The sequence below is a fragment of the Chelonia mydas genome, chromosome 18 (genome assembly GCF_015237465.2).
Source record: "Chelonia mydas isolate rCheMyd1 chromosome 18, rCheMyd1.pri.v2, whole genome shotgun sequence".
NCBI lineage: Eukaryota > Metazoa > Chordata > Testudines > Cheloniidae > Chelonia > Chelonia mydas.
In genome coordinates, this window is record NC_051258.2 from 679,429 (window position 1) to 810,202 (window position 130,774).

A 130,774-nucleotide genomic window follows, 5' to 3' on the forward strand; every position below is an offset into this window, starting at 1 on the left:
AAGAGAAGAATGAGGGGGGATTTGATAGCTGCTTTCAACTACCTGAAAGGGGGTTCCAAAGAGGATGGCTCTAGACTGTTCTCAATGGTAGCAGATGACAGAACGAGGAGTAATGGTCTCAAGTTGCAATGGGGGAGGTTTAGATTGGATATTAGGAAAAACTTTTTCACTAAGAGGGTGGTGAAACACTGGAATGCGTTACCTAGGGAGGTGGTAGAATCTCCTTCCTTACAGGTTTTTAAGGTCAGGCTTGACAAAGCCCTGGCTGGGATGATTTAACTGGGACTTGGTCCTGCTTTGAGCAGGGGGTTGGACTAGATGACCTTCTGGGGTCCCTTCCAACCCTGATATTCTATGATTCTATGATTCTATGACATGCAGAGGGTTGGTCTATGCTTGGGCTGTTCTAAAGCAGTAAGACAAAGAGAGAGCTCATAATTTAATAATCTAGTGCAGCCGTCTGCCTTCCTCTCCCTTTGTATCCAGAAGTTAAAGATGGCCCAAGAAGGTTTAAAGTTACAATGCAGCTTTCACTATACCCAAGTACAGCTGCCTGGAGACAAGTTAGGTGGTGGTTGGGATCCCAGTGTATCCAAGTCACAGCGTGCTGCTCTTAGCTTGCTGCAGGGGGCAGGAGAAGAGAGAGGAGAGAGGAAACACCTTGTCACCAACTCAAGACAGATGGAAAGTTTATAGAATGAATGAATGAATCTCTCTTTGGTTTCCGGTTCTGAGAGACTTTCTGTAATGGACCTTGTACATCAGCAGAGCTTAATATGGCTTCCAAGACCTGCAAGCGTTTGCCTGCAAATAAAGCTCTAGAGATATGTTCAGGGCCTGTCACCCAACTATAAGTGCATGCACCTCTCTCATGGCACTTACCCTCACCGTCTTCTACTGCTGCTCAATTCCAGCTAGCTACAGCTGGCTATTGCCATCCTGGCTCTGAACAGACTCTTCCAACTGTGCACTGGACCAGTGTCCACAACGGACTAGAAGGCAGTTCTTCAATCTTGTTAGCAACCCGAGGGGTTCAATAAGAATCCTGGTCTCCAGGGCTGCAAAGTTAATTTGTTGCCTCAGTGACACCCTTCAGTCTCCCGTGTTTCAGTGGAATGGTCTCTACTGAAATTCTCATATCTAGTTGCACTACTTTTTAAAAAAAGTAATAAATATACTAATCCTTTTGCTTAAAAAAAAAAGGCTTTTAAATGCATTTTCCCTGAACTTTTCCAGTGTATTTCATAATGTTCAAAAAATATTTTCCCAAAAATATATTTTAAAATATTTTACACACACATACATATATATATATATGCACATGTGTCTCTGGAGAGATTAGCCGTATGTTGGGCATATTTCGATACACAGTCAAACCAGTTACCACTTTCATCTGTGGGTCTCCCTTTATCAATTAGAAAAAGTCTTCAAGCCTGTGACAGGACAGGGGCTTAACTGTGTATGTGTAAATATGGGTCAAGGCATACAGACACATGCATATATACACACACCCTATGCAAGGTTTAAAAAAAAAAAGACATTTCACAAGTGAGTGAGATTAAGAAAGGTTTTCACAGTAGATAGAATCGCAGATGATACCTAGAGCTCAGGGATCCATTCCTGCTGAGAGTTTGACAGTTCGTTGAAAGAAGAAACTGCCCTTTGAGCAGAGAGCCTGGGAAATTCAATTCTTGATGAAGGAACAATAAACCAAAAGTTGGTTTCCACTATTTCCTGGTCCTTTTCTTTTCACCAAACTTCACACTTCTTCTGGGGGTTCATAGGGGAGCCGGGAGGACAGTGGAAGTGCTCAGAGAACTCTTTGGAGTTTGAGATGGTACCAATGACTCGGAAACGTGATGGACTGTGTGGGTCAGTGATGAGTCCTTCGTGGGAGCTCTCCGGGGTGCGAACCGAACACCAGACCTGCAAATGCAAGGGAATAGGAGTTAGCTCAAGGGCTTCATTATAGCTGAAAAGTGTCTCTGTCCCAGCTACATTACATATGCAAATCACAGATCTTCTTAAATAGGAGGAGTTTATTATAGGAAACAACAACTACTGATACAAACAAGTTTCCATGAAGCTTGAGTCCCAACTTGGTCTCCCTTGTTTACCAGCAACCACACACTGGATCCACACATTGCACACACATCTGGAGGATGAATAGTGTATTGTAAGTAACCTGATCATTACACCAGCAAAGGGGCTTCACCCAGAGACTTCTGCAACCTGAAGTTGTTCTATCTGCAGGAGTGTATATCTTACTTTGCTGCAAAATGAGCATTATACTTGTCAAAATGCATCAAACAGTTGGCTTGTCAAGTCTGTTATCTTGCCTTTTACCAGATGCTTTATAGCAGGGGTGGCCAATCTGTGGCTCCGGAGCCACATGTGGCTCTTCAGAAGTTAATATGCGGCTCCTTGTACAGGCATCGACTCCGGGGCTGGAGCTACCGGTGCCAACTTTCCAATGTGCCAAGGGGTGCTCACTGCTCAACCCCTGGCTCTGCCACGGGCCCTGCCCCCACTCCACCCCTTCCCGCCCCCTCCCTTGTGCCTGCCATGCCCTCACTCTTTCCCCTCCCCCCCGAGCCTCCTGCATGCCATGAAACAGCTGATTGGGAGGTGCGGGGAGGGAGGGGGAGGCACTGATCGGTGGGGCTGCCAGTGGGTGGGAGGCGCTGGGAGTGGGTGTGGGGGGAGCTGATGAGGGGCTGCTGATGTATTACTGTGGCTCTTTGGCAATGTACACTGGTAAATTCTGGCTTGTTTTCAGGCTCAGGTTGGCCACCCCTACTTTATAGGAAGGCAGCCTTTCCACACTGACTGTAATGCATCTCTCTCTTCACAGTACATCAAGACTAATATTTGCTGCACTCCTCTGCCACTTGAGGGGTCAGGAATCAGGGCCTGCAGCACAGCCAGTCTCTGGGCAACCTAATGAGTGCAGCTGACCGGTACGAGACTGGTTAATTGGCTATGCCACCTGATTGGCTGGAGAAGTCAGCAGATTGGCTCATAAGCCTAACAGCAGCAGCAGTTCAGTGGTTGCTCAAAGCACTGGCCCATGACTGAGAGAGCTCCTGCTCCTTCCTTCCCTGACTCCAAGTAATCCAGTTTTGACCCTCAGCTTTGGTTCCTGACTCCTGCTCTGACACTAAGCCCTGGCCTCTGGTTCATGATTCCTACTGTGACCCTAGGTCTGACTGCGCACATCTCAGTCACTGATGTGGGGACTCAGTTCAGGAAAAGGAATGCCCTAGAACTTTGAAGGGGGTTTGGGAGGAGGTGAAGATGGGAGGGGCACTGCCACCCTACCAAGTGGAGTCTGCTGCAAATTGCATTCCCGCTAACCCAGCAGCTGGAGCCACTGCTATTCGCCAGCTCACACAGTGCACCTGGAGACAGAACAAAGGGTTGTGGGATGGCAGAGACTCACCTGGGCGAATCCCACAAAGAAGAGCTGGTTGTTGGAGAGGCCAAGTGTCGGCAAAGCCTCTTCATTCCCATTCTTCTTCACCCAATTTTGATAAGCCTGTAGGCAGGAGAGAACAGAGGCTAACCTGCATCAGTAGAAGTACATAGTGGATGGAGTTAGAGGATGAGAGACACTCCCACTGCCTTGTGGGTACAAAATGCTGGTCCAGCTAGCCATGGGAGCATTAACCCTTAATGGACTAAACCGGTCCAGTCTCCATGGCACATGCTGGCAGGGAGGGAAATGTCAGCATTGCAAGAGTCTCCCCCGTGCCCATTTTCCATTTGGTCACAGAAAGCCAGAGACAAATCTAAGACAGCCCTAGGGGCTGTGAAGGGAAGAGAAAGCACAAAATAAACCCACCACTAGAGCTGAGTAAATAATTGACTTTTGGTTCAGGGGCTGACATGAAAAATCTAAAACAAAAATCTTTTCTGGTTGAATGAAATATATCATTGAACTCTAAAGAATTTCCCCCCTAAATTTTTTGTTGTGGCTAGTTTTTGGGGATTATTTACCTTTAAAAAAAAATCTAGCTAAATTTCAACATGAAGCATCAGTCAAACTGCTTTGTTTAGAAAACACTGAAATGAACCGATTTGACTCTTTCATTTGTTTTCAGCTGAAACTATTTGCCAAATTTGAACCAAATCTGTGAATAATTTTGGTTGACCCAAAACTGCATTTTTTGGCAAATAAATGATTAATCCAAAAAGTTTTTCCTAGCTCTACCCGTGACACCCAGGATTATGTCTGGCCTACAGGAAACAAATCAGAATGGGGATCCATTGAGGTAGTGTGACATGTCAGAGTTGCGCAGGGAGAAACTTGTATCCAGTCAAGGCAGACTCATCACCTCCTACCACATTTGCTACATTTGCCATTGCCAATGGGAGGATCTGGAGAGGAGTTAAAGCCTCTTCCAGTTAAAATGGTCAGGTTCTTCCCTCCCCTGAATCTCCTTCAAAAGCCCTCTCCTGCACATCCACCCTCTATGGGCTGTAGATTGTCAGGTCTACAATTTCCTGGTCCAAGGACAGCAGATCCCAAATCCAAGAGTCACCTGAAGACTTATATATGGTCATGGCCCACCCCCTTCCACAGATAGGACAGTGCCTAGAAAAGGAGCTCAGAATTTTACACTTTCTTAGAGCAATTCACCTTGCCAACACTGTACTACCAGGAATCTCTCTCCAGCTATAGCATCAGGGGAAAGTCTAGGACTACAAAAGGATCCACACAGCCATGGCTACAATGAGAGATACCAGACTGTGCCTGTACTAGACTCCTACCCGATACGCAGCTTTGAGGCCCCCGTTGTCAGCAATGTTCTCTCCCAGAGTGTGTTTGCCATTCACTGCCTCGCCGTTCACAGTGTAGTTGCTGTATTGTTCCACCATGCACTCAGTCTGCTGCTTGAAGGCCTCCACAGAGGAGTTCTTCCACCAAGGGCGCAGATTTCCATCTTTATCATACTCCCGCCCTGCAGAGGAGCAGACCAAGTGAAACACTGGATCTAGAAGATACTTCATCTGAGACGGCCTTTGGCAGAACCAAGCCTGTGTGTGTGGTGGGGGTGTTGTTTGAGATCAGAGCACACAATCTGTGGGCTTGGAGATGCGGTGAGTATACTAGCAATGGCATGGCCTCTTCAGAGAGGAGAAGCGAGTTCTGAGACCTCCTGAACTTATTGATCGTTATTTTATTGCACCACCATAAATCCCACAGGAAGAGATTGCGAACAGCTCTCTGTCCAGGGCAACAGATCATCACAAAATGCTTTTGGCGTTAGTAAGATACGCTCTTGTGACAGAGTGCAGGGTGCAAACAGGTGAGCCTGCATTCTGATCACTTGAATAATAATTAGTTCCCCAGTAGGAAGCTGATGGGGTAATTATGCAACCAGGCTGCCTGGCTGAACCAATTACCCTATCAGCCCTGGGCGATAAGTGGCGGTACAGCAAGGGGAAGGAAGGGGAGAGGGAGGAACAGGGCTAGTTGAGTCTTGCCAGACAGAGGTTCGGAACAAGGAGTCCTTGGTGACCCTCAGGCCCTGGTGAGAGGGCCAAAAGCCAGTTGAATATTGAAAACAGGCTGTTGCACAAGGACTGTTGTGAAATTGGTGCAGGAACACAAAATAAAAGGGCATGGTGAAGGCACAATCAAAGGAGTCAGTGTAGTTTCTGTGGGGAGAAGCTAGGAGAAGGGTCACACCCCATGACAGCCTGACTGTCCCATTTTAAGGCTTTCACCATTAATGAGCCACATGTAGGTTTCCTCATTCTGGCAGAAAAGCAGCAAAGAAAAACTCCTCTTGCTTTCTTTCAGCTAGTTAGATTTTCCACCTCAGAGACTGGGCAGAGTCTCAGATGTCAAACATATTTAGACATTCTGGGCCAGATCTGTACCTGGTGTAGCTCCATGCAGGTCACTGGAGTTACACGAGGGATGGCTCTGGCCCCTCTCACAAGATCCACTTTGAGAAGGCTCTTTGATACAGAGGGCCACCCGAGTTTAGTTTTGACTCCTGGCACTGGAAGCCTTTCAACAAAGAGGAGAACAGAGCTCCATCAGGAAGAGGAAGAGGGAGAGAAAGCAACAGGAAATAAGGTGTCTTCAGGTTGCCCACCTTGGTCATCAAAGGCATGAGTCAGCTCGTGGCCCACAACGACGCCAATGCCACCAAAGTTCAGTGCCCTGTGTGAGAAGGACAAAGAGTATTAGGAGTCGTGCTTCACTAAGGCCATTGCCTACTAATGTCTGCACACAGGCCCTGTGACTCTACCCACCGGAGCATTAGGGTAGGGGAATTGGACTAGGAGGCGGCTTTCACTTGGACTATGAGCTGCTCCTCATTACCCCACTTTTTTGCTCCTCTTGCCTTTGGCTTCCCCTGTGAACAGAAAGAGTCCTAAGGAGACACTGAGCCCCATGCACGTTGAAATTGTTACGTCTTCCTATTAACGCCAATTGCAAAATGAATCTGCTGCACTGCCAACCTCCATTAAACAGCTCTGTGGTGTTTTCTGTAAATGACTGAAGTGCAGAGGGAAATCTGAACCTATTTTTAAAAAGCCCCCTTCATGTTCCACCGGGGGCAGCAGACAGTTCCAGCAATGGGACCTAGGAGAAGCTATGAAATCTGACGAAGTGGGTATGCATCCGACAAAGTGGTTATTCACCCATGAAAGCTTATGCTCTAATACGTCTGTTAGTCTACAAGGTGCCACAGGACTCTTTGCCGCTTTTATGAAATATAGAGTTGATCACAGAGCCCCTCAGGCCGTTGGACACCCAGCCACAAGGATAAATGTTCTGTGGCTTCTCTAGGCCCCAAATGAGCCACTTTGCAGCTAGCCAGGCATGTTTATTTCCATGATACCATTAGACACAAGACTGTATGAGCCCATAATGTTGCATGTCTAGCAGGTGCCAGCATAGAAGAACTAAGAAAGTGAAGGTGTGGCCTCATCCAGACTGGAAATCTCTGGGGATGGTGCCTTTCCTCAATTTTGCTGGGTTTCCCTCCATCTTGCACAGACCTGTCACTAGGCCACCTTCTATTGATCTGTCCTACTGTTCTATTGGACCTGGCCAGAGAGATGCCTTACCTGTTAATGGGGAGGGGAGGGGTCAAAAATGGTTGCGAATCCCTCACTGTCTCCTTAGGCAAGAGGCCTGACAAAAGGGGGAACCTTAGACTAACTCGGGGTGAAAGATCCAGATCTTGTGCTGAAAGAGCACACATCCACCACTGTCCCTGGCAAAGCTGGCAGCTCTTTGTGCACTGGCATCAAGATCCACGGAGTCTCCTAGCATGAGTCTGGCAGAGCCAGTGCAATCTCTCTGAGCCCCAGCATTCCTCCCCGGCTGTTTTCTAGCCCCCAGCTCAGGAAAGGACCCTCCTTAGCTACTGACGATTGTAGATCAGGATACAGAGGTGTGTGAGCACCCACCATCTTCCAACTGGGCTGCTGCCGACAGAGTCCCCACTCCCCATCCCCCTCCAGCTTAGGGGGCAGGGTGGAGTGGGGGAAGAACACTGGGAGAGGGGGGCAGCAGATGAGCAAGAGGATGTTCGTACTTGGGGGAGGTGCGGGTGTAGAAAGGAGCCTGCAGGATCCCAGCTGGGAACACAATCTCATTCTTGGTGGGGGAGTAGTAGGCGTTCACTGTTGGAGGGGTCATACTCCACCTGCAGGAGACAAAGGGGATTGTCATTACAGCCAGGCTGGAAGATGCATACCCCTCTCACGTTGGGAGATTGGCACAAGGCACAGGTATTTCCTGGCCTCCCCCACAGTCCCCTGAAGCTTCCTAGGATACCTAGCAACTACAGGAACATATATGGCAATCAGGGCCATGGGCAAGGACTGCAGGATTCACTGTCGCAGACCAAGGAACAGTCAGAGACAAAGAACCACCGAGTCTTCAGCCAATGAAGAAAGCTGCAGAAATACGGATGCCTGAAGAAAGTGTAATACTCCTACTGTTCACGAGAAGGAACCAGAGCACTAAAGTATTTTGACCAGATGGGGATACAGATGTCAGCCAGTCACATAACACACACCTCCCTCCTAGTATAACTCTTGGGTGGGGAGGTCTGAGCAGGGAGTTCCTTGTTGGGCAGGCTTGTTGCATCATCTCTCCCAGGTCCTTGCCTGCTCACTTCTTTTGAGAAAACAGGAAAGATATTTACAAAAGATTGTAAAGCTTCTGGAGCAGGCACAATCTTTGTTCTACATTTGTACAGCACCTAGCACAATGCCTGGGGTTCCTAGGTGCTCCCAAAATACAAATAAATTAATAATAATTATTCCTGCACTCTCCCTGCTCTCAATGCTATCTCCAACAAACATGGAGGGGAAATATGCATGTGTCTGTAGGTTAGGGTTGGTTGAGCATGCTGGTTTTGCTGAGGAAATAGGGTTTTAACTGTATTATGCAGCTCAGAGATTTTGTAAAGACTATGTAGGCACAAGGTGAAGAGAAGGTTACTCACCTTGTGCAGTAAGTGAGGTTCTTCGAGATGTGTGTCCCTGTGGGTGCTCCACTTCAGATGGCAGTGTGTCCCGGTGCTGTCAATCGGAGATTTTGTCAGCAGTGTCTGGTTGGGGTGCGTGTGCGCAGTAACTGTCTCATGGCGGCACTGATGCCTCTTCTGGCACGCACATGCCCTGACCCCCTCAGTTCCTTCTCTGCCGTGGAGTTGATTCTTACTCCAAAGCAGATGGGAGGATGGTGGGTAGTGGAGCACCCACAGGGACACACATCTCGAAGAACCTCAGTTACTGCACAAGGTGAGTAACCTTCTCTTCTTCATCAAGTGGTGTCCCTGTGGGTGCTCCACTTCAGGTGAATGTAGAGCAGTGCCCTCATGTGGATGGAAGGGGCTTCGGAGTTGATTGTGTAGCTACTGCTAGGACTGTGCAGCCTAATTTAGCATCTGCTCTCGAGCTAAGCATGATTGCGTAATGATCGGTGACAGTGTGTTCGAATGCCCACATAGCTGCTCTGAACATGTCAAGGACGAGCATGTTGTGCAGGAATGCTTCCAACCTGATATTCTATGAAAAACCATCTACTTAAATCCAAGCTTAAACAATATAAGTACTATCCTAAATATCTATCTAAAATCTAATCTAATCTAAATCTAATTTTTTTGCTATAGGTAGGGACACTGCTAACGGACTCCATCTAAAGCCAAGGATGGCGTCAGCACCGCCACGAGACAGCTACTGTGCACGTGCGCCCCAACCAGACACTGCTAACAAAATCTCCGATTGACGGTGCCGGGACGCACTGCCACCTGAAGTGGAGCACCCACAGGGACAGCACTTGATGAAGAAGAGAGACCTCAGCTGAGTTCCCAAGGCTCTAATGGATGTAAATCAGACCTTAGCATTATGCTTGATTTTTGCGGTCTGGAGAAGAGAGGTATTCTAGAGGCTGCTCAGAGCTCTGTGCACCATTGGGGAGAGGAGCAGTTTGTGAGTAGTATCAATAGCGTCCCATGGGAGAGCAGAAGTACTCCTAGGTGTTCCAGTTAGCAAACGGACCAGCTATACATGTGTTCTGAGCACAATCACTGAAACGACGGAAAGGGATGGATTTTTGTTTTGCTATCAGCGGTTCTGGAACTGGATGCCGTAGAGATTTTAGTCCCTAGATCAATGTGCTGTAGCATCATTATGGAAGAAGCCAAACCTAGTTACTGGTCAGATTGTGGCTGAGTTACACAGCACTGAGTCCCCAGGTTGTGTAAATGTGTTGAAACTAATTGTATAATCTAGGGCCTAGAGTATGTCCCCACGTCTCAGAGGAGACTCCCCCAACCCCTAGCAGGGAAAGGCAGGGCAGGGGAGGACTTACTGGTCCCGATTTGGAGGTTTCCGGAGTTGGTCAGCGGCCACTCGGGCAGAGAAGTTATAAAATTGCATGACGTTCTCGAAGTAGAGACTGGAGACAGCTTCATACTGCAAAACCCAAACCCATCAGTCCTGGAGAGAGAGCCACCAGTGTGACCCGAGACCAGTATCCCCCGCTGTTACTGTCTGCACCCTGCAGCTGTCTGGCTAGGGGCTCATACAGTGCCCATCACTACAGCATCGCAGAGTGGCATCTGTACCTTGCACACAGGTCTCAAAGGTTTGCAATGGGCAGCTGTTCTTCTGTCTCTAAGCATCTAACATACAGTGTCCCTCAGGGCTCAGCCTCACCCCGTTCCTAGGAATGCTGACGTTTGGCCATAGGACAGCACGAGGACACACTGCAGACTCCAGGGCTGTCCACAGGCAGATAACACCCAGCTCCACTCTCTTCCCAGCAAGCCCTGACCAAAGAGTTCGCTCACGGACTGTGGGGACGACCTAGACCAGTAGTTCTCAACCTATTTATATGCGGCCCAGAAAATGTTAGCCGGGCTGCAGGTTGAGAAACACTGTGCCCCCCACCCATACACCCCTATGCTCAGTGCCCTCAGACCCCTCCATAGAATGAGCCAGGAGTGGTGCGTGGTGACCATGACCCCCGCTGTGGGAGTGGGCTGGGGGCTGCTAGGACCCTGACCACTGGACCCCACCATTGGGGGTGTGTGTGTGTGGCAGCCAGCTGCCTGGACCCTGAGCCCCGCCATGCAGCAAGGGGGCTGGGAGCGCGGACCCCTGAGCCTGCCACGTGGAAGGGGAGCTAGCAGCCCGCCGGGTGGGAGGGGAGCCAGGAGTCCTCTCCACAGGGCACAGGAAGTGGAGAAGAGTGTCTCCTTTTAGAAGGAACCCAGTCTTAAATTCATCAAGTGCCCAGATACTGCAGTGATGGGGGCCCTAAACACATGCAACAATAATAAGAGAGACTTTGGCAATATTAAGTTTCTTGGCCGGAGATCAATTGGTTTAGGACACATTTTGAATCATGGAGGTTTAATTTTGAGGCTGGTCTATTTGTAAGGGCTACTGTATCAGAATTTCACATGGGGCAGAAGTTTCCCCAGTGGATTCCTACAGTGGGGGGCAAGAGAGGAGCAGTAGAGGAAACTCAGACATGGCAGTGTGTAGCCAATCAACTCACATCATGAAACACCTTGTCTAGCTCCTTGGGATCCAGGATAAACTTGGGGTAGCCAATCATGTCATAGATTGCATCTGCCTGGGTTGAAGTTGGAAAGAGAGAAGAGTAGTTTATAAGGGTCGCACAAGGCTGTTCCTCTGATCTGTGCACATCCTGTGGGTTTGTTCAGGGTAGGTGGGGAAAGAGTCCAGCATGACCACAGGGCTCTAATTCCAGGGGCTGTCACACATGGTAATCTCAAGTTCCTTACTTTCCATCCAGAACTGTGTTACTCCCCACAACTCACTTTTATTGCTGAAAATTATTTGCATCAGATATGCAGGCTCCTGGAACCATGGCCACGGAGAGGGGGGTTTACATGGATGGAAGGGATCCCACAGCATTTTTAACTTTCTTGCATGAATAATCGGTGTCCCCCTCATTTTGAGTCTTTTCCATGTGTCACCTACTGGAGCCTAGCCTTGTTAGGCAGAGAGGTCTACACACGTTTATGGGATCACAAATCTTGGGTTATTGGGATTTACAATTTACGGTGTTTAGACAATCATGGCCCTGGACCCCTGCAGGCTAGCAAGGCAACAGCCAAGGATGGGTAATAAATACTGAAAACAAATTAATGTGAGAGCTCCCCAGCTCTGAGGAGGCAAAAGGAAAATGCCAAGATCTGCTTGAAACCAGTTGGAATCTCATGATGGAAATGCTAGGGGCTGTACAGAGCTCCCCCAAGGCACGGAGTGAGGGGAGACTGTGCCTTGCTTAAACACCACTAGCCTTCTCCTTGGCAGATTTCCTCGTCTCTTCATCCATCCACTGCAGAGTAGCCAGGCTTTCCTCAAAGGCAGTTTTAATCTCTGTAATCATTTCCTCGGCCTAGACAAAATAAGAGGTCTTGTGTCAGCTGGAAGCCCAAATATTTACCCTGCTCAACAGGATCAAAGACTAAGTAAAAGTCTCTTGAAATAGCTGTGGGGAGATAGAAACAACCCCCACCAGACCCAGCTGTAGACAGGATGTGAAGGGTCCAGATGGTTGGGGTGCTGTCCAGAATTCACTCCTAAAAATATGACCTACTTTGAAACTGGTAGATTGCAACAATGAACTAGTGGCTTGGTTCTTGTTTGGGACCCACACGTAGCAGTGGAGAAGCAAACGCCCCCCAGAGCAGAGCTGCTGCTGATGGGAGGATGCCACTGCAGGAGACAAGAAGGTCAAGCTGGCTCAAGTGCCATTAGGTGCAATGGGGGCTGGTGTACGTGTGTGCTGGGCTCTGCCAAAAGAAGGACAAACGTAGGTCAGAAAAAGAAAGTGGGTTTTGATCATCTAGCCAGGAGGCTGTAAGGATGAGGCGAGTTAAGTAGGTCACTGAGAGCATAAGGGACATTATGGAGGGAGCCTTAAGTCTGCAGCCTCTCTAGCTTTGGTGAGATCTGCTCCTAGAGCATGGCCTGTAACCCTGCAGCATGTAATGACAATTCGGCATGTCCATTTGGGACAATGTCCTCAGTCTGCTGCACTGGATAGTCTGGGGATGAGATAGATGGTCCCTTTCCAAACAGAAGAACTGCCATTTCATCTCCCAAGAAATGGCATGGAGCAGTGGGTAGGGCACAGGATTAGGAGCCGGAGGATCTAGGTTCTGCTCCAGCTATGCTGCTAACTCACTGTGTGACCTTGGACCAGTCATGTCCCTCTGTACCTCAGTTTCCCCATCTAGGAAATGGCAAGAGCTCCCTGTGAAGTGCTATAGAAATACTAGGGATTTCTCTTCTCCCCATTATACAGGTTTGGTGGTGGCAGGGGCTAGGCAGCAGTTAGTTACTGGAGCTGTGACTGATTCGGGGCACAACACCAACCCTTTTCCTCCACCCCCAGACACAGATTTTCCAGAGGCATTTATGGGGTCCACACTGTGCTGTTGTTTGAAGCTTTAAACACCATGTTGGGGAGTTTCACTTTCACATGCAAGGTGACTCGAGAGACAGTAAATCCATCTGGCTCTAGAGTCACTCCTCACTGGCCTGCAAGCCAGCCCAGTAATCCAGTAGGAGGTGGGGACGTACTATTTTCTTGCTGTCCTCTGCAAACGTGGCTTTAACAAACATGGCTCCCAGCGCAAAGCCCAGGCTGTTGTCTGTGTCGCTGACGCAGAACTTCCAGCGTGGCAGACAGGTCTGTGGGGGGAGAAGAGTCAATGATTAAACCAGTTACTCCTGCACCCTGCCAGACACAGGTCTTGCAGAGAGGTCTCTGACACAGGGCTGGGAGAAGTGGCTTAAACAGCAGAGGGTGCTTTCAGTGCACCAGCTACGGAGGAGGAGCTGGGGGTCCTGCTTAGCCAAGCCAGGGAAGGAGAGGCACAGAAGGGGGGGCTCTGTGTGTGGGGGGGATTGTGTGGGGACAGAAGGGCACTTGGGCGTGTGTGTGGGGAAAGAATACTGCTTAGCCAAGGCAGGAAGCCAGGCCTGCTGACAGCAATTCCGGGTCCCAGGGCAGAATAGTCAGTGGGCCCCCTCGCACACACAAGCCGCGCCTGCGCGGACGGGGTCCACCTGAATTTTGGGTGGTGCCCAGAGAACTGCCAGCTCTGCTGATTGGTGCGCTCTGCCGGCACGGCCAGGGCTCCCACATGCCCGCCTGGTAGGGCTGCCAACGGTCTAATCGCGCAAACCCAAAGACCACTGCCCCGCCCCCTGCCCCTTCCCGTCCCTGAGACCACGCTCCGGCCCACCCCTTCTCCGAGGCCCTGCCCCCTGCTCACTCCATCCCCCTCCCTCTGTCGCTCACTCTCCCCCACCCTCACTCACTTTCACCAGGCTGGGGCAGGGGCTTGGTGTGTGGGCTCTGGAAGGGAGTTTGGGTGCAGGAGGGGGTGTGGGCTGCAGGCTCTGGGAGGCAGTTTGGGTGCAGGCTCTAGACTGGGTCAGGGGGTGAGGGGGTGGTGCTGACCTTGGGTGGCTCCCGAAAGCGACACAGCAGCTCCCAGGGGGTCCTCCGCGCACTGCTGCCTGCAGGCACTACCCCCACAGCTCCCATTGGCCGCGGTTCCCGGCCAATGGGAGCTGCAGCGTCGGCGCTCAGGGCGGGGGCAGCGTGCAGAGACCCCCCTCCCCAGGAGCCACAGGGACATCAGCTACTTCTGGGAGCGGTGCGGAGTGAGGGTGGGCAGGAAGCAGGTTTAAATCGCTCGGGACACCGGGAAATTGCCCCCTTTGCCCCCCACTGTCGGCGGGCCTGCAGGAAGCAGAGGGGATCTTGCCTCCCACTCTCCCTTACTTTAGCCATGAGAGTTTCAGAGAGACACTCCCATCACTCAAGGCTGCTAAGGCCTCTCTTTCGCACCCCTGAGATGGTAATTTCTATGCCCTGCTGTCCCATTCCTTCCTCCCACCCTCCCACGATGGGACTGGGTGAGTGCCTGCCCCCCCAGGACCACATGAGGCCCAGAGGCTCCCCCGTCTTGCCATCTCCTTCCCCTCAAAGGTGCAGACAAAACCAGTCTCACGCCTTGTCTGAGTGCTTCAGAGGCTGCTCTTATCTCAGCATGATAAGAGCAGTCATCCAGGTGATCCTGGATGGATTTGCAGTTCAGCCAGGCTGGGCCAGACTACAAAATAACTCCTCCCTCTTCCAGGCATCTGGTCCTAACCGCTTGCCTGGGAAGAAGTCAGGGCTCCAGAGACTATGAGTGGGCTGGGAAGTCATTTCACAGGCTGGTTGGAGGAGGGAGCGATTCTGCTCCACTCTTACAGTGGTATACGGCAGCTCTGTGGTGCAACCCTCCACACTTCACAAAGAGCTCCGTGCAGTGGGTGGGGACATTATATCTTTGGACAGCTGGATCCATTGTGAAACGACTGAGGTGGCCTCCGCCAGTCTTTAGTGAGGAGGCAGAGGCAAGGCAAGTGACTGCATGGGGCCAGGCACCCCACCCAAACTCTGCAACTCTTGGGCCAGAACTCTCTACAGCCAGCAGCAGGGAACTGCCCTGCGCCAGGCCTTCCCGCAACGGGGAGGAAATGGAGGAATTTCTGCCCTTTCCTCCATGCCAACAGCTTGCGGCCCAGCCAAATCAGAAGGGCAGCCCCCCGTAAACGGAAAGCCCATGTCTCCTCCTACGTATGGATGAAGTGTGGAGCACCTCCATCACCGTGGGAAGTGGGAGCCCTTTGGAGCGACCTGCTAGGCTGAAGGAGAGCAGCCTGGAAGATTTTAAGCTAGGAGGCACAGTGATTTGGGGGTGGGGACTGAAGACTGTCTTGGGTAGTGACGCGTGTTTTGTTATGTAGTTTCTCTCCCTTCTCCCCCTTGTTCCCCCACAGACTCGCCTTCTTGGTCCCATACATGACTTCCATGAACTTCTCCTCTGCATCCTGGAAACGCTGGTCCAGGAAGGAGCTGGTTTTTCTCACCAGGTTCCAGATCATGTAGCTGTTCAGGAGGCTGCAATGGAAGAGAGAATAAAAAGATTTTCTACAAAACATGGAAGTTCCCAACTATTCTATGGAGTCGAGTCCCCCCGACCTTTGTTGTTCTGCTCCACAAGGGGGTGAGCCATTTGGTCCCTGTGACAGGGTGCTGGGAATCAGCCACTGACCACTAGCTCTCTGGTCACTGTTTAATCAGTCAGGCCCACTGCGAGGGCCTGATCAAGGAGAGGAGTTCCCCATTACCAGATCAGACTGGGGGAGAGAAGCTAATGAGCTAATTAGCCCATGAACAAGGAGACTGGATAAAAAGCAGAGGAAGGAAGTGCAAGAGGAGGAGAAGCAGAAGAAATAGCGGCTAGCAGGGCCTGACCAAGGGGAGTTCTCTGGAAGGAGGGACCAGTTCCCCGCCCCCAGCTTCTGGAGAAGGGGTTAGAAAGTTGCGATATGGTGTATAAAAGTGTGGCGATACTGCTGTGTATGGATGGAGGGGTTAAAACACTGCAAATAAACTACACAGGGGTGTTTGCGAGGAAGATCATCTTTGCATTGGCAGTCAGATGTTTGGCTGCATGTGTGTTCTCTCTGTGTGCCATTCCACCTCTGCGCAGACAGATTCTGTGACCTTGCACGCAGACAGAGAGAGCTGGACATCTGCCCACAGCCTGGCTTTTGCTAACTTTGCTTTATATCAGCAAAGCTTGCCCACTACTTTAGTTCAGGCCTCATACCAGACCTCTTATACAAGGGCTTATGTCTTAGGCTCTCTTTCTACTACAGCAAAAGAAAGAGGGTGGGAGCACTCGGTGCCCTGGCACAGTATCTGGTGCCTTAAGGGAGGGATTCTGCTCTGACTTACAGTGTCCCAAAACTTTTCCGGTCCCCCTCCCCCAAACACGGCCTCCTGATGCAAACAGCACAGAAGCATTGGTAGCACTGTGAACGGCTGCACTTGGACTCCTGGGTTCCAAGGCCACCTCTGGCTGGCCAAGGCCTGGTCTACACTACAAAGTTAGGTCGACTCAGCTATGTGAAAAATCCACACCCATGAGCGACATAGTTAAGCCGACCCAAATCCTGGTGTAAACAGTGCTAGGTCAACGGGAGAGGTGAATTACTCATGTCACTGTGAGAACCCCTGCTGTTGCTGTAGGTAGTGTCTACACTGAAGCACTACAGCGGTGTAGCTGTGTCACTGTAGCATTTCTAGTGTGGATAAACCCAGCATCCCTGAGGGAGTGGCTAGGGTATGGCATGATACTTAAGGCTGTGTCATAGAATCATAGAATATCAGGGTTGGAAGGGACCTCAGGAGGTCATCTAGTTCAACCCCCTGCCCCAATATTTGCCCCAGATCCCTAAATGGCCCCCTCAAGGATTGAACTCACAACCCTGGGTTTAGCAGGCCAATGCTCAAACCACTGAGCTATCCCTACCACTTATGTCAGCAAAACTTAAGTCACTCAGGGGGATGAATATTCCACCCCCACCGAGAGACATACATTATGCCGGCATAGCATTAGTGCGCACATTGCTATGTCAGCAGGAGAGCTTCTCCTGCCAACATAGCTACTGCCGCTCGTTGGGGGTGGATTAATTATGTCGCTAGGAGAGCTCTCTCCCGTCGAGCAGCTACACGGGAGACCTTAGAGCAGTGTAGCTATGCCGCTGTAAACTCTCTAGTGTAGACATAGCCTAAGGCTACAGGACAGCTTCTCCTGATGACATAGCTTCTGCAGCTTGCGGAGGGGTTTTTTTTAATGCCAGCGGGAGAGAGCTCTCTGTTGGCATACAGCCTCTTCACCAGACACGCTGCAGCTGTATTCGTACAGCTGGGCTGCTGCAGCGCCGTATGCATAGACATGCCCCGAGTGGCACCTTGCTCCATAAGCCCCCTCTGATGTGGGAGAGATGTGATTGGTGGAGAGGTTATTGCCATCTCTTGCAGGGTATAACAGTATCGTACCCTAAGTGTTTCTTGGTATGCGGACTGGATCCTGCACAATGTTTCCTATACCTGCATTGCCATTCAGAGGTAAGAGCTCTCACCATCTGTCCGTGGCTTGGATGAGGCTGGAGACCTGCTCCAAGTACTCTTTGGCATAGACCACCACTGGCTCGGATTCATTGAGTTCCACCGGGTAGAACACAGTGGTGAGGAAAGGCATCCAATTGATAGCTGGCGCCAGGTTCTGGAAGAGAGGCAGAGGTAAAGAACTATATATTGCCCACCCAATGAGACACAGCGCACAGGAGGCAGGGCTAAGTTACCTGGACAGACTGTTAGCCCAAGGCCAGTCTGCAGGGCAGCTACGATCCCTGGCTATATGTGTCCTTTAAATACACCTTCACTCCAAAGGCATGAATTAAAGCATGTGTTTTACCTTTAGCTTCACTGATGTGTGTCTGAAGCCAGGCGTGTGAGGGAGGAAACAGCTGCTGTGTCAGGTCAACCATGGATGGATCTTATTTTGAGAACATGTCTTGCAGTTGGGGTCAGATGGACTAGGCTGCTCCAGGGTCTTTAGCTATGGTCCGAGGACTCCTCCAAGAGGAACCTGAACTGGTAGGCAGTTTCAGTGAGGAATAGACCATAGCTCGCTGCCACTGCATGCAAGATAGATGTTTTTATAACGGATTGCTGTTGTTCTAAATTACTGATGACTTAAATTGGTCCTGCAGGTCCAGGCTCAGCCAGCTGCCTTCCCTTTTTATGCAGAGATGCAAACTATTATCCCTCAAGAGTGAGGAAAACACGTCACACTCAATCTAATGTCAGACTGGAGGGAGGTTACCAGTGGAGTTCCTCAGGGATCGGTTTTGGGACCAATCTTATTTAATCTTTTTATTACTGACCTCGGCACAAAAAGTGGGAGTGTGCTAATAAAATCTGCGGATGATACAAAGCTGGGAGGTATTGCCAATTTAGAGAAGGACCGGGATATCATACAGGAGGATCTGGATGACCTTGTAAACTGGAGTAATAGTGATAGGATGAAATTTAATAGTGAGAAGTGTAAGGTCATGCATTTAGGGATTAATAACAAGAATTTTAGTTATAAGCTGGGGACGCATCAATTAGAAGTAACGGAGGAGGAGAAGGACCTTGATGTATTGGTTGACCACAGGATGACTATGAGCCGTCAATGTGATATGGCTGTGAAAAAAGCTAATGCGGTCTTGGGATGCGTCAGGCGAGGTATTTCCAGCAGAGATAAGGAGGTTTCAGTACTGTTATACAAGGCACTGGTGAGACCTCACCTGGAATACTGTGTGCAGTTCTGGTCTCCCATGTTTAAGAAGGATGAATTCAAACTGGAACAGGTACAGAGAAGGGCTACTCGGATGATCCAAGGAATGGAAAACCTGTCTTATGAAAGGAGACTCAAGGAGCTTGGCTTGTTTAGCCTAACCCAAAGAAGGTTGAGGGGAGATATGATTGCTCTCTATAAATATATCAGAGGGATAAATACCGGAGAGGGAGAGGAATTATTTAAGCTCAGTACCAATGTGGACACAAGAACAAATGGATACAAACTGGTCATCGGGAAGTTTAGACTTGAAATTTGATGAAGGTTTCTAACCATCAGAGGAGTGAAGTTCTGGAATAGCCCTTCCAAGCAGTGCAGTGGGGGCAAAAGAGCTATCTGGCTTCAAGATTAAACTTGATAAGTTTATGGAGGAGATGGTATGATGGGATAACATGATGTTGGCAATTAATTGATCTTTAACTATTCATGGTAAATAGGCCCAATGGCCTGTGATGGGATGTTAGATGGGGTGGGATCTGAGTTACTACAGAGAATTCTTTCCTGGGTATCTGGCTGGTGAATCTTGCCCACATGCTCAGGGTTCAGCTGATCGCCATATTTGGGGTCGGGAAGGAATTTTCCTCCAGGGGAGATTGGAAGAGGCCCTGGGGGTTTTTAGCCTTCCTCTGTAGCATGGGGCATGGGTCACTTGCTGGAGGATTCTCTGCTCCTTGACGTCTTTAAACCATGATTTGAGGACTTCAATAGCTCAGACATAGGTGAGTGGTTTATTACAGGAGTGGATGGGTGAGATTCTGTGGCCTGCATTGTGCAGGAGGTCAGACTAGATGATCATAATGGTCCCTTCTTACCTTAATATCTATGAATCTATAATGGGTTAATAGAATTTGCAGTTGAGTTCCCTTGACAACTCCTGCTTCTAGAGGTTGAAGGGGACAGAATTATTTCCTGTCTTGACCTCTCAAAGGAAAAAAAAAAAAAGATGTAATAAATCCAGAATGGTGCAAATGGAGTGCCCAAAGTGGAAAGTGGAGTAAACTTATTCCCACTCCTCTAGGAATAACAACAATTGTAATGATGCCCCCAGCTGCACCATTAGTAGGAATTGAACCTGGAACCTCTTAATCTAAGCAATTAAGCCTCTACAACCTGAGTTAAAGAAGCATCTCTTTTAGCTTAACAGCAGACTCAAACTTTTAGAGTGGATGAGCCCCTGGCGGGGACAGAGTCACACTGTGTTAGTGAGGGCTGCAGAGCTCCTACACTCCTCTGTAGCCTTTTTTGTCTGTTGATCTCAAAACAATTTATAAAGGAAGGTCAGTATTACTATCTCACTTGTACAGATGGCGACGCTGAGGCACAAAGGTCATGCAATGGGTCATTGACCACACTGGGAATGGAACTCAGGTCTCCTGTCTCCTTGTTCTCTGGGCCTCACTGTCTCTCAGAGCAGCTTGTGGCTGCTGGAGGAATCCCAACACCCTCACTTTTATGTACCCAGCTGTTAGTAACAAAAGCTTGAAACCAAATCTCTTATGCCGGTATATTACTACTTCCCAGCAGATGCTGGCAGAGAGAAATAACATCTGCAAATGGGGATACTGACACTGACCTGTGAGGCTGCAAAGTGCTAGATAGTAATCCCACCTAGCTCCTAGCTCCCTTGGCGTGGGAGAGGTATGAAACCTGTAGTTTTACTGGAGAAGAGTGCCACGCCCAGCTTGGTGCATTCATTGTGTTGATACACAGCGTCTCATCAGGCTTTCAGGCGAAGGATTCAGGGACCCAGAAAATACCAGCCACCAAGAAGTTAGTCTTGGGATGCCATGGAGATGGTGATCCTCCAGCAGCACCCAATTATCACAGGTGATCCTTGTCACACATGTGCGCAAAACTGTGCAAACAGCTGCCTCTCAACTGAACCAGTGGCAGATGGCTGGGTTAACAGCAGAAACAGCGCAAGGCAAGAGGCTGTGTGTAAACAGTGTGCAATGCTGGCAGCATGTCACCAGGTCACCTGCTGCAGATCAGAGGAAAAATATGCACACAGAGCAAGAGAGTCAAAGATGGAGTCATTCATCAGCCCAGAATAGCCAGACTGCAGCACATTCCAGCTATGGCTCCTACCCCACCCCCAGCACACTCCAGTACTGGGGACTGCATAGGGCCAGTCTCCTAGCCCTTCACCACCAGGGAACCTGCCACTTTGAAGACTTCAAACACAGAGCTGATTTGAGTGGAGTGCTGGTAAGAGACTACAGGTCTGGTCCTCTAGGCAGCAAGCTCAGATTCATTCTCCAAAGAGAGAATTCTACCAGGCGAAGTTTAGGCCTAGAGGAGCAGGAGCGAGGTAACAGCAGGCTCTCCAGAGTCACGGGGGTTTGATATATTTAGCCAGGCTCTTAGCATGGAGAAGCTTTGAGAGAAAACTCTTGCTGTTCACGCAGTAAAGCAGAGATCAGTTAGTTAGATCCTGATGGGGCAGCAGGGGTCGGGAGCAGCAGTCTGCTGGGCAATAGATCACAGCACCCTGGCCCAACATTTCAAACACAGGTGCCTACGGTTAGGTTTCCAAGTTCAACCTGAGCTTCCAGAACATGTTGCTTGGTTCCCAGAAGGGCTCAGTGCTTTTTTGTGAATTGAGGTGGGTTTTTTTTTATAAACTTTCTCAGCCTTGGGCATGAGCTGGGTCAGTGAGACCAGTGTGCTGACACCAGAGTTCCTGAAAAGTCTCAGATCCAGGGTTATGGGCTGACACCAGAGCATTGCTAGGCATGGGAAGGCAAGGAGGTGGTGGGCCTAGCAGTCACATTTGCTTCTGGACATAGACGGGTTCACATGAACATGATCTATAGGTTGGTTTCTGAACCATTACAGAGGAGAAGCTGTTAGTGTGGTTCCCGGCTTGCACGGTGCATGGTCTGCAGTGTTTCTCGCCCCAGCACGGGAGGAACACTTTGGTATTGGCAAAGCGTATCCCATTGCCAGGGGCAGGCTAATGTAGCTTCCCCCCCCCCATTCACCAGTGAAGCCCTTCCACCTCCACTACTGCCAAGGACCTGCCTCTGCCTCTCACCCAGAGCGCGTGTGTGCCGCTGCGGCCTTTACCTTGAGCTCTCCGGCTGTCACTCTGTGGTAGATCACTTCCTCATCCCTACGCTTCTCCTGAGGGATGGTGATGTTGGCTAGTGCTGTCTCAAAGTCCAAGATCTGCTGCATCTGCTGCCGGGTGGCCTCCTCATCTGCCCCTCCCAGGAGCATGCCCAGCTGCACCATGTAATTCAGGTACCCAGTAAGTACCTAGACGCCCGGGGGGAAGAAGATAAGGTGATTGGCCCTGCTGTTAGTTGCTGCTCCTGGCTGGGAATGAGAAATGAGGGAAAGGCCTGAATTCATTCCCCAGGGCTCAGCCTGAAACCAGTCACCTGTAGCAGCCCTGCTAGGACAGAGACAACAGGCCAGCTGGGTACTGAGCAATGGAGAGACTCTCTTCCCTGCCTATGTTTAATCTATTATCCACACCAGGCTAGAAATAAACCCTCCCTGCATAACTCCTGTCCCATCCCCCAGTTCCAGCTCCTGCTGAGATGACTCTTCTGGCTCAGAGGGCTACTTTCTGCCTCCTCCACAATGCATAGCTGCTAGCTTATTTTCCTCTCCCTTTTAATTTAAGATCCACTAGTTCATGAGGATGGAGCATGGAGGTAGAGCAGCAGCTACAGTTAGGGAAGTTATATGGCTGAGCAGTGAGGTCGCCAGCCTGGGGTATAGTGAGCAGTTAGAATCCCATCTCCTCTAAAATGCCAGCATCGTGTCCCATCTTGCCCCTGGAGCTGGCCACCCTCCACCCACGGGGAAGGATGGGTCACTGATGGTGGCTCCTGGGCTGAGAGTGAAGGTGAATAATATGCACAAATTTCAGAGTAGCAGCCGTGTTAGTCTGTATTCGCAAAAAGAACAGGAGGACTTGTGGCACCTTAGAGACTAACCAATTTATTTGAGCATAAGCTTTCGTGAGTTACAGCTCACTTCATTGGATGCATTCAGTGGAAATGCATCCGATGAAGTGATCTGTAGCTCATGAAAGCTTATGCTCAAATAAATTGGTTAGTCTCTAAGGTGCCACAAGTCCTCCCTTTCAATATGCACAAAGACTTTCTGGTACTCAAACAGATGTATCTTGCAGAGAATAGGCGTTAAGTAGTCCTTAACTGCTATACTGAGTCCATGCTGCAAGGAAGAACATGAGAGGAGATGGACGCTTACCTTCTCGTTCTCCGTTTTGTTCAGGTAGTAATCTCTGGAAGGTAACCCGAGTCCTGACTGGTCTACCTGAAAAATAAACAGAGCAGGAGTGAACAGGGTGCACAGCATGGAGAAAGATAAGAGTGTGGCTAAGGTACAAGCAAAACCCCTGTAGCCAAGTGACTTGGCTCTCACTACAGGGGGGCACTATTTCACCCCAGTGAAACAAGACCATGCAAAGTGAGGAAAGGACCCTCTCTCAGGAATGAGGCTGTTGCACTCACCTGGATGACGTTGCTGTTGGAGTTCTTGGAGTCAGCACTCACGTAGATGGAGAAGAAGGGTGAGGTGTGGTAGTGTGCCGTGACCTCCTGCAGGGTCTTGTTGAAGTTATCTTTGTCCCAGGGGCCCGTGATATTCCAGCCACCGAGCTGGGAAAGGAGAACCCCAGACAAATGGGTGAGACAGGGCCCTAGATGTGCAGAGGAGGGGTCTTGTTTCCTGTGAAGGAGATGGTGCAAGGGACTGGTTGCACCACCTAGAGCTCAGCAAAAAAAGGAGGCAAACTCGTGGGAGCATGGATCGAACACCGACTGTCAACTGGATTTTTAGTGGCCAGATTGCTGCTTTCTGCCTTGAGGAGTCTATAGCCTGACTCCTCTCCTGCTCCTGCCTTCCTATTCAAAGCAGCAGGTCTTGAAAAATGAACAAAGGTACAGTCTACATTTCTCCAAAGATGGGACATACTGAGGCAGTACTTAAAGTGCTGTGGTCACGGACATGCAAAAACAATTCTGAATAGCCAGCCGGTTGCTGAGGGGTGCACAATGTCAGTAATGCCTGGGGACCCCTCCCTCTGATTAACTGCTTCCCTCCTTGCCTGCCTCCCGAGGAAGAGCAGCCAATCACAGCTGATTGAACCATGTCGAGCTCTTCCCTGCTCCCCCAACAGCTGACATTGTTCTCATGGACGAGAATGGGGGTGCAAAAAGAGCCCAGCAGCTCAGGGCAGCTCCCCGCTTCTACCTCCATCCCTCCTGTGAACAACAGACTGGCTCCTCTGCTCCTGGCCCCCAAACTGCACCCAGCCTGGGAAGGGGCAAAGGGGGTGAAGAGCTGCTGGGGGAGCTGAGGCGAGGCTGTAGGGGACAACTGATGTAGAGGCAGAACTGATGGTGGGTCTGGAGGAGGCAGAATGGCTTTGGGGACTGCAGAGCACAGGGTTGATTTGGGGCAAGGGGATAGGCAGATATTGATGATTGACCCCCTGGGTTTTTCAGACCACTTTAAGCACTGCAATCAGGTAGCCAGGGTCCAAAGTTTTTCTTGACTCTCAGTAGTTATGCAGGGTGAGATTTTCCAAAGCACTCTTTGTTGGCCATCAATGGCAGACCTCCCTTTCACTTTAATGGGAACAGAGATAGAACAGTGCTGCTGCGTTTGAAAATCCACACTTGGGCATAGATGTTCTCAGAATCATATTATCTATTGAATTTAGACGCCAACATTGTCACGTGGAAGGTTAATAAAGAAGCTGGATCTTGCTTTAATGTAGCTCCTACAGAAAAGTGACATTCTGGGCATTTTTTACTGCCTCCTGCTTGCTCCACCACATACGTTTGTCTCAGAGCAATGCTGATCTCACTGAGGTTTCAGATACTAACATTTAACTGGAAGAGAGTTTGCTAGATCAAGACAGTGGGAGAAACATTTTCAAGCTTCCAAAGGGGGTTTTACAAAGCATATAAAGTACTGGCAAGTGCCCTTTGAGCTAGTGGAAGGGAAGTTTGGGATGTTAAGGTGTACTGATTGGAAACTGGCAGTAATCTTTTGGTATTTGGTTAAATACAGAGTAACTTGGCATTTGTTTGATGGGCTGCCTTAGTGCCTTAGGCCATTTGGTCTTCATTGCATATTCGCCATCCAGTAATGGAAGCTTCATGGAGAGATCAGACCTCATTCAATCTCAGTTGCACAGCTGGCTTCTGGAGGCTCTGAAAGCAAGAGTGGAAGAACTACCGCACAGTGCGCATTGGACCCCATCCACATGCACAAGGTTTAGAGCTTTATTTGTACCCGTGGCCTGTAGGAGGTGCTGGAGCAGGAAGAGCGAGGCAGGCAAGAGCAGCCTTTTCTTTCTAATTAGTGAAAGACACTCGCTCCCCTGCCCTGCCAGCTTTATGGATCGATGCCACCCGCAGACCACTCAGCACAGCACCCACTTCAGTTTTGCCAGGAAGAGTCCATGTCCTAGGTGGATACATGTCCTGTTGGACAGTGTCCTGAGGAGAAAGGTAGGGATGAGTCTCCCTCTTCAGACCCATTGCAGACTTGAACACTGAAGATACTGGGTGAGATTTTCAAAGGCACAAATGGCAGCTAGGTGTCTAACTCCCACGGCCAGTCAATGCGGGATAGGCACCTAAGTGCCTTTGAAAATCTCCCTCACCATTTGCACCCTTGCATGGCTCAGCCTACCTGCTGTAACATCTACCAAAGCCATGGAAGACGCAGATATCCTGAACTGAGGTTACTCTAGGGTAGCCCTTTAGGAGGTGATCTCCCCGAGGGTGGAATGGCCCACATAGGCCATCTGGACACTAGGAGTAGTCCATGCCCATGATACAGAGAGGTAAGACAGACATTCCCGTTCCAGGCCATTTACCCTGTACTGCACAATTATTAGAGATGCAAACCGACTGTCTTGCAGTTTACAACCAGAATGGGACTTAACATGGAGATTCTGGCAGAGAGAGTGTCTGGGAACCTGCAGCGATGCTAGTCCCAGCCATCAGTGCTGTGGGAACCGGTGTATGAATGGTGGAACCCCCAGCCTCTTCAGGCACTTTGAGTGGAGAGGGATCACCTGCTCGATCAGCTCCATCAGTGGTTTGGCCTTCAGCTCCTCGATCTTGGTCTCGTTCATGCAGGACTGGTAATAGCGCTGGGCCTTGCGCTCGGCCTCGCTGGACATGTTTGATGTGGTGTTTTCTGTAAGACAAGCCAGGTAGGGGGCTAGGAAGACTCCATCTGAGCCAGAGGAGGGATGCCGATGATTCCAGGTCACCCCAAGCACTGCTGTTTAGGAGGGACAGCCTGTACTTGGTAAGAAAAGCAGTGCTTAACTAGTAATGAAAGAGGAGCCGGGGCTCAAGCAATTTTTTTACATTCATAAGTGATCCAGCAAGCCCAGAGATGCTGGGGCTCTGAACTGCCAGGCCCAGAGGTTAGGGTTGCCAACTTTCTAATCACACAAAGCCAACCCCTGCCCCATCCCTTCTCAAAGACCCTGCTCCCCCATCCATTCCCCCCCCCCCATCCCTCGCTCTCCCCCACCCTCACTCACTTTCACTGGGATGGGGGTTGCAGTGCGGGGGGCGGGGGAGGTGAGGGCTCCAGCTGGGGGTGTGGAATCTGGGGCTGGAGATGAGGGGCTTGGGTTGCAGGAGGGGGCTCAGGGCTGGGGCAGGGTGTTGGGGTGTGGGAGAGGGTGCAGGGTCCCGGGAAGCGGCCACCAGGTCCCTGCAGCCCCTATGCGCATGTGCAGCCAGGGAGGCTCCGCGTGCTGCCCTCGTGCCCACATGCGCCACTCTCTCAGTTCCCACTGGTCACAGTTCCCGGCCAATGGGAGCTGCGGAGCTGGCACTGGGGCGGGGGCAGCGCGTGGAGCCTCCCTGGGCACTCATGCATGTAGGGGCCGTAAGGACCTGGCGGCCACTTCCGGGAGCTGTGTGGAGCTAGGGCAGGCAGGGAACCTGCCTTAGCCCTGGGCGAACCATTGCACAGTCGACTGGACTTTTAACTGCCTGGTCATCAGTGCCGACCAGAGCCGCCAGGTTCCCTTTTCAACCAGGTGTTCTGGTCAAAAACCGGATGCCTGGCAACCCTATCAGAGAGGTGCCAGGACTATGTACTGCCGGGGCAGAGGTGCCAGGGCTATGAACTGCCAGGCCCACAGCTGCCGGGGCTCAGCCCTGAACAAATTAAGCCCAGAAGAAAGGTAGTATCCCCACACTGTGTCTCTCTGAAGAGCTCTCCCAGATCAATGAAAGTATTTCCCCCTCCCTCAATATCCCCATTTATAGCTTTCAAGTGCTGGCAGGGCCACAGTTCTCCAGGAAGGCTCTCTGTTTTCCAAAGGTCATCTCTGATTTGGAGTCCCCAATCTTCCACCTCCTCCAGCTTCAGAGACTGATCCTTGAGAAACAATCCCCCATTGCTCCCATAGGCCTTGCCTACACTGAGCGTTTTTGAAGTCCCTCCACTCCCTTGCTCTAGCCCCAGTGGGAAACCCCCACTGCCTTATAATGATCATTCTGGGGGGAAACACCACGGGGGTAGATACTAAGGACTGCCAGCCAAAGTAACAGACCTCCTCTGCAGCCAGCAGTCCTATATGCTGTCCCCAGCAGGCCCTCCTGCTGAGAGTCACAGGGACTGGAGCAGCCAGATTAAACAACAGAGATTATTCCAATAACCCAGGATGAGAGGGAAACTGCTCCCATAAGCCTGTTCTCATCTTGGTTTCTAGGCAGCTAGTCACATACACAGCTGAAGCCCATACACTGCTGGGTGCAATTGTTTCCCTTATGGAACTCAGCATCCAGAGACGAGGAAGAGGTGGGGCAGCGAAGACGGTGCTAGCCAGACAATAGGGCAGACGTAACCAAGTCAGGGAGTCCCCATCATTCAGTGGCTGGGCTTGGCACACATGCATCCCACATGCAACCCCAGCAGTACTTCAAGTACTCCCTGGTTTGTAGACAGCAGTCTGCTAGGTGAGCCTCCCCTGCAAACACCAGTAGGAGCTGGGCTAAGGCCTGTATCAGCTGGAAGGTGCTTTTTGCATGACAGAGAGTGAGCAAGATGCTGCTTGTAAAGGGAGCAGCAAGAAATAGTTTAGAAGGCCCTTCTGGATGGTAACCTGCTGGCTCCGACAGAAGGGAGGGCAGAAGGACACCAGACTCTGAAGTCACCACTTGTCTACTGGAGATGGAGACGCCCAGAGTTCAAATCTCTTAAAAGGCCCCCTCACTGGACTCACCCATAGAAAAGGCAACGTAGACGGCAATATCTTACACAGAAATAATATTGGGGTGACTTCCTACTCCACCAATTACCTCTACGCTGGGCCCCAGCTCCAGATCTGTCTAAACATGGCACTGCAGGCTGTTCTGGCATGATCCACCATGAGCTACGCAGCGGCACTGAAGAGGAACTCAGGTGTGATGTCCCCCTGAGAACTCCTATCAGCGTCAGAGGGGAGAATAGGTGACCTGTGATGGAAACCTGCTTGACTGGAGAGGGTGGGAGGAGTGCACTCTGACTGAGCAATGGGGAGTCACCTTGGAAGGGTTCTCTGGCTCCAGGGGTGAAAGCCACTCCCAATCGTGCTCTCCCTCGCGGAAGAGAGCATGGGAAAGTGGATTTCCCCAGCCTGTGCTAACCCTGCTACTCAGCACAGCAGGCAACAGTGTGAATCATGGATGTGCCGACGTGCGTTAAGCAATAGCTGCAGCGGGGCCTGCTTACACTTAACACAAGCCTGGCCCCCACTGAAGAAGGCCTTTGTCCACTGGAGCTGGAAGAACAGGAGGCATGTGGCAGGTCTACAGAGGTGTGGGGCAGGGGGAGTTATCAGAGCTGTGACAGTGACAGATCTCTCCCTGAGGGCTGAGAAGCAAGTCAGGGAGATAGTAGCCAAACACTTGCACATCTGTGTGCTACAAAAACCAAACACAACCCACTTGTATGAGCTGGAGAAAGCCAGATCTGGGAAAGGCTCTCAGAGCCCAGGGAACAAAGTGCCTCCATTGCCATGGGAACCGTTCCCCAGGTCCAGGCCCAGGCCAGCTCCTTTGCCTGGGAAGTGGCAATTGAGGGAGCAAAAGCTCCATGCGGGAGCTCTTTGTTGTGTTGTTTCATCTGCTGCTGGAGATGCCACCAGGGCATTCGAAGTTCAGCAATTCCAACCTGCCAAAATGGGGTGCTAATTTGTGTCTCTGGCTGCCTGGTCCCGTCTCCACACGCTGCAGTGGCAGGGCTCTCCCTTTGGAGAAGCAAGACCAGGAAAGCAAAACAAAAGGCCTTTCCCAGAAGCCCTTGAAAGTTCTGCAGATGGGCTGGCTCCCGTTGCTGAACTGACTGTAAGCGTGCTGTGTTCCTGGGGCTAGGTTTCTTGTTAGCTCTCATTTATTTGCATAATAAGATCCCCAAGTCTGCAAGCAGCTCCTTGAAAGACAGATGATAAACTCTCCTTCAGGCCAGAGCAAGACACTTAGGACAGGCCTTAAAAAGGAAGCCATAAAAGGGTAGGTCTGCTCTGAACAGCCATCCACTAGTCAAAGGGACATGCACCCACACACTTTCTCTCAGATTTAGGACCTACAGTCTGGGCAGCTTTATAACCAATTGGAATCCACCAGGGAACATCCTTTGAATAATCCAACCTCTCTACTATGAAAGATTTTAAAATTAAATGGACAAAGCACTAGAACACACCCTATAGGGAACAATTTTGCACTGGTCTTTCTGGACTGGATGGATGGCGTGGCCCAACAGATGTTTGCTGTTTCTAGCTTCTACAATCTGTTACGGTTCCCTCCCTAGAACTCCACCACTCTGTCAACCTAAATCTGACATCTAGGGGGAAAAAAAACGCACAGGCAGGTCCTATTGAATACAGGACTGCAGCCTGCAAAGCAGTGATGCTGTCCACTATGACCTCTACATCCTTTTCAAACATCAGAACTTGAGATCCTACTGCAATGCTGTGGCAAAAAGCACTAATAGAATCCTTTGCTGTATCAACAACGCAGTGAGTCAGAGCTGGGAGGTAATTTTACCTCTCTATACAGCATTTGTGAGACCAATAATTGAATGCTGCATCCAGTTCTGGTGTCTACGTTTTAAAAAGGATGTTGAAAAATTGGGAGAGGATATAGAGCAGAACCACAAAAATGATTAGAAAGCTGGATACAATGCCTTACAGGGAGAGATGGAAGGAGCTCCATCTGTTTAGCTTATCAAAAAGAAGTGACTAGGTATGAACAGCTTCACAAGAAGAAAACACCAGCAACTAAGGGCTTTTTAATCTAGCGGAGAAAGGCAGAACAAGAACAAATGACTGTAAATTAAATGCAGACATATTCAAATAAGAAATAAGGCACACACATTTAACAAGAAGGGCGATTAACCACTAGATCCAACTCCCAAGAGGAGTGGTGGATTCTCCAATTTAAATCTGCAAATCAAGACTGGATCCATTCTGGGAGATGCTTTAGTCAAACCCAAATTATTACTCATTACAGGGGCAACTGAGTGGAATTCTCTGGCTTGTGTGATGCAGGAAGTCAGACTAGCTGATCTAATAGTCCCTTCTGGCCTGAAATCTATGAAAATAACTCCACTGGCCATAGTGCAGGCAGCCCACAAGAAAGGCTGATGTAAGACAGAGTCCATTTAGCTTCAAATTCTTTTAGAAATTGCCTCACACCCACCCTTCCTATAGTAGGACAGACAATCAGCAATGAGGACAGTTAGGGGTGGGGGAGAAAATGTATCAAAAAGGATATGAACAACGGAGAATGTAAATGATTTAAATGCCCCCTAGCCCTCCTTTCAGGCAAAGAGGAGATTTTTTTGTGTTGTAATTAAGTGAAGCATTTAGTTTAAGAACTAATCTAGAAAATAAAGATAGTGAGAACAAGAAGGCTGTAGAGCAATACTGTCAAGGTTCCTTCCCCACTCTGAACTCTAGGGTACAGATGTGGGGACCTCCATGAAAGACCCCCTAAGCTTATTCTTACCAGCTTAGGTTAAAATTTCCCCAAGGTACAAACTTTTACCTTTTGTCCTTGGACCTTATGCTGCCACCACCAAAGTGTTACACAAAGAACAGGGAAAGGGCCCACCTGGAGACGTCTTTCCCCGCAAAATCCCCCAAGCCCTAACACCCCCTTTCCTGGGGAAGGCTTGATAAAAATGCTCACCAATTTGTATAGGTGAACACAGACCCAAACCCTTGGATCTTAAGAACAATGAAAAAGCAATCAGGTTCTTAACAGAAGAATTTTAATTAAAGAAAAGGTAAAAGAATCACCTCTGTAATCAGGATGGTAAACACCTTACAGAATAATCAGATTCAAAACATAGAGAAGCCCTCTAGGCAAAACCTTAAGTTACAAAAAGACACAAAAACAGGAATATATATTCCATTCAGCACAGCTTATTTACCAGCCATTTAAACAAAACAGAAATCTAATGCATATCTAACTAGATTACTTACTAAGTTCTAAGACTCCATTCCTTTTCTGTTCCCAGCAAAAGCATCACACATGGACAGACTCTTTGGTTCCCCCCTACCCCGCTCCAGATTTTAAAGTATCTTGTCTCCTCATTGGTCATTTTGGTCAGGTGCCAGCGAGGTTATCTTAGCTTCTTAACCCTTTACAGGTAAAAGGACTTTGCCTCTGGCCAGGAGGGATTTTATAGCACTGTATGCAGAAAGGTGGTTACCCTTCCCTTTATATTTATGAAAAATATAAATAAGAATAATGATTAACAACTATAATAACAGAATCCTCACCCTGTAAGGCTATGTTTACTTGCAATGTATGATTCAGTCACTAGATGGCTCTGTGTGATGCAAAATGTTTCAAACAGGGAGCAAAAGGCAGTGGTAAATAACAGAGATCAAGCTCCAGAGTAACAGCAGTGTTAGTCTGTATTCGCAAAAAGAAAAGGAGTACTTGTGGCACCTTAGAGACTAACCAATTTATCTGAGCATGAGCTTTCGTGAGCTACAGCTCACTTCATCGGATGCAACTTCATCCGATGAAGTGAGCTGTAGCTCACGAAAGCTCATGCTCAAATAAACTGGTTAGTCTCTAAGGTGCCACAAGTACTCCTTTTTTTTTTAGAGATCAAGCTGGAACCCATGCTGGGTAGAAGCTTGATTATGTAAAATGTATCTAATAAATGCATCCCATCTAAGATGAATTGTGGCTACATTCTATATATTCTTAGGGCTCTATCCAGCAGAGAAGAACTCACATGGCTTTGTGCCTGCCACAGCCTGTAACAGTCATGGAATGAGTGGGTTTGTATGTATGGATACAACAAAAATAAAACCAAATAGAATAAACTGCTGTGGATTGCTGGAACTCTGTGGGAATGGAGTAACCCCATGCTCCTACCGTCCCTCTTTGGGAAGGAGTTGCCTTCCGCAACCTAGCTAAACTTTGAGGTGCTCGTTTGAGCTGTGCAGCACCTGCCCCCTGTAGGCACCAGGCTTGGCCAGTAGCCTCAGCTGGGATGGATTTCTTAGTGGCTAATCCCAGTGACAGAAGACTGACAATTAGGTTCCCAAGCTAGCTCTGCCTTCCTGCTGCCTATTCTGAACTGGTTTCCTTGCTACCTAAAATTTACCCTCAAGCCACCCCGATGGTCCCAGTCATAACAGTTTGTGATCTGGGGGGCATTTCTTGCCAAGCCCCCAGAAGCTATGGAACACCGACTGTGTAGGTCTAGGGCAGCAGTTCTGGGACAGCAATGGGAGTCTTGTTTCCAGCACATGTGTTTGTTATTAGCACTGACGGTTTCATTTAACATTAGCAGGTCGGATTTCTCCGATGGCTGCAACCGCCCTGAAATGTTATAACTAATGTTTTGCTCTGTGGTGTAACTGAATTTTGTTTTAAATTAGAGATCTGCAGTGATTACACAAACCCCAGATGCAACCTGGAACCTGCCTGCATGTTTTTACTATCTCAGGTCCCTTTAAATTAAAAAAACAATCCCATGCAGAACTGCTCTGCTTGATGCTATATCCCTTTTCAGTCCACTTGGTATGTGGCATATCCACTGTGACCCTGACACTAAGCGCAAAATGTACCCTGCAGTCTGCAATGGATCAGAGACGAGAGGAACACAGACCTGTACCACACCTCTCCAATGAAGCAAGAACTTCCTCACTATCCTCCTACAGATAATTATTGTCAGAACCAGCCTGGTTCTTTGAGTCAATAGCACTGCTAAGGACCCATTTGTTTGCTCAAAGTCTGCACAAACGCTGCCCTGAGGGCTGCAGCTGTACAGATGCAATTTCCCCACTTCTCCTTTCACATGCTGAGAGCACGCAGAGATCAGCATGGATCTATGATAAAGCCCATGGAAGCCATCAGCACCCAGCTGCAGGTAGCTCTCTCGTGTCTGGTTGAAAGTCACTTCCCTGTTTTTCTTTGGCAGCCTTACTCTTAGCACAACCCCTTGGCTCAGAAAGCTGCACCTGGCAAGGAGGAGTTGTACAGATTAGAAATCAACAGCAAAGTCATGGGCAGTCACAAAGGCTTGACTTTCTCTGCTGGTGGGACCTTTAAGCCAGCCCAGGTTCATGCCAGGTAGAGCCACACTATGTGGATACATGCCACCAAAAGCCAGCACTCCATATCCCCCACCCCCCAGCCCCAATAGGGCCTGGTTGCAAATGTAACCTCATGATTGGTTAGACATTAGGAAAAACTGTCAGGGTGGTTAAGCACTGGAGTAAATTGCCCAGGGAGGTTCTGGAATCTGGAGATTTTTAAGAGCAGGCTGGACAAACACCTGTCAGGGATGGTCTAGATAATACTTAGTCCTGCCATGAGGCAGGGCACTGGACCAGATGACCTCTCAAGGTCCCTTCCAGTTCTACAATTCTATGATGGGAGCCTAGAATGGGGGTCATTCTTTGGGACAAATGCCAGCTTTGCTGTCACCAGGGGGCAACAGAGATGAACCTCTTCTCTCCTTGAGCCAATTGTACTGCCTCAGCAGGGACATGTGTTTCTTGCATACAGTCGCTGCGGTTTGCACTCATTAACCCAGTGGTTCTCAACCAGGGATATACGTATCCCTGGGGTACGCAGAACCCTTCCAGGGGGTACATAAACTCAACTAGATATCTGCCTAGTTTTACAACAGGATATGTAAAAACCACTAGGGAAGTCAGGAAAAACTAAAATGTCACACAGACAGTGACTTGTTTATACTGCTCTATGTACTATACACTGAAATACAGGTATAATAGTCATACTCCAACTGATTTATTTGATAATTATATGGTAAAAATGAGAAAGTCAGCAATTTGTCAGTAATAGTGTACTGAGACACTTTTGTATTTTATGTCTGATTTTTAAACAAGTAGTTTTTAAGTGAGGTGAAACTTGGGGTATGCAAGACAAAGCAGACTCCTGAAACGGGTACAATAGACTGGAAAGGTTAAGAGCCACTGCATTAACCCACCCATTAATTCACGGGGCTGGCTAGGCTAAGCTTGTGCAGCTCACCGCTGAGATTTTGTGCTTGTTTAGTCGTTTATTATAACATCCCCTGTCCCCACCTAACCTTCCTCTCTGCATTTCCCTTAGGAATTCCCCATCTCCCTCTCACTGCAAGTTATCCCTATCCTTGGGCAAGAAGATTTCATCATAGAAAGAGGGGGATGCTGCAAAGCCCACTCTGTTCCAGAATCAGAGAAATGAGGGCTACAGGGAAGCAAGAATTACTCTTTCCTGTCCACTACCCACTTTATTAATGGGGTCAAGATTCTGCTCTTGGTCAAACCGGCTAGTGAGTCACTCTGGGGAAGCTTGCAGGGAGTTTTAGAGCAGGAGGAGAGAACATTTGAGCAAGACCACTTCTGGGTTTGCTGCTGCAAGTGATAAAAGTTCCTCTACTATAATGTGGACCTTGTGACCATGTCTGCAGGATCCATGCTAGGCTGGAGGTCCCAGGAGGAAGGCAGAGTTATCATTCTCAGTCTGCTGAGACATGTAAGAGGGGCCCTTTCCCCAGCCAAAAACCTGGCAGCAATTCTCCTCCATTCTCCAAGCCACCTCTGTGGACTGGTGGAGCGAGTGAGGCTGTTGCAAAAAGGGCTGTAGGACAGGAGTAACTCCCAACTGAGCACAGGAGAACTCCTACTCCTGACACCGACAGCACCTTCTCTGCAGGAGATGTGCTGGGGCAAGCCAAAGTAGGATGCAAGTGGCCAGAGGAAAGGGGAGATAGCCACAGTGGATTTGTGCCCTGTCGTTCTATGCTCCTACAAAGAAAGCTGCATGGGGTATTGAAGTAGCGGCACAAGTTGGGGCAGCCCCAGGGCCACATGACGTGTCCCCAAATCCTGTATAGGGGAGACACAAGCAGCCTCCCCTCTGAACCTGCACCAGCATCAGCCATAGTGAGCACTGGGCGTTAGCCTGAAGAGGCTCTAGTTTTATATGCTGGGAGTTCAATCCAGGATACTTGACTACGGGAGAGGGATAGCTCAGTGGTTTGAGCATTGGCCTGTTAAACCCAGGGTTGTGAGTTCAATCCTTGAGGGGGCCATTTGGGATTTGGGGCAAAAATTGGGGATTGGTCCTGCTTTGAGCAGGGGGTTGGACTAGATGACCTCCTGAGGTGCCTTCCAACCCTGGTATTCTAGTGATTCTAATGACTAGCCTGTGCTGGGGGCAGGTCCTGTCTCAGACTAGCTCAATAAGCAAAACACGGTTTGATATTAGGGTTTGCAAATAATGATTGAGGGAGGGAAAGTCCAGAGGTAGTGATTTTCCTAGATGTCCAAGGAGCAAGTGTCTCAGTCATGAGGGCCCTGCAGCCGTTGCTACCTTGTCAGCTACCCCAGCAAAACTGAGTCTGTATCACTGTGTAGTAAAGTTGCCTGCTAGAGCTGAATGTGGGACCTGAAGTGGGGCAGAACCACAGCTGTGTCTCAGAACTGCAGGCCTCACACCCCACCTATGTGCCCACATGAAAATGGGTTTGTGGCTGGTCAGCTGGGGCAAACCCATCAAACACTGGACTCGTGTGTGTGTGTGTGTGTGTGTGAGAGCACAAGCTAGGCCTGGAATCCAGAGAGGAGCCCTAGAATGCCCCACAACAGGAGCTCAGGCTAACGGAGAGTGGGCTTCCTACCGGGCCGCTGAATTTCAACACTGCTTCGGGTAAGAGACAATGAACTCCGTCCTGGCCAGATACCAAGGGGCTTCCTTAGCCAGGAGTGTCTGGAATCAAGGACTGAAGATCCTGGCCTGGATTGTTATTCCCCTCAAAACAAGTTGGCAATTCCACATTTGGCTCCCGCCTTGGTTAATGAAACAAAGAGGCTCTCTCCGCAGTGAGGGGGCGGGGCCTCAAACTCACTCTGCAAACTCTCCTCTATCCTAGACAAAGCAATGAACACGAAAGACAAAAATCCTGGGGGCGTAAAGAAAAATAAATACTGGAAAGATCTGGTTTCCTGGCTGAGACCACAGACGCCACATCTGAGCTGTTGGATCACATCCTGCCCTGGCTGGAGCTGGCACCGGAGAGAGGCTAACCCCTCTGGAGGCTGCTGGCACACAGCACGTGGCGAGCACTCCCTTAGTGTGCAGACAGGGAGGTGCCCGAGTTCCAAGGGTTAAATCAGAGGACAAAGCCCTGGCAGAATTACAGAGAGCTGCACAGGGGGAGCGCCATGTTTTATGGGATCCTCCATAGCCCCTTGCTCTTCAACACTCCCATCAGGGGGCTGGAGGATGCTCCCCTGCAGATTGGCACCCCCACTGCTTCAGAGTTTCTTCCCCCAGCACAGGACTCTCAGTTCCCCAGAGACACTCCCATCTCTCTCTTTGGGCAACTTGTCTCACTCACCCAGGTTCACAACAGACAGGACTTTTCTACTCAGTAAGGGCAATCTCTCTCGTCACACTATATCCTCAGCGCTGCAGTGTGCAAAGCCACTCATGCTGGATCCACTTAGTTTAAAAGAGTGAGGGCTGGCAGTTGAGCTTTCTTAGTGAGGGGTCCGCAGGTCTGAAATAGCTCGGATATTTGGATCTTCAGGGCATGCTGCACAGTGCATCTATACTATATCTATGCCTCCAGCAACCTTGGGACATGTTGCAAACTTCTGTGCTGGGTGGGGTTAGATCTGTGGGGGGTGGGGGTAGGGGGGAGGAAGCTGTGTATTTTCTAAAAGATTCAGATCTCTTGGGTCTCGGTGTCAGGGGGAAGACAGTATACTGCTGGTCAATTTTAATTTTGTTATGTGTCAGGGCACCTAGTTCTTTGAACAGGGGCTACTTTTATCATTATTCTGGATAAGCTTTCGTCATGGTAAAATTAGGCAAAATTCACTGATCAGCCATGGTAAAAATGTACAAAAATCAGGGTATGATCACAGCAACCAAAAATCTCCGCTGAGCGTGGAGGCATTGACACTGACTGACCTCCAGGTGAGATGGCCCGCCGAGGTGAGTCGGGGGGCGGAGGTGGTGCTCCCTCCCTGAGCCCCACTGCCTGGGGCTGAGACTGAAGAACTCACGGACATCTGTTAAAGTCATGGACTCCGTGACCTCTGTGACCAAATCATAGAATATTAGGATTGGAGGAGACTTCAGGAAGTCATCTAGTCCAATCCCCTGCTCACAGCAGGACCAACACCAACTAAACCATATCAGGAGGGCTCTGTCAAGCCGGGCCTTAAAAACCTCTAAGGATGGAGATTCTACCACCTCCCTAGGTAACCCATTCCAGTGCTTCGCCACCCTTCTAGTGAAATAGTGTTTCCTAATATCCAACCTAAACCTCCCCCACTGCAACTTGAGACCACTGCTCCTTGTTCTATCATCTGCCACCACTGAGAACAGCCGAGCTCCATCCTCTTTGGAACCCCCCTTCAGGTGGTTGAAGACTGCTATCAAATCCCCCCTCACTCTTCTCTTCTGCAGACTAAATAACCACAGTTCCCTCAGCCTCTCCTCGTAAGTCATGTGCCCCAGACCCCTAATAATTTTTGTTGCCCTCTGCTGGACTCTCTTCAATTTGCCCACATCTCTTCTGTAGTGGGGGGGACCAAAACTGGACACCATACTCCAGGTATGGCCTCACCAGTGCTGAATAGAGGGGAATAATCACTTCCCTCGATCTGCTGGCAATGCTCCTACTAATGTCCTTAATTATTGTGGAAACCCAGCAGGAGCAAAAACCCAAGCCACTGCCCTCTTGTCAACTGGCAGATAGCATCGCAATCATCCTCCCCTAACCCCCCCACTTTTTGGAAGTAAAAGATCCAGGAGCCATTTGAATGCAAGGCAGAGTTTGCTTCTGGCAAAGTTAGCACTGGGAAATGATGCTGCAGGGCTGTTCCCACCCAGCTGCAGAGCATGCACTTTCGAGAGGTGGGAAGAGATTGTTTGGCAGCGCTTGCTTGGTTCCTGGCCCATCTTACAGCATGGGAGAGCACTACCCAGATACTACAGTTCTCTTGAGGCAATGTTGTAACCTTCACCTCTCTCAGAAGGAGTAGGATCTTTATTGGGACCAGCCTATCCAGGTTCATGGAGATGGCAAGTCAGCACCCCCAGAGTCACAAGGAAGGATCAGCCAAGGGGCATCTCCCCAGTCCCTGGATTCCTGCTGCTTTTCCGCTTCTGCTTGTGAATGGCCACCTTGCCTCACGGGTGGTACATAAGAAGACAGACACTCACCTAGAAGGTGCTTCATGATGGCCTGGTTGTGCTCCCAGAGGTTGTTGAAGGTGCCCCAGCGCGAGTGGCCATCGGGAACGGGGTTTCCCTTCATCCACCCACCACAGGCATATTTGAAGAAATCCTCGCAGGGGCTCACTGTCCGGTCCAGAGAGCTCAGGATGGAGCTGGTCACGGAGATGCAGGCTTCCGTCAGACACGACTTGGACGGCCCTGGAAGGGAAGGGGCAGAACATCAGACCACAAGTCACCCTGAAGGCATCCGAAGTTTGTCCTGCTGCCTTGGGCCGAAAACAGAGTTTGCTGGGAAGGTTTCGGCATCAAGGTGGGGCAGAGTCTGAGACAAACCCAATGGGACAAGACACTTCCGGTGTCTGGGCACATGTACAACTGGACCTTTTGGCTACTTCTCTTGGCAAGTGAGTCTCATTCCTCATTTCCTCCCTCCTTTAGTTAGGGTCTCAGATCCCTTAAAAAAAAGGAGTCGGGGCTCCCAAACTATCGTACAGCAGCTCACTGAAGGGGCAACAATGCAGGATGACAGGGCTTAAAGTCCCTCTTATTTTACCATGGTGCCACTTCCCACCAATGCCAGGGACAATCTGGCTGACTAGAGCCAGAGGAATGTTGACCCTAAATTCACATGGGGGGAAGAGTTCACAAGGTCTTTACACATCTTGAACTAGGTCTGCAAAGCAGCCTCTATTTCCCTCTGTCCCACCCAGAGGAGTGCAGTGCTAGTCAAAGAGTTGCCTGATGCCCCAGAGAACAGAATCCTCCTTCCAGCCATATTTGTCAGCATCTCTCAGCCCTACCCCAGAAAGGCCCTTGCTGCAGGGGAAGGTGGTTTAGCCTTCATCCCCATTTCAAACCCGAGGCCTCTGAGTCTTATAGCAAGGATGCCGATTGTTGCAATGGATTTTGTGATCTGACCTGCCCATGAGGAGCTCAGCTGTAACCCCTGGCTCACTTCTGTAGCAGCTGCCGTCAGTGCTCTTCACACAGTCACCCTACAGCTACCATACATAGATCCCATGCAAACGAAGGACTTACTATCTCGGTACTGGAATCCCAGGGCTAGGACACAGGCCAAGAGGCTGAGTGCTAGAACCACGATCAGGACCAGGAGACGCTTCTCAATGTGAGTGCGTTCTGTCCAGCAATTCCTGCTGTTCCCAGAGCCACGGAAATTTACCTAGGAAGGGAAAAGGAAGAATCAGTCCAATTACTCTCCCACACCGATGACAGGAATGTCTACACCTTCCCACGAGGTCAATATCCCTTGAACTGGGGCTACCAAGCAAAACGTCCCCCCTCATATTTTTCTGTTTCTATAGAATTGTATTTTAAGTGATACTGTTCAGATTCTGCCCCCTTCCCCCCCTCCCAGAAGACATGCCAGTGATGGAAGGTAACTGGGGTAGTTTATTTAAAATAGTCTGAAAACTCATCGCTTATTTCTAATGCCACAGGAGCTGTGCTACATGCAGACAATGCTGCCCTGAGATTGCTATGAACAAGTCACTAGCAGGTCAGCAAAGCTCCAGATTCTTTGGGGAGTGTTGATAGAAGGAGGGGGAAGAGCCCATGTAAAGCTTAGGAACTCGAAAGAACTCTGTACTAACCAGAAATCCTAACAGGAAGGGAGGCACAATCAGAGGAAATGCACCCAGAACACTGGAAATTGGAATATTTCAAGACCTTGGCAAGTCTAGAGCCATCATCACCTGTTCCCAGTCAGACATGTGTTTGGGTAGTTTTCATCAGCAGGGTGAGGAGGAGCTTGGCTGGCACTTGGAAACTTCAGGCCCAGCTCCCTTGCCCAGCAGGTGCTCCAAGCCAGAGATGGATGCACTTGTGTGTTTTGTTACCTCCATGCTGTTACCTAAACATTTCCATTTGACTGGAAGTCAGATAAAGGAAACACTGGAGAATAGGATGCACAGGATGGCTTTGCAGAGCTCCCTGCTGGTTCATGAGTAACTGATTAGGCAAATCCCTTTACTTCAATGCAATGGAAGGCTTTATCCTAATGTGGGCCACATAAGACTATAGGGACAGGGTATTTATGGTGCTGCAACATTGAATAAAAAATCCTGGAGCCCAGAGATGGAAGAGACCTATTAGGGCAACAGTGTTCCCAGGCAGTACTGTTCCCTATAGTACTTCTTCTGTTGTCACCCCTAGTCCAGGGCGAAGGTTGATCTAGTGGCCTGATGCTCAAGACATGGGTTCAATTCCTACTGCTTAACACATTTGCAAAAAAATATCCAGAGTGAGTAAATCCAGGGTTTTGATTTCACACCAATGCAAACTATTTCCATGTAGCCTGCCCGGGACTGAGCTCTGCTGGTGGGCATAGGGGTAGCGCCATAGGGATCACTACAGCTCTGCTAACGTACGCCAGCTGAGGAGCTGACCCACCGAGCTTAACTGTGGAACAGAGTTTTTTTTAAAAAATCCCCTGTTGATTTTCTTGACAGTACCACCTATCCCAGAGGGGAAGGATGATCCAGCGATTAGAGTGCTGGCCGTGGGGGGGGGGGGCAGGTTCAACTCCCTGTTTTGTCACAGGCTTTCTGTGTCACCTTGGCTAAATCATTTAGGCCAGGGCATGTCTACACTACATGCAAAGGTGACCTCTTAACTCAGATGAGCTAACTGGGGTTAAAATACACACCAACTTGGCAGCTGGAGTTCGATCTCAGGCTGCCCTATAGGTTTTAACTGGAGCTGCTAACACACATTAAAAGCAGAGATGCTGCATCTTCACTGCTATTTTAACCTGAGCTGGCTAACCCGAGTTAACAACATACCTTTTTTTTTTGGTGTAGACGTGCCCTTAGTCTCTCTGTGCCTCCATTTCCCATCTGTACAGTGGGGATAATAGTCCTGCCCACACAGGTGTGGGAGGATAAATAAAAGGTGGCGAGATGCACAGATGCTGTGGTAACAGAGGCCATAGAGGCATCTAAAACAGGTACTGAGAGTAATTGTCTTGGGCTGTCATTTCCTATGCATGACTGTGTTGGGGGAAATATAGGCTTATTCTTTGGGGCTCCCCTTGGATTGGCCACCCCTCAAACAGCCACATCAGTGAGGCTCTGGTCCATCTGCTCCTAAAGCCCAGTTTCAGGTGGTTTGCCTCTTTAAGAGTCGCCCCTGCCTCTCCTCCAGCAGCTGAGAATTGCCACACCTGCACAACTCTGGCCCAGCTTGGGTGTGGGAAATCTGCTCCTCTAAGGCCCTGCCTCTCCATGCCAGTAGCCACTGCACCATCACTATGCCAGCTGGCACCCCTCCAGACAGTCTGGGGTGGGAAGCACCTAGGGCAGTGAAATACTGTCTAGTGGGCTTAACATTTGCCCTGCCCTGCAACATCTACCCAAGGTGGCAACTCTGGCAGCACCCTCCAGCTGCAGAAACCATCAGGAGGCAACAGGAAATACAGGTGAGGGAATAGCTGCTCTGACACAGAGAGGACCCGTTTCCTCTGGCCGTTGAAGGAGCAGTGTTTGCAAGACCTGAGGACTGCAGCCCAGCGGGGAGGAAAGGGGCTTTCCCTGGGGAAGGGAAGGCTGAGTCTTCAGTGTTTAAGGTCAGAAGGAACCACCACATCATCTAGTCTGACTCCTGCATGTCACCACCAGCCACCTTACACCCAGCCCAACCATGGGAATCAGACCCCTGTATTACAGCCCTGCAGACTGCAGGCTGCCAAACACCTGGCTCTCCTTGGGCTTGTCGGTCTGAATCAAGCCTGTTGACCACTCAGTGAGTCTGAGACAGACTGTCCTGACCCGCCGGAGGAAAGGCAAGGCCTCAATATGAACGGAGGGAGGGAGGCAGGCAGGGGAGAAGAGAATGGCATTCCCTTGGAACTGACCCAGTCCATGCTGGACTCAGAGCAACAAGACTGTTGATGGTTTTGAGTAGGGAGGTTTATTGCCAAGTTGTCTGTTTGCTCCAGCTACGGCCACCTGGCTCCTGACCAATGGGACTTTTGCTTTAGCACTAGACCAAGCGACAACACACTGCATTTGTGAGAGCAGGAATGGGTTACAGATTACGCTTCCCATCCCACAAGCTGGGTCTGAAGTCACTGTCCTAAGCAAGGCATTGAAATAACAGATCTCAGTCCTAGAGGACTACATCCTGTGAGGCAACCTCATAGGTTTGCTAACACAGCACGGAGAGCTGCAGAGGAACTGGCTCAATGACAATTCTGACTTGCCCCTTAAGTACGACAAAGGTTGTTGCAGAAAAGGTCGATATCCCTAGCTATGCATGAGGTGCTTGTGGAGAATAATAGAATCATAGAAAATTAGGGTTAGAAGAGACCTCAGGAGGTCATCTAGTGCAACCCCCTGCTCAAAGCAGGACCAACACCAACTAAATCATCCCAGCCAAGGCTTTGTCAAACCAGGCCTTAAAAACCTCTAAGGAAGGAGATTCCATCACCTCCCTAAGTCACCCATTCCAGTGCTTCACCACCCTCCTAGTGAAATAGTGTTTCCTAATATCCAACCCCCACCGCAAGTTGAGACCATTGCTTCTTGTTCTGCCATCTGCCAACACTGAGAATAGCCTAGCTCCATCCTCTTTGGAAGCCCCCTTCACGTAGTTGAAGGCTGCCCCTCATTCTTCTCTTCTGCACACTAAATAACCCCAGTTCCCTCAGCCTCTCCTTGTAAGTCATGTGCCCCAGCCCCCTAACAATTTTCATTGCCCTCCGCTGGACTCTCTCCAATTTGTCCACATCCCTTCTGTAGTGGGGGGACCAAAACTGGACACAAAGAGCCAGAAAGGGAAGCCAAACAATCAAGCTTCATGGCTCAAGCTGGGTAAAATGCAACAATAGCCGACAGTGTAAATGGTGAAAAAGCATGTTAGTGGTTGAATCCCAAGAGCGTTCAGTTCTGACCTGACTCTGTTCCCATTTGGCAAGTCTTCCATTGACTTCAGGGGAATGCTGAGCACTCTTGAGGTCCTGACTCAGGTTTTGGAAGCTGAAAATTTGACTCCAAGATGAAAAGAACAGGAGTACTTGGGGCACCTTAGAGACTAACAAATTTATTTGAGCATAAGCTTTCGTGGGCTACAGCCCACTTCATCAGATTCATGCAGTGGAAAATACAGTAGGAAGATTAGGACACCATCATAGGGCCTAATCACATCAGCCACACTATCAGAGGCTCGTTCACCTGCATATCTACCAATGTGATATATGCCATCATGTGCCAGCAATGCCCCTCTGCCATGTACATTGGCCAAACCGGACAGTCTCTACGTAAAAGAATCAATGGACACAAATCAGACGTCAAGAATTATAACATTCAAAAACCAGTCGGAGAACACTTCAATCTCTCTGGTCACTCGATTACAGACCTAAAAGTCGCAATATTTCAACAAAAAAACTTCAAAACCAGACTCCAACGAGAGACTGCTGAATTGGAATTAATTTGCAAACTGGACACCATTATCATAGAATCATAGAATATCAGGGTTGGAAGGGACCCCAGAAGGTCATCTAGTCCAACCCCCTGCTCGAAGCAGGACCAATTCCCAGTTAAATCATCCCAGCCAGGGATTTGTCAAGCCTGACCTTAAAAACCTCTAAGGAAGGAGATTCTACCACCTCCCTAGGTAACGCATTCCAGTGTTTCACCACCCTCTTAGTGAAAAAGTTTTTCCTAATATCCAATCTAAACCTCCCCCATTGCAACTTGAGACCATTACTCCTCGTTCTGTCATCTTCTACCATTGAGAACAGTCTAGAGCCATCCTCTTTGGAACCCCCTTTCAGGTAGTTGAAAGCAGCTATCAAATCCCCCCTCATTCTTCTCTTCTGTAGACTAAACAATCCCAGCTCCCTCAGCCTCTCCTCATAAGTCATGTGCTCTAGACCCCTAATCATTTTTGTTGCCCTTCGCTGGACTCTCTCCAATTTATCCACATCCTTCTTGTAGTGTGGGGCCCAAAACTGGACACAGTACTCCAGATGAGGACTCACCAGTGTCGAATAGAGGGGAACGATCACGTCCCTCGATCTGCTCGCTATGCCCCTACTTATACATCCCAAAATGCCATTGGCCTTCTTGGCAACAAGGGCACACTGCTGACTCATATCCAGCTTCTCGTCCACTGTCACCCCTAGGTCCTTTTCCGCAGAACTGCTGCCTAGCCATTCGGTCCCTAGTCTGTAGCGGTGCATTGGATTCTTCCATTAAATTAGGCTTGAATAAAGACTGGGAGTGGATGTGTCATTACACAAAGTAAAACTATTTCCCCATGTTTATTTTTCCCCCCTACTGTTCCTCACATGTTCTTGTCAACTGCTGGAAATGGCCCATCTTGATTACCACTACAAAAGGGTTTTTTTCTCTCCTGCTGGTAATAGCTCACCTTAACGGACCACTCTCATTACAGTGTGCATGGTAACACCCATTGTTTCATGTTCTCTGTGTATATAAAATCGTCCTACTGTATTTTCCATTCAATGAGGTGGGCTGTAGTCCACGAAAGCTTATGCTCAAATAAATTTGTTAGTCTCTAAGGTGCCACAAGTATTCCTGTTCTTTTTGCGGATACAGACTAACATGGCTGCTACTCAGACTCCAAGGTGAGTTTAGTAGTAAGGAGAAGGGCATCCTCTAGCAAATATGGCTCCCCCAGGGTCCCTCTGAGAACTTTGCTATCTCAAATATTTCAGGATGCATACAACATGGAGGCATTTGTTGCAACGCCATCGTTAGGGTTGAGCACAGTTTTGCACTTGAAGCAGGAATTCAATCTCTGTGCGGTGTATTCTCCCCCAGCATAGAGCACTTAGGCCTGGTCCACACTACAAAATTAGGTTGACCCAGCTACATTGCTCAGGGGCGTGAAAAATCCAAACCCCTGAGCAACATAGTTAAGCCGACCTAACCTCTGGTGTAGACAGCGCTAGGTTGAGAGAAAATTTTTCAGTCCACATAGCTACTGCCTCTCGGGGAGGTGGATTAACTACAGCGATGGGAGATGTCCTCCCGTTAGCATAGGCAGTGTCCTTTACACTAAAGCGCTGCAACTGTGGTGCTGTGGCGTTTCAGGTGTAGATAGGCTCTTACTCTGAGTACAGAATGAATCTGGTAATTAGTTAGAGCTAAATAAACAGAGTCCTATAAGAAATTTAGCATCTCACAGCTTCTTATGGGACTGGCATAGGTAATTCACCTCTCCAAGAGGCGATAGCTAGGTGGACGGAAGAATTCTTCTGTAAATCTAGCACTGTCTACACATAGCCTTAGGTCAGCTTAACTCTGTTGCTCAGGGGCATGGATTTTTCACACCTCTGAGCGACATCGCTGGGTCAACCTAATTTTCTAGAATAGACCAGCCCTGCATCAGTCTTCTTTGTCCCAATAATGGACTAGCACAGACACTTCAAGCTTTCCATATAATTAAACTAAATTCAAACCTTGTGCATAGGCTATATTGTAAGAAATTAGGTTGTAATTAAGCTATTTAACTATTGTATCTAATTCTTCTGATTATGTAGTCTCCAGACAGGCTTAAGTGGTGCCACTGTGATAGAAGTAACTGAGCCAATCACCCCCTTTCCTCTCCAGCTAATTTGCATCCAATAAACCCTATCGGTTGTAATGACTCTCTGGTGTGGTGACAGGACATGTGTCAGGAGTTCTTACTGGTAGATATTTTGGCCTTACTGTCACTGCTCTTTTAAGGATTGTGGCAGTACACTAAACTGGGCACAGGTGTGTGAAATGCTCCCCTGGCACTGCTGCCTCAGATCTACTGGGAATTGAGTCAGCACTGCCAGGGAAACTGAGGCAGGAGTGTAGCAGGAGCCCTTAAAGCACAAAGCCAATGGGACCCAGAGACTGGGCTTGCCCTGACCCCTCTTCACATAGCACCAGCCTCACTAACACCGACCATCAGTCACTGGCAAATTAAGGACCAAATTCCCAAGTATATTCCGGTTGGGATGTTGCTCTGGCTAGGCAGGGGTAAACCCCAGTAAACTGGCTAGTGTGTGCTGGCTACTCAGCACTGCTTTTGTGCACTGCTGAATCTGCCCTTAGTTCTATCATTTAAAAACTATTAAGGCTGGCAGTATGTAATGTTAGTCGATCAGAAATGGCACACGGCAGACCTCCTGTTGGTTTTCTGTTCAGTGTTAATGTATGACATTTTTAATAATAATAATAATAAAAAAAAAGGAAATTCCCAGACCACAAAACCCAAGAACCACGTTAAGATGGGATGAAGGCTGAGTGCGTGCATTCTATGTAGTGTATTTACATTGTCAATTCTTTTTGTTCTGTATTTGTACTAGGGTGACCAGACAGCAAGTGTGAAAAATCGGGACGGGGTGGGGTGGGGGGGTAATGGGTCCCTATATAAGAAAAAGCCTTGAATATTGGGACTGTCTCTATAAAATCGGGACATCTGGTCACCCTAATTTGTACAGCTCCAAGCCCCATGGAGTCCTGGTCTGTGGCTGGGGCTGCTAAGCACCACCACAACACAGTAACTAATTGAGTGTATGTATCAGTAACTGAAGGGTAAAACACGTTACAGGGATGTTATGTTCAACTCAAGTTAAAGAAAATCTTAATTAAAGCTACACTTAAAAGAAATCTAAACTCAACTTTCACTCAGGATTTCTAATGCTTGTTGTTAGCATAATTATACAATCCCTCTAACATTTTTACCCTAAATTGATGTACTGTCAAATTTAACTCCACCTTGTGTGTGTGTGTGACTAGTCTCTGCAGCCATGCAGTGCTGTGTGTAGGAGTTAGGAAGGGAGAACTGCTGCACTGGAACAGAGCAGTGTCCAGTCTCCACCTGTGGATAAGGTTATTGATCACCTTAGCATTTTGCATACCAAGTGACACAAGGATTGTAACCACAGCCCTGCAAGAGGCTCTCCCTCCCCCCCCCCCAACAGATTTTGACCACCAAGGAAGAGACATTACAAGCAAAAAAAAGTTTGAGGCACACCAACTCCTGCATCATTTAATCAAAGCAGCCATGTGATTTTATTGTGGCAAGCCCTGTCCTCCTTCCCCTCTCCACCTCCTCTCTTAGCTTGGACTGAGAGCCCATCAGGGCAGGGGCCCTTGTAAAATGCCATGCATGTTCATGGTACTGGAATATGCTGGCTTTTCGCCAAGTGTCTGAGGTGCTGGACTCCAGCCAGACCTGATTATTCCAAGAGAAGAATATCTTCCTGTTGTTCAGCTAAGAGTTGGGAGAGGACAGGAAGGAAGCAGGTGAAAGATATGCAAGTTCTCTGGAAAACTGGCCTTTAGCTGCAGAGCCCCTTTCTCAGAGCAGAGTTAGAGGCATGTTGTATCTTTGATGTGCATTAGTGTGTCTCCTCAGTTAGACAGGACATTCCCTTTCCAGTCAGACAGGAGCTGGCCCCAGGTGAAATATCTTTGCACTGACCTATTGTACAGCTGAGCTCCTGCTAAGCAGTCAGGCCACTGTCCTCTGCAGTCTGCATGCCTCAGAGATGCAGCAAGGAATAAACTTCAGAGTGTGGACAACAAAAGTTATGCACCTCTGACTCAGCACTGTCTCGCAGTTGATGTGCACAGCACAGATAGTGTAGATAACAGTAGCAAGACACCCAAGGTTACAGCTCCTGGCAGCAGATGAAAGTCAGCTTGCTTTCTGCCCTGGAGCCTGGCAGCTGCAGAAATTCACTGGCACAATGGGATGTTTGAGTCCCTACACAGTCCCTTTTCAAAGAGTTTCTCCATTCTTCATTGTTTTGGAGGAACTAGACCGAGATTAATCTCCTTTCAGGAAGGGGTAAAGATTAAGATGCAGCAATATCTGCATGGCCCACCCCCACCTATTAACAGGAACAAACTCTGCAGGCAAGGGCCTGTAGATGGTGCATGGGAACAAGAGAGCTGCATTCAGAGGAAGGTCAGACCACACTAGTACCTAACAGTGCCAGCCACTGATGAGGGTGAAGGGTGAGGTGGCAGCCAGAGAAACACCGCTGAAGCAGAACACAACAGAGGCCAATAAAAGGTAACAGGAATAGCCACACATAATGCACCAATGAAACCTAGCACAATAATAGCAAGAAGCACAGCGATGCCATTTTAGGCTGCAATCTCAATAGAGATTACACAAGCTATGCAAGGCCTGGTTAACCCTTGGCCAGAGACTGAGATGCCCAAGTGCTACAGGAAGTGTCACTGGCTGCCATCTTGGCTGACACACCAGGATTGAACCAGGGACCTCCAGAATTAGAAGCCTCAATGTCTACAGTTTGAGCTAAAAGGCCAGGCTCTAGGGACTGTAATAGACTCTGAACCTCTGAGGATCAGGCATGGGTGGGAGGGGGGACATGGCAGACTCTTCTCCTGCAGCTGGTGCTCACCTAGGGCCCCTCACAGTGCTAGGGGATGCTGTACTGCAGGAGGGCTCTCACAAGAGATGTGAAAAGTGAGGCACTGGCTCATTTATTTTCAGTGAACACTTCTACTATTGGATCACTCAGAGGCCTCAGTCAGGATCAAGGCCCCATTGTGCTCCGTGCTGTACAGAGAGACAAATACAATTCCTGTTGTGGAGGGCTTACAATCTTGAGGATCAGATATTAACTCTGGTATCATGGACTAATTACAAATGGGAAGTTACCAGCGCTGGGCTATTTGCTGGAAAAATGTTTCCAATTAATTGAGCCTCTTCCCCATTCGCAGGTAACTTGCAAGCAGACCAATTTTTACAAGTTTTTGTTCAATTGACACTTTACAGGAATATACTGGAGCTCAGCCTGCGTGGACAGAAAAATATTTGCTGCTGATTATCTGTAGGACATGAAGTCACATTAGGTTATTTCTTCTCCCTGTCTGAATGACAAACTAATGGAAGGGATGTGGGGAGAAATCCAAGATGGTGGCACTTAGAGCTTTTGTTCTGTCTCTGTACAGCCCCTAGCACTATGGAATCCTGGGCCATGACTGGGGCTCCTCAGTGATACGATAATACAAGCAAGAAATAATTACAATCTCTGGTGCAAACACATTTGAGGATATTCATGAGACTTAATCTTTCCTTGGTTGTTTGCAAGAAAGTCTAAAGTGCCAATAAGGATTGTGTATACAGTTAACATTACTGATCCAGATTTCCGGCTGGCTTCAGTGGAGCTGTGCCAGTTTACACCAGATGGGGATCTGAACCAGTGTTTTTATTTAAAAAACATTCACACCTTTTTACTTTAGATAAGCTATTACCAGCAGGAGAGTGGTGTGGGAAGAGGTATTGTTTCATGGTCTCTGTGTATATAATAATGTCTTCTGCAGTTTCCACAGTATGCATCCGATGAAGTGAGCTGTAGCTCACGAAACTCATGCTCAAATAAATTGGTTAGTCTCTAAGGTGCCACAAGTACTCCTTTTCTTTTTACCTTTTTATTGTATTTGTCAAGTGCTAGTAACTTTCTGCCAGTTTAAATTCTCCCACTGGAAGTTTCTGTTGGATACAGAATACTTTTCCTCCTGTTCTAAGTAATGCTATGCTAAGTTTGATGACTGCTGCGTTCCACTCCAGAGGTGGGTGCCATTTTGGATGAAGATATTTCTGCATTGTGTGGATGTTAAAAAAATGTGAAGAAAATTTTGCCATGGACTTGGATGAGAGCAGGATTGGATTTTACAGGCTGGAAAATACTTTGGGATGCAAAGAGCTACCTAAAAACAAGATCAAGAGAAGAGCTGACAAGGCATCCCAGGGTATGTCTACACTGGAATAAAAGACCCGCAGCACAGCTGCGGCTGGCCTGGGTCAGCCAACCCCCTCTTCTCGTGGGATCCTGGAGCCCAGGCTCTAACCCGAGCCCGAATGTCTGCACAGCAATTTTACGGCCCTGCAGCCTGAGCTCTGCACGCACAAGTCAGCTGACCCAGGCCAGCCACAGGTTTTTAATTGTAGCATAAATGCACCCACAGAGGCTAAGGAATTCCTTTTCCTTGTACTACTAGCACTTTCCTCGTATTAGTATTCCAGTTCTCTTCCACTATCTCCTTTGATAGGATGGGTCATTTTTAAAAGTAGCAAATAGTTGTCCCCAGGCATTGTAACCTGGCCACATCTGTTCTGAATCAGAGAAAAATTTACTATTATATTCCTTGGAATATTATTATATTGCTTAAAGTACTACGGGGGGGTTGGGAGCATCTGGCTATCTGCAGTTCTTACAGAGTCCAGCTGTGCAGGTCTCTCACACGGCGTGCTCAATTGCTCCTGATTGTCACTAATTAGTGCGGTATTTTCACGGTGCTAGTAGCTATGTCCTCTTTAACTGGAAATTAGTAGTACATGAAAATGCTCTGTAGTCTCTGCCACCATTATGTGCCGACTGAATTGAGTTACTGCATAGGTAAGTGGCCCAGAATGTGTTGTAGAAACCAGGCAAGGTACTAACAAACTTCAACAGGACTTTATTTTTAAAGTGGAAACCTCTTTACTGAGCTGCTGCTGCAACCTTGGTAGCTCTCACTCCCCTCCCTCCCCACTTCCTGTTCCTGTCCTTTCAGACTCCCAACAGCCAGTGCTCCCAGTTCTAATAATTACAAGCAGCATCTAAACACCACATTCCCTCCTCTCTTAAGAAACTCTCCCAACACAACATTCCCTCTTCTCTTAAGAAACTCTCCCAATTAAAATAAACGTTGTTCTAACCACAGGAACAAATATGAAACAAGACACTATATTGTTGGCAGAAATATTATACTGAAAACTCTGTAGATACTACATAACATAGTCTCTAGTCCAGACAGGTGGTCGTCTGGGTCGGACAGGCTGTCTCTCAAGCCCCGGTTCCAGTGCAATGTCTTGTTGTGTTGATACTATGGTGAAGCCATCCAATGCAGACTGGGTGTTGGCATAATCTCCTCTTGGTGCATAGGCCGGTGCAAGATAAAAAGCATTCCATACCCGCCCATCAGAAAGTCGACAGGTGTAAGGTCCCTTCTTCTCTACGATTTTAAGAGGAGCTGTGAATTTATGGTCCCCTTCGTGTAAAATTCCACGTTTTCATATTCTAATGAAGAAACTGCACTCAAACTTTGGTTTCTTAGCACCCCACCGCTTGTCTGTGAAAGCCTTATACTTTGCTTCGTTCTATTCAACTGTTTTTCTCACATCATCCTCGGTTGAAGCATCAGGTCGTGCCTTTAACAATCCAGCAACGTTCAGTTTAGTATTCATCTGTTTCCCATGCAGTAACTCTCCGGGTGATCTTTGCGTTGTGGCATGTCGTGTAGCCCAGTATGCTTGCAAGAAATCAGTAGTGAAGGTTATCCACAATCGCCCTTCCAGTTTAGCCATTTGCAAACTCTCTTTCAAACTTCTGTTAAACCATGTGATTTCCCCATTGGCTTGAGGGAAATATAGGGATGACCTTCTGTGTAAAATGTTCCCCTCTGCTAGAAAAGTTTCAAACTCCAGGGAAGTAATTTGACTACCATTATCTGAAACCAGTTTTTGGGGTTACCTTCCCTGCTAAAAACTGAAGAGAGGAACTTAATTACTGTAGCAAAAGAGATTTGCGATGTAAACGCTACCTCAGGACGTTTACTGAAATAGTCTATTAAAGTGATGGCATAACGGCAGTCAATTGGAGCAGTATGAAAGGGTCCTACAATGTCAATTGCCACTTTTCCCCATGCAGATTCAGGAAGAGGAACAGGCTGTAATGGAGGGGTACATGTCACTGCTGTCTTATCATGCATTTGGCAAGTGACACAGGATTTTATGAGTGCTTCAGTTTGAGAGTCCATCCCTGGCCACCAATACAGATCCCGTAGTTGTTGTTTGGTTCTGACAATTCCTTGATGAGTATCATGTGCAAGGTGTGAGTTTTGACTGTAATTCTTCTGGCACAAGTAGCTGGTATGTACCTCATAGCACACAGCCATCAAGCAAAGAAAGTTCGTCCCAAACTCTAAAATAAGGCAGCAAAACTTGGTCAAGGTTTTTAGGGTGACTGGGCCATCTCTTTGTCAGAAATTCCCGTAGTTTTCGTTGAATTGGACACGCTGCACAAGCGGCTTGAAATTGTTGTTTTGTAACTGCAGTGAGAGAGCTTGTAATAAGCGCAACCACTACACCCTCACCCTCCGGTGGATCATCTGGTGAAGGCAAAGGCAGGCGAGAAAGGCAATCAGCGTCCACACTTTGGTTTCCAGGCTTATATTCCAGTTCATAATTGAAAGACAGTAGTCTTGCAGACCACCTAGCAATACGATATCCTACTCTTCCCAGTCCTTTCGTGGTGAGCAACGTCGTCAAAGGGCTGTGGTCTGTGCGCAACCTGAACGTGCGGCCCCACGGGTAAGTTCTCCATTTTTCCGTAGCCCAGACACAAGCAAATGCTTCTTTTTCGACTGTAGAATATTTCCTCTCAGCATTAATTAGTGTCCTTGAAGCAAATGCAACAGTCCTCTCTGTGTTGTCCTCATGAAGTTGTGTGAGGACAGCCCCAAGTCCATAATCAGAAGTATCAGTAGTTACAATTGTGGGCAATGCAGGACTGAATAGTGCAAGTACTGGACTATCCAATCAAGTATTTCACCGTTTTGAAACTAGCTTGTGCATCCATTATCCACGCTAACGTTGAACCTCTCCGTAGTAATTCTCGTCACGGTTCAATGACAGAAGCATAATTGGGAATGAATTTTGCATACCAGGAGGTAAGACCCAAGAAGGAACGTAAAGTTTGCAAATCTGTTGGAGGAGGAGCATTTAAAATTGCCAGGATATGATCTGGATCAGGTTTTAGTCCAGCCTGTGAAATTGTATGCCCCAAAAAGGAGAGCTCAGTTTGTCTAAATTTGCATTTGGACCTATTGAGCTTGAGACCTGCTTTGCTGAGGCAGTTTAGTACAGACTGCAGGTTATTGTCATGCTCCTCAGAAGTATTTCCAAACATGATAATATCATCCAGATAGCACTGAACTCCATGTTGATTCTTCAGAATCAATGACATCATTGTTTGGAAGGCACCTGGGGCAGATGCAAGACCATATGGAACATGTTTAAAACGAAATAGTCCCTCATGTGTAATAAATGCTGTGAGGTCTCCGCTATCTTCATGCAACATAACCTGGTAGTATGCTGTCATAAATATAAAGGGAAGGGAAAGCACCTTTCTGTATACAGTGCTATAAAATCCTCTTACCTGTAAAGGGTTAAGAAACTCAAGTAAACCTAGCTGGCACCTGACCATAAGAAGACAAGATACTTTCAAATCTGGGGGTGGGCGGGGAGAAGGCTTTGTCTGTCTATCTGTGTGATGCCTCTGCCCGGGACAGATCAAAGAAAGCAAGCAATTCAACTCCTATAGTGTTAGTAAGTAATCCAGCTAGAAATGCGTTAGATTTGCTTTTGTTTTTGAACTTGTGAATTCGCTATACTGGAGGGAATGTGTATTCCTCTTTTTGTGTCTTTTTGTAACGTAAGGTTTTGCCTAGAGGGGATTCTCTACATTTTGAATCTGACTGCCTGTGAATTATCTTCCATTCTAATTTCACAGAGGTGCTTTCTTTTACCTTTTTTCTTTCTAATAAATGTTCTGGTTCTTTTAAGAGCCTGACTGATTTCTCTATGATCCTAAGACCCAGGGGTTTGGGTCTGTGATCACTTTGTAACCAATTGGTTAGGATATTATTCTCAAGCCTCCGCAGGAAAGGGGGTGTAAGGCTTGGGGGAATAAGAACTCCAAGTGGTCCTTTCCCTGATTCTTTGTTAAATCACTTGGTGGCGGCAGCGTACCCCCCAAGGGCAAAAAGTTTGTGCCTTGGGGAAAGTTTTAACCCTAAGCTGGTAGAAATAAGCTTAGGGGTCTTTCATGCGGGTACCCACATCTGTACCCTAGAGTTCAGAGTGGGGAGGGAACCCTGACATATGTGCTCTGCAAATCAAGAGTAGAAAACATCTTTGCTCCACGGAGTTCTGCAAATACTTCTTCTGTGTGAGGAAGAGGATGGCTATCAATCACAATAGCTTTATTTGGCTCCCTTAAGTCCACACAAAGGTGAATACCTCCGACCCTTCTTCTGCGTCACTACTGTAGGTGAAACCCATTCCGAGGAGTAAAATCTCTTCATAACGTTCTTTTGAACAAGTTTTCTAAGTTCCTCTGAAACAGCTTCCCTGACTGAAAATGGTAAGCGCTGTAACTTCTGTCATACAGGCATCACATTATTCCACATTTTAACTTCATGCAGAAACCCATAAGCACAGCCGAGTCTCTCCTCAACCTGGTGTTGGGTCCCAGCTGAAACTGGTGCGTATACCACAAGAGTGCTTTGCTGAGGAAAATCAATTCGTCCATTAACTACCCTGCGATTTAAAGCAGCCAATAAATCTCTGCCAAGGATAGGAGTGCCTTTGTGGACAATGTAGAACTCTGCAGTGACACAGCAATCACCAAAAGTACATTGCAGGCAGCCATGTACTGGAATATGGTTTTTCAAATAGCACACCAAGTGAAGTTTGGGTTCAGTAAGAGGCATATCTTTAAAGTAATGCAAATAGATGGAATCAGGTCGTATAGATACTGCTGAGCCAGTGTCCAACATTACCTAACTAGAGTGTGATTTGCCTGAGGGTATGGCGGAAATGTTTACAGTGCACTTTATTTGTTCTGGAATATGTGCAATAGTGATTTTGTCCACGCTCAGCACAGTAACATCTGGTATTGTAACTGCATGCACCTGCTGATTGAACTGGCTGCTGCGACATACTTTAGCAAAATGCCCAATCTTTTTGCAACGATTGCACTGAGCTACTTTTGCCTGACATCCTGTGTAGCTTGCAAGGTGTTGTGGGGATCCACAGCGAAAGCATGCTTTTACTGTATTTTGAATTTGCTGATCTGGTGGTTTTCCATTAATTTTCCTCTTGTAATCGTTTGTGTGCAGCGATAGTGAACTTTTCTGCAAAAGGAGTCACAGCCTGGACTGTGCCTCCTATATCCATGCTCATTATTTTGGCTTCAGCTGTAGCTGACTCAATCTGAGTAGCAATGGTTACACTAGAAAAAGCAATAAGTTGTGGTTCTAGAAGTAAACTTTCTCTTACATGAAGCATGGTTGTTTTCTCAATGAGCTGGTCTCTAATCATCTCATCTGTCATATTCCCAAAGTCACAAGTTACCATCAGACTCCTCAGGGAAGTAATATACTGCATTATAGTCTCCCCTGTTTTCTGCTCACACTGGCAAAATCTGTAGCGATTAGCTACTACATTCACTTTTGGCACAAAAAAGTTCTTTAATGCAGTGAGTGCAGTCTCATATTTATCATCTGCAAGGGGAAAAGTGTAAAATATGCGCTGCCCTTCTGCTCTAAGGCAGTGGATTAGCAGAACATGCTTTCTTTCTTCAGAAATCTCTATAGCACTGATTGCAAGCAGAAAAGTCTCAAACATATGGATCCAGGCAGTAAAAGTAATTGGAGGCTCACCTGGGCTTTGCAGAAAGGGTGCAGGTGGGTTCAGAGGCAGAAGATCCATCCTCGTCACCAAAATGTTGTAGCAACCAGGCAAGGTACTAACAAACTTCAACAGGACTTTATTTTTGAAGTGGAAACTTCTTTACCAAGCTGCTGCTGCATCCTTGGTAGCTCTCATTCCGCCTCTTCAACTCCCCCCCGCACCCGCTTCCTGTCCTTTCAGACTCCCAACAGCCAGTGCTCCCAGTTCTAATAATTACGAGCAGCATCTAAACACCACAAATAGGCAATCAAAACAGTATGTGCACAACATAACGTTTATGCTGCAGCTAACGTAAACCTTCGGCATAGATCTGAATAAAGCTGTTTCCAGCAGATCTGCCTTCAGCTAGCTCCTAAAGACAGATTTTATGGCTGTTTAGATGCAGGAACCCTGTCACACCCAAGCTTGTAAGGCACAATACAGTTTAAGATGATTTACTGTGTGGAGACTGAGCAATTTTTCCATACCAATTCCTGGAACTGACAGAAATTCCTGCCTACCATCTGCACACATCAGAAGGGAGACAAGTTGTGACTCTCTCTCCACTGAGCCTCAACCTTAACTTAGAGATGCTATTTTACATGCTCAGAGGCAGCGATTCTTAACTTCACACAGAACCAGCATGGTCTTTTTGAGGCTTGATTGCCACAGTGCCTCTGAATTAGTTGGTCCCTGTGAAATGTTGGCTCCAGACCCTTGGTAAGTGGTTCTGATCCAAATTCTGAGGGATCACACTAGCTACCGAGAATGACTGGAGGCATCCTGGGATAGCTTGTGCATGTGGCTGCAGGGAAATTAGAACCTTAACTTATTAATTTTATTCCTCCTGTGTACCATTAATTCAGACAAAGGATGGTTCTGAGTGTTGCTGCACTCACTCTGGGAACACGTGCCTCCTCTGTGCACCAGAATCTGCACACACTTGTGTATACAACATTTTTCTAAGCAGCATGCAACTCCTTGGCAATAGGCCCAGCCCAGTGCGGCTCTCCTAAAGATGGATAGGTCTATTTCTCTAAGTGCCTTCTGAAAAAATGATCTCTTCCCTGATAACATCCTCCATTCTTGACAGGCTAGAACACACACAGGGCAGCCCCAAAGCCAGTCCCTTCCAGCTGTTTAACAGCATGCACCACTCTAACACATCCACTTTGAACGAAGAAGAATCCTGTATCCAGCTGACCCTACCGAGGAAAACTGAGGCTGGCTGTATGAAATGGCTGCAGTTAGAACAGGCTGGGGCACTGAGAGGAAGGATGACCCAATGATTTGGGTGCTAGTTTAGTTCCTGCTCAGCCCTAGATTTTCTGTGTGACTTTCTGTGACATTATCTGATTAAAATATGACCACACAGATCATTGTTGCAACCACTGTTATATATTTGCAACAAATCTTGTACAAAATGTGGCATGTAAAATGTCTATGAAAAGGTTATTGGCTGGTTATGATTACGCTATTGGTTATGAATATTGGCTCTATACCTGGATTTCAAATGTTTGCTCCTGGGGTAATGCCCACAAAGTAGTTAGCCAGCACATCTTTGAGGGACTATTCAAATTAAGTAGCTCATCAAGAAACACTTAACGGACAATGGACCATGTGAGATGCCCATCTACACTGAATGGACTATCCTGCAAAGATGCTTTTTGAGGTATAGGTAATGGCTTCTACAGTGTCCAGACCTTCATGCGTGGATATGTGACTTGCCCATGTGACTCCAAACACTATCTTGTCACCTGTAATTTTCCACTAGTGTGCTGAGGGCTTTGTTTGAAACAATGGGTTCCCTCCACATGGCAGGAGATTTATAAAAGGCAGTGGAAGCCCCTCCATTTTGCCTCTTTTCTGCTCCAGCCTCTGGACTATGAATTTATACTAAGGGGGCATTCTAACCACTGGACTGAGGACCTTCCAATGTTTTGGAAGCAGCCAGAGACTTGACTTAAGCCAGCAGTTTATCCAATCACTGCTACAAGCCTGAACCAAGAACTTTGCAGTTATTGTATGTATTTGATTCCTTTAACCAGTTTTAACTCTCACCTTTCTTTCTTTCTATGAATAAACCTTTAGATTTTAGATACTAAAGGATTGGCATCAGCGTGATTTTGGGGTAAGATCTAAGTTATATATTAACCTGTGTGTGTGGCTGGCCCTTTGGGATCAGGAGAACCTTTTATTTGATGAGACAGGTTGTAAAGAACCACTCCCTTTAAATCCAGTGGTGGTGATATAAGAACTGGAATAATGAAAATGCTTTTGTGATTTCTTGTTAGCCCATGTGGTGAAACAGAAGTTTACTTTTGTTGCTGACTTGGTATATTTTATGGAAGAAATAACCACCAATCTTGGAGTTTATCTGCCCTATTTCTCAGCAATTTGTCCTGAATTTGGCATCCTCAGTTGTGACCCCCTGAGGCATGGTTACACCTTAGCTCTCTGTATTGCCCTACCTCACAGGGGTGTGTGAGGTGTGACAAAGTTCCGAGCCTGTATTGGTGGGTTCTGTACTTCCGGGTGGATTCAGTGACCTCAGAAATTCACTAAGGCCCCAATGTGACCTTTCTTCCACAGTGTAGTGGCAAGAGTCACAGCCTATCGACAGGTTTCAGAGTAGCAGCTGTGTTAGTCTGTATCCCCAAAAAGAAAAGGAGGACTTGTGGCACCTTAGAGACTAACAAATTTATTTGAGCATAAGCTTTCGTGAGCTACAGCTCACTTCATCAGATGCATACTGTGGAAAATACACTGGGGAGATTTATATATGCAAAGAACATGAAACAATGGGTTTTACCATACACACTGTAACAAGAGTGATCAGGTAAGGTGAGCTATTACCAGCAGGAGAGCGGGGGGGAAAAAAGCCTTTTGTAGTGATAATCAAGGTGGGCCATTTCCAGCAGTTGACAAGAACGTCTTTCCACTGAATACATCCGATGAAGTAGGCTGTAGCTCACGAAAGCTTATGCTCCAATAAATTGGTTAGTCTCTAAGGTGCCACAAATCCTCCTTTTCTTTTTACAGCCAATTGAGTTACTTTCATCACAGGCCAGTATGGGAGTTGGGAAGGGGAAATACCCCACAGTCTTTGTTGCTCCGTAGAGCTCAGAAGGCACAGTTTGGACCTCCTGACTGGACCGAGTCCTGCTTCCCTTCTCCAGGGGATCTCTGTAGAGCATGGGGCGGGGCTGGGGAAGAACCCAGGTCCACCCTCTATTCCAGGTTCCAGCCCAGGGACCTTAATGGTAGCAACTGTTGGTGGATTTCCCTTCACCACTGCAGCTGCTTTGATTCCCTAGGCCACTTCCCCTGTGGTCCCCTTTTCCTAGCTTCACCCTCACCTCCAGCTCCTTTCACCTAGACTCCCCTAAGGGAACTGGAAAAGAGAGCTTTTAAGCGATATGAGCGAGACCTTGATTGGTTCCAGCTGTCTCCATTACCTAACAGCCTTAACTGACACTTTGCCAATTAATTGGGGTCAGGTGCTGGCATTAGCCTAACGACCTTAACTGGTTAATTGGCATCAAGTGTCTTGATTGGCCTGGAATAGCCTTTGTTCAGCTATCCTGGGAACAGGGACCTGCTCATTCTGAGGCTGATATAGCTGCCTTCTACTACTCTCTTATCCTTCTGGTCTGAGTCTCTCACAGAGGATAAACACATTCAAGACTGGGTGGTGCTCTAATGCTACAGTGGTGGGAGTCATAAGTCCCTTTGATAGACAGGGCTGACACCTGCAAGAAGGACCATGGTCAGAATTGGTCCTCCAGCATCACAGCACCCTTGTACCTGCTGCAGCATCAGTTCAGGACTGACGCAGAGCCCTGCACACTGAATCACCACAGCACTTCCTGCAGCACCCGGACTCTGCTGGACTCAGAAATGCTCCACTAGCTCCTGGCATCAGCCAGGGTTCTGTAAGTGTCACACTCGCAGCTCAACTCAGACCTGTATTGTCTGTTCGCTACTCCTTTGGCTGAAGGAGATTCAGGGCTTGGAGCGAAGAGGGGTAGTGTATCGAGTGGTGGAGTTCAGCAAGATCCCATCGGGCCCAGCCTGGGAAACAGGGCAGACGTAAGAGGGGTTTGTTTGACAGTTTCAGACCTTGGTGTGCAGTTGCTGACTCTGTTTATTTCAAGGGATCAGGAAGGTCAGCGAGGACAGCATCACAGGGCAAGCTAAAAGGGAGACCGTACTGGGTTCACTCAGGCAAACACAGGACTTTTTCCTTCTTTGGAAAGTTCCTTTAGACCTGTAACAGGTCATTAGCATTAATGCCTTGTTTTCACAACTTTTCAGGCCAGAAGGGACTGATATGATCGCCTAGTCTAACCTCCTGCAGAGCCCAGGCTGTAGAATGTCACCGAGTGATTCTGTGTTGTACTGTGATCTGTGGTTGGGCTAGAGTATCTCTATAGGAACAACATCCAGCCATGAGTCAAAGTCTCCCAGTGCCAGAGGATTTACCGCATCCCTTGGCAAGTTATGTTGATGGTTAATTACCTTCACTGTTAAAAATTTATATCTGATTTCAGTGTGAACTTTGCTGGCTTCTAGTTTTAGTCACTGGATATTAGTATGCCTTTCTCTGTGCAGTTAGAGAGCCCTCCAGCATCAGAAACCTCCTTCCTGCCTTGGTGCCTGTAGACAGTGATCAGGCAGGATGAAACTATATTTACTGTGGGGCTAATCTCGTCCTTCCATTGGCCAGGGACCCAGCAGATGGTGTGGAGTTAACTGAGGGTAGGTGGGACAGCTCAGGAGGGCGAGCAGGCACGAAGCATACACTCTGCTGCTCATCTCACCAGGGACTAGGCTCTGCTCTGCCCCTCACTGCACATCAGTTGGGCTGCACCAGGCACCTGTCAGGTCAAAGCTTTAGCCCTAGGGGGTGTGTATTGTGCACAGAGCGGGCAGACCGATAAGAGTTTCTAGGAGTTCTCACATCACCACTCCTCTGGCTTGCCTGCCTCACAGCCTCTCCCTGGGGGGCCTGGCGGGGCAGCCCTATTTGTAACCCCACAGACATTGGTGGAGTCACACCCAGGCTAGAGTTAGCCCCCAAGTGTTTGTGTTGAAGTCACTGTGTCTAAGGCTCCCGACTGCTGACAGACACAGCCCTGGGACAATGGGGCTGGGCTGGAGGTGATTGCTTAGGATGGAGAATTCAAGAGAATATCTGTCAGGGCAAATCCCAAAAGCAAAAACTGCCTGTTGAAAGGTTTCAGAGTAGCAGCCGTGTTAGTCTGTATTCGCAAACTTCAAAAACAGACTCCAAAGAGAGACTGCTGAATTGGAATTAATTTGCAAACTGGATACAATTAGCTTAGGCTTGAATAGAGACTGGGAGTGGATGGGTCATTACACAAAGTAAAACTATTTCCCCATGTTTCCCCCCCCAGCCCACTGTTCCTCAGACGTTCTCGTCAACTGTTGGAAATGGCCCACCTTGATTATCACTACAAAAGGTCCCCTGCCCCACTCTCCTGCTGGTAATAGCTCACCTTTCCTGATCACTGGTTACAGTGTGTATGGTAACACCCATTGTTTCATGTTCTCTATGTATATAAATCTCCCCACTGTATTTTCCACTGAATGCATCCGATGAAGTGAGCTCTAGCTCACGAAAGCTTATGCTCCAATAAATTTGTTAGTCTCTAAGGTGCCACAAGTACTCCTTTTCTTTTTGCCTGTTGAAAGTGTTCCTGGTTCAGACTTTTCCTGGGCTCAGATTCAGTAAGTCCCCGCATGTCTCTAGCTGGGCTGTCTCAGGTACAGAGCTCTAACCCACCTGACCAGGTCTCGGCAGAGCAGAAGACCAGGCTCCGCCTGCAGCCAAGTGTAAACAGACAGACACTTTCCCTAGCTGTGCTGCAGCCCTGGGAGAGCAGGTCAGGTGCATGCACAGTCAGGAAGCAGCCTAGATAGAGAAGCACCTACTCCTGAGGGTGGGGTGAATGGGGCTTCCACGGTCACAAGGTAGAGGGGAACAGAGGAGGGCACAGCAGGCCCATTCTGACCTCCTACATCGCTGGAGGAGAGAGTTCCTTTCTATCAGCAAGGCACAAATTCCCTACACATCCCCCTTGCTCACGGTATGGTGGCAGGACAATCACTGGGGGAGAGAGAGGGCTGTGTTTGGAATGACCTTACAGTCACACTGCTTGCAAAGTGGAGTATCACGGACTGGATAGCCTACCTGGATTCCATTAGGATAAACTTCCCCTTCCCCGATTGAGTCTACCAGATCTTCCTCATCCAGCGTCGCCCGCTTGTAGGTGGACATCTGAAACGTCAAATGGAGAACAGATTCTCTTAGCATCTCCATGGCAAGGAACATTTAAAGGCATCAGCCAGACAGACACTGCTTTGTGAACAGGGCAACTCAGACATCAGCTCAGCCCTTGCAGGCTGGATCTTCATCTCCTGTGATCTTTGCTCAGACTAAGAAGCTGGGTGATTCCAGAGCCATCTGTCCAAGTGTTACCAGGTAAGTCTCTGAACAAGGTTAATCAGGGCAACCTCCCCTTTCTCCCTGGATCAGCTCCACAGATCCTTCCCAGAGAGTCGAAGTGGAATGGCACCTGAGGCAGCAAGAGAGGCTTTGGCTGGGACATCTGCCCAGCCAGGTTGTAAGTCCTCCTTTGTGCTGAATCCAAGTGACTGAGGTATAAAGTTATTGAACAATTATAATCTGAAGAAATGCAAAAAAGGCACGAGAAAGTCAGCCCACCCACAGGCCAAACCACCCGCCCCCATATCTCCTCTGAAGCCTTCCTCTGAGCCTTAAGTAAACTTTCTCTTTCAATGGGAAGAAAGACTCCTGTGCAGAGAGGGGCTGCCGAGCTCAGCCTGGGAACATCAGACATGCACGTTTCAAAACACAGAATCAGGGAGCAAGTCAGAGAACAGGAAGTAAAATAAAGTCTGCCTGCGTTTGTAAAGCTGCATTCCACAGCAGGAGCCAACGTATTGTTCAAAACTTTCAGAGGCCAGCCTCCTTTCCTCATTGTTGGCTCCACCGGGCCCCAACTCCATCTCTAACCTGCCTTATCCCTCCTGCTTATCTAACACACCAGGGCTACTCTCCAGTGAGGAGAACAAGGGACAGGCAGAGGGGATGGTCAGAGAAGCAGATGGTTCTTGCAGCCATCATCATTCATCCAAATGATATACCAAGAAATAATCACAGGTTTCAGAGTAACAGCCGTGTTAGTCTGTATTCGCAAAAAGACTTGTGGCACCTTAGAGACTAACCAATTTATTTGAGCATGAGCTTTCGTGAGCTACAGCTCACTTCATCGGATGCATACTGTGGAAATTGCAGAAGACATTATATACACAGACACCATGAAACAATACCTCCTCCCACCCCACTCTCCTGCTGGTAATAGCTTATCTAAAGTGATCATCAAGTTGGGCCATTTCCAGCACAAATCCAGGTTTTCTCACCCTCCGCCCCCCCACAGACAAACTCACTCTCTTGTTGGTAATAGCCCATCCAAAGTGACCACTGTCTTCACAATGTGTATGATAATCAAGGTGGGCCATTTCCTGCAGAAATCCAGGTTCTTTCACCCCCTCACCCCCCTCCAAAAACCACACACACAAACTCACTCTCCTGCTGGTAATAGCCTATCCAAAGTGACCACTCTCCTTACAACCTGCATGAAAATCAAAGTGGGCCATTTCCAGCACAAATCCAGGTTTTTCTCACTCCCCCACCCCCATACACACACACACTCACTCTCCTGCTGGTAATAGCTCATCCGAAGTGACCACTCTCCCTACAATGAGCATGATAATCAAGGTGGGCCATTTCCAGCACAAATCCAGGTTTTCTCACCCCCCCCCCCACCACACACACACAAACTCACTCTCCAGCAGGTTTTCTCACCCTCCAGCAGGAGAGTGAGTTTGTGTGTGTGTGTGTGTGTGTATGGGGGTGGGGGAGTGAGAAAACCTGGATTTGTGCTGGAAATGGCCCACTTTTGATTTTCATGCAGGTTGTAAGGAGAGTGGTCACTTTGGATAGGCTATTACCAGCAGGAGAGTGAGTTTGTGTGTGTGGTTTTTGGAGGGGGGTGAGGGGGTGAGAGAACCTGGATTTCTGCAGGAAATGGCCCACCTTGATTATCATACACATTGTGAAGACAGTGGTCACTTTGGATGGGCTATTACCAACAAGAGAGTGAGTTTGTCTGTGGGGGGGCGGAGGGTGAGAAAACCTGGATTTGTGCTGGAAATGGCCCAACTTGATGATCACTTTAGATAAGCTATTACCAGCAGGAGAGTGGGGTGGGAGGAGGTATTGTTTCATGGTGTCTGTGTATATAATGTCTTCTGCAATTTCCACAGTATGCATCCGATGAAGTGAGCTGTAGCTCACGAAAGCTCATGCTCAAATAAATTGGTTAGTCTCTAAGGTGCCACAAGTCCTCCTTTTCTTTTTTCAAGAAATAATCATTTCATTCACATGCTGTACCTTTCCATGTAGTCAAACGTGCTGAGTGTGCCATGCCAGCCTGGAGCTTGCACCTGTGCCTAGGGTGACCAGATGTCCTAGCTGGCTCGATTATCCCAGCTTTGAGGGACCACCCCCAGAGGGTCTGAAACTGGGGCAGTGCACTGGATTCCACTGAAACAGCCAGGAGGGAATCCTTCCACTTCTGCCCAACTTCTCCAGCTCCACCACTACTGCCTACCTTCCCGGCAAGGTTTGCAACTGTTGTCTACCAAATCTAGCTGCTACCCAAGCAGCATCCAGTCCACTAGCCAAGCCACCCCTGCCTTTGCCCCAAGCCTTCCTAAATACAGTAAGGTGTGCCCTGTCTTCAGCTTTAGAGGTCAAATCCTGGTGCCCTAATCTAGGCTCCCTCATTTAAATTCTTGCCCCATATAGTCCCCATCCATACATCTATTTAGAGGCCTCCAAACTGTTGCAGTCTCTGAATGGCTCTAAGTTGGCCCTGCCAGAATTAGCAATGTGTCCAGCCCCAAACCCTGGATCTGAGCATATTCAGTATCTAGGCTTTATAGTTCAGGTTTATCTCTAGCCTGACCCCCCCTTTTGAGGGGACTGGAAATGCATCCTGACTGAGGTCACAGCAAGCAAGGGGCAGGCAAGCCAGCAACTTATTACTGGATGCTTATTGTGGGAAATCAGGGTATGAACCACAGGGTATGTGGAATGACTAGGACGGGATCTCTTGTAAGGACACCACAACCTCAGCTCGGGTTTAGAGCCTGCACAGGAATTTGTGGAAACTGAGTCCCTGTGCACAAGGGCAGAGCACAGTGGTTTCACTCCGACAAGACACCATGCAAAACTCTGGAGTCCTGAGTGAGGTCTTTGGGTTTGTTCAGGCTCCAGGCATGACTGAGAGGCCTGAGTGCATGAACCATGGGAGACAAAGGGTGCCTTATGCCTTCTTTGCATTCCTCCTACGTGGGCCTATCTACAGGTCAGCACAGCCTCCAGCATATGTTAGAGCAGCCCTGAGGCTGCTCCAATTTAGCTCTGCTTCCCCAAGAACCAGACAATATCTGTAGCACTGTGTGTTCTGTCCATGCCTCCTTCTCACCCTTGGCCTCCCCAAAGGTGCCCCTTATGCTAGAGCCTGGAACAAGGGCAGATCTATGGCAGTGGGAGAGTCCCCTTGGAAGATGTTTCCAGCTCCTTTACTCCACCAGAGCCATGAAAAGAGGCCTTAGCAGGATCAGGAATCTGCCTCAGAGGGTGCAAAGAAAAAACCCAGCTCCCTCCAGAAGGCCCCAAGGCTGAAACCCCCACTGGCCTGCCCCCACTACCCCAGGTTGTATTTCCACACAAGTCTAATTGAAAGTCTGATTCCCTCTACAGTGTTCTCACCTCTTCCCCCCACGCAGATACTCAGGGTGAAGTTGCTCAGGCCCCAGAGCACGGATGGTGAAGGGGAGATTGTGCTCCACAGCAGCACAGAAGGCCTGAGTCTCCACTGCCCATAGGTAAGTATCCCATCTGCTTGGGCCAAAGGAGGGTGAAATGCTACCTTCCAATTTGTTATGGTTTCACCTGCCGTTTGGCCAGCTGCCTCAGGAGCTGTAAGGCACAGGTCAGTCGAACTCACTGACCCCTCCCGGCCCTCGACCCATGGCCCTGGCAACACAGGCTGCGTTGGCACTAGACTGCCAAGTAGGGTTGCCAACAGTCTAATGGCACAAACCCAAATATCCTTGTCCCACCCCCTGCCCCGCCCCTTCCCTGACACCCCTCCCCGTTCACTCCAACCCCCCTCCCTCCATCATTCACTCCCCTGCACCCTCACTCACTTTCACCAGGCTCAGGCAGGAGGCTGGGGTGCAGGCTCTGGGAGGAAGTTTGGGTGCAGGAGGGGATGAGGGAGTTTGGGTGCAGGCTCTGGGCTGGGGGTTGGGAGCGGGTGAGGGGTGCAGGCCCTGGCTGGGTGGCACTTGCTTTTGGGATTCACCCAAGGTAACCAGCACATCTCTCTGGCAGCAGCTCCTAGGCAGGGGGCCAAGGGGTCTTCGCACGCCGCTGCCCCTGCCTGCAGGCAATGCCCCTGCAATGGGAGCTATGGAATCGGTGCTCAGGGCGAAGCAGCACACAGAGACCCCCTGCCCCCCAGGGGCTGCAGAGACGTGCCAGCAGCTTCTGGGAGCGGCACGGAGCCAAGGCAAGTAGGGAGCCTGCCTTAGCCCCCTGTGCTGCTGGACTGTTAACGCTAAAATCTCCCGGTTTGGCTGCAATAGCCTCTGGGAGATAGAGCATGATTCCAGGAGACTCCTGGTGAAACCGGGAGAGCTGGCAACCCTACTGCCAAACCAGCGCACTGTTCCACTCGCCTTGTGCTGCAGCAATGCCACAAATACCCAAACTCCAAGACTCTCCTCAGGCTGTAAAGCCCTATTACCACTGAGTAGCCCTCTTGGCTGGGGAACTGAAATACATTTCCCCAGTGCAGGAAGGAATCACAGCCAATTGCACAAACAGTGCTACTGAGATACAGCTCTAGCAGCTAAGGGGTTAACCAAGAAATCTAGTCTGACAACAATCTACTGGTCATGTTTTGAAACACTTCTTCCTCCCTTTCCACATGTCCCACAACCACTCCCCTTCTATATTAAACAGAACATTCAAACACAAGCCCTGCCACAGCTGACCTTGCTCATTCTTTCTAACAAGCAGCTGCTGCCACTTAGCCTCTTGAAATATCCTGCAGGATACTGCACCTGGGTTTTAATTCCTCAGTCAGGGACTGGTGCTCTCCCTACAGCATTCCGCATTCAAAACACTGATAAACAGAGGCCCCAGCAAGGTCACATACATTTATGAATTGGCTAATACCAATCTAAAGTAATATACTCCTACATTTCAACTGTGTCAGTTACAACTGTGAAGTTAATTGAATCCACCCATCTGAAACCCTGTGAATACTACTAGAATCAGGGTATAGGAGGGAAATGTTTAGAGATCAAAGGAAAACACAGCTGGAAATGAAGCTGGGGATATTCCAGGTTTCTGATTTACGATACAAGAATGTTTCAGGGCAAGCAGGCCAAACCCACCAAACAGCATGATGGAATCATCTAGACTGTGGGCGCTTCTTGCTGCCACAGATCCCAAGTCTGCAAGCTGGCCTGTGAGGGCTGACTCTTATGGAGCTCCAGTGAAGTCAAGAGGGGTCAGCCCTCGGCAGAGCTTGCAGGACTGGAGCTATAGAGGGGAAATCCTCAACTAGCTGCTTTGAATTGCAGAGTTGAATCAGAAGGCATCAGTTACACGCTCCTGACTCTTGAATACATCTTTGCTCCCTGTTTCAGCATTCAAATACTGTCTCCGAAATGGAGTGAGCCAATCACTTAGAACAAACAGTGTGTGATGGAGTGTGCCGGCCTTCTCTGCTTCCTCTTGGAGGCATTGCTGCCCTGACACACCCACCCGAAAGAGGAGTGGGCAGTGAGGTTAGACCTCCGAGCATCATCATCTAGACAAGCCACGCAGGGTAGAAAGGCTACAGCAGCACAGCTGCAGGAGGGGCTCCGGGCTGCGGCTGAGGGGTTTGGCGTGCAGGAGGGGGCTCTGGGCTGGAGCAGGGGGTTGGTCTGCAGGGTGGTGTGAGGGCTCTGACTGCGGGTGCAGGCTCTGGGTGGGGTTGGGGATGAGGGGTTTGGGGTGCAGGAAGGTTCTCTGGGCTGGGATTGAGGGGTTTGGCGTGCAGGAGGGGGCTCTGGGCTGGAGCAGGGGGTTGGTCTGCGGGGTGGTGTGAGGGCTCTGATTGTGGGTGCAGGCTCTGGGTGGGGTTGGGGATGAGGGGCTTGGGGTGCAGGAAGGTTCTCTGGCTGGGATTGAGGGGTTTGGAGAGCAGGAGGGGGATCAGGGCTGGGGCAGGGGGTTGGAGTGTGGGAGGGTGAGGGCTCCAGATAGAGGTGCAGGTTCTGGTGTGGGGCTGGGGATGAAGGGCTTGGGGTGTAGGAGGGTACTCCGGGCTGAGATCAAGGGGTTCAGAGGGTGGGAGGGGGATCAGGGCTGGGGCAAGGGATTGGGATATGGGGATGGTCTGGCTGGGGGTGTGGGCTCTGGGGTGGGGATTTGGGGTGCAGGAGGGGGCTCTGGGCTGGGACCAAGGGGTTTGGGGGGTTGGAGGGGGCTCCGGGCTGGGACTGAGGGGTCTGGAGGGTGGGAGGAGGATATGGGCTGGGGCACAGGGTTGGGGTGCAAGGGGGTGAGGGCTCCAGCTGGGGGTGCAGGCTCTGGGGTAGGGCTGGGGATGAGGGGTTTGGGGTACAGGAGGACATTCCAGGCTGAGGAGCTGGTGCTTGGGGCAGGGGCAGCGCACGGAGTTCCTGGCTGCCCCTATGCATAGGAGCCGGAGTGGGGATATGCCACTGCTTCTGGGAGCCGCGCAGAGCCACGGCAGGTAGGGAGCCTGCCTTAGCCTCGCTGCGCCGCTAACCGGACTTTATACGGCCCGGTCAGCAGGATTCACCAGAACCATCAGGGTTGGTTGAAAATCGGATGCTTGGCACCCTAGAGCTGTGTGAAGCTGGGACAGGAGAGGAGGGGCCTGGGGCCTTCAGTTAAACCATGTGGCAAGCTGTTTATTTGGTTGTGGCTGCCATTTTTTAATTGAATTTCAATTAATTGTTACTGGACTCGAAGGGGCTCTCTGCTCAGGACACCTTGCTCCTGGGCAGCTTTGACACAGTGCTTCTCTTCCATGCTACCTTTCATCCAGTTTTACAGATAGGGAAACTGAAGCATGGAGGCTAAGTGACTCGCTGGAGGTTACAGATTGGGGCCCTGGCCCACTCCCACTGAAGGCAGGGTAGGTTTTGTCACCAAATTTCGTACGAGCAGTTTGGGGTCATAAATCAATGTCAAAGCCAGGGTTAGGACCTAGGTTTCCCAGCCCTGTGTGCTAAAGACCCCAAATGGCTGCCTCTGTCTTTATAGCTTAGAGCTCCATTTCAGTATTGGGTCTTTGTGTAGCCACAGAGGAACCACTGGAATTATAATGATATGACCTTAAATTATGGACGGAAGAGGAAGGCTGTTCTTGGGGTTAACACACGGGGCTCAGGAGATCCAAGTCTCTACCACACGCTCTCTGTATGATCTTGGGCAAGTCACTTAGTCTCTCTGGGGCCCAGTTCCCCATCGGTGAAATGGTAGTAATGAAACTTTCTGTCTCCCACCCTCAGCCTACATTGTCTGTTCAGACTGTAAGCGCTGCAGGCAGGGACTGTCTCTGTTCTGTGTCTATACAGCGCCTAGCACAACGGGGTACCAATCCACGGCTGGGGCTCCTAGGCACTGCCAAAATACTTAGGCACGGTGCTTAGCACAACAGGCCCCATCTCAGCAGGCACTTCTGCAATATTGCTTCCAAATCATGATCTTGCAGGTAGCTAAAATTCCTGGCATTTAATCAAGAGTGACAATTGCATGTTGGCATGAAATGAGTAGTGCTGTGAGGAATGACCTACATAGATACCACAAGCTAGCAAGCCTGTAGCTGAGAAGTTCGAACCCAGATGCAGTATACATATATTGCCAGTAGCTATTTACTGAGGTGGAACTGAATCAATTATAGGGAACTACGAGAGAGATTAGAGGCATGTATGTAAAATTATTAAGGGTTTGTCTTTCTGGGGAAACTGACTGGAAGAACTGTAGTGGTATAATTCGAACACTATGGCTATGCCAGTACAAACCCCACGTGGACACTCTATTCTGGAATAAAAGTGAATTTTTATGTAGTTAAGATGAGTAATTATGCCAGAATAAAGTGTCTTTTATTCGGCTATACCAGTGTAGCTATATGCTATGCCACTTGGTTCCACCAGTACGTTTCCCTGCATATACAAGCCCTACATCTGAATGAAATAAGCATTGCCAGCAGATCAAGGGAAGTGATTATTCCCCATCTATTCGGCACTGGTGAGGCCACATCTGGAGTATTGCGTCCAGTTTTGGGCCCCCCCACCACAGGAGCCCGAGTTTCTAATCTGCCAGTGGATGCTCCCTCCCCAGGTCTGCCCAGGCCCTGCCCCCATTCCACCCCTTCCCCCAATGCCCCACCCCCGCCTGCTTCTTTCCACCCCTGCCCCTCCTCTTCCTGCCCTCGCCTTGCCTCTCCCCCGCCCAGTTCCATCCCCTCCCCTGAGTGCGCTGTGCCCTCGCTCCTGCCCTCTTCCCCCAGCACCTCCTGCCGTGAAACAGCTGATCCATGGCAGGCGATAGCGCTGGGAGGCAGGGGGAGATGCTGATCAGTAGGAGCCACTGGCAGGCAGGAGGTGCTGATAGGAGGGCTGCTGGTAGGTGCTTAGCACCCACCATTTTTTTCCCCATGGGTGCTCTAGCCCTGGAGCACCCACGGAGTCGGAACCTCTGCTCCCCCGCCCCCCCCCCCCCCCGCAGAAAGGATGTGGATAAATTGGAGAGAGTCCAGCGGAGGGCAACGAAAATGATCAGGGGGCTGGGGCACATGACTTACGAGGAGAGGCTGAGAGAACTGGGCTTGTTTAGTCTCCAGAAGAGAAGAGTGAGGGGGGATTTGATAGCTGCTTTCAATTACCTGAAGGGGGGTTCAAAAGAGGATGGAGCTCGGCTGTTCTCAGTGGTGACAGATAGCAGAACAAGGAGCAATGGTCTCAAGTTGCAGTGTGGGAGGTCTGGGTTGGATATTAGGAAACATTATTTCACTAAGAGGGTGGTGAAGCACTGGAATGGGTTCCCTAGGGAGATGGTGGAATCTCCATCCTTAGAGATTTTTAAGGCCCGGTTTGACAAAGCCCTGGCTAGGCTGATTTTTGGTGTTGGTCCTGCTTTGAGCAGGGGGTTGCACTAGATGACCTCATGAGATCTCTTCCAACCCTAATCTTCTATGATTCTATGAAATCACGGGGGTTTTTAAAGCCTAAAAGGCTGTTTCTTTCATAGTAGGGAATCCTTGTGCTTTTGGGAGGGCTTGGAGTTAAGCATTAACAATGGTCTCTGCATAGGCTGCTGTCTGGAAAGTAGCACCCACTCAACATCTAGGAGGAATTCCCTGTCAGCCATGTGCTAGAATGGATCCATTAGATCAGATGGATCCAATGGAACTTTCATGATGAAATTAAATATATGCTGAACAGTCATAGCCCTTTTCATGTGCCCTTGGGGTCACTTCCGTTCTCCTCTTGGGGGTTGGGGACACGAGGGTATTTTGGGGTTGTTCCACTCTGGGTAGTGCAAACAGGCAGGGTTGGCTGGATTCATCCCTGTGTGAGTGCTGGGATGGGGAGAAAGGGAGAGGCTCAAACTGCCTTCTATTCTGGGGCTGCTGGAGCAAGTTTGGCCCCCAACAAAGGCTGCGGCAACCCCCTCCCGCCAAAAAAAGTTGTGCTCCTGTTTCAGAGGGACTCTGCAGGGGTGGAGAATTGTCAGGGTGGCCGATATGTCCTAGTTACACCCCATCCTGCTCCTTTTCGCTCCAGCTCGCTCTCTACAACCAGGGCTTCTGAGGAGGCAGCATAGGATCAAAGGCAAAGAGGCCTCGTGGGACAGGGTTATTCCTGGGGAGGGGGGGGGCAGGAGCTGTACCCTCCTGAGCCATGATAATTGGGTCCTAGTGTCCTATCTTCACTGTGAATTGTCACTTGGTTACAACAGGCTAAGCCTCCCACATGGCTATATCACCGTTCCATACCATCGACTGAGCTATGGGGTAACAGTGTGGTACAGCCCTGCAGCTGGATAGGGCCTACTCTTTGCTTCCCTGCTCCGTGAGGAGTCTCTCACACCTGTGCCAAGTACTCCCCCTAGCAAGCTCTTTGGGGCATAGGCTGTCTTTTTGTTCTGGGTTTGTACCAAGCCCAGTGCAATGGGGTCTTGATCCACGATTGCGGCTCCTTGGTGCTACCATAATACAAGTCAATTATTATTACTAATAGGAATGGGAGCATTTCCTCACTTTGCACAGATGTCAATGACAATGCAAGGTGAGGGCAGTGAAGACTCTGGCTGGTTCAGGATCCTTGCCCTGAGGAGCATACGGTCATAGATGGTGCAAGTCAAATGAGACATGATCTGTAGCACGCTCCCAGCCTTAAGCCAAAATTCGCAGAAGTGCCCAATGATTTTGTGGATATTGATTTTTGAGAGCCCAATTGGAGATGCTGTAGGCTTTATGTCTAGAGGTGCTGAGCACCTACAGCTCCTGTTGGCTTTCATCAGATATGCTGCTTCCCAGCCCCTCTGAAAAGCTGGGTCCAAGAGGGGCTTACATTAAGCCCTCGTAACACAAGGCATCCAAAATCAGTGGCCACTTTTGGTCCCCAGGAGTGCATTGTTGTGTCTCTTACTCCAGGATCCAGTCACTAACCATGCATATTACATCCCAGCTGGGCACTCTGCAACTGAAGTTATGTTGGGCCCATTGTAGCTGGGGCCAAATTGGGAGAGACGATGTTGACTCCATCAACCAAAATATCTTCAGGCTGATGTGAGACTCCCCTGAGCATCTACCCAGAAAATTACAATTGGACAAAGTCAGAGATGGGAAGATCTGGTCATCAATTTGCCCTTCCCCCCGACACTTTTCCAGCCACTACATTTATCTAAGCATGATGTCCTCTTCAATTCTTTGGCATAACTGATGAAAAAGCAAATATGACCCCTCCAACCCTGCTGTAGCTCAAGCAGAGGGCCTGTTTCTTCTCTCTTCCAAGCCAATTAATCCCTGAATTAATTAGAAGCAATACAAAGTTGGCCCCGACCAATACGGAAGAAACAGGTCAGAGCTTTTCTGGGGATAGTAGGGCGATTCATTCCCCACGTTGCTACCAGAGCATACCCGTTGACGGACCTGATAAAAGCCCGAGGCCCAGACATAGTGAAATGGACCAGCGCAGCTGAAGAAGCCTTTACAGATCTGAGGACTGCCCTCTATAGTAATCCAGTACTAGTAGCATCAGACTTTGAAAAAGAGCTTTTACTACAAATGGATGCCTCCGAGGTCAGATTGGGAGCCGTACTTTCTCAAATGCTAGGAGAGGAAGAACATCCAATCCTATTCCTTAGTAGGCTGTGGCTGCTAATGCCTCTTGAGGCAGCAAATCCAGTTTCTTGCCGGAAGTCAGTGAGGTGTAAAGGGGAGCAAAGCCCAAGAGCAGTCACTACCAGAGCCATCCCTAGGGTGCGGCGAATCAGGGCGACCGCTCTGGGCCCCGCTGGCCAGCACGACTGGCTGGTGTGCATGGGTGGTGCGTGAACCCAGCCCTGCCCCTTCTGCATGTCCCAGAACCCATGGCCCCCCACCACTGTCACTGGCCCCCGCCCAGGGCTGGCTAGTGCCCGCACCCCCACCCCCCAAGTGCCAGAAGGGACAGCGGCATGGCCCAGCCCCCTGGAGCCTAGCGGCACTGCCTGGGGTGGCAGAGTGCGGACAGGGCCACACCTGGATGTTTGGAGAAGCACTGCCTCCCTCAGCCTCTTATCCGCCGCCCAGCAGGGTCGGTTCCAGAAGTGACGGATTCGTCACTTCTGCCCCAGGCTCTGCACCCCCCTAGGAATGGCCCTGGTCACTGCCCCTCCCAGAAAGAGAGGAAGTTCAGAAATAGGGCTAGACCCAAGGTCTCCAACTCCCAGCTGGCTACCCTAACTACGGGACTACAGTGTCAGGCTCACATTCACTCGCTTTGGCCCAGTAATTAGTTAAGCATTTAGTCACAGTGGAAGAGTCACTGGGCCAGAGAGAGGGAGAACGGGTCTGTAGTCAGTCACTAGGGCACCCACCTAGGGGGCAGGACACCCTGGGTCCAGGCCCCCGTTCCAATTGCTCGTTCATTATTTATCCAGAGTGGGACAGCTTCAGCAGGAGAGAGTGAGGGAGCCCCACAGCAGAATATCCCAGAACCCAGTAGTTCTGAGCTTGCACCTGAGAGGAGTGGGAGACCTTTGTTCAAACGCCATCTCTCTCTCAGACAAAGCGGGGAACTGAACCCGAGGCTCCCACATCCCAGGCAAGTGCACTAACCACGGGGATAAAAGTTAGGAGGTGGGCACCAGCACCACCTCCTGCTTGGGCTGGGTTTTCAAAAGGACCCGACCATGTAAGTTTGAGCAGAGGCTCCCTACTAGATGGGGCCCCATACCCAGGTTAAGGGGCCCCATACCCAGGTTAAGAGGTCAAAGGCCTGTCTTCCCCTGCTGTGTGAGTTGCCCTGCAGCTCAGGTGGGAGATGGTGTCCGGATGCACAGAAGGAGGCAGGAACACAGGCACCATGTGACTTTAGGCACCTACAGGACTCGGTGGGTGTTTTGTGGATCACAGTGGAGCCAAAACTGGGACTTAGGTGCCTAAATCTTGGGTTTTGGAGCTTAAGCACTTTTTTGTGGGGCCCACACTTAAATTCCATTGACATCAGGGGGACCAAAGCACACCGACATGGTGGAAAGACCAGGAGGACTTGTGGCACCTTAGAGACTAACCAATTTATTTGAGCATAAGCTTTTGTGAGCTACAGCCCACTTCATCGGATGCATGGTGGAGTACTCTTAAACAGGATGCATTTAAGCTTGTGCTATAATGCCTTCCTGAACTGGGACCTAGTTCAGCCACAAGTTATTGGGCTTGATGCAGGGCTCACTGGGTGGATTCTTTAGCCTGCGTTATAATAATAATTCCTAGCTCCATCTAGCCAGGCTGCCTGAGAACAGCCCCCAACCCATGTCCTGCCCAGGGCAGGTGAAGGGTCCAGGGTTCCCCAGAGCGGCCCAGGCTCCCTGGGCGGCTCTTACTGAGGCCCAGCGACAGCTTCTGGCCTGGCCAGGGGATGGGGCCTTGGAGGGAAGAGGCAGAGCAGGGCAGGGGCACTGAGAGGGACCGGGCCTTGTGGCAAGGGGGAGCTGCCCGCCACCGGGAAGAGGCTGGGGCCACTAGCAGGACTGTGCTTTGCGGGGGTGGGAGATCACCTTGTCAGCTCCCCTGCCACGAAGTACAGCTCTCGCTGGTGCCACTCCGTGCCTGCCTCAGGCTTGCAGTTTGGGGGGCAGGGTGGCCACTTGCCCCCCAAAGTATGTCCATGTTAAAAAGTGGGCAGGCAGTGCCCCGTTGCTGCCCCCGGTTCCGGCACCCCTGCAACCTCTGTGCAGCACCTGGGCGGATCCAGCACAGTTTACCCAGCTGGGATGTCCTAGAGCCTCCCTCCCATGTGTGTACTTGAAACCTTCCCACAAAATAACCCCTCTCAACCAGCTGGCTTGACATAAAGAAATACACAAAAAAGTGGAAGGTTGGACAAATGACCAGGGAGGAGTATAAAAATATTGCTCAGGCATGCAGGAGTGAAATCAGGAAAGCCAAAACACACTTGGAGTTGCAGCTAGCAAGGGATGTTAAGAGTAACAAGAAGGGTTTCTTCAGGTATGTTAGCAACAAGAAGAAAGTCAAGGAAAGTGTGGGCCCCTGACTGAATGAGGGAGGCAACCTAGTGATAGAGGATGTGGAAAAAGCTAATGTACTCAATGCTTTTTTTGCCTCTGTCTTCACGAACAAGGTCAGCTCCCAGACTACTGCACTGGGCAGAACTGCATGGAGAGAAGGTGACCAGCCCTCTGTGGAGAAAAGTGATTTGGGACTATTTAGAAAAGCTGGACGAGCACAAGTCCATGGGGCCGGATGTGTTGCATCCGAGAGTGCTAAAGGAGTTGGCGGATGTGATTGCAGAGGCATTGGCCATTATCTTTGAAAACTCATGGCGAGCGGGGGAGGTCCCAGATGACTGGAAAAAGGCTAATGTAGTGCCCATCTTTAAAAAAGAGGAGGAGGATCCTGGGAACTACAGGCCAGTCAGCCTCACCTTAGTCCCTGGAAAAATCATGGAGCAGGTCCTCAAGGAATCAATTCTGAAGCACTTAGAGGAGAGGAAAGTGATCAGGAACAGTCAGCATGGATTCACCAAGGGCAAGTCATGCCTGACTAATCTAATTGCCTTCTATGACGAGATAACTGGCTCTGTGGATGAAGGGAAAGCAGTGGACGTGTTGTTCCTTGAATTTAGCAAAGCCTTTGACATGGTCTCCCACAGTATTCTTGCCAGCAAGTTAAAGAAGTATGGCCTGGATGAATGGACTATAAGGTGGATAGAAAGCTGGCTAGATTGTCGGCCTCAACGGGTAGTGATCAATGGCTCCATGTCTAGTTGGCAGCCGGTATCAAGTGGAGTGCCCCATGGGTCGGTCCTGGGGCCGGTTTTGTTCAATATCTTCATAAATGATCTGGAGGATGGTGTGGATTGCACCCTCAGCAAGTTTGCAGATGACACTAAACTGGGAGGAGTGGTAGATACGCTGGAGGGTAGGGATAGGATACAGAGGGCCCCAGACAAATAAGAGGATTGGGTCAAAAGAAATCTGATGAGGTTCAACAAGGACAAGTGCAGAGTCCTGCACTTAGGACGGAAGAATCCAATGCACCGCTACAGACTAGGGACCGAATGGCTCAGCAGCAGTTCTGCAGAAAAGGACGTATGGGTTACAGTGGATGAGAAGTTGGATATGAGCCAACAGTGTGCCCTTGTTGCCAAGAAGGCCAATGGCATTTTGGGATGTATAAGTAGGGGCATTGCCAGCAGATTGAGGGATGTGATCGTTCCCCTCTATTCGACATTAGTGAGGCCTCATCTGGAGTACTGTGTCTGGTTTTGGGCCCCACACTACAAGAAGGATGTGGAAAAATTGGAAAAAGTCCAGCGGAGGGCAACATAAATTATTAGGGGAATGGAACACATGACTTATGAGGAGAGGCTGAGGGAACTGGGATTGTTTAGTCTGCAGAAGAGAAGAATGAGGGGGGATTTGATAGCTGCTTTCAAATACCTGAAAGGGGGTTCCAAAGAGCATGGCTCTAGACTGTTCTCAGTGGTAGCAGATGACAGAACAAGGAGTAATGGTCTCAAGTTGCAGCGGGGGAGATTTAGGTTGGATATTAGGAAAAACTTTTTCACTAGGAGGGTGGTGAAACACTGGAATGCATTACCTAGGGAGGTGGTGGAATCTCCTTCCTTAGAAGTTTTTAAGGTCAGGATTGACAAAGCACTGGCTGGGATGATTTAGTCGGGGATCAGTCCTGCTTTGAGCAGGGGGTTGGACTAGATGACCTCCTGAGGTCCCTTCCAACCCTGTTATTTTATGATTCTATGATTCTAACTGAAACCATAAACTCACTGAACATTAAATCCCACCAAATGAGGGTAAATCCATCCCCATCATCGTATCCACTCATTATACTCCACACCTGTACCTAGCCATTATATGAACAACATACCCTCATATTTCAATGTCTGTACTTTGACCGGTTAACCTTTTACCCCCAATCGGCGAGATTGCAGATTATTTATTCCTTACACCATCTGATCCTAAACTGAACTTTTGCACCCCTTGATAATCTGTACCTTATTCCCTGATAACCAGAAACTTCTACGCTTAAACTCTGTACCATTTTTTTAACACCGTCTTAATAAAATTATTAAATCTGTTAACACACACACACACACACACACCTGTATGCATCATGTTTTGGTTCTATCAACAACGTAAGTCCAGACTCTGTTAGCAGGCAGGCCCCGAAGACAGTAGCTTTGCTTGTGTAGATAGACTCTGACTCAGCAACTGGTTACATCCCCTCAGCCAGGCAACACAATAGCAGGAACCTCTATTTCAGAATTCTTGAGGAGTGACAATTGAAATCTACGTGTGCTGAAAACCCACACATTCCAAAGATTTTGAGTCTCGGGGCCAGTTTCCTGTAGACTTGCTGTGTGCTCCAGGATATATTGCATGGAAGCAAATGAAATGAAAGCTAAGTTCTGTGTTCCGTGTTGCAGAATCCCTTCCGCATGTCCAGTATATCACTGCACTTCTGAGTCTGGAGGGAGACTGAAACAATATAGCCAATACAGTGCAGGATCTCAATGCACACATAAGGCCTAATTATGATATGGCATAAACACAGTTAACCTCTTCGCCTCTGATCATTGGGCCAGACTGTATGGTCAGTTTCCAAAGGACATTCACAGTCTGATCTGAATAGAAGAACAACATGCATTTTATTTCCATTTCCAACACCAATATAGGTCTCCCATCCAAAGCTAAGCCATACCAAAACCCACTTAGCCAATGAGGACAGACGCCAGACTGGGGGTGGAGAGGGAAAAGGACTAGAAGCACCTCTCCAAGCAGAGTTTTGAAGAGCACTGGCTGCTCCTTTCCAGACAGGCAGGTTTACTCAGGCTTAAGATGGCAGACAGTGTAGTCTAATGGCTAGGGCATGGGACCTAGAGTTGAGGAACCTGGGTGCTGGTCCCAGCTCAGCCACTGACTTCCTGGGTGATCTTGGACACGTGGCGTCCTCTCCCATCCTGTGTGTGTCTTGCCAATTTAGATTGTAAACTGTCAGGACAAGGGCTGTTTCTGCAGCAGCCAGCAAAATGGGGTCTTGTTTGCGTCCCTCAGATGCTACTGTAGTAAAAAGGAGGGAAACCTCTTCGGCAGGAGCTAACTTCTCGTTCTAAGTAAGGGTCCCTACATCCTTCGCAGTACATCACAAGTAATGCAGCAGAAACCCCTGAATGATGTAGCAGTGATCAGTCCTACAAAAGCCAGGGACTAAGATACGTGTTCTACTGGGTCCTTATCCACTAACACAGCTTTCGAGCACTCCTGTAACAGCACTGCCCTCTGCCCCAGGTCTTGTACAATCAGTACTACAGTCCTTTCTCCCTCCTTTGTCATTTATTCATTTTATATTAGATCAGTTTTAGATTGCCACTATATTTTCAACGTGCTGGGGATTTTTGTACTGGCAACACAACTGCATAGTCCAAGTCCTCGGGAGGGAGTTAAAGGGACTGGGAGCTGGGCAGAGGGCATTTGAGGGCTTTATTCTGGGGGAAGAGATTCAATTCCTCTTTCCTTTTCCGCTCTGGAGCAGCAGTGGAAGTAGGGGCTTTGATCTTTGGGTTTAGTGGGCAGGTGGCAGACAGTGGTGGTGGCCTGTGACATACAGGAACTCAGACTGGATTATCTGGCAGTACCCTCTGACCTTAAACGCTATGATTCTAGGATCCTCAAACACTTCTCACTGATTATCTGGTCCCCACTTGATAGATCCTGCTATGTATACTGCCACTCCTCTCATCTGCCTCATCCCCAGCAGCATCCCTCAATTTACCTCTGTCCCTCACAAACCTGCCATCCTCATTCCTAGGCTGTGAATTATTGACAAGAGAAATGCTGACTCAGGGGAGCCGGGGTTACAGAATGGAATCTCAATAGACAAGTGAGCTCCCCAAGTTAACCTCCCTGCAAGTTCCAACTTCTAAAGATGGGCAAGTTCAGAGTAAGAACCCTTTCCCCTTTAGAGCACACACGTCACTAGAGGATGCAGCATCTCAGCTCTCTGGACAACAGCTCAGATGTGGTTCTCAAACTTCATTGCACCACGACCGCTTCTGACAACAAAAATTACTACACGACCCCAGGATGAGGGACTGAAGCATGAGCCTGCCTAGGCCCTGATATTTTAGGCAGGGGACGGAAACCAAAGTTCAAGCCCCACCACCCCAGATGGCCCAACAGGGGAACCAAAGCTGCAACCCAAGGGCTTTAGCCACAGGCAGGGGGGCTGCAAGCTGAACCCCACCACTTAGGGCTGAAGCTGAAGCATGAGCCCTGCCACCCAGGGCTGAAGCCCTGGGGCTTGAACTTCAGCCCCAGCCCTGGGTGGTGGGGCTCACGCTTCGGGCTTGGGCCCTGGGGCTTGGGTCCTGGCCCCAAGTGGTGGGGCTCAGGCTTTGGCTTAGGCCCTGGAACCCAGCAAGTCTAACACCAACCCTGGCGACCCCATTAAAATGTCCCGACCCACAGTTTGAGAGTCTCTGGATTAGATGATCATAAAGATCCTTTCTGGCCTGGATCTACGACAGCAAGCGACGTGGTTTAGGATCCTCCAGAATGGTTGACACGTCTCCTGTTCGTCTCACTACACACAGATGTCATGGCTGCAAAACAGGAATTATCTGTGACTGCAGAATTTTTAAAATTCTGAAGCCTGAGCAAGGAAATATAGAAATTGGAGTTTGGGTGGATAGGCAGATGGGTGCATGGGGATAGAGGAAGAGAGATACAGATACAGATAGAACATACATGATGCAGAGAAGAGAGCTAGGCAACTAAAGATCATAAAAAAGGAAAGAGAATCTGCCCCACTGAGGTCTTGATCACTAATACTCTGTGACTCCTCCGCGAATTTCCAGTGGAAGATACAGCTGAAGTGGCACCAACTCTCTGTCCTGTTGGCGCTTGGGATCTGTGAATCATTTCCTCAGCCAGCCAGCTACCTGGGGACTTTGCCAGCTCCCCGCCTCAAGTTCTCTGAAGTGGAAAGGTGAGTGGATATTTGTCATCCATTAATTCAAACTAGCCCTGTCAGCGGCTGTCGCAAGGGACAGAAGGAATTATGCTGGTCGAAGGGTCGTGCAGCGAACAGCGCCGGGGAGGGATGTGCTGCCGTCACACCGCTGGGCCTACTTGCGACTCCTACAAGTGAGCTTTCATAACCAGCCTACAAAATAATTAGCATTCTTGGCTCTGGATTCTGCTTTGTTACATATTATTATTATTCCTTTGTACCCTGCATCTTTTGGCTCCTGTTCAGCTACACAATTGCACAATTAATAATTGGGACAATACTTCCAGATAATGAAAGACATCAGAGACCTGTTTTTAATTAGCCAGAGGCATGCATGCTATTGCGTGCCTATATTTGTATATGTATTTCTCCCCACAAGCCATGCCAGATGACTTCATATGCAAATGGCCAATTAGGTACCCTTGTGCAATGCACAACCATGGGAGGTGGGTGTTCAGTCGCAGGAAGCGTGCAGGTATTATTTCCTCCAAACCTTGGGCCATTTTCTTTAAAAATTTGCCTCCCGGGGACTTGAATTTAAACAAACTAGGTAATTGTATTTCTGAGCCACCAACTCAGAAACAAGCTGCAACAGCAGCTGTCAGCAACTGTTTTATTTCAGAATCTAAATATATAATTCATTTAGTTTGACTGGCAGTAGAAAGGTGAGGAAACAAACAGCTGGTTTGACAACTGACCCCTTGCATTCCTGACACTGAAGAGATGAGCTCCATCACAAGCTGACAAAGTTCCTTCTGTTCTGTGAAAGCAGGGGTGCCACATACACAGTACAAAGAGGACTGCAGCTTCCCATCCTCCAGGCAACTACAGGGCAAGGCGGACAAGGATGATTTACTGTAGTGCGAGTCCAGATGGAGCCCAGCTACGTCTTCCATGTCAAGTTGAAATACATGTTGAGCAGAGTCCTTGCTGTTTGAATACACTAGGTAATACACTCCATCGCTAGCTGAAGAACATTGTATGTTATATCTCCAGGGAGAAAATAATCTACCAAAATGCAACAACATGTAGATAATACCACAAAACTTTCTACAACATCCTGTTCTCTATTAAATTAAATTAACAAGCTTAGTCTATAAACATAAATGAACCTTTCTCAAATCCTGTGATGTCAAATCACACCAGCCTCAGTGGAGCCAGGACTAACACAATAATAGTTATACTTAAGGCTACGATTGTCACGGAGATCACAGAACTCACGGAATCCATGATTTCCAGAGACCTTCATGACTTCAGCCTGTGACAGTTGGGAGCTGCAGGGACTCCCTCTCTCGCCCAGAACTCCAAGCCACTGCAGGTGGCGGGGGGATCCCAGAGCTTCCGGTGGGGGTACCCTGCAGCTCCAGGCTGCCATGGGCAGCGGGGCCCCTGGAGCTCTGAGCTATGAATAGACCCCAGAGCTCCCAGCCACCACAGGCTGTGGGGAACCCTGGAGCTGCGAGCTCCCATGGTTGGTGGGGCCCCCGGAGCTACGAGCAGGGGCCCCACAGCTGCCCACCTGCCAGAGGTTTGGGGACTCTGCAGCTCCCCATTTTGTCACACATATTTTTAGTAAAAGTCACAGACAAGTCACTGGCAATAAAGAAAAAATCATGGAAGCCTGTGACTTGTCCATGACTTTTACTAAAAATATCCATGACAATCTTAGCCTTAGTTATACTGCTATTTTTACATTATGCTTTTTAATCAGTAGGTCTCAAAGCCCTTTACAAAAGACATCAGTAGCATTATCGCACATTACAGATTGGGAAACTGAAGCACAGAGATGCTATCTGAGTTGTTCAACACATAGCAGGCTAGTGGAGTAGAAACTAAGGTTTCCCGAGTTCTAGGCTAGTGCACTAGTCATTAGGCAATACCGCCTTCCTAGAGCTCTGCTTCTTCAAGTATTAAACATGCAGGACTTTAATGGTTTTACTCAAGATCTCTCCTTGCTGAGAGTTCTAGCAGCAAGGCTCTCATGTGTCTTATGGCAACACAAAAGACGATTAAAGACTTAAGGTTTGGTTACAACTGAACTGCTTAACTTTAAAAAATAAAAAAGACTTCTAATTTATTTTCTCTTCCTATTGATCTTCTGCATCCAATAAAATAACTCACATATGCAGAGTTCAGCAGCAACATGAGTGCATTAATGTTATTGAATTTGCAGACACACATGCATGTAAAACCAATCAATAAAAATGAGGTTTAAAAAAAGAAAATCAACGGCAGGATTTAGTCGCTGGTCAATCCTGCCAACAAGCCGTTTCATGCCGTTAGCAAGGGAGATTTAAGCACCTGATGTATTTGCAAATGACTGCAGGTACAGTGGTCAGTCTCCTGGTCAGTTACTAAACATCAGGCATCACAGACTTCAGTGACCAGTGCAATAGCTGCAGGCTGCGCCTTACAGGGCACACATGCAGCAGTTTCATTTACATCAATGGCTGAACTAGCCTGTGACCCAGAAGCTGTGGAAACTATTTCATGGATTGCAGATGGGCGAGTGGAATCAAATTTGACAAGCAACTTCCAAGTGAAGGCATTGAGCGCACTGCCTGGCAGGTTGAAGGCCAGTGAGATGATCACCAGTTCTGGGTAACAGGCAAACACTCAGCAACCCAGACTGCTCAAGTGTGGCTCCTGGACATACCTTTCCATCCATCAACCAGGTGAACTCCCACGTGTCACAGAAGGGGCTCTCCCTTTCCCCAAAGCTTGGTGCCGCATCCCTTCCACTTCTACTTTCCGACAGGGATCAGGGATGGGCCAAACAACTTGGATATCATAGGTGGGGAGTACTCAGCGCTGGACCGCCTCTGCTCCCATTGAAATCAATGCGAATGTTCACATAGGGGAAGAAGAGCTAGGGCAATAGTGAGCACTTCTGACAATCCCAACCTCACTGTAACAGATTTATTTGCCCAGACAAACTCTTCAAGCCCAAACATTGGCTAACATTTCTGCCAGTAGCCATGCACCGTCAGGCTCAGACTGCAAGCTCAGGGGGGCCTTGATGCTCAGTGCATGGACCAGAGCCTTCCAAAAATAACCCAAGTGGATACAGAAAGTAGTGGCAATTCATAGGTGATCCTAGGGTTGCCAGATGTCTGGTTTTTGACCGGAACACCTAGTCGAAAAGGGACCCGTGTGGCTTCGGTCAGCACTGCTGACTGAGCCGCTGAAAGTCCAGTCAGCAGCGCAGTGGGGTTAAGTGAGGCTCCCTACCTGCTGTGGCTCCACGCAGCTCCTGGAAGCAGCGGCATGTCTCCTCTCTGGCTCCTACAGCTCTGATTGGCCGGGAACCGCCAATGGGAGCTGCGGGGGCGGCATCTGTGGATGGGGCAGCGCGCAGAGCTGCTTGGCTGTGCCTCCACATAGGAGCTGGAGGGGGGACATAGCTCAAGAAGTTCCCAGAAGCAACGGCAAGTGCCACCCAGAGTCTGCACCCCGATCCCATCCCGTGTCCCAATCCCCTGCTGTGATCCACCTCCCACCCTCCAAATGCCTCAATCCCAAACCGGAGCACCCTCCTGCACCCCAAACCCCTAATCTCCAACCCCACCCCAGAGGCAGCATCCCTAGTCAGAGCCCTCACATCTAAAACCCCTGCCCCAGCCCTGATCCTCTTCCTGCCCTCCGGACCTCTTGGTCTCAGCCCAGCCCCACTCTAAAGCCTGCACCCTTAGCTGGACCCCTCAGCCTCCACTGCATCCTCCTGAGCCAGCCCAGTGAAAGTGAGCGAGTGACAGAGGGAGGAGGGATGGAGTGAGTAGGGACAGAGCTTTGGAGGAGGGGCAGGGCAGCGGGCGGGGCAAGGGTGTTCGGTTTTGTGCGAGTAGAAAGTTGGCATCGTAGGCGATTCTCTGGCCTCTTTCAGCATCGAACCAATGCCCAGCATTGTGTTGCTGCAGGAGTTATCCTCTGGACGAGTAGGTTTGAGATGAGGTCTGTAAGTATGTGCCTTTTTATGGCTGTCGAAGAAGCGACTGAGAGCCGCCCATTCTGCTGAAGCAAAAACAAAAGGCCCCATTTGCAGCAAAGGTACAGCTGCATGAAACTGGGTGGTGTCAAGTCTGCACCGTGTTTGTTGAATCATCTCTGTCTTTTTCTGGTTTTGATTAATGCCCGCTGGCATTTGTGTTCAAATTAACCCCAAAACTTCAAGCAATAACAACTCTGCAGAGGAGCTTGAGGAAAGTTCCCCATGAAGGCAATGGGGAAAGAGCACACTGTAAGGATATCTGCACTTTGAGCTGGAGATGTCATTTCAACTCAGGTACACATAAACTTGCTAGCTTTGATCAATGCACTAAAAACAGAAGTGCAGCTGCAGTGTTACGGGTGGCAGCATAGGCTAGTATGACCCTGCACCCGAGGTACTTCCTCGGGCTATATCCTTCCCTGCCGCAGTGGCTACACTGATATTTTTAGTGCTCTGACGCATAGACTTTAAGGCCAGAAGGCCAGAAGTGGTTCGGGACTATTTAGAAAAGCTGGACGTGCACAAGTCCATGGGGCCGGATGCGCTGCATCTGAGAGTGCTAAAGGAGTTGGCGGATGTGATTGCAGAGCCATTGGCCATTATCTTTGAAAACTCACGGCGATCGGGGGAGGTCCCAGATGACTGGAAAAAGGCTAATGTAATGCCCATCTTTAAAAAAGGGAAGGAGGAGGATCCTGGGAACTACAGGCCAGTCAGCCTCACCTCAGTCCCTGGAAAAATCATGCAGCAGGTCCTCAAGGAATCAATTCTCAAGCACTTAGAGGAGAGGAAAGTGATCAGGAACAGACAGCATGGATTCACCAAGGACAAGTCATGCCTGACTAATCTAATTGCCTTCTGTGACGAGATAACTGGCTCTGTGGATGAAGGGAAAGCAGTGGACGTGTTGCTCCTTGACTTTAGCAAAGCTTTTGACACGGCCTCCCACAGTATTCCTGCCAGCAAGTTGAAGAAGTTTCGGCTGGATGAATGGACTATAAGGTGGATAGAAAATTGGCTGGATTGTCGGGCTCAACGGGTAGTGATCAATGGTTCCATGTCTAGTTGGCAGCCGGTATCAAGCGGAGTGCCCCAAGGATCGGTCCTCGGGCCGGTTTTGTTCAGTATCTTCATTAATGATCTGGAGGATGGTGTGGATTGCACCCTCAGCAAGTTTGCAGATGACACTAAACTGGGAGGAGTGGTAGATACGCTGGAGGGTAGGGATAGGATACAGAGGGCCCCAGACAAATTAGAGGATTGGGCCAAAAGAAATCTGATGAGGTTCAACAAGGACAAGTGCAGAGTCCTGCACTTAGGATGGAAGAATCCAATGCACCGCTACAGACTAGGGACCGAATGGCTCAGCAGCAGTTCTGCAGAAAAGGACGTACGGGTTACAGTGGATGAGAAGTTGGATATGAGTCAACAGTGTGCCCTTGTTGCCAAGAAGCCCAATGACATTTTGGGATGTATAAGTAGGGGCATTGCCAGAAGATGAAGGGACATGATCATTCCCCTCTATTCGACATTGGTGAGGCCTCATCTGGAGTACTGTGTCCACTTTTGGGCCCCACACTACAAGAAGGATGTGGAAAAATTGGAAAGAGTCCAGCAGAGGGCAACAAAAATTATTAGGGGACTGGAACACATGATTTATGAGGAGAGGCTGGGATTGTTTAGTCTGCGGAAAAGAAGAATGAGGGGGGATTTGATAGCTGCTTTCAACTATCTGAAAGGGGGTTCCAAAGAGGATGGATCTAGACTGTTCTCAGTGGTAGGGGATGACAGAACAAGGAGTAATGGTCTCAAGTTGTAGTGGGGGAGGTTTAGGTTGGATATTAGGAAAAACTTTTTCACTAGGAGGGTGGTGAAACACTGGAATGCGTTACCTAGGGAGGTGGTGGAATCTCCTTCCTTAGAAGTTTTTAAGGTCAGGCTTGACAAAGCCCTGGCTGGGATGACTTAGTTGGGGATTGGTCCTGCTTTGAGCAGGGGGTTGGACTAGATGACCTCCTGAGGTCCCTTCCAACCCTGATATTTTATGATTCTATGACCATCATGATCATCTAGTCTGACTCCTGCATAGAACCCCATCCACCCACTCCTGTAACAGACCCATAACCTCTGGCTGAGTTACTGAAATCCTCAAACCATGATTTAAAAACTTCAAGTTACAGAGAATTCCCCATTTACAATAGTTTATGGTGATCAGTTAGACCCTGAGCATGTGGGCAAGACCCACCAGCCAGACACCTGGGAAAGAATTTTCTCTAGTAACTTAGTGCCCTCCCCACCTAGTGTCCCATCTCCAGCTGTTGGAGATATTTGCTAATAGCAGTTATGGATGGGCCATATGCCATTGTAGGCAAGCTCATCATACTGTCCCCTCCATAAACTTACCAAGTTCAGTCTTGAAACAAATTAGGTTTTTTGACCTTATTATTCCCCCTAGGAAGGCTGTTCCAGACCCTCACTCCTCTGATGGTTAGAAACCTTCATTTAATTTCAAGCCTAATCTTCTTGATGACCAGTTTATAACCATTTGTTCTTGTGCCAACATTGGCCCTTAACTTAAATAACTCCTCTCCTTCCTTGGTGTTTATCCCTCTGATGTATTCATGGAAAGCAAGAATCTCTCTCCTCAGCCTTCGTTTGTTAGGCTAAAACAAGCCAAGCTCCTTAAGTCTCCTTAGTATGGTAGGTTTCTCCATTCCTCTGATCTTCCTAATAGAGCTTCTCTGCCCCTGTTCCAGTTTGAATTCATGTTTCTTAAACATGGAAGACCTGCAGTGCAAACAGCATTCCAGATGAGGTCTCACCAGATATCAAAATGGTAATAATACGTCCTTATCTCTACTGGAAATACCTCTCCTGATGCATGCTAGGACTGCATTAGCCTATTTCACTGCTGCATCACATTGGTGGCTCATAGTTATCCTATGATTGATACACCCAGGTCTCTCTCCTCCTCTGTCATTTTCAACTGATATGTCCCCAGCTTATAACAAAAATTCTCGTTGTTAGTCCTTAAGTGCATGACCTTGTACTTTGCACTATTAAATTTCATCCCATTTCTATTACTCCAGTTTTCAAGGTCATCCAGATCTTCTTATTTGATATTCTGGTCCTCCTCCGTATTGGCTATATGTACCAACGGTGTGTCATTTGCAAATCTTATTAGCATGCTCCCACTTTTTGTGCCATGGTCATTAATAAAAATGTTAAATAAGATTGGTCCCAAGACTGATCTTTGAGGAACTCCACTAGTAACTGGCCTTCAGCCTGACAGTTCACCTTTCAGTATGACCCATTGCAGTCTTACCTTTAACCAGTTCTTTACCCACCTATTAATCCCCATCTTCTCCAGTTTAACTAATAATTTCCCATGTGCAACTCTATCGAATGATTTACTGAAATCCAGATAGATTATATCTACTGCATTTCCTCTGTCATGAAAATCAGTTCTCTTCTCAAAGAAAGAGATCAGATTGGCCTGGCACGATCTATCTTTTGTAAAACCATGCTGTATTTTATCCCAGGTATAGGTATTTTATTTACTCTCTCACAATACCTTGCATATAATTGAAGTCAAACTAACAGGCCAGCAGTTTCCTGGATCACTTTTCTTCACCATTCTTAAATATAGGCACTATATTTGCAATTCTCCAGTCACAGGGTACAACCCCCAAGCTTACAGGTTCATTAAAAATCCTTGCTATTGGGCTTGCAATTTCATGTTCCAGTCCTATCAAGCTGTTTGAGTTTGGTTTCCACCTCCGATGTGGTAATTCTACTCCCATATTGTCATTTCCATTAACCACCTGCCACTGTCCTTAAGCTCCTCACTTATGGGCAAGGATAGCTCAGTGGTTTGAGCATTGGCCTGCTAAAGCCAGGGTTGTGAGTTCAATCCTTGAGCAGGGGGTTGGACTAGATGACCTCCTGAGGTTGCTTCCAATCCTGGTATTCTATGATGATACCCCTATTAAAAACTGAGGCAAAATATTTGTTCAGGTGTTGGGCCAGGCCTAGATTATCTTTATCTCCATCCCATCCTCAATGCTTAGCAGTCCCACTTCTTCTTTCCATGTTTTCTTTTTATTTATATGGCTGAAGAACCTTTTACTATTGTTTTTAATCTCCTGTGCAAGCTCCAGCTCTGCTTGGCTTTTGGAAGTTCTCATTTTTTCCATACACTTTCTGAATGCAAGAGGTAGCTTTCTTTGCTGATCCATTCCTCGTAGGCTTTCTGCGTTCTTAAAATAACCTCTGAGATGCTTGTTCATCCAGTTTGGGCTGCAACCCTTCCCTATGAATTGTTTGCCCTTGCTTGGGATATCGGGTTCAGGTATTTTTTCTAACTTTGATTTAAAGTAATTCCAAGCCTCCCATACATTCAGATCCATAGCATTTGTCCTTGGGTCTGTATCTGGGAAGTTAAAGTCTCCCATAATCACACAATTCCTGGTAGTGTTTATTTCATTAAAATATTAAAGAGGTCTCTATCCATATCCAAATCGGATCCTGGGGGTCTATAGCAGATCCCAAGCACTATCTCTGTGGAGCCTCTGTTACCATTCTTCCCCAAACTGAATTTTATCCAAATAGATTCCATTGTATCCATTCCATCATTTCCTTAGTCCACCATGCCTTTAATATACAGTGCTACTCCACCACCCTTACCTTTACTTCTGTCCTTCCTGATCAGCACATACCCTTCAATACCTTTGCTTGAGTCATGACTACTGTTCCACCAAGTTTCTGTTATCCCTGTTATATCGGGTTTCACTTCCTGCACCAGTAGTTTTAAGTTCTAGTTCCTCCGTTTTGTTACCCAGGCTCTTTGCATTGGTGAACAGACAACTTCATTCTTTCTGCTTGGCCTTACCCAGATTCATCACCTGATTAGGTACAGTCATTTTACTGCCAGTATCGCCTACCTGACCATTCCTGTCAAGTGATCTTGGGATTTTCTTCTACCTCTGTTGTTCCTTTCGCCATTGCTGTAACCCCTTTCACTTGATTTTCCTCCTTCTCAATATTAGGATCAGGCATGGAGATTACATGAGCATCTTCCAACCATCTCCCCCAAATTCCTTGTTTAAAGCTCTTTTAAATTAGCTGTACCAGCCTCCATCACAGCCTCCCTACTTAGGTGGAGTCCATCCCAAGAGAGCAGCCCTCTGTCTGTGAATACCTCCCCGGGTTCAACATCCCAAAGCCCTCCTTGTAGCACCACTGCCTGAGCCATCTGATGATTATCATAATCTTGTCCTGCCTTCGTTCCCTCTTCTAGGGGCAGGTAGAATCCCACTGACGATCATCTGAGCCTCCATTTCTTTACGCATCTTCCCCAGCCTGGCATAGTTTCCCTTGATGTGTCCCAGCGAGAATTTAGCAGTATCATTTGTTCCCACATGAAGGACAATCAGTTGATTCTTTCCTGCTCCCTTTAGGTTCCTTTTCAGTCTCAGGTCCATATCTAATATCTTAGCTCCTGGCAGACAGCACACCTTTCTGTTCTCCAGATCAGCTCTGGGTTTCAAGCCTGACTGTTTTTCTTAGTAGGGAGTCTCCAATCATGTAGATTTTCCTGGTGTTGGTGTGATTCTCCAGCCTTCCCTCTTCTCTTCTCAGCAAGTTAAAGAAGTATGGGCTGGATGAATGGAATATAAGGTGGATAGAAAGCTAGCTACATCAATGGCTCCATGTCTAGTTGGCAGTCGGTATCAAGCGGAGTGCCCCAAGGGTCGGTCCTGGGCCAGTTTTGATCAACATCTTTATCAATGATCTGGATGATTGGATTAAATTGCACCCTCAGCAAGTTTGCAGATGACACTGAACTGGGAGGAGTGGTAGATATGCTGGAGGGTAGGGATAGGATACAGAGCGACCTAGACAAATTAGAGGATTGGGCCAAAAGAAATCTGATGAGATTCAACAAGTGCAGAGTCCAGCACTTAGGACAGAAGAATCTCATTCACTGCTACAGACTAGGGACCGAATGGCTCGGCAGCAGTTCTGCAGAAAAGGACCTATGGGTTACAATGGACGAGAAGCTGGATATGAGTCAGCAGTGTGCCCTTGTTGCCAAGAAGGCTAATGGCATTTTGGGATGTATAAGTAGGGGCATTGCCAGCAGATCGAGGGACGTGATCGTTCCCCTCTATTCGACGTTGGTGAGGCCTCATCTGGAGTACTGTCTCCAGTTTTGGGCCCCAAACTACAAGAAGGATGTGGAAAAATTGGAACGAGTCCAGCAAAGGGCAACAAAAATGATTAGGGGGCTGGAGCATATGATTTATGAGGAGAGGCTGAGGGAACTGGGATTGTTTAATCTGCAGAAGAGAAGAAAGAGGGGGAGATTTGGTAGCTGCTTTCAACTACCTGAAAGGGGGTTCCAAAGAGGATGGCTCTAGACTGTTCTCAGTGGTAGCAGATGACAGAACAAGGAATAATGATCTCAAGTTGCAATGGGGGAGGTTTAGATTGGATATTAGGAAAAACTTTTTCACTAGGAGGGTGGTGAAGCACTGGAATGCGTTACCTAGGGAGGTGGTGGACTCTCCTTCCTTAGAGGTTTTTAAGGTCAGGCTTGACAAGCCCTGGCTGGGATGATTTAGTTGGGGATTGGTCCTGCTTTGAGCAGGGGGTTGGACTAGATGACTTCCTGTGGTCCCTTCCAACCCTGATATTCTATGATTCCCTCCCAGAGTTTACATCTGCTGCCCTAGCACATAAGGTCCCAGGACGCTCCTATTTAAAGAGCAAACCCCTGCTGGAGACCTAAGCAAGGGCAGTTAGTGTCTGTCTGGAGTTGCCTCCCTTTGTCCAGCCATCAGAACCTGAGTCTCTTGCCTGTGTATTGCGATGGACCTTCTCTCCTCCAGCCCTGGCTGAGAGAGGCTTTGCACAAATCAGCTTCAGCGATCTCATTTCAAGGCCCTAAGAACTCCAGTCTGACCCATCTCTGCCACGTTCACTCATGAACCCGCCCTGCCCTGGTATTGCTTTTCATTACAGTCCTGGCCTCCCTTGACCCCATTTGCTTTACAGTGGCATCCCTGTATTGTATTCCCTGCACCATTGTATTCCTACTGTGATGTTTGCAACATTTCCCTGTGGGCTGGTTTCCTTTCTCATCCATCATCTTAACGATCCTCCTGGGAGGATGTGTCATGTCCCTTTAAATCTGTGCCAGGGAGCTGGGCATGACAGCAGCACAGGGTCCCAGATCCATTTAGCCTCCTCACATCCATTGACTTCAATGGAAATTAGGAGCCTACATACCTTTGTGGATCTGGGCCAGGATGTCTATCCCCTTTAGGAGGGGGCAGGGTTCAGTGCAGCTGACTGACTACCTGCTGCCCAACTGGTCTTCAGGGAAGGCGCTTGGACCTTATAAAAGGGGAAGCAGCTGCAGATGGGGATTTGCAGATGCCTGCAAGCATAGCAGGGAGCAAGAAGGCTCCTAAGTCAACAGGGGGAAGACACCAATGGCCTGTGGAAAGGCCAAATTCCAGGCAAGAGGTGATGGGAGATCGACCGTCAGGGAGGAGGGACTGGGCTAGGCCCTGATGAAAAAGGAGTGAAGGCTGTAGTTTGAGTTCTCTTTTGAAAGACGCTGTGCAGGACTTAATAATTGGATCCCAGAAGGGGAGTGTTTTGAATATCTGGACTGTGTGGCCCTGAGTAAAGGGGAAACGAAGGCAGGCCCCAGCAGAGCCACACTAGCCTGAAGGTGGCGCTACAGGGCAGGCATGCCCTTTGACAGAAAGGTTCTAAGCTCTCCAGGGAAGCAGAGTGAAGGACAGAGCGGCTGAGGGCTAATACTGTTTTCCTTATTCTAACAGAGTTCCTAGTTCAGTGATAGAAGAAAGCAGCTCTTCATGTGATTCTTTACCACTGTCCTGGCATAGATGTAAGAAACAGGGGACATATTCTCCCAGATGCAGATTCCCCTCCCCTGGCACAAGCAGCAGGAGATGCCTTGAACTTTGCCTTGTGGAGCTTCCTGATCATCACTTCATGGAGCAATGGGGAGAGCTGCTCCCCTTGCAGGCCCCTAAGCTAGCACATCTCCTGCTGGGCTGTAAGGAGAGCACATGCCACCTTCCCCGTAGTAACCCTTCCTCTGCTACTGGCAGACACACTCTTTCCTGGAGGGGAGGCTGTGGCTGCTAATGCCTCTTGAGGCAGCAAATCCAGTTTCTTGCCGGAAGTCAGTGAGGTGTAAAGGGGAGCAAAGCCCAAGAGCAGTCACTACCAGAGCCATCCCTAGGGTGCGGCGAATCAGGGCGACCGCTCTGGGCCCCGCTGGCCAGCACGACTGGCTGGTGTGCATGGGTGGTGCGTGAACCCAGCCCTGCCCCTTCTGCATGTCCCAGAACCCATGGCCCCCCACCACTGTCACTGGCCCCCGCCCAGGGCTGGCTAGTGCCCGCACCCCCACCCCCCAAGTGCCAGAAGGGACAGCGGCATGGCCCAGCCCCCTGGAGCCTAGCGGCACTGCCTGGGGTGGCAGAGTGCGGACAGGGCCACACCTGGATGTTTGGAGAAGCACTGCCTCCCTCAGCCTCTTATCCGCCGCCCAGCAGGGTCGGTTCCAGAAGTGACGGATTCGTCACTTCTGCCCCAGGCTCTGCACCCCCCTAGGAATGGCCCTGGTCACTGCCCCTCCCAGAAAGAGAGGAAGTTCAGAAATAGGGCTAGACCCAAGGTCTCCAACTCCCAGCTGGCTACCCTAACTACGGGACTACAGTGTCAGGCTCACATTCACTCGCTTTGGCCCAGTAATTAGTTAAGCATTTAGTCACAGTGGAAGAGTCACTGGGCCAGAGAGAGGGAGAACGGGTCTGTAGTCAGTCACTAGGGCACCCACCTAGGGGGCAGGACACCCTGGGTCCAGGCCCCCGTTCCAATTGCTCGTTCATTATTTATCCAGAGTGGGACAGCTTCAGCAGGAGAGAGTGAGGGAGCCCCACAGCAGAATATCCCAGAACCCAGTAGTTCTGAGCTTGCACCTGAGAGGAGTGGGAGACCTTTGTTCAAACGCCATCTCTCTCTCAGACAAAGCGGGGAACTGAACCCGAGGCTCCCACATCCCAGGCAAGTGCACTAACCACGGGGATAAAAGTTAGGAGGTGGGCACCAGCACCACCTCCTGCTTGGGCTGGGTTTTCAAAAGGACCCGACCATGTAAGTTTGAGCAGAGGCTCCCTACTAGATGGGGCCCCATACCCAGGTTAAGGGGCCAAAGGCCTGTCTTCCCCTGCTGTGTGAGTTGCCCTGCAGCTCAGGTGGGAGATGGTGTCCGGATGCACAGAAGGAGGCAGGAACACAGGCACCATGTGACTTTAGGCACCTACAGGACTCGGTGGGTGTTTTGTGGATCACAGTGGAGCCAAAACTGGGACTTAGGTGCCTAAATCTTGGGTTTTGGAGCTTAAGCACTTTTTTGTGGGGCCCACACTTAAATTCCATTGACATCAGGGGGACCAAAGCACACCGACATGGTGGAAAGACCAGGAGGACTTGTGGCACCTTAGAGACTAACCAATTTATTTGAGCATAAGCTTTTGTGAGCTACAGCCCACTTCATCGGATGCATGGTGGAGTACTCTTAAACAGGATGCATTTAAGCTTGTGCTATAATGCCTTCCTGAACTGGGACCTAGTTCAGCCACAAGTTATTGGGCTTGATGCAGGGCTCACTGGGTGGATTCTTTAGCCTGCGTTATAATAATAATTCCTAGCTCCATCTAGCCAGGCTGCCTGAGAACAGCCCCCAACCCATGTCCTGCCCAGGGCAGGTGAAGGGTCCAGGGTTCCCCAGAGCGGCCCAGGCTCCCTGGGCGGCTCTTACTGAGGCCCAGCGACAGCTTCTGGCCTGGCCAGGGTATGCGGCCTTGGAGGGAAGAGGCAGAGCAGGGCAGGGGCACTGAGAGGGACCGGGCCTTGTGGCAAGGGGGAGCTGCCCGCCACCGGGAAGAGGCTGGGGCCACTAGCAGGACTGTGCTTTGCGGGGGTGGGAGATCACCTTGTCAGCTCCCCTGCCACGAAGTACAGCTCTCGCTGGTGCCACTCCGTGCCTGCCTCAGGCTTGCAGTTTGGGGGGCAGGGTGGCCACTTGCCCCCCAAAGTATGTCCATGTTAAAAAGTGGGCAGGCAGTGCCCCGTTGCTGCCCCCGGTTCCGGCACCCCTGCAACCTCTGTGCAGCACCTGGGCGGATCCAGCACAGTTTACCCAGCTGGGATGTCCTAGAGCCTCCCTCCCATGTGTGTACTTGAAACCTTCCCACAAAATAACCCCTCTCAACCAGCTGGCTTGACATAAAGAAATACACAAAAAAGTGGAAGGTTGGACAAATGACCAGGGAGGAGTATAAAAATATTGCTCAGGCATGCAGGAGTGAAATCAGGAAGGCCAAAACACACTTGGAGTTGCAGCTAGCAAGGGATGTTAAGAGTAACAAGAAGGGTTTCTTCAGGTATGTTAGCAACAAGAAGAAAGTCAAGGAAAGTGTGGGCCCCTGACTGAATGAGGGAGGCAACCTAGTGACAGAGGATGTGGAAAAAGCTAATGTACTCAATGCTTTTTTTGCCTCTGTCTTCACGAACAAGGTCAGCTCCCAGACTCCTGCAGTGGCCAGCACAGCATGGGGAGGAGGTGACCAGCCCTCTGTGGAGAAAAGTGATTTGGGACTATTTAGAAAAGCTGGACGAGCACAAGTCCATGGAGCCGGATGTGTTGCATCCGAGAGTGCTAAAGGAGTTGGCGGATGTGATTGCAGAGCCATTGGCCATTATCTTTGAAAACTCATGGCAATCGGGGGAAAGGTCCCGGACGACTGGAAAAAGGCTAATGTAGTGCCCATCTTTAAAAAAGGGAAGGAGGAGGATCCTGGGAACTACAGGCCAGTCAGCCTCACCTCAGTCCCTGGAAAAAATCATGGAGCAGGTCCTCAAGGAATCAGTTCTGAAGCACTTAGAGGAGAGGAAAGTGATCAGGAACAGTCAGCATGGATTCACCAAGGGCAAGTCATGCGTGACTAATCTAATTGCCTTCTATGACGAGATAACTTTTGACTTTAGCAAAGCTTTTGACACGGTCTCCCACAGTATTCTTGTCAGCAAGTTAAGGAAGTATGGGCTGTATGAATGCACTATAAGGTGAGTAGAAAGCTGGCTAGATTGTCAGGCTCAACAGGTAGTGATCAATGGCTCCATGTCTAGTTGGCAGCCGGTGTCAAGTGGAGTGCCCCAGGGGTCGGTCCTGGGGCCGGTTTTGTTCAATATCTTCATAAATGATCTGGAGGATGGTGTGGATTGCACTCTCAGCAAATTTGCGGATGATACTAAACTGGGAGGAGTGGTAGATACGCTGGAGGGGAGGGACAGGATACAGAAGGACCTAGACAAATTGGAGGATTGGGCCAAAAGAAATCTGATGAGGTTCAATAAGGATAAGTGCAGGGTCCTGCACTTAGGACGGAAGAATCCAATGCACCGCTACAGACTAGGGACCGAATGGCTAGACAGCAGTTCTGCGGAAAAGGACCTAGGGGTGACAGTGGACGAGAAGCTGGATATGAGTCAGCAGTGTGCCCTTGTTGCCAAGAAGGCCAATGGCATTTTGGGATGTATAAGTAGGGGCATAGCGAGCAGATCGAGGGACGTGATCGTTCCCCTCTATTCGACACTGGTGAGGCCTCATCTGGAGTACTGTGTCCAGTTTTGGGCCCCACACTACAAGAAGGATGTGGATAAATTGGAGAGAGTCCAGCGAAGGGCAACAAAAATGATTAGGGGTCTAGAGCACATGACTTATGAGGAGAGGCTGAGGGAGCTGGGATTGTTTAGTCTGCAGAAGAGAAGAATGAGGGGGGATTTGATAGCTGCTTTCAACTACCTGAAAGGGGGTTCCAAAGAGGATGGCTCTAGACTGTTCTCAATGGTAGAAGATGACAGAACGAGGAGTAATGGTCTCAAGTTGCAATGGGGGAGGTTTAGATTGGATATTAGGAAAAACTTTTTCACTAAGAGGGTGGTGAAACACTGGAATGTGTTACCTAGGGAGGTGGTAGAATCTCCTTCCTTAGAGGTTTTTAAGGTCAGGCTTGACAAAGCCCTGGCTGGGATGATTTAACTGGGAATTGGTCCTGCTTCGAGCAGGGGGTTGGACTAGATGACCTTCTGGGGTCCCTTCCAACCCTGATATTCTATGATTCTATGATAACTGGTTCTGTGGATGAAGGGAAAGCAGTGGACGTGTTGTTCCTTGACTTTAGCAAAGCTTTTGACACGGTCTCCCACAGTATTCTTGCCGGCAAGTTAAAGAAGTATGGCCTGGATGAATGGACTATAAGGTGGATAGAAAGCTGGCTAGATTGTCGGGCTCAACGGGTAGTGATCAATGGCTCCATGTCTAGTTGGCAGCCGGTATCAAGCAGAGTGCCCCAAGGGTCGGTCCTGGGGATGGTTTTGTTCAATATCTTCATTAATGATCTGAAGGATAGCATGGATTGCACCCTCAGCAAGTTTGCAGATTACACTAAACTGGGAGGAGAGGTAGATACGCTGGAGGGTAGGGATAGGATACAGAGGGACCTAGACAAATTAGAGGACTGGGTCAAAAGAAATCTGATGAGGTTGAACAAAGACAAGTGCAGAGTCCTGCACTCAGGACGGAAGAATCCCATGCACCGCTACAGACTAGGGACCGAATAGCTAGGCAGCAGTTCTGCAGAAAAGGACCTAGGGGTTACAGTGGATGAGAAACTGGATATGAGTCAACAATGTGCCCTTGTTGCCAAGAAGGCCAATGGCATTTTGGGATGTATAAGTAGGGGCATTGCCAGCAGATCGAGGGACGTGATCATTCCCCTCTGTTCGACATTGGTGAGGCCTCATCTGGAGTACTGTGTCTGGTTTTGGGCATCACACTACAAGAAGGATGTGGAAATATTGGAAAACGTCCAGCGGAGGGCAACAAAAATGATTAGAGGACTGGAACACATGACTTATGAGGAGAGGCTGAGGGAACTGGGGATGTTTAGTCTGCGGAAAAGAAGAATGAGGGGGGATTTGATAGCTGCTTTCAACTACCTGAAAGGGGGTTCCAAAGAGGATGGATCTAGACTGTTCTCAGAAGCAGCAGATGACAGAACGAGGAGTAATGGTCTCAAGCTGCAATGGGGGAGATTTAGGTTGGATATTAGGAAAAACTTTTTCACTAGGAGGTGGTGAAACACTGGAATGCGTTACCTAGGGAGGTGGTGGAATCTCCTTCCTTAGAAGTTTTCAAGGTCAGACTTGACAAAGCCCTGGCTGGGATGATTTAGTTGGGGATTGGTCCTGCTTTGAGCAGAGGGTTGGACTAGATGACCTCCTGAGGTCCCTTCCAACCCTGATATTCTATGATATGAAATCAGTCTTTGGAAATAGTTATTTAATGTAGCTCTAATTCTCTCTTCCCCTTCGGGTTTCCTTTGAAATATTGAAAGGCCAAAGGGGAGCAGCTTCCCTACCACAGGCTCTCTGCTGCTCTGTGGCATCAGAGAGGGGCAGAACAGAGGACTGCAGCGAGAGGTCAGGCTAAAGAATGCCGAGGTCAGAGTCCTTGCTCCCAGGCAAAGACTCCAAAGAAGAATTCAGTGGCTGCATGACAAAGCTAGCCAAAAAAGAATCACCCAAACAGGTCCACAAACTGTAGGACGTTCATGGGCAGATCATGCTTACAGAAGGAAGTTCTTCTTTTAAGCAATTTCAGGATGCTAAAGGAAGGGACCGTGCCCTAGACCGGGGGGGTGACATTTTCATAGAAAGGACCACATCTTAAAGAGAGAATGTCCTGCGTCTCCCTTATCTGTTGTCATCACTGGGGCCTAGTTCCCCTTCTGTTTGAGGTAGCCTTGCCCTGCTTCCCTCCTGTTTACTTTGCACAATATCCTTGTCTGATGGCAGTAATTGACAACATGGAAGAGTAAAGTAAGGAGATATTTTTAGCTTCTCTTAATGCAATTTAGCAGCTGGAAACAAGGAAGGAACCATGCGGCAGCCAGCTCTCCACAGACCACCAAGTGCCCGCAGACCACAGTTTGAGAACTGCTGTGATAGGAAAGAAGAGCAATCAGTCTAAGACACATTGCTTTCCACTTAATGACAGGTTTCAGAGTAGCAGCCGTGTTAGTCTGTATTCGCAAAAAGAAAAGGATAAATTGGTTAGTCTCTAAGGTGCCACTAGTACTCTTCTTTTTTCCAGTTAATGACATTCTGCAGAACAAGATCCACCCTGCAGTTTCAGCTGGATACAGTCCCCTTTGTTTTTGTTCCTAACAGTGGACTATTCGCTGCCATGCTGGGCCCCAGAGGAGGCTGCCTTTCAGCAGTACGTGAAGTGGCTTATTAGTGTCTTTCCTTTCCTAGAAGAGCCGCTGTTTGCACAGAGTAGCAATTCGTGGGTAAATGGTTTTTGGCGTGCATTGGGTTTCTTTAGGACAAGTGGAACTACAGAAATCCAAGATTACTACTCCCATTGTCATCACTCCCAAATTATAAAACCATCCCATTCCAGTACTGGGGAGCCCTAGCCTAAAGCCAATGGGACAAATTCATCCCAGATGTAACTGCACTGACTTCAATAGAATAACATCAAGGATAAGCCACCTTGGAGCCACTTTTACAGGCTCTGAGCCTTGGTTTACACTACAAACTTATGTCTGTATAACCACATTGCTCAGGGGTTTGAACAAGCAATGCAGTTATACTGACCTAACTTCCGGTGTACACAGTACTATGTTAACAGAGGGCTTCTCCCATCTACATAGCTACCGCCTCTGGGAGAGATGGAGTACCTCCGCTGGTGAGAGAAGCCCCCTTGACTCTCATAGATCTACGCTTTAATGTCCACTCTGCTAGAGAATCTGCCTGCCATAGCGGGACACCTTGGACATGCAGTCAGCACAAGGGGAGCTGCCTTTGTTTAATTCTGCTCAGAGGACTCTTACACACCAGAGCATGTTAAAACTGGGCTGCCGTTTTTCTGGTTGTTTCCACTGCAGTTGCGGATACATGCAGATAAGCTCACGCTTTCTCAAAGGGCTGCTTCCCCTTTCTCCTGTGGTAGAGTTACACTTCTGCCTTTCTGATGCTGGGCTGTTAGTCTGCAAGTAGCATCTCAAAAGACCACCATTGTACAGCGTCACTGGAACTATGGGAAGTGAGACGCCACAGCTGATGCACACTGAACACATGGCTTCAGCAATTAGTGAATGGGGTGAAAACTAAGGCAAAGACAGGCTGGGCATTTCCTTGAGGTTTAAAAATACCCTTCCTAAAGGGCTAACCTTGGTGCAGCTAATCCTGCTCTTCCTCCTGCAGTGTCCAGACCCGCCCTGGAACCCAAGTGGTCCATTTTGCCTGCTCATCCATCTGGCTCCAAGGAGTTCTGGTATCTCTCTGCTTCGGCATTTGCTACACACTCACCGCTGTGTTATCAGAGCACCAAACTGGGCTTATGCATCCCAAGCACAAGTCCCCCAGAATGAGCCATTTCATTAAAGCACCCCAAAGAATAAATGACACTGACTAGGTCCCTCAAATGCCACTTTTGGGGGACACCTAAAAGAAAGTGACCAACGCACCCAACTGGAAGGAGACCCCCTAGCGATGCCTTCCCTGATGGAAGACCGATCAACAGGTTCTTACAGATACCTGTACACTCCCACTGACTTCACTGGCAGCACGATTTGGCCCTAAATCTCTGTGCTAAATCTGCCCAGAGCAGCTGGCTGCCTGTTGGATGATCCCTCCCAAAGCAAGTCTTGATCCATTTCATAGCCCCTGGTGGTGTCATGTGCCTTAGCATCAGATCCCATAATCCTCACATGTGCCAAACTCCCATTGACCAGCAGCTGCTTCATTCCCATCCTTCTCACATTCCATTATTATTAACTCGGTTTATTTTGGTGGTGTCTAGGGACCAACCAAGGCCAGGGCGCCGTTGTCCTAGGCACTGCACAAACCTGCCCTGAAGAGTTCACAATCTCCATAGACGGGGCAGGCAAAGGGCAGGGGAAAGGGGTGGACATACAAGCAGTGACATAGCCCAGCACATGCCATTCAGTGACAGGGAGATTTGCCAGCAAGAGGGATATGTGTGCTCAGCCCCATCCTTCCAATCAGATGATAACCATATAACTACACCATGGAGTCTCAGCAAATGAAACCAACCAGACTGGACAATGCCAGGCCCCCTGGAGGAAACCCCTTTCACCAGACAGAAGCAACTACAGTGCTAACCCAGCGTCCCCTAGGCACCAGACCCTCTTCCCCAGACGATTTTTTTAAAAGGTTAAAAACAAGAACAATTCCGTGAAGTCAGAAGCTGACTTACCTCTTGCCAATTCAGACTGGAGGCAGCGGCAACGGCCTGGGATGATTCTTTTAGATGGAAAAGAGTCCCAGGAGACTCTTTAAAAGAACTCTCGTCGAATACTGGGGGAAGCACCAGACCTCAGAGGACTGTGCAGCTTGTATATGCGAGCCCCTGCTGAAGCTTGTGTTAACAGAGCCCAGCCCACACACTGTCAAGGTGCAGCTGCGTGAGAGCATACGCACGAGAGGTTCCCTTTCACTGAATCACTTCCTCTGCTAATGATTGCCTGATATCCTCTGAAGCAGAGAGAGGATGCTGGGGGTTGGGCTGTCGAGGTCGCACTTGTTTGTAAATGTTCTTCCCTTTTGGATGGTTCTGTGCACGTTGCACAGGAGCTGTGTCTGTGAGAACCCAGTACAGAGCTCAGAGCCTTCAGCACCTGGCAGGATCTCATTCTCCGGGGTGCAAAGTAAACAATATGCACTTTCCAGCTGTCTGAACAATCATACTGTAAATTGGACTTTAAAGTGGATCCAGTGGCTAGAGTGTGCTTGGGCTTTCAGAAAGCCTTTGACAAGTGGAGTTCCCTCACCAAAGGTTCTTATGCAAAATAAGTTGTCATGGGATAAGAGGGCAGGACCAGTAACTGGTTAAAAGACAGAAAACAAAGGGTAGGAATAAATGGTTAGTTTTCAGTGGAGAAAAATAAATAGTGGGATCACTCCAAGGATCTATGCTATTCAACATAGTCATAAATTATCTGGAAAAAGGGTGGCAAAATTTGCAGATGATACAAAATTACTGAAAATAGTTAAGCCCAAAGCTAACTGTGAAGAGTTACAAAGGGATCTCACTGAACTAGGTGACTGAGCAACCAAATGGCAGATGAAATTCAATGAATCAATTAAAACAGATCATTTTAAAAGGCCAGGCAGCACAACGGCTAAGGTGGCTTCCCGCCTGCTCCGCTTCTGGAAGCAGCCAGCATGTCCCTGCAGCCCCTGGGAGGGAGACGGGGGGAACACGTCTCCACGTGCTACCCCCGCCCTGAGCTGCGGCCAATGGGAGCTGCAGGGTGGTGCCTGCAGACAGCAGCGCATGGTGACCCCTCCGGCCCCCTGTCTAGGAGCTGCTGCCAGAGGGGCGTGTGGGTTGCTTTCGGGAGCCACGAGGTAAGCACTGTACCCCTCACTCTCTCCCACACCCCAAACCCCTGCCCCAGCCCAGACCCTGCATGCAAACTCCCTCCTAGAGCCTGACCCCTACAACCCCTCCTGCACCCCAACCCAGAGCTTGCGCCCGAACTCCCTCCCAGAGCCCGACCCCTCCCCCCTCCCAAACTCCCTCCCAGAGCCTTAGGCAGGTGGGGAGGGAGGCGGGACTTGGACCTGTTCTGGGCACCACCAAAAATTACACAAACCTGCTGCCCCTGAACACAGTCAACCAGTGGAACTCATTGCCAGGGGATGTTGTGAAGGCCAAAAGTATAACTGGGTTCAAAAAAAGAATTAGATAAGTTCATGGAGGTTAGGTCCATCAATGGCCATTAGCTAGTGAAACAATCCCATGCTCCGGGTGTCCCTAAACCGCTAGTTGCCAGAAGCTGATACTGGACAACAGGGGATGGATCACTTGATAACTGCCCTGTTCTGTTCATTCCCTCTGAAGCACCTGGCACTGACCATTGTTGGAAGACAGGACATAGGGCTAGATGGACCATTGGTTTTTCCCAGTATAGCCGTTCTTACGTAGGGGGAAGAAATGGATTGTGCCACTTTTTGCTTCTTTATGGCATATAAAAGCTCCTTGGAGGACTGTAACAAACCAATTGTTTGTTTTTTGGTCTCCATGAAGAAAATGGAAAATCAGATCTTGTTTAGCCTAGAAGAATCTGTGGTGGCTAGAGAACTAGTGAAATATTTTGTTTTGTTCATATCTATTTAACTCCAATGTCTAATTAACACATAGGATAAATTCCGTATCTGCCATTGTTATTTGCAATGGTGTTGTAGCCATGTTTCTCCCAGGATAGGAGAGATACAAAGTGGGTGAGGTAACTTTTGTTATTGGACAAGCTTCTATTGGTGAAAGAGACAAGCTTTCGAGCTCCCCGAAGCTCTTCTACAGGTCTGGAAAAGGTAACCCAGTGTATCACAGCTAAATACAAGGTGGGAGAGATTGTTAAGCATCAGGGTTCAGAGTAGCAGCCGTGTTAGTCTGTATCTGCAAAAAGAAAAGGAGTACTTGTGGCACCTTAGAAACTAACAAATTTATTTGAGCATGAGCTTTCGTGGGCTACAGCTCACTTCATCGGATGCATACAATGGAAAATACAGTAGGAGGATTTTAAATACACAGAGAACATGAAACAATGGGTGTTACCATTCACACTATAATGAGAGTGGTCAGTTAAAGTGAGCTACTACCAGCAGGAGAGAAAAAAACCTTTTGTAGTGATAATCAAGATGGGACATTTCCAGCAGTTGACAAGAACATGTGAGGAACAGTGTGTGTGTGTGTGGGGGGGAATAAACATGGGGAAATAGTTTTACTTTGTGTAATGACACATCCACTCCTAGTCTTTATTCAAGCCTAAGTTAATGGTGTCCAGTCTGCAAATTAATTCCAATTCAGCAGTCTCTCGTTGGAGTCTGTTTTTGAAGTTGTTGTTTTTTCCCCCCTTCTCTCCTGCTGGTAATAGCTCACCTTACCTGATCACTCTCGTTACAGTGTGTATGGTAACACACACTGATTCATGTTCTCTGTGTATATAAGATCTCCCCACTGTATTTTCCACTGCATGCATCCGATGAAGTGGGCTGTAGCTCATGAAAGCTTATGCTCAAATATATTTGTTAGTCTCTAAGGTGCCATAAGTACTCCTTTTCTTTTTGAGGAGTCTGGTTGTCTCAGTTTGCCTTGTTATGAAGGAGGTCAGGCTAGCTGATCACAGTGGTCCCTTCTGGCCTCAGAACTATGGAGTTTTGGGTCCCCATGCCCAACCTGAGACCATGAAAAGCTGGCCCCTTTAACATATCTTGATTTCAATGGGCATTAAGACCCTAAAGACCTCCGAAGATCTGTGCCTTGGCCTGTGTCTCCAGAAACCCCACAGAATTTCTGCTCAGATTCCAGTCAGATTCACCAGCCTGGGCCTCCCCTCTGAAGTTTCCCCGAGAGCTGTGTAGAGCATGGAGTGGCTAAAAGCAGAGGGAAATGCTGACCTTGTGGTGTTTACACATTGTTATTTCTCCTGCCACCTCCTCCTCCTGGCTAGAGCACTGCTATCTTGGCACACCTTTGGCTGCCTGCAGCGCCCACGTGTTTACAACCAGGTGTATGTAGCAAGTGTATGAGGTGGATCCAAAATATTCCCTGGAGCAGGTGATGAGCAAATGATTCCATTCTTAAAAACAGCAAGACATGTGGGGGCTGGTTCATTCAGCAAACCCAGGATTTCTGAAACACAGAGCATGCGGCATACGGTCATCCTAGACGGGTACTCCGCCACGCTTTCAAGGCCAGAGCCTGCTCTCAGTTACACAGTAGAAAATCTGGAGTGACTCTGCCAAAGCCTATGGAGTTATTCTGAATCCAACCCCATATGGGAGTCAGCAAGGAAGAGTGGTCTGGTAAGTTAAAGCACTGGAGTCCAGCTTGGATTTCAGACTCCCTGCAAGACATGAGGCAAGTCACTTAACATCTCTGGGCCTCAGTTCTCCAGCTGTAAATGGGGATCACAATATCCTTTTCTCCCACCCCTTTGTCTTGTCTATTTATAGCCCATGAGCTCTTCAGGGCAGGGGCTGCCTCTCACTCTGGGTTTGTACCCCCCCCCCCCCCCCCAGCCACACACACACACACACACACACAAAATGGAACCCTGATCTTTAGTTGGGACCTCTAGGTGCTGCTGAGATACAAATAAGATTCTGCCCTTGGTGCGCTGGAAACCAGTGCAGAATGGGGGGGTATTAGAGTCTGATTCTGCTATCAGCTCTAAACCTGCACTGGTGCAAAGTGGCTGATAAAGGCCCTATCAGCATGTAACCACCATTGATTTCCATGAAGTTACTCCTGATTTACAAGGACATAAATGAGAAGAAAAAATCAACCCTGTGACTTTGCATTCATTCATTTTTAACCATGCAGCACTTTCCCTGGTTTTGCAGCTATACATCAAATTCCAAAGTCATTCTACTTCCCTCTCCCATCTTGGGATCCTACAGCCAAAAATTATGTGGGTGTTTGTGCATGCGGCCACACTTTCACTTCTCCTCCCAACCTCAGTTTACTCATCTGTACGAGTTTGTGGGGGACATGCATTGTGGGGCTCAAATTATTAATGTTTGAAGAGCACTTTGAGAGCCACTAATGAAAGAGGATAAATAGAGGACTATTACTGTACTGTAATACCAATGTAAAGCAAATACCACCTTGATTTCTTTAGTGCCCAAAACTATTCTTTGTTCATAGATTTGTGCCTTTAGTCTTCCGTTTGTTCTAGGCTCTGGTAGCCTTGCCTTAATCATCTCTTCTTCCTATCTCATGAACCTCCCAAATCTTCTATCCCAAATCTTTTCTAACCCCATACTTGCCCCTCCTCCTAGCCATTAACTTCTTTTTAAAATCTAACCAGAGCCCGTCCTTTTCCCTTTTGCTTACCATTAGCCCTGCATTAACAAAGGAAGCTATATTTAAATGAAAGTGCTGCACTGAACTCCTCTCTCCTTTAGTGGGCTCGCTCTGGCTGAGTAAAGAACTGATAAGTAATACAGGATAGGGAGGAGCTGAAGGAAAATGAATTATGTGAGGCTGTCATGCACTGGGGAAACAAGTTTGTGGCACCCCAACTGGAGTGGGGTGCTCAGACCTGCTTAAGTGTGCGCCTATGTTGCCTCTTAGTGGCTGCAACCCACAGTCTATATACCTTAATATTACCACCACTCAAATAAAATCTCCTTTAGCATAAGTGCTAGAGCAGGGATTCTCAAACTGGGGCTCAGGACCCCTCAGGGGGTAGAGAAGTTATTACATGGGGGGTCGTGAGCTGTCAGCCTCCACCCCAAACCCTGCTTTGCCTCCAGCATTTATAATGGTGATAAATATATTTAAAAGCATTTTTAATTTTAAGGGGGGGGGGTCACACTCCATGGCTTGCTATGTGAAAGGGGCCACCAGTATAAAAGTTTGAGAACCACTGTGCTAGACGTTTGTGCTCTGGAAGAAAAGCCTCTGAGTTCTATGTATTCTGCTGTATATGACCCAGTTAGCTAGTGAGCAGTGTCTGTTGTTTGAAACCACTGATTTAGTAAAGGAATGGACTATGGACCACGTTAAGCAAGTATGAACTAGAAAAGGGGTCTCAAACACGTGGCCCAGGCGCCGACTCCACCGGCAGCCAAGCTCCCCTCACCCCTCCCTGCCCGAGGGTGCCACGTCCCTGCTCCTCTGCCTACCTCCCAGCGCTTCCTGCCACCACACAGCTGTTTGGTAGTGCTTAGGACTTTCCAGGAGGGAGGGGGAGGAGTGGGGACACGGGCGTGCTCAGGGGAGGAGGTGGAGAAGAGGCGGGGCCGGGGCGGGGATTCATGGACTAGATGAGCAGTCAGACGTATGAAGTTCAACATGTACGATTCTTTGCTGTGAGTAGTTGGGAAGAAAGTTTGTTAAAAGTGGCAACATATTTTGTATGAATAGTTACTTTAAAAAGTTCCTGCCATGTTACTGGAGCTATGTTGATAGACTGTTACTGTAGATCATCATCATCAGTGTTACTGACCACATAATAAAATATAAACACCTGTAACTATTCCTTAAAACCCCTCTTCACATTACAGTTTTAAAAAAAGTTAATACATTGACTTTTAATAGCATACTATATTACTCTTCATTTTTTAACTATACTTTTATATCTTTGTATGAAAAGGTGTCAGTGATGCAGCCCTCGGGCCAATGTACTAGTCCTCATGTAGCCCTCGTGGTGATTTGAGTTTGAGATCCCTGAACTAGAAGATCAAAGGCCAAGAACAAACATTTGTGCTGGACAACATTCCGTGGGAGGGTCTATGTGAGCAGAGAAAGCCCAGTCCCCATCCCATGAGAGAGTAACAGATGTCATGGGACCAGCGGGCCTGCTTCTCACCCCACATCAGAGTTAGTCCATTGATTTCAGGGGAGCCGCTCTGCACTTGCACCAGGGAAGTGAAAGCAAACTCAGGCCCCCAGCATCCAAGTTTCTTTCTCTACTTAGAACTGGGGTGGGAGGCTGCAGGCAATTAAAACATAGTTCCAGTTAGCTTTTTAAAGTCCTACGGCCCTGGCTGTTTTGCCAAACACAGAGTCCTAAAAAGTCTGATAATCTTCATGGCTGCCCATTTGTGGGGGCCCTGCCACACGTCAGCCCAGCTTATGAAACAATGTGCAAATGTCATTTATTGGGAGTTTGCTGATGTTGGAACAGCCTGTTCCGCCCTGGTTCTGCTGGGAAACATGAGCAATTTAATTATCAACTGGAAACACGGGCCTGAGGAAGCCAGGAAGCCCAGCCGACTCCACCCTCATCCTCCAAATGAGCCATTAGGGCCCTGGCTTTCTCATCCTCCCAATGCTTGTCCAATCGGCCTGGATTGTTGCATTGGGAAGCTTATTCCAACTAAGCCACTTAAATGCTTCAGCTTCCTTAGAGAGGGGGGACAAATATTGCTTTCTCTTGTACCCACTACGTTCCTGCTGAGCTACCAACAGAAGCTTGGATCTTAAAAGATCGTCATCTCCCCAACATAGTGGAAGAGGGAATGTGGTCCAGTGGTTAGAATGGGCAATGGGTGAGTCAGGACTCCTGGGTTCCATTCTTGGCACTGTCACTGAGTCGCTGCGCGAACTTTGGCAAGTCACTTAACTGCTCAGTGCCTCAGTTTACTCATCTGTACGAGTGGGGGGGGGGAGGGAAGTGTGTTGTGAGGCTTAAATTATGAAATGTTAGAAGAGCACTTTGAGAGCCACTGATGAAAGATCAATAAATAGGGGACTATTATTGTACTGTAATAACAGGGTAAAGCAAATACCACCTTGATTTCTTTAGTGCCCAAAACTATTCTTGGTTTATAGATTTCTGCGTTTAGTCTTCTGTTTGATCTAGGCTCTGGTAGCCTTGGCTTAATCATCTCTTCTTCCTATCTCATGAACCTCCCAAATCTTCTCTCCCAAAGGGCCCAGAGTGGTGTGACTCTTTAGTTAGCTACGACTCCCCCTCTAGTCCCTGCCCCATTTGAGTTGCAATCTGCTGAACCTTTCCATCAACACAAGCACTGTCAACCATTAAGCTAACGGGATTCAGAACAATGTAGTGACTTCCAGTTGCCCTCAGTTAACATAGCCCTTCTGCAGGGTGCAGATCATCCCCCACCACAACCTAGGATGGGTTATTTGTTCAGATCAAACAGCTGCTGACAGATTCACAGTCTTGGCTATCAAAATCCCCATTGCTTAATGTTAAATGTTTGTTGCTTAGAAGGGCTATCAAGGGGTGTGTCAACAAACTGCATCACCAACCGCCTGCTTATTCCTTTGGGGCTCACTGCTGGGCGCCTCCCATCAGTCTCTGCTGTTTTCACTTTACACATCTCCTCTGTCCCAGCCAGATAATTTGGATAAGGAGTTTCTCTGCTTGCATATTACAGAGGCACTCAGATGTTTCAGTGATGAGGGCTATGAAAACCTACACTCAAAACCTGCTTTAAAGGGCTAAAACCTGAGATCCTGACACAGTTCCTGACTAGGCCAGACTCCTGTCAGCATCAGATAGAGCTGTGTTTGAGTAAACAACATCGCACCTGTAACACAGACTGAATGTGGGGACCTCGGAATCTAAAAGCATGAGCCTCTGCTAACTACCGCTGCAGCAGACTTAGCAACCTCTCCATGGGACCCAGCCACCACTCGACAGTGAAGGAAAGTTTCAGTGCAGTTTAGGCTACACACTGCAAGCCTCATGCTTGAGTGAAATTCACACTTACAAGAAAATTGTTCCGGGGGGGGGTGGGGAGTGGGGGGAGGAATACCTTTGCTTTCAGAAGCCTTCAGTGTACCACAGACCCCTCTATTGGGTACGCTAATGTAGTATGTGCTGTTTCAACTTATGTTCACTGCCTCTTGTTAATTCCTCCCCAATGTCCGATTAGTTAGGTCCTATCCCTTTAGAGATTCTTGTTCTGTTCCATGGCGCACACACACATGGAGAAGTTAGATAAAACATAGCATACTCTTACTAGAAGGTTGCAACATAACACTACTGTATTTCTTACAATTCAGAACAACAACAACCAAGAACCCAAAACACAGGGAGAGAAAAAACAGACTGCTCCCTAAGGGACCACAGCACAACTCATCCCACTTTTCAGGCTTTTTTCAGACTGACTGTTGCAGTGCTCCCAGACACTTCTCCACAGAGTCCCCTAGCCTACAAACAGGACCAGAACCTCACCCCCATCCCGCCTCCCCGCATTCTTAAAGCGATAGCTCTCTATGCCAACACAGACCTCAATATACCATAATGCTGTAACTAGTTACATGTCTAGGTATTTCCCGCTCTTCTCTGATTCATGGCCTCAGCCTCCTTCCACGCAGACTGTGGCTCCTCAGCTTAGTCCCCTGCTGACCTCTTTCCAGTTTTAAGGTCAGCGCGGTTGCCAAATGCTGCTGCTGAACACGCGCTCCCTAGCTGAGAGCTTCTGGGTGGGCTGCACTGAGTTCAGGTCTGGGTGAGGTGAGGCAGCCATCCAGCCCCTGTTCTGGAAGGTTGATGGCTTTGTGTGTGTCCCTCTCCTTAATCCAAGGCACTAAGATTTTGCATTTTCCTATCATCTCTGTGCTCACGGGCAGCCTCACAGCACTGACTTTACTCTCAGGGCTCTGATTCGGCCTGCTCTGAGCTCAGTGTAAAACCTGAGACAGATTCCTTGAAGGGCAGAATCCTCATTGTTTATTCCAAAGTCCTGCTCAGGAATCTGGAAGAGAGAAGTCCAGCCAGGACATTACAAGTGGCTATAACATGGAGAGTGGAGTTTACGGTGGGATACATGGGAAGCTCCTAGATGATGGAGAGCACCTCCGTGCAAAACATGGGCTGTTCAGGCTCCCAAGTGGCACAGATATTGGCCAGACCATGTCTCTTGAGATACTCCTAACGCACCCCTCACCATGCTATCTAGACAGCCCATCAGGTTGCCTTAGCAGTCACTTTCTCTTCATTCCCTCCTGTTCCCAAGCGGGGCCACTGCTAGATGTCACCTCGCCCTAGATCCCACTTGCTACTTTGGACCCGCCACTGCCTGAAGTTTCTTGGCCTCTAGATGTTCTCACCACATGGGAATCTGTCCGGGCTGGGTTAGTCTTTAAGGTGCCAGAGGACTCCTTGTTGTTTTTGTGGATACAGATAGACACGGCTACACCTGGTGCTTGTCCCTGCTCTCAGTCTCCCCGCACGCTCCCCCGCTCCAGACCCACCCCTCCCGCCTAGCGCGGGGGCACAGCGGGGGGCACAGCATTACTTCAGCCCTTTCGTGCCTGCTCCCAGACGCCCCCGCCCCCCTCCCCTCCGGTCTCCCACACAGCCCACCAGTCCCCACACCCGGGCGCCCCTCCGGCCTTGTCACAGCGCCGTGCGGGTGTCCGCAGCCCAGCGGCCTCCCGCGAGCAGAGCCCGGGCCCGGAGCGGCCACTCACCATGTCGAGCCTGCAGCGCTCTCCTCCCGGCAGCGGAGGGCGGGCCGGGGCCGGGGCTGGCCGGGGACGGGGCGGGGTCCGGGCTCCGGGGCGGGGACGGGGACGGGGTCTGGGCTGGCCGGGCTCTGGGCTCCGCGCAGGCCGGGGACCGGGCGGGCTCTGGGCTGGGACCGGGCTCGGGCGGGGGCTGGCCGGGGCCGGGCCGGGTCTGGGCTGGCCGGGGTGCGGGCTCGGGACTCGGGGCTCCGCACTGGCCGGGGGCGGGCTCTGGGCTGGGGCTGGCCGGGGGCGGGCTCGGGACTCGGGGCTCTGAGCTCCGCACTGGCCAGGGACGGGGCGGGCTCTGGGCTGGGGCCGGGCTCGGGCGGGGGCTGGCCGGGGCCGGGGCCGGGGCCGGATCTGGGCTGGCCGGGGCGAGCGCTCGGCGCGGTCCCCTTCGGGCGCAGGAGCTCGGCCCGCCGGAGAGGCGGCGGCGCTGGCCAATGGCGCCGCTGCCGAGGGCGGTACCTGGCCGGAGCAGCCAATCAGGCAGCGGGGGGTTGGGCTTCCTGGTTTGGGCTTCTCGCCGCCGACGCTGCCCGGCCGAGGCCGGAGGTGGGCGCCTGCTCCCGGGCCGGGGCGGCCAGGGGCCCGAGGGGAACGGCCCCGCCAGCCCCGCCCCGCCCTCCGGTGCTCGCTCTGCCCCACCTCACTGTCGGCCGGGGTGTGGGAGGGGGCTGGGGCAGGGGGTTGGGGTGCTGGAGGGGGTTCAAGGTGCAGGCTCTGGGAGGGAGTTTGGGTGCGGGAGGGGCTGGGGCAGGGGCAGGGGGTCGGGGTGCGGGAGGGGGTTCAAGGTGCAGGCTCTGGGAGGGAGTTTGGGTGCGGGAGGGGGCTGTGGCAGGGGGTTGGGGTGCGGGAGGGGGTTCAAGGTGCAGGCTCTGGGAGGGAGTTTGGGTGCGGGAGGGGGCTGGGGCAGGGGGTTGGGGTGTAGGAGGGGGCAGGGAGTTTGGGTGCGGGAGGGGCTGGGGCAGGGGGTCGGGGTGCAGGAGGGGGTTCAAGGTGCAGGCTCTGGGAGGGAGTTTGGGTGCGGGAGGGGGCTGGGGCAGGGGGTCGGGGTGCGGGAGGGGGTTCAAGGTGCAGGCTCTGGGAGGGAGTTTGGGTGCGGGAGGGGCTGGGGCAGGGGCAGGGGGTCGGGGTGCGGGAGGGGGTTCAAGGTGCAGGCTCTGGGAGGGAGTTTGGGTGCGGGAGGGGTCTGGGGCAGGGGGTTGGGGTGTAGGAGGGGGCAGGGAGTTTGGGTGCGGGAGGGGCTGGGGCAGGGGCAGGGGGTTGGGGTGCTGGAGGGGGTTCAAGGTGCAGGCTCTGGGAGGGAGTTTGGGTGCGGGGGGGGGCTGGGGCAGGGGGTCGGGGTGCTGGAGGGGGTTCAAGGTGCAGGCTCTGGGAGGGAGTTTGGGTGCGGGGGGGGGCTGGGGCAGGGGGTTGGGGTGCGGGAGGGGGTTCAAGGTGCAGGCTCTGGGAGGGAGTTTGGGTGCGGGAGGGGGCTGGGGCAGGGGGTTGGGGTGCGGGAGGGGGTTCAAGGTGCAGGCTCTGGGAGGGAGTTTGGGTGCGGGAGGGGGCTGGGGCAGGGGGTTGGGGTGCGGGAGGGGGGCAGGGGCAGGCTCTGGGAGGGAGTTTGGGTGCGGGGGGGGCTGGGGCAGGGGGTCGGGGTGCTGGAGGAGGTTCAAGGTGCAGGCTCTGGGAGGGAGTTTGGGTGCGGGAGGGGGCTGGGGCAGGGGGTTGGGGTGCGGGAGGGGGGCAGGGGCAGGCTCTGGGAGGGAGTTTGGGTGCGGGAGGGGGCTGGGGCTGGGGGTTGGGGTGTAGGAGGGGGGCAGGGAGTTTGGGTGCGGGAGGGGCTGGGGCAGGGGGTCGGGGTGCTGGAGGGGGTTCAAGGTGCAGGCTCTGGGAGGGAGTTTGGGTGCGGGAGGGGGCTGGGGCAGGGGGTTGGGGTGCGGGAGGGGGGCAGGGGCAGGCTCTGGGAGAGAGTTTGGGTGCGGGAGGGGGCTGGGGCAGGGGGTTGGGGTGTAGGAGGGGGCAGGGAGTTTGGGTGCGGGAGGGGCTGGGGCAGGGGGTTGGGGTGCTGGAGGGGGTTCAAGGTGCAGGCTCTGGGAGGGAGTTTGGGTGCGGGAGGGGGCTGGGGCAGGGGGTTGGGGTGCGGGAGGGGGTTCAAGGTGCAGGCTCTGGGAGGGAGTTTGGGTGCGGGAGGGGGCTGGGGCAGGGGGTCGGGGTGCTGGAGGGGGTTCAAGGTGCAGGCTCTGGGAGGGAGTTTGGGTGCGGGAGGGGGCTGGGGCAGGGGGTTGGGGTGCGGGAGGGGGTTCAAGGTGCAGGCTCTGGGAGGGAGTTTGGGTGCGGGAGGGGGCTGGGGCAGGGGGTCGGGGTGCGGGAGGGGGTTCAAGGTGCAGGCTCTGGGAGGGAGTTTGGGTGCGGGAGGGGGCTGGGGCAGGGGGTTGGGGTGCGGGAGGGGGGCAGGCTCTGGGAGGGAGTTTGGGTGCGGGAGGGGTCTGGGGCAGGGGGTTGGGGTGTAGGAGGGGGCAGGGAGTTTGGGTGCGGGAGGGGCTGGGGCAGGGGCAGGGGGTTGGGGTGCTGGAGGGGGTTCAAGGTGCAGGCTCTGGGAGGGAGTTTGGGTGCGGGAGGGGGCTGGGGCAGGGGGTTGGGGTGCGGGAGGGGGTTCAAGGTCCAGGCTCTGGGAGGGAGTTTGGGTGCGGGAGGGGGCTGGGGCAGGGGGTTGGGGTGCGGGAGGGGGTTCAAGGTGCAGGCTCTGGGAGGGAGTTTGGGTGCGGGAGGGGGCTGGGGCAGGGGGTTGGGGTGCGGGAGGGGGTTCAAGGTGCAGGCTCTGGGAGGGAGTTTGGGTGCGGGAGGGGGTTCCGACGGGGGCAGGGGGTTGGGGTGCGGGAGGGGTGCGGGGTCTGGGAGGGAGTTTGGGGTGCGGGAGGGGGCTGGGGCAGGGGGTCGGGGTGCGGGAGGGGGTTCAAGGTGCAGGCTCTGGGAGGGAGTTTGGGTGCGGGGGGGGGCTGGGGCAGGGGGTCGGGGTGCTGGAGGGGGTTCAAGGTGCAGGCTCTGGGAGGGAGTTTGGGTGCGGGAGGGGGCTGGGGCAGGGGGTCGGGGTGCAGGAGGGGGTTCAAGGTGCAGGCTCTGGGAGGGAGTTTCGGTGCGGGAAGGGGCTGGGGCAGGGGGTCGGGTGCAGGAGGGGGGCAGGGGCAGGCTCTGGGAGGGAGTTTGGGTGCGGGAGGGGGCTGGGGCAGGGGGTCGGGGTGCAGGAGGGGGTTCAAGGTGCAGGCCCTGGGGGGGAGTTTGAGTGCGGGAGAGCACTCACAGCTGGGAGTTGGGGTACAGGAGGGGGCTGTGGCAGCAGGTTGGGGTGCAGGCTCTGGCCGGGCAGTGCTTATCTTGGGTGGCTCCCAGAAGCGGAGGCAAGGTCTGGCAGCAGCTCCTAGGCTCACGGGCTGCTAGGCAGCTCTGCACACTTCCCCTGCCTCCAGGCACCACCCCACAGCTCCCATTGGCCATGATTCCCCATTCCCAGCCAATGGGAGCTGTGGAGTCGGCACTCGGGGCGGGGACAGTGCGTAGAGACCCCCTGGTGGCCCTTGCACCTCGGGGCCACCAGGTGGACATGCCAGCCACTTCTGGCAGCAGCACGGAGCCAGGGCAGGTAGAGAGCCTGCCTTAGCCCTCCTGCGCCACTGGACTTTTAGCAGCCACAATCTCCTGGATTGCCTTCAGTAGCCTCCGGGAGATCAAGCCCAATTCTGGGAGACTCCTGGCCAAACTAGGAGGGTTGGCAACCCTACCTCCGGCTGGCGGTGTGGGTTCTAGGGTGGGGCCAGGGATGAGGGGTTTTTGGATGCAGGAGAAGGCTCAGGGCTGGGGCAGGGGGTTGGGGTGCAGGAGGGGATTGGGGTCTGGGGTCCTGTTGGCGCTTACCATGACTCCGAGGAAGTGACCACCAGGTCCTTGCGGCCCCTGGGCACAGGGATGGCCAGGGAGGTTCCATGCGCTGCCCTCACGACCCCAGGTGCCACCCACACAGCTCCCATTGGTCGCGGTTCCCTGCCAATGGGAGCTGCGCAGCCGGTGCTCAGGACGATGGCAGCGCATGGAGCCTCCCTGGCCACCCATGCGCCTAGGGGCTGCACAGACCTGGTGGCTGCTTCTGGGAGCTGTGTGGAGCTGGGGCAGGCAGGGAGCCTGCCTGAGCCATGGGCCCCTGCTGCGCCGCTGACCGGATTTTAACGGCCCGGTCGGCAGTGCTGGCCGGAGCCACCAGTGTTCCTTCTTCGACTGGGCGTTCCGGTCAAAAACCAGATGCCTGGCAACCCTACCCTAGATCAGAGCCACAAGTGGAGACAGTGCTGGCACTGCTGGAAAATTCACCCAGTGGCATTATAAGGGGGTGCTGAGAGCCACTGAACCACACTGTAACCCCTCTATGTGATGGAGCCCACTTCAAGCCATGGGGTGCTCCTGCACTCCTAGTTCCAGCACCCCGCCTGTGCCTAGGGCCTGGCCTCACCTGTCGGCCTGATTCCCTTTGACTTTGTGCTTTGGGTCCCTTTTTACACCTCGGGAGGGGCTGGCTCGTCCCCGGCCCCCAAAGGACCCACAGTCAGGCCCAGAGTCTCTTCCCAGTCATAGCTTTATTTTCCAAACAGGCGAATGGCATAAAACAATTCCTGAACCCCCCTGGGCTACAGCTCCCCCAGGGGCTCCCCTTTGCCTCTCTTGGCACCCCCTGCCTCGGGGCCTTTGGCAGGGTTCTTCCTTGTCCTGAACCCAAAGCAGCCTTTTCACTGAACAGCGGCTCCCAGGGCTTGCTGCCTTGAGAGTTTCCCCCCAGCTGATTTCGATTGCCTCCCTTCCCAGGGGACTCAGACTTACCCCTGCTCCTCCTTCCTTACCCATAGCCTGGATTTTTATGGAAAACAAGCTATCTCCGCCTCACCCACATCGAATTCATGACCAGGGCTGTCTGGCTACCCTGTTCTACACCCATACACAGCAGGTGAAATGCCACCACTCGTGTGAGCAGAGCCCTGCTCGGAGAACATTTCCCATGCCCTTTGCATGGATCTCAGTGGTGGTGCAGGGTAAGGCAACCAAGAATCTGGGTCATTGTGTCTTCAAACCTGACGAGCTCCTCTGTATTTGGACCCCACACCTCACTTGCCACAAGGTCTTGTCTGTCCTGTTCTGGTACCCCGATGCCTCTTTCTGTACTCCACTGGGATACTGCACGTTGTCATGGAAGAACTCTCGCTTCATGTTGCAGCTTGATAGCACTCGTTGGTGTATTCTTACATTTTTGTGCTCCATACAATTCAACAAAGCTTTCCCCCGACAAACAGCCCCTTTCCATGATAGAACCTTAACAGAGCAAAGATTGGAGACTAGTTTTTAAAAAAATGGACCAATTGTTACCATTTTTGCAGCATGGAAAATTGTTTGTGGAGGGAAGTGCCCTCGAGCCCTTTAGAGTTTCGAGGAGCTCATCCCCAACCTTTGGATGGGGCCAGCTGTCTGGATAATTTAAGAGAAACAATTCTGTAAACACTGATATGTAACTTTTACTCCTTAAAAATTAGCCATAATTTGCCTTAAAAGCAAAGGCAGAAAATCAGAAACAATCCATGCCAGAAAACGGAAATCCTAGTGATCCCCAGATTCTTGATACATTGACCACGGCAATGCTCAAATGCTTTATTGTGCCAATAATAATTATAGTGCTTAGCTCTTACGTGGGTCTGTTTGGCCATAGATCTCTCAGGGTCTGATCCAGCAAACAGCTGAGACCTCTCAAAGCCCAGTGACCTCAGTGCCCTATATAAATAGGTCTTGTTACCATTCCCATTTTTCAGATCAGGAAAGTGAGGGTCAGTGAGGACTTTGACGGGGTTGGGTCCCAAGATGTCCCAGGTCACATAGCAAGTCAGGAAGAGACCCAGGAATCGAACCCAGGTCTCTAGATTTCTAGTCCTGCACCTGGTCCAAACTACATCCCACCACAACTGAAAACGAGGAATCTGCCCAAGGGAGTGTCATGCTTGTTATTGCAAAGCCAATGGCTAGACACCTCGATCCTTCCACAGGACGACCACTAAGTGGGACAGTCGGAGACCCCAGGTTGATGGCTGGCCACTGTTCAGGCTCAGGGAAGGAGAGAACTTTCCAAGATTGAGAAACTCTTTTGGGATAGCCAGCTATGCCTCGGGGAGCCAAGTCACCTCCTGTTTCCACTGCACCCAGCGGTCTCCCCTTGTGAGATGGCTCATGCTTCAATACTGCTTCCCACCCCATTTGTACTGGGGTAATAGGGTGCAGCACCTTATGGCAATTCAGTGTAGTGTGTTTTAGCTTCACTGATCAGGAGGATGTGATGACTTTTTTTAAACTGGACTCTGTGCCATACAGTGGCCATTATGCCAGGGGCTGGACTGTTTCCTTGGTCACAGGAGGTGAATCAGGAGTTGACCTTGGTGTGAGAGCAGAACGAGGGCTATATCTACCTCCAGTGTGTCTGAGCACCTCACAGCTTTTAATGTATTCACCCTCACCACACCCAGGGCCGGCCTTAGGGAAATGGCGCCTTGGGCAAATGCGTATTTTGGCACCTTCTTTGAGTTTGCAAACAGCAGCGTGCGGCCCAGGGCGAGGACCAGCTCCTGGCCCCAGAGCCTGGCCGAGCTGCAGAGGGAGCCTTGAATCACCCGGCCATACAGCCCGACCGCCTAGCAGAAGGAGAGTGGGTGTGCAGCCCCCGCCCATGCCTGCAAGAAGGGGGAACCCTGGGGCTGGCCTGCTGGCTCTGCAGGGGCGAGCCCTACTGTCTTCCCTTCCTCACTAGGCTGGCAGCTCTGAGCGGCATCATCTGCCCCCTGCCTGGCCAGGGGCTCCAGTCCTGGGCTAACCGGCACTCACCTCCGCTCTGGTGGCCCAGGTCAGCTAGCTTGCAGCACTTAGACAACACCCCGCTAACCACAGCGCCCTGGGCAGTTGCCCATGCCACCCACCATCAGAATGGCCCTGACCACACCCCTATGAGACAGGGAAGGGCTATTATCCCCTGATGGGGAACAAAGGCACAGGGAGTCTAAGTCATTTGCCCAAGCTCACACAAGAAGTCTGTGGCAGAGCAGGGAATTGAACCCAGTACTCCTGTGTCTCAGGCTAGTACTCTAACCACTGTTAGGACACTTTCCTTATGTTATGTCTCTCCCCAATATTTTCTTCTGTCTGTGCTTTCTCTTTTGTTTACATGAGGCGATGTGCACACTGTGCTCTCTCCTTAAGATTGTACTCTGTCCTTTATTTGGTTGATTTCCCTTAATCTAAAATAAAAGCAGTTTAGACTGGAAGTATCTGATTGCTCACTGTGCATGGAGAAAAAAAAAAGAAATGATCTGGAGGATGGCGTGGATTGCACCCTCAGCAAGTGTGCAGATGAAGCTAAACTGGGAGGAGAGGTAGATATGCTGGAGGGTAGGGATAGGATACAGAGGGACCTAGACAAATTAGAGGACTGGGTCAAAAGAAATCTGATGAGGTTCAACAAGGACAAGTGCAGAGTCCTGCATTTAGGACTGAAGTAGGGTAACCAGATGTCCAGATTTTAGAGGGACAGTCCTGATTTTGGGGGGCTTTGTCTTATATAGGTGCCTATTACCCCCACCCCCTCTCCCGATTTTTCACACTTGCTGACTGGTCACCCTAGACGGAAGAATCCCATGCACAGCTACAGACTAGGGACCGAGTGGCTAGGCAGCAGTTCTGCAGAAAAGGACCTGGGGTTACAATGGACGAGAAGCTGGATATGAGTCAACAGTGTGCCTTTGTTGCCAAGAAGGCCAATGGCATTTTGGGATGTATATGTAGGGGCATTGCCAGCAGATCGAGGGACGTGATCGTTCCCCTCTATTTGACATTGGTGAGGCCTCATCTGGAGTACTGTGTCCAGTTTTGGGCCCCACACTACAAGAAGGATGTGGAAAAATTGGAAAGCGTCCAGCAGAGAGCAACAAAAATGATTAGGGGGCTGGAACACATGACTTATGAGGAGAGGCTGAGGGAACTGGGATTATTTAGTCTGGAGAAGGGGAAAACTACAGTGACCTGGCAGAGGGCCAAACCATGATGAGGAAGCAGTCGAGTCCTGAAAGAGAGAAACAGAGAGAGAGGCAGAGTGAGCACCTGCAGGAACGGGCCTCAGACTGGCACAGGTTATCCCCAGCCATGGCTACAGGGACGTGCTCATAGAGTGAGGAGAGCACCCCAGGACACTCTCCTAATAGAGATCCACACCTCAAAACTCATACTTGCTCAGATCAATGGGCTCTGCAGCATGCCTGAAAGGCCAAGAAAGCAGGTGGATTCCAAAGTCATGGGCCTTTCATAGAGAATGCCCTGCCGGCAGCTCCCTCTTGTTTCGACTGAATCCCTGGGAACCACGAAGATGTGGAGAGAGAGGCATTTTTTAGGTAGGCAGTTCCCAGGCCATTTAATTTATGACTTTTATAAGCCACTGCTAACACCCTGAACTCCAGCCACCAGTGCAGAGCCCAGAGTCTGTGTTCTTTGCCTTGGTGATATCTTGTGGTAGTGAGTTCTACAGGTTAACTTGCATCATGTATATTATGTGTTCAAGGCAAGAGACTTCACTTAACAAGCAAGCTGCCACGTCCTGCTCCGTCCCGCTGCAGCTCCCAAGCTGTTCTGAGGTGCAGCCTGTTGTACCACGCACTGCCATCAAGGTACGGATCCAGGGCTTAATTTGTAATGAAAGAGGCGCTGGAGATCTAGCCATACTTTTACTTTTATAACGGACGTGGCAAGCCCAGAGGTGCTGGGGTGCAGCTCTGGCAAGCCCTGCACAAATTAAGCCCTGTATGGATCCTGGCAGCAAAGTCCCTGTATCTGAGAGAGGTAGCTATGGACTTCTCACCACATGCAGGTGAAACGTAAGCCCAGCCTGGTCCCTGCTCCTCTGGTCATCCAGAAACAACCAGGAGGCTCCCAGTGCATTCACACACCCTGCACCTGATGGCTAATGCTTCTTTACTCAATAGCTTCTCTCTCATAACCAACTTGATTCTAAACACTGAATGTGAGAGCTGACTCCCTGAGTAACAGGAAGAAAACTGTCCAGTGCCTAGAAAGGGAGTGTAACCTTCCTCTCTGGCCAGGGTAAAGGCACATGGGACAGCCTCGACGCTAGCTGTATTCAAAGAGAGATGGGCATGTTCTGCTCCCAGTAAGTGCAAGAGAGACTTAGGACTGCCGAGTAACAGGTCCTATCTCATTAGCTCTGCTGGAGCCTGCCTGAAGGCCCACAGTCTGTGCCATCAAGGCATCAGGCTCATCACGAGCTGGGCAAAATCTGCCTTTCCTGGCCTTCTCAGGGGATGCTTCCGGCTTTCCTGGGCACAGTCCACTCCCCGAGCTGCTGGGGAGCCAAGGCAGTACAGTGCAAACAGGCATATCACAGCAGCTCCCTGCCTGATGGGCTCTCCCACCATCCTGTAGCATCTCATGCGAGCAGTCCCTGCAGGATCCTTCCCAGACAGCTTCTGTTTCCCTGGTTTGTCCTGTTTCCCTGGTTTGTCCTGAGCAGCACTGGGCCCATAAGGGCTGTATTGGCCCAACGAGGTGTGAGCTAGGCTCCTCAGCAGGCAGGGCCTGTGCACCTCAGAGAGGCTGTGGCATGTGCTCCGCGTGGGGGGACTTTGTTCTCAGTGTAGCCCTCAGGAGTGTGGGTGGTTGGGGGTCTAGCAGCATTTTCTCCTGGTCCCGGTGCGGGTTGGGATGGTCTCAGTGGGGCCTGGGCTCAACCCCGTCACTCCTTCCACCCTTCTCCCAGTGCAGGCGCCCACCCTGGCCCACTATAATTTTGACCTCACATGGTTTTCCTAGTTCACCTGGCCCTCTGCTGGGCACACAGCAGCAGAAGCTCAAAGAGGCTCCTCTAATGCCCAGGGCTGTCATGGGCAAGACAGAAGAGGCCAGTTTTCCTGGCTTCTCTTCTCCAGACAGGAAAGGGGAGCAGGGACTGGGCTGGGAGAGTTGCACTCTTCTCCAAAGATGCGTGCATGCCTATAAGAGGGAGCCAAAGAGCGCAGGGCACCGACGGCCAGCTGCAGCGCTCGCTCTCCTAGCAGGCAGGCATGTAAGGTGAGGCAGTGGAAAATCAAACTAAGAGTCTGACGTTGCTGTGTGTGCATTAGCCAGGGATGGGCCCAGGGACTTTGCCTGCCACTGGAGCTCAGAGCTTGTCTGAGGTTTGATGAGCTCTGGCTGATATGAGTCAACAGTGTGCCCTTGTTGCCAAGAAGGCTAGTGGCATTTTGGGCTGTATAAGTAGGGGCACCCGGCAGGTGGTTCCTACCCTGAGTCGGGATCAGCTGCTAGTCCTGGCTGGCCTGGAGGCTGGAGAGGATGGGACTTTCTCTTCTCCTGCAAGGAGTGACTGGGGATGTGTCAGACCCACCCCCAGAAACCTTCCACAGCTGCAGGCAGCTCAGCATCCTCCCCTGCTTCCTGCCGCCATCGCTCCTCAGTTGTGAGGGGAGGGGTCACTGTACAGGGAGCTGCTCCGCCATCCCCCCAACCCTCATGCTTTGGACATCCCTTATCCAGACACCCCTGCCAAGCCTCACCCGGTACATCCAGAACCGCCCTTAGCCCTCCCCATACCTGAACCCCACCCCACTGAACCTCAACACCTGCATCTGGAGCCCCCCTGCACCCAGGCCCCTGCCTCCAGACCCTCACCCCTGCACCCAGACCAGCCCCCACTGAGCTCCCTGCACTCAAACCCCCACCCTGATGCCCCACCCCCTGCACCAACCTGAGCCCCCACATCCAGACTCCCATGCCACTGACCCCCAACTAGATGCACCCAGACCCCCACCCCACCAAGCCCCACTCCCCCAGCACCCAGACCCCGCACCTGAGACTCCCCCACGTACACCACTCCGCTAAGCTCCAATCACCTACACCTCGAAGCCCCTGCAGAGTCCGATTGCCCCGGCACCTGGAACCCCCCCAACAAACCTCTGTGCATCCAGATCCCCCCACACCTCACATGAGAACATAAGAACGGCCCTGCTGGGTCAGACCAAAGGTCCATCCAGCCCAGTATCCGGTCTTCTGACAGTGGCCGAGACCAGGTGCCCCAGAGGGAATGGACAGAACAGGTCATCATCAAGTGATCCATCCCCTGTCGCCCATTCCCAGCTTCTGGCAAACTGAGGCTAGGGACACCGTCCCTGCCCATCCTGGCTAATAGCTATTGATGCACCTCTCCTCCATGAATTTATCTAGTTCTTTTTTGACCCCTGTTATGGTCTTGGCCTTCACAACATCCTCTGGCAAGGAGTTCCACAGGTTGACTGCGTGTTGCGTGAAAAATACTTCCTTTTATTTGTTTTAAACCTCCTGCCTATTAATTTCATTTGGTGACCCCCTAGTTCTTGTGTTATGAGAAGTAGTAAACAACACTTCCTTATCTACTTTCTCTATACCAGTCATGATTTTATAGACCTCAATCGTATCTCCCCTTAGCCGTCTCTTTTCCAAGCTGAAAAGTCCCAGTCTTATTAATCTTTCCTCAAATGGAAGCCGTTCCATACCCCTAATCTTTTTTCTTTTTGGCCCTTTTCTGAACCTTTTCCAATTCCAATATGTCTTTTTTGAGATGAGTGGAGATACCTAGACCCCCCACTGAGCTGCCTGCACCCAGATTGTCCCACACAGAATCCTCTCACCCCACACCTGGATCCCTCCACACTGAGCCCCTCCACACTTGGATCCTGCCTGTCCCACACCTGGTGCAGAGGGGCAGGGCCCCAGGGTGTTTCTGGGGCAGGCCCAGGCCTTGTACTGTGTTAGGGTCGGGTGCAGCCTCACCGCTGAGTCTGTGTCCTGGGGTGGGGGGCTGCAGGGTGATCTCCCACCTTCGTGCAGCTAGTGGCCTGTGCTCCCTACTGCCATGCTGGAGCCTCTGTGTTCTGGGGCTGTACAGTTCAGAAAGGAGGGATCTATGGTAGCACAAATTCTTGGGGTTACCTGGTGGCCCTTTGTCCTGGACATCAGCTCCCCGCAGGTGGAGATGGTGATCTCTACTGACAGGCAGGATATCTGTTGGGGTACTGCTGCTGGAGATTGTCTGGGCCTGCGGATGTAGTGACAGGTGATACCCCTAGATACCCAGGCATGATATCTATGCCTTTGCTGAGTGACCCACAGAAGTAGCAATGATTGGTGTTGTCCATCTGCCCCTCCCCGGCCCCGTGCTTTCAGAATTTGACCAAGTGTGTGCCTCCATGGGGTGGGGTGGGCAACAGCAGAGCCAGGGCTGCTGCTGATAATGTTCTGCATGTGGGTCCAAGGGTCTGAGAGCTTTTCACAAACACAACTGCAGGAAGCCCCTCTGCGATGGGTCATTACCCCTTCTATAGGTGGGGAAACTGAGGCACCCACAGGGAATGTGACTTCCCCAAAGTCACACAGTGAATCAGTGGCCAAGTCAAGAATAGAGCTCAGGAGTCCTGACTCCCAGGCCTGTCCCTTTTCCATATGACCAGCCTTCCTCCTTCTTTCCACTGCAGGAAAGGAGCCCCAGAAGTCCTGCTCCCTGTTTGCTTCTTGGCCTGGGGTGAAGCTGCAGGGAGCCTGCAGCCAGTGTGGGGCCACTCTGCTGTGAATGAGATTCCTGGCCTTGACAATATAGATCCTGGACTTGTCCATCTTGTGACCATCAGAGTTTTCTCTGAGCTTCAAAAAATGGTACGTTCCTTCCATATAGTTCTATAGCAATCAGGCCACCTACATCAGTAACGTCATTCTGGGATCTGGGGACCTTGAGGGGCAGCAGCCCCACCTTTCAGCGATACAGCAATGGCCTGAATCCAGAGGAGACTCATAAGCACAAGGAGTTGGGAAGTCCCAGATCAGGCAGCTACCTCGCACATACTCATACATATGGGCTTAGGAATCCCAAAGAGGCCTGAGAGCACCTCCTTGGTATTGCTGGGACATGCATGGTGGAGGGTTGCTAGAGAACAATCTAAGGCACATTCTTATCCCCAGGGCTGAACACGTTACCTCAGCAGCTCTCCTCCCTCTGCTAGCCTGGTGGCGCAGAGCTGGCATCCAGAGCAGACTACTGCGGGCATTTAAATTATCGCTCTGATCGTTTTTGTCATTCACCCAGATACCACAATGACAGACACACAGAGAAACCATTAAATAAATACAACTCAGATGGTTTGCATGGGGAGTGTTGTGCTTCTGGGATCATGTTTAACCTTGCCATGCTGGTGTTTTCACAGCTGTGCATTTACTGGCAATGCCCCTCCACAATATACTGGACCTTTCTCCAGTCTCCAGCAGCCCTACCTCCTACCATAGTATATGGGCAACCAGTGATGTCCTTGCTGTCTGATACTAGGAGTGTGCACTAGTCTTTAGAGCAGCACACAAAGAATCGTAACTCCTGGATTTTATTACCAGCTTGCAATTGACTCATTCTGAGCACATTGCTACCCGGCTCTGTGCCTCAGTTTCCCCAACTGCAAAATGAAGGGTGAGAATACTGAAGTCTAGGAAGTTGTGGGGCTTCATTAACGAACACTTCTAAGGTAACTGTTGGGTGAATATGGGATCTAGACAAGTCCAAAGTGGCTTTAATAACAATTCTTTTACAACTTCTGATAAGAACTGGTGTAGGATCATGTGTAATGTTTACGTATTGTGATAAAGTTCCTCCTCTACCTAGTTAGGTCCTGCGCTTATTGGCGGAATTTGGTCGCCTCAGAGATTCACAGAAATTGACTTTCGTGGCTCAAATCTACCGTTCACTCAGATAACCTCATCGCTGGCCAGCATGGGGAAAAAAGAGTAAGAACAATCCTCGCAGTCTCTGCTGATCCACCATGTGGGTCGGGGAACAGCCTAGAGACCTTCCCCTCCGGTGGACCCTCCTGTGTGGGATCAGGAGTTGGGAGGTTTGGGGGGAACCTGGGCTCTCCCTCTACCCTGGGTTCCAGCTCAGGGCCCTGTGGAATGCAGCTGTCTAGAGTGCCTCCTGGAACAGCTGTTCGACAGCTACAACTCCCTGGCCTACTTCCCCATGGCCTCCTCCCAACACTTTCTTTATCCTTATGACAGGACCTTCCTCCTGATGTCTGTTAATGCTTGTACTCCTCAGTCCTCCAGCAGCATGTCCTCTCACTCCCAGCTCCTTACACATCCCTCACTAACTGGAGTGAAAGCCTTTTTAAACCCAGGTGCCCTGATTAGCCTGCCTTAATTGATTCTAGCAGCTTCTTGATTGGCTGCAGGTGTTCTAATCAGCCTGTCTGCCTTAATTGTTTCCAGAAAGTTCCTGATTGTTCTGGAACCTTACCCAGGGAAAAGGGACTTACTTAACCTGGGGCTAATATATCTGCCTTCAATCACTCTCCTGTAGCTCCTGTGACTGTGGGGCCTATTTCCGATCCTCCGTCCTTCACACATCTGGGCAGAGTTCCTCTGGGCGGCGTCCACCGACTCCCTTGACACCTTCGAGGAGCGGTGGGCGCTGTCCGGGGTTCTCTGCTCGGTGACCCCGTCCGGTTCCCTCCGCCTGACCCTCTGATTGAGGGATGGAGCGAGGGACGCCAGCCACAGCCGTTAGCTGCTGTGAATACCATCATTATTGTCATCTAGGAGGGGTCTTATAATACATGGGTGTACCCCCCTCCCTCCCAACCACCCACCCCACAGCCGTGCCCATCTTGTCGGGCACTCTCAGGAGAGGGAGGGTCGGTGACCCTGGGCGCGGCACTAGGTAACTCGGGGTGGAAGACCACGAGTGTCGAGGAAGCCCCCCCGCTCTAGGCCACCAGGTAACTCAGGAGGGTGGAAGACCACGAGTGTCGAGGAAGCCCTCCCGCTCTGGGCCTGGGCTAACCTGAACACCTCTCCCTCCTGAAAGCTGTTGTGTTATATCTTTTGATTGCGTTGTTTTGTTGCTAAGTTTTTCTTTATCTTTTTGTAATTTCTGTAACTGATACAAATAAACTTCCTTTCTGTTTCAAAAAAAAAAAAAAAAAAAAAAAAAAAAAAAAAACCTTACCCAGGGAAAAGGGACTTACTTAACCTGGGGCTAATATATCTGCCTTCAATCACTCTCCTGTAGCTCCTGTGACTGTGGGGCCTATTTCCGATCCTCCGTCCTTCACACATCTGGGCAGAGTTCCTCTGGGCGGCGTCCACCGACTCCCTTGACACCTTCGAGGAGCGGTGGGCGCTGTCCGGGGTTCTCTGCTCGGTGACCCCGTCCGGTTCCCTCCGCCTGACCCTCTGATTGAGGGATGGAGCGAGGGACGCCAGCCACAGCCGTTAGCTGCTGTGAATACCATCATTATTGTCATCTAGGAGGGGTCTTATAATACATGGGTGTACCCCCCTCCCTCCCAACCACCCACCCCACAGCCGTGCCCATCTTGTCGGGCACTCTCAGGAGAGGGAGGGTCGGTGACCCTGGGCGCGGCACTAGGTAACTCGAGGGGGTGGAAGACCACGAGTGTCGAGGAAGCCCCCCCGCTCTAGGCCACCAGGTAACTCAGGAGGGTGGAAGACCACGAGTGTCGAGGAAGCCCCCCCGCTCTGGGCCTGGGCTAACCTGAACACCTCTCCCTCCTGAAAGCTGTTGTGTTATATCTTCTGATTGCGTTGTTTTGTTGCTAAGTTTTTCTTTATCTTTTTGTAATTTCTGTAACTGTTACAAATAAACTTCTTTTCTGTTTCAAAAAAAAAAAAAAAAAAAAAAAAAAAAAAAACCTTACCCAGGGAAAAGGGACTTACTTAACCTGGGGCTAATATATCTGCCTTCAATCACTCTCCTGTAGCTCCTGTGACTGTGGGGCCTATTTCCGATCCTCCGTCCTTCACACATCTGGGCAGAGTTCCTTTGGGCGGTGTCTACCGACTCCCTTGACGCCTTTGAGGAGAAGTGGGCACTGTCCGGGGTTCTCTGCTTGGTGCCCCCGTCCGGTTCCCTTCGTTTGACCCTTTGACCACACTTCTGTCCCTGTTATTTCATTAGTTGTCCCCAGGATTTATTTGGTGTCCAGGTCTTGTGGATCCCCCTCTTAGGCTGGGGGGGATCCTTTAGCAGTGGGCGAGGCTTCGCCCTCCCACTTCCCAGATCCCAATAGGATCACTCTCCTGTAGCCATCTGGCCCGACCCTGTCACAATATGAAATATTTTGTTTTGGTTGTAAGCACTGAGGGCTGTGTTTCCAGAACCCTCTTAGCTTGTGCCGGGAATGTGTTGATGCAAAACGCAGAATCTGGCTGCTTTATGGGTAAAGTGCCAAATCAGGAGATCTGGGTGGGTTCCCAGTTCTGCTCTGAATGCCCTTTGTGACTGTGGGAAAATCGCGTAGGCCGGGATTATCAAATGAGCGAGCAGGTTGGGTGCTGAGTCCTTTGAAAATCTGTCCCATTGTGAGCTGCTGGGTGTCGAGCACACTGCAGAGCTAGGGCTTGTCATAGTGCCTATAAATGGGAACAGAAGACTTAAACATTGACTCTGAGCTCTTGGAAACCTTTTCCCCATAATATCGCTGAGCCTCAGCTCAATGGGGCTACTACAGCTTCCCTTTTCTGACCTCTTGGCTGCTTAGCTTTTCAGCTCATAGGGGCAGAGATTGTCTCTCACTGTGTGTTTGTGCAGCGCCTAGCACAACGGAGCCCTGACTTTCAACGGGGCTTCCTCAACACAATCAATACCAATATGATTATAATAGAATAATAATATGATAAATAACAATGACTTAGATTCTCAGCTCTGTGATGCAGGACCTGTCTTCCTTCTGTTTGTACAGTGCCTGGCACAGTGCAGCCTTGCTCTGTGGCCTGGGTCCCTAGGTGTTATTGCACTAAGGGATAACAATTAATAGTTGTGGACCCAGTCAATCTTACTCCAGCAGGCACATTGCTAATAACACCATCCCATTATGGTGGCACAAAGCCCCCAGCCCTGCTTATGGTAATCCTGGCAATCCTGGCCTGACTGTATTTCCTGAGACTAAGAGCACAAAGCAAGAGGGAGAAAGTGCAATCCATGCTTGTGAACTCTAGAGGGTGCTTAGAGGAGAGCGGAGAGGAATAAGGAGTGGGAGAATTGTGGTTAATAGCTGGCCTGAATCAGGAACCTAGTTTAATCATCCTGGATTTTTGACCCTTGCAGCTGCAGAAAAGCAGGTTTATTTCTAGATGAAACCTCCTGTTACTGGCCCTGGGCCCCGTCTTGTCAGTGTCACCAGTTCTGCTCCTGCTGCACAGAGCCGTGACTCCCGTCAGCAGGGGACACAGAGGTGCATTCACCTCCAATGCAGATTGCAGTGTGTTTGCAGCACGTTGTGCTCCTGTCCCTCTGCACTGGCTGGCGTGGTTGGGGAGCTACAGGGAGAACCTGCAGCCCAGAGCCTTTGGGGAGGTGATGTCCAGGTGGTGCTTGGGCAAACTGGGCGTCTCCTCCTGCCCCCAGGGTGTGCTGCTCAGAGAGGCTCAAACATCTTGGTGGCCTCGGGCTGACCCTTTGCAGCACTGGAGCTGCCTCACCTCCAGCACTGACTCCACAGGGGCAGAGCCCCTTTCTTGGCAGCCAAGTGCAGCTCGACCCTGTTGCAAGGCACAAGGTTCTGGATGGAGCCCGGGGGCTGGATTCACTGGCCAGGGCTGCCATCTGCTGGCAACAAACCGTATTTCCAATCAACTGCAATAATGGGGCGGAGGTGGGAGAAGTCCGTCTAGAGTGGTACCCAGCCTCCTGCAGCCTGACCTCAGAGCACTGGGGGAGCTGGGCCAGTAGCTTGACCCCTCCAGCATGACTATGGCCCATCTAGTTTGACATCCTGCCCCAGCCCCCTAGATTCAGACCACTGGCGAATGCATTGTTGTACCCAGCTCCAGCAGCAGCTGGATACTCCAGAACAAGATGGTGTCCTCGCCTTCTCCCTCGCACATACTACGACGTTTAACAAACAATAATGCCCCATTTAAAAGGCATTTGACTGTGAAGGGATTTGTTGCTGGGGACAAAAAGAACGAGGACTTGTGGCACCTTAGAGACTAACAAATTTATTTAGGCATAAGCTTTCGTGGTGTAAAACTCACTTCATCAGAGGCATGGAGTGGAAAATACAGTAGGAAGATATATAGATATAGATATATATACACACACACACAGAACATGAAAAGATGGGGGTTGCCATACCAACTCTAATGGGACGTGTCCTAACATCACGCTTTGGGCAAACACGTCAAAACTGCGAGGCAGAGCCCTTGGCCTTGGCATTCGCTAGCACCTGGAATCAAGACGAGCCCATCCCTGGTCACCTTCAGAGTGTGATGCAAGAACAGTGAAGCTGGAGCACAGCCCTGCACCCTGCAGCGTCTCTGAGGTGCATGCAGCAGCTTGACGTGAGGCATCAGAGAGTGAGAAGATGCTCTGGGGTCTGGAGGCCTGGCCTCACCAGTACAAGAGCTGGGGAGTTTGGGCTCAGCTGTCATTCGGCACCAGAGAAAGTGGCTGAATTGTCCAACGAGTTCCATGTGCTGGTCCTTTCAAAGCTCTCTGGTTAGGGCACTAGCCTAGGGCATGAGAGACTCAAGCTCCCTGCTCTGCCAGTTTCCCGGCGTGACCTTGGGCAAGCCCCTTAGCTTCTGTGGGTCTCAGTTCCCATGTTCCAGGGTGGATCGCAGCCCTGCCTCCGGGGGCAGGTGGAGGTGAGGATAGATACACTAAAGATGGTGATGGGTGCCCTATAAGTACATTGTGTAGACAGGCTATTTGGCTATGGAAGGGCTGGACACCCCAGTACCAGCTGGGAAGTTCCCAGGACTTTCTGGGTCCTATTCACCCCTGACCTCGGTGGTGTTTACACCAGCGATGGCCCTGTCTCTGGCTGTGGTTTGAACAGTGTTTGCAAGGGTCTCAGCTTGGCATCACAACCCCCTGGGGGTTTCAAGTAGATGCCAGGAAACTGTGGTCACTCTGCCCTTCCTACATAGAAGGGGAGCCCAACCAGATGGGAGGGGGACCCTGGCTGCGGCTCTGGGTTCTAGTCTGTCAGGCCTGCTTGTCGGAGTGGTGGCTGAAGCCGAATGTAGGGTTGGGACCGGGTGGAGGGCACTGCTGAAAGCAGGGTCTGGGAATAGGCCGTGGGCCAGATCAGGATCAGAGTCAGAGTCTGGAAGCAGGCTGAAGGTCGAAGCTGGGTTGGAGTCAGTCCAAAAGTCTGGGGGTCAGGAGGCAATGTCAGGTAGGGCACAGACAAGACTGATGCAGACTGGAAGAAAGTTTGGGCAGGAAAGGACAGATTGAGAGTGGCTGGCAGCCTAGTGAGGCAGCAGGAGGGCTCTTAGCTGAGTGGGGCAGTTGCACAGACTAACTTGCAGCTCTGGCTTGGAGGTTAAAATACCTGGGCCCTGGAGTCATAGAATCATAGAATCATAGAATATCAGGGTTGGAAGGGACCCCAGAAGGTCATCTAGTCCAACCCCCTGCTCAAAGCAGGACCAAGTCCCAGTTAAATCATCCCAGCCAGGGCTTTGTCAAGCCTGACCTTAAAAACCTCTAAGGAAGGAGATTCTACCACCTCCCTAGGTAACGCATTCCAGTGTTTCACCAC

The 130,774-nt window shown here is 50.1% G+C and overlaps 1 protein-coding gene across 6 annotated transcripts; it reads right to left on the reverse strand.

Moving 5' to 3' along the window:
- Window positions 1-373: 373 nt before the first annotated feature.
- On the reverse strand, window positions 374-111,196 carry ECE1 (endothelin converting enzyme 1). Of its 6 annotated transcripts, none has more exons than XM_037881002.2 (19): window positions 111,087-111,196; window positions 62,235-62,321; window positions 39,560-39,701; window positions 38,507-38,719; window positions 25,855-25,979; window positions 23,273-23,419; window positions 23,010-23,075; window positions 21,852-22,043; window positions 17,521-17,663; window positions 15,373-15,487; window positions 13,108-13,218; window positions 11,819-11,917; window positions 11,048-11,125; window positions 9,854-9,957; window positions 7,566-7,676; window positions 6,111-6,178; window positions 4,774-4,964; window positions 3,443-3,538; window positions 374-1,926 (listed from the first exon to the last, which is right to left on the reverse strand). In XM_037881002.2, the coding sequence occupies exons 1-19, from the start codon at window positions 111,087-111,089 to the stop codon at window positions 1,750-1,752; spliced, it is 2,268 nt and encodes a 755-aa protein (XP_037736930.1). In that variant the 5' UTR covers window positions 111,090-111,196; the 3' UTR covers window positions 374-1,749. The 6 variants fall into 6 exon arrangements, 5 of the variants coding, with proteins under 5 accessions (XP_037736930.1, XP_037736929.1, XP_027684095.2 ...); XM_037881001.1 differs by lacking the exon at window positions 111,087-111,196 and adding an exon at window positions 104,585-104,617; XM_027828294.3 differs by lacking the exon at window positions 111,087-111,196 and adding an exon at window positions 101,379-101,883.
- Between the last annotated feature and the right edge of the window lie 19,578 nt (window positions 111,197-130,774).

Coding starts and splice junctions, on each gene's coding strand:
- ECE1 (XM_007065974.3), bottom strand. CDS start 62,375: ATGTTCCTTGCCATGGAGATGCTAAGAGAATCTGTTCTCCATTTGACG. Junction 25,980..38,506: donor CATCATGAAGCACCTTCTAG/GTGAGTGTCTGT, acceptor CTTGTCTTACAG/AAAACACCACATCAAACATG. Junction 22,044..23,009: donor ACAAAACGGAGAACGAGAAG/GTAAGCGTCCAT, acceptor CCGGGCGTCTAG/GTACTTACTGGGTACCTGAA.